Source organism: Salvia splendens, chromosome 10, assembly GCF_004379255.2.
Source record: "Salvia splendens isolate huo1 chromosome 10, SspV2, whole genome shotgun sequence".
Taxonomy (NCBI): domain Eukaryota; kingdom Viridiplantae; phylum Streptophyta; class Magnoliopsida; order Lamiales; family Lamiaceae; genus Salvia; species Salvia splendens.
The window spans coordinates 18,407,233-18,539,375 of NC_056041.1; the positions used below are offsets into that span (position 1 = coordinate 18,407,233).

The 132,143-nt window shown below is 39.3% G+C and overlaps 14 protein-coding genes across 19 annotated transcripts; 6 read left to right on the forward strand and 8 right to left on the reverse strand.

The window, feature by feature from the left end:
• The first annotated feature begins 7,048 nt into the window (after positions 1 to 7,048).
• Positions 7,049 to 9,813, forward strand: LOC121750141 (glycerophosphocholine acyltransferase 1-like). The gene is made up of 8 exons (XM_042144613.1): positions 7,049 to 7,391; positions 7,563 to 7,682; positions 7,933 to 7,990; positions 8,057 to 8,157; positions 8,346 to 8,441; positions 8,526 to 8,619; positions 8,912 to 9,149; positions 9,233 to 9,813. Exons 1-8 carry the CDS (start codon positions 7,296 to 7,298, stop codon positions 9,570 to 9,572), a joined length of 1,143 nt encoding a protein of 380 aa, XP_042000547.1. The 5' UTR covers positions 7,049 to 7,295; the 3' UTR covers positions 9,573 to 9,813.
• A 158-nt stretch (positions 9,814 to 9,971) lies between these two features.
• On the reverse strand, positions 9,972 to 26,726 carry LOC121753224 (myosin-17-like). The gene is made up of 39 exons (XM_042148436.1): positions 26,325 to 26,726; positions 21,970 to 22,098; positions 20,661 to 20,804; positions 20,418 to 20,563; positions 20,160 to 20,316; positions 19,988 to 20,046; positions 19,681 to 19,840; positions 19,422 to 19,571; positions 19,169 to 19,305; positions 18,912 to 19,058; positions 18,707 to 18,808; positions 18,575 to 18,632; positions 18,376 to 18,477; positions 18,132 to 18,169; positions 17,759 to 17,885; positions 17,492 to 17,662; positions 16,477 to 16,608; positions 16,241 to 16,350; positions 16,053 to 16,113; positions 15,712 to 15,889; positions 14,659 to 14,864; positions 14,442 to 14,561; positions 14,259 to 14,357; positions 13,962 to 14,183; positions 13,571 to 13,710; positions 13,344 to 13,461; positions 13,221 to 13,271; positions 13,039 to 13,119; positions 12,750 to 12,920; positions 12,438 to 12,593; positions 12,135 to 12,341; positions 11,762 to 11,899; positions 11,600 to 11,670; positions 11,385 to 11,484; positions 11,252 to 11,308; positions 11,096 to 11,152; positions 10,915 to 10,995; positions 10,739 to 10,821; positions 9,972 to 10,539 (listed from the first exon to the last, which is right to left on the reverse strand). Exons 1-39 carry the CDS (start codon positions 26,325 to 26,327, stop codon positions 10,413 to 10,415), a joined length of 4,596 nt encoding a protein of 1,531 aa, XP_042004370.1. The 5' UTR covers positions 26,328 to 26,726; the 3' UTR covers positions 9,972 to 10,412.
• Positions 26,727 to 44,351: 17,625 nt separating this feature from the next.
• Positions 44,352 to 46,013, reverse strand: LOC121752715 (probable alpha,alpha-trehalose-phosphate synthase [UDP-forming] 7). The gene has a single exon (XM_042147815.1). It carries the CDS (start codon positions 46,011 to 46,013, stop codon positions 44,352 to 44,354), a length of 1,662 nt encoding a protein of 553 aa, XP_042003749.1.
• A 2,134-nt stretch (positions 46,014 to 48,147) lies between these two features.
• Positions 48,148 to 49,573, reverse strand: LOC121750151 (protein RETICULATA-RELATED 3, chloroplastic-like). Its single transcript, XM_042144624.1, has one exon. The coding sequence runs from the start codon at positions 49,275 to 49,277 to the stop codon at positions 48,321 to 48,323; it is 957 nt and encodes a 318-aa protein (XP_042000558.1). The 5' UTR covers positions 49,278 to 49,573; the 3' UTR covers positions 48,148 to 48,320.
• Positions 49,574 to 52,553: 2,980 nt separating this feature from the next.
• Positions 52,554 to 57,728, forward strand: LOC121751052 (pre-mRNA cleavage factor Im 25 kDa subunit 1-like). 3 transcript variants are annotated; one of them, XM_042145765.1, is made up of 7 exons: positions 52,554 to 52,776; positions 52,865 to 52,910; positions 53,731 to 53,824; positions 53,899 to 53,972; positions 54,048 to 54,134; positions 54,208 to 54,379; positions 56,499 to 57,728. In XM_042145765.1, exons 1-6 carry the CDS (start codon positions 52,724 to 52,726, stop codon positions 54,361 to 54,363), a joined length of 510 nt encoding a protein of 169 aa, XP_042001699.1. In that variant the 5' UTR covers positions 52,554 to 52,723; the 3' UTR covers positions 54,364 to 54,379; positions 56,499 to 57,728. The 3 variants fall into 3 exon arrangements, with proteins under 3 accessions (XP_042001699.1, XP_042001698.1, XP_042001700.1); XM_042145764.1 differs by having other exon boundaries at positions 54,208 to 54,317; positions 57,151 to 57,728; XM_042145766.1 differs by having other exon boundaries at positions 54,208 to 54,317; positions 57,164 to 57,728.
• Positions 57,729 to 70,572: 12,844 nt separating this feature from the next.
• LOC121751879 (mitogen-activated protein kinase kinase 2-like) lies at positions 70,573 to 74,271 on the forward strand. Of its 3 annotated transcripts, none has more exons than XM_042146681.1 (9): positions 70,573 to 70,650; positions 70,773 to 70,879; positions 70,965 to 71,049; positions 71,401 to 71,535; positions 72,445 to 72,669; positions 72,753 to 72,915; positions 73,182 to 73,398; positions 73,784 to 73,829; positions 73,909 to 74,271. In XM_042146681.1, exons 2-9 carry the CDS (start codon positions 70,809 to 70,811, stop codon positions 73,996 to 73,998), a joined length of 1,032 nt encoding a protein of 343 aa, XP_042002615.1. In that variant the 5' UTR covers positions 70,573 to 70,650; positions 70,773 to 70,808; the 3' UTR covers positions 73,999 to 74,271. The 3 variants fall into 3 exon arrangements, with proteins under 3 accessions (XP_042002615.1, XP_042002613.1, XP_042002614.1); XM_042146679.1 differs by having other exon boundaries at positions 70,576 to 70,650; positions 72,753 to 72,935; positions 73,178 to 73,398; XM_042146680.1 differs by lacking the exon at positions 70,573 to 70,650 and having other exon boundaries at positions 70,657 to 70,879; positions 72,753 to 72,935; positions 73,178 to 73,398.
• A 472-nt stretch (positions 74,272 to 74,743) lies between these two features.
• Positions 74,744 to 78,223, reverse strand: LOC121751878 (protein phosphatase 2C 50-like). Its single transcript, XM_042146678.1, has 6 exons — positions 78,079 to 78,223; positions 77,646 to 77,869; positions 76,186 to 77,069; positions 75,756 to 76,100; positions 75,547 to 75,652; positions 74,744 to 75,286 (listed from the first exon to the last, which is right to left on the reverse strand). Exons 3-6 carry the CDS (start codon positions 76,981 to 76,983, stop codon positions 74,952 to 74,954), a joined length of 1,584 nt encoding a protein of 527 aa, XP_042002612.1. The 5' UTR covers positions 76,984 to 77,069; positions 77,646 to 77,869; positions 78,079 to 78,223; the 3' UTR covers positions 74,744 to 74,951.
• Positions 78,224 to 89,087: 10,864 nt separating this feature from the next.
• LOC121752716 (secreted RxLR effector protein 161-like) lies at positions 89,088 to 89,540 on the forward strand. Its single transcript, XM_042147816.1, has one exon. The coding sequence runs from the start codon at positions 89,088 to 89,090 to the stop codon at positions 89,538 to 89,540; it is 453 nt and encodes a 150-aa protein (XP_042003750.1).
• Positions 89,541 to 92,363: 2,823 nt separating this feature from the next.
• LOC121750421 (protein ANTAGONIST OF LIKE HETEROCHROMATIN PROTEIN 1-like) lies at positions 92,364 to 94,114 on the reverse strand. The gene has a single exon (XM_042144957.1). The coding sequence runs from the start codon at positions 94,030 to 94,032 to the stop codon at positions 92,611 to 92,613; it is 1,422 nt and encodes a 473-aa protein (XP_042000891.1). The 5' UTR covers positions 94,033 to 94,114; the 3' UTR covers positions 92,364 to 92,610.
• A 4,212-nt stretch (positions 94,115 to 98,326) lies between these two features.
• Positions 98,327 to 100,036, forward strand: LOC121752718 (LRR receptor-like serine/threonine-protein kinase FLS2). Its single transcript, XM_042147817.1, has one exon. It carries the CDS (start codon positions 98,327 to 98,329, stop codon positions 100,034 to 100,036), a length of 1,710 nt encoding a protein of 569 aa, XP_042003751.1.
• Positions 100,037 to 115,950: 15,914 nt separating this feature from the next.
• On the forward strand, positions 115,951 to 118,338 carry LOC121753213 (pentatricopeptide repeat-containing protein At1g08610-like). The gene is made up of 2 exons (XM_042148420.1): positions 115,951 to 116,145; positions 116,287 to 118,338. Exon 2 carries the CDS (start codon positions 116,366 to 116,368, stop codon positions 118,076 to 118,078), a length of 1,713 nt encoding a protein of 570 aa, XP_042004354.1. The 5' UTR covers positions 115,951 to 116,145; positions 116,287 to 116,365; the 3' UTR covers positions 118,079 to 118,338.
• Positions 118,339 to 118,564: 226 nt separating this feature from the next.
• On the reverse strand, positions 118,565 to 120,047 carry LOC121750672. Its single transcript, XM_042145252.1, has 3 exons — positions 119,896 to 120,047; positions 119,225 to 119,331; positions 118,565 to 119,098 (listed from the first exon to the last, which is right to left on the reverse strand). Exons 2-3 carry the CDS (start codon positions 119,318 to 119,320, stop codon positions 118,646 to 118,648), a joined length of 549 nt encoding a protein of 182 aa, XP_042001186.1. The 5' UTR covers positions 119,321 to 119,331; positions 119,896 to 120,047; the 3' UTR covers positions 118,565 to 118,645.
• A 644-nt stretch (positions 120,048 to 120,691) lies between these two features.
• LOC121750433 lies at positions 120,692 to 124,378 on the reverse strand. Its single transcript, XM_042144970.1, has 2 exons — positions 124,288 to 124,378; positions 120,692 to 123,360 (listed from the first exon to the last, which is right to left on the reverse strand). Exon 2 carries the CDS (start codon positions 123,243 to 123,245, stop codon positions 121,023 to 121,025), a length of 2,223 nt encoding a protein of 740 aa, XP_042000904.1. The 5' UTR covers positions 123,246 to 123,360; positions 124,288 to 124,378; the 3' UTR covers positions 120,692 to 121,022.
• Positions 124,379 to 126,650: 2,272 nt separating this feature from the next.
• LOC121750294 (THO complex subunit 6-like) lies at positions 126,651 to 131,496 on the reverse strand. Of its 2 annotated transcripts, none has more exons than XM_042144810.1 (13): positions 131,089 to 131,487; positions 130,974 to 131,005; positions 130,796 to 130,885; positions 130,581 to 130,651; positions 130,392 to 130,437; positions 129,871 to 129,931; positions 129,368 to 129,421; positions 129,207 to 129,287; positions 128,714 to 128,753; positions 128,454 to 128,563; positions 127,865 to 127,975; positions 127,175 to 127,291; positions 126,651 to 127,041 (listed from the first exon to the last, which is right to left on the reverse strand). In XM_042144810.1, exons 1-13 carry the CDS (start codon positions 131,290 to 131,292, stop codon positions 126,952 to 126,954), a joined length of 1,107 nt encoding a protein of 368 aa, XP_042000744.1. In that variant the 5' UTR covers positions 131,293 to 131,487; the 3' UTR covers positions 126,651 to 126,951. The 2 variants fall into 2 exon arrangements, 1 of the variants encoding a protein (XP_042000744.1); XR_006039848.1 differs by having other exon boundaries at positions 127,012 to 127,041; positions 127,860 to 127,975; positions 131,089 to 131,496.
• Between the last annotated feature and the right edge of the window lie 647 nt (positions 131,497 to 132,143).

Below are 132,143 nucleotides of genomic sequence, written 5' to 3' on the forward strand. Positions count from 1 at the left end.
ACACATCACTCTTTCAATAAAATTGAAAATCATAATCAACTCCATACCGAAGGCAAAGTAACTCATTTAAACCTAAACGTTTCACACGAAAAACAATTGAAAACCAAAGGCAAAGTAACTCACTTTAATACGGAAACTTCTAGAACATGAAAAGTAAAATTGATCAAAATATTGAATTTTAATACTAGTTCTATATTTTAATAATAATAACATAGCAACGAAAATACAGATCCATTTGAACACAGTAATAATAATAGTAGGAACGACGAACAACATGAGCAGGCAATTTCTGCTAAAATTAAATCAAAATTCTACTCGCTAATGCATTCTTCGTGTTCATATCGGGCCAGGCCGGGCCGAACGAGACCGCACCGTCTCCATGGGTTCATTTAGCATTGTTCTTGCTCCGGATGAGCATCTTTCTCAACTCCGCCGGGTCAAGCTCCTTCGCATTAGATTCGCATTAGACCTCGGCGGTGATGTGCCAGAGACCACAGTGTAGACGGGGCGGCCGTTGGAGACGCCGGTGCCGTTGCGGAAGATGCAGAGGAAGGGGATTCGAAGCTTCTGCTGGGCGACCTAACCTCATTTTGGTATCAAGCTTTTACAAAATTACCATAATACCCCCGCCTTGTTATTATGGAGTAAATTTGTGATTGAGGGAATTAATTTCTCCTTAAATTAGAAAATTACATGTATTAATACTACCCTTGATTTTCTTGATCTTGTGGCTATGATTTGTTCTCTAGTTATAGGCTTAAGGGGCTCTTGCCCTAGATCACTACTATATATATATATATATATATATATATAGAGAGAGTCGTGATCATATGATAACCCCTAAATATCGTAATAACCCTATAACCAAATCTGGACCACACATATTTCTAATCATGCGGTTGAGATTCAAACTTAGATTTACTTCATAAAAAAAAGCGCGGGGGTAAAACTGTCATTTCTCTCATTTAATTTCTGAATTTTGCCAAATATCACGTAAAATGATAAAATGATAGGTTTATTGCATAGAATGATAGTTTTGAGATTCAAACTTAGATTTACTTCATAAAAAAAAGCGCGAGGGTAAAACTGTCATTTCCCTCATTTAGTTTCTGAATTTCGCCAAATATCACGTAAAATGATAAAATGATAGGTTTATTGCATAGAATGATAGTTTTGCCGGATAGAATGATACTCTGAGTTGATAAAATGATAGGTTTATTGCATAGAATGATAGTTTTGCCGGATAGAATGATACTCTGAGTTGATAAAATGATACTTTTGACTGACTGATAAGATGATAAAATGATAGGTTTATTGCATAGAATGATACTTTGAGTTGATAACATGATATTTTTGACTGACTGATAAAATGATAAAATGATAAAATGATATATGTTAGGTTTATTGCATAGAATGATAGTTTTGCCGGATAGAATGATACTCTGAGTTGATAAAATGATACTTTTGACTGACTGATAAAATGATAAAATGATAAAATGATATATGTTAGGTTTATTGCATAGAATGATAGTTTTGCCGGGTAGAATGATACTCTGAGTTGATAAAATGATACTTTTGACTGACTGATAAAATGATAAAATGAGCGAAATTCAGAAATTAAATGACCGAAATTTGGATACGTAAATTTTATCATGAGCGAAATGACATATTTACCCCCGCGCGTTTTTTTATGAAGTAAATCTAAGTTTGAATCTAGACAACGTGATTTTAAAAATGTGTGATCCAGATTTAGTTATAGGGTTATTACGGAAATTGGGGTTATCATTATAATGCACTCCTATATATATATATATATCATATGATATATGATAACTCGTATTTATGTTGATAACCTAATAACCTATCATTCTATGGACGAAATATATCATTTTATAAAATAGAATATCATTTTATAAAATAGAATATCATTCTATGCATGCTGAAAAAATATCATTTTATAGTGTATAAATATCATTTTTAGTAAAAATGATATTTTTGACCCATAAAATGATAGGTTATTAGGTTATCACCATAAATATGGTTATCATTTTAACGCACCCATATATATATATATTAGTTTTAAATGAAATCTGAGTCGTATGAGTTAGTGCAAGGTGAGACTCTATTACCATTTATGGTAAAATTGAACCGGAATTTCTATTCGCGGACAGAGGGAGTATAAATAAATATAATAGATAAAAGTGATATAATTAATGTAAATTTATTAAGGACTAAGATTTAAATTTGGTCTCTCACAATTGCTATAAAAAAAAATTAATCCTGTATATTTTCTTTTGGTCTCAAATAAAATATTTTGGTTCTAAATTACTTAATATTTTTCGTTAAATTTAATAGTCAAATGTATTTCGACTAAATTAATAACGTAATTATGAGTCTAATTAGTTATATTAACCTAACTAACTCAATATTAAAATTTTTAAAAATTTTATTTACAAAAAATATTAAAAACCATGAAATATATTTACACATATAATAAAAAAAAATAAAAAAATTATCTAAAATAAAAATAAAATTGAATTGAAATTTATAAAATATTTACACATTTAATTTTAGTAATAGGTAAAAAAATTTAAGTAAGTTATTATATCAATTATAATTGATTTTAATTCTTATAAAATATTTTATAAATTATAATTTAATTTTTTATTGCCAATAAAAAAATATTTTATAAATTTTAATATTAAATTAATTAGGTTAATGTGTCTAATTAGATTTAAAATTAAGTCACTAATTTGGTCGAAACACATTTAACCATTAAATTTATCAAAAAATCTTAATCTGAGACGAAAATATATTATCTGTGACGAAAAGATTTTTTTAGTGAAAATGTAAGAAACCAAAATTTGACTTTAGTTTTCATTAAAATCAATTCACTTTAAAGCATAAAACAATTTAAAATTATTGTAGCTTTAAACATATCATTTTGTTTTCATATAGCTATCTTTTCGTTAACATATTAGTACTAGCACACATGTAGTGGTATTCTTCAAGTTTTTATTTTTAATTTTGTACTAATGTTTCTAATTAGACAAAACATATCTAAAGATCTTTATACTAATACATTTTACTCTTTCGTCTACAATTTTTTGTTTTATTGTTTTATTATAACTTTTTCATTAATATATTTCCTTTCATTAGGTATTTTTATAATTCTTTATTTCATTAGATCCTTATAATAATGTATTTTGATTTAAGACGTTTGCTTAATGGATATTTATATAATGATTAGATTTTATATTTAATGAACTTTTTTAATGTTAATTTTGTTGGGACTACCGCAGCGGAAGACACGGAAAACAAACAGGTCCTTACGGATCTATTTAGGTGATTATGCATTCGATTCCAATTTCATGCAAATAAACTAGATCTATATATGAACACATCAAAATACACATTAACATGCAATTTGATGTATATTCGATTGTTATCTCTCTATCCATTGAAGGATTGACGTTGCTAGCTGCACCACCCGATGATCCTTGATTTATAGACCATGAATCTTCCATTCTATTCCCACGTCCTTGATTATTCATCCGTGTGGGCAGATTTCGAAGAATCAATAATGGTCTTGATGAGATCTAGGAAGAACACTACACAAAACAATCAATCTCGATTCAATTCTATGGATTAGAGTGAACAAGATGAAGCTAAACCAAAACCCTAGCTTCCCCTTATCTTGGAGGCTCAAAAATCGAGCCAAATGAGAGAGAGGGGGCCACGCTAGTGGCGACTAGGGTTAGGGTTGAGATGTGTCTTGTGTGTTGTGGTGTGTACTAGGGTTTCCCATCTCTTCACTATTTAAAAGCTTGGACTAGGTTTAGACTAGAGTGGGGATCCATGGAGCAATTTAGATGTTGGGCTCACCCATTAGATAAATATCTAATTAAATCAATTGACCCATGATTTAATATATTATCAATGGAATATTATTTTATTCCATTAAAGAATAATATTGCACTCTCATCTAAATCATAAAATTACAAATAACTTGGGTCCATTTTATTTTATAATATTTCCCACATTTAAGATTGTCTTAATCCATCAATTTAATTCTTTTGTATGCTGTGTGACTTGAATTAAATTAATTCTCCAAATAGTTTTCTAGTTTGAAACTTTATTTATTATTCGTGGAATAAAATTCCAACTGCGCAGATTTCTGAATAATAAATTCTTTTTTCAAACACCTCTTGGGGATTTAATCATACCGCACTGGGCACGCGAATTCTATGAAATAATATTCCAATACCTTCATGTTATTCAATTACTACCACCCAAGATATCATGTTTGAGTTACATACAAACTCTCTCATATTGATAAGTCAAAATGGTGTCTGATTAAATAAACAATATTGATATTAATTTCATAGACTAGAAAAAACTAAAATTTCTGAAATATATTCTTCTAGTAGATAGCAATAAAGAATACATTTCGTATTAGATCATTTCAATGCTTTACCACACCGGTGTTATTAATCTTTTCTTAGGTAAGAGAGAATTATCACAAACGACGCAACCATATCAATAGGTAGCCAAGACATATCTAGGTTGTGAACACGTTTTTCTTCTTACTAGATCTGGTCAAATCCCCTACTGGAAAACTCATGAGGAATCATCGAATTTCCCTACTTTGACCTTCTTAGTAAGAAGCCTTAGACTTGTTTATTATATTTCAATAAATAAATCATTATATTATATTATTCATTCTCATAATTAAGTAAACAAGTGGACGTGACGTTTCTCGTATACATGCACAAGCTGACTGTACAAAGGCATGTACGCTCGAAGCATCTTTTAGCATACAAACTCCAACAAATTCAACCAAAAAACATATTGAATAAAAATACATTAACATAAGAATCTAATGAAATCAATTATAAAATGACCTAATGAAACAAAATGCATCAGTACAAAGATCTAATTAGTATAAAATGATGGAATAAAATTATTATCATTATAGTATTTTTTTTATTGTATTGGTATTTTATTCTATATTTTTTTATATAAAATATTAAAATAACAAAATATGAGGAAAAAAAATACTCTCTCGTCCCACAAGAATATGCACTTTTTCCTTTTTAGTCCGTCTCACAAGAATATGCATTTCTAATTTTGGAAAGTCTTTTTTTCTTTAATAAGGTGTGACTCATTCTCCACTAACAATATCTACTTTAGTTACTTTTTCTCTCGATCTCTCTCTTACTTTACCAATTTTATGTTATAATTCGTGTCGAACTGCATATTCTTTGGGCATGGAGGGAGTAGTAAAATAAGTTGTGGCTGAATTTTGGTACTGTGGTGTTGTAGCTGAAATTAAGAATAGTGACATAACAAGAAGAGAAAAATGAATTACACTAATTTTAAGGCTTATTTTTGATGTGGATGCTTATGAAACTAAAAAATACTCAATACAAAGATCTTTTTGGCTTGATGGTTTCCCAGCAGATTCTAACTTGTCTTTAATTTAGTACTCAATGTAGAAATGGTACATACGTCAAAGTTCATGGGCATTTGAAGGGGTAAAACAATTGGTTGTTTACTCCGTGAGGTCTGTCGTTGAGATTTTTCCTTTCGTATCATGCTTGTAATGTTACGAGATTCCAAACCACTTTGCTGAGTGCATCTATGTCCATTCCTATGAGCAATCTTCTTGTTTCATATTTAGTTTTTTTACTTTCTCTTCACTCGCTTTTCTCTCTGTACAAGATGCAGGATGCTCCCCAAGCTACAGGTCAACTGCAGTTAAAAATTTCAAATCGTTATTCTTCCCAATCACTTGAATTGAGGGATTCGATCTACTTCCAGTCTCAGTTTTCTGTGGATAGAATGAAGAGCATTGATAAACTTGTCTTGAACAATATGCAGCAGCCATCATGCATGCAAGTTCTGTAAATGACATAGCTTTTATGTGCCATAGCTTTCTTAACAAAATAAAACAGGTGTTTAATGTTATAATACGTTTTAAATGACATGTTTTTTTCATGTATAGGCAGAGGAATGCCACATAAGTTTCATTACAAGTAGAAATGTGGCCATGATTACAGATATACATGCACTTCTATTGATGGTTGCTATCTTGTCTTCTTCTACTTGTTGCAGTGGCAAAGAAAATGGAGTCCGTCGTGCTGAAATTGCCAAACAACTAAATGTTCCGGAGCATAAGATCATGTAACTTCTCTCCCTCCTCTCTCACCAACTCTCTTCATTCTTTGATTTTCTGGTTTATTGGCAGAGAAGCTATTCCATCTTTGGATGCAGAAGGTTTAATTTTTTCTACTATTGATGAGCATGAGTTCCACTTTAGGTCCACTGTCAACGGTTGAAATTGGATATAGGAGCGATCAACCTTTGGCTATAAATAGTAATGTAGTAGTGAATTCAATTTGAATCTATGAAATGGAATTTTTGGGTTTCTTAGCATGTGTGTAGTTTCACTTGTATAAGAGTTGGTGATAAAAATGTTCAATAACATCTGCCTCCAGATTCTGTTGAAAATTGTTGATAGATGGAAATATTATTTGATTCATTGCGGAAGCTTTCTGAGCTGTATCTAAGAATCACAAGCAGCAATTTGGTCCAACATCTCGGCTGGAACTTAAATATTCGTTTCAAATCATGGTGAAACGAGAGATTTCGGAAAAAAATGACTCAATTCGCATGCATTTCGAAATTTGGGATTAAATTCGAAGACGAAAAGAAAAGACAATTGTTGATGGGTAGGATGGGATTAGATTAATAAATAGACAAATAATCTAATCTGAATCAATTGGAGACAACAAGATAAGATGTCACAGGCTCGATCTTGAAAAAAGGGAAATGAAATGAATATATAGTATGGGCTGCTGCCCTGCCCCATTAGTCACGATATGGAATCGATTGAGATTGGAAACTACGAAAATCCAATGTTACTTTGTCAAGCTTGATAAAAAAACTTGATTTACCAAAAAAACTCCAGTCGACTATTGATGTTGATGAATTACTAGAAAGCAACAAAAATGAAATGAATTGTATTCCTATATCAGGCAAAAGTAGAACAAAGCCACCACAACACAAATAAGCTGTGCAACTTAAGTTAACCACAATTACCAACTTAATACTGATAAACAATCATCCATGAGAGGGATTATGAATTTAATTAAACAGAGAAGAGAGAGGCCTTGATTTCCGCGCATATTTTAAACAAAACCCTTGCCAAGATCTTGTTTTTTAATTCCCAAATATTGAACAATATAGAAGTTTCTTGAAACGGAAGAAGGAATCTAAAATAATTGAGGGGAATGGCGAGCGATGAAGATATCACGGAGGTCGATGATTCCAACGGAGGTTCATGTTCATGCGGTAGTAAGGATCAACGGTTGAATGATCGAAGAAAGGTAGTTCTAATTTTTTATTTTAAATCTAATCCGCAACAATACGCGTGCGTGGTCAGAAGATATGTTTTTAATGATATTAGGCGTTTTCCTGATTTGGAATTTGGTATATTTTATCATTCGATAGCTTGCTTGATTGGTTTTCTTTTTTTGGGGGATTTTGATTGTGTGTAGAAAGTTGCTCAAACAAAGGAGATGCTGTCGAAGCAAGCAGTTCACACAAAGGAGATCTTGTCGAAGCAAGCCATCAAGATCGCTAAACAGGCTGAAGAGCATGAAAGCTTCATCAATAAGGTCACTTGGTTTAAATTTGTTGAGAAATGATTACTATATCAACTATGTAGCTGTTCAGTTTGTTAGTAGGAGGGGGTGACTATGACTAATTATCACATGATTATGCATCTAGGATTGAGTTGTGAGATTGAACCAAACGCAATACGTATTTAATCCCGACATATTATCTTGCGAACCGAATAGCCTCTGTGTAGATTGAATTTGAAGATGCTTTTGTTAGTGTTTGATTTGATGTTGTGGTGCGGTGTAGGTGACGCACTTGCTTGGTGTTCTTGGCTTCGGAGGCTTCTGCTTCATCTTGGGTGCAAGTGAGTAGAAACTTCTCTTACGTGGTGTTTTTATGGCTTTGGCTAACGGTGAATTACTTTGATTAGGGCCACAGGATGTTCGGTATCTCTATTGTTTGTTCTATGTCATTTTTGTCCCGCTTCGATGGATTTATTACAGATACAAGAAATGGCATTATTATCTTCTTGTAAGTTCTTACTCATCTTTGTAGTTGATTTATGTTATGAATTCAGGTGCCACGAGTTGTTAGTTGGAAATGTAGTTACATACACATCGATCTACTAGTTGTGTATTCTTTTCTCGGTTTTTTTACTGCTAAAACCACAAAATAGAAGAGGGGCATTAGCGACTCATTTAAGTTATTTTTGGGTGCAGGATTTTTGCTATTATGCCAATACGATATTCTTGATCATGCTTCTGTTTTATCCCACAAATGAGAAACTTTTTATGGTTTGCTTCTCATTTGCAGAGGTAAGTTATGTTACTTTTACCCAATGTTAATGACCTTGATTCACTTTGTACGGACATTTTTCTGATATCTGATAATGGGCGCAGGGACCCTTGGCATGGGCACTAATCGTTTGGCGTTGTAGCTTAGTTTTCAATTCCATGGACAAGATTGTAAGCGTCTTTATACATCTGTTGCCAGGTATGAAGATGTTTTCCTTTGTGAGATTATTCGTACTGGCTCTGTTTGACCCTGGATCTAAAATGTTTCTCTGACTTTGGCGATATGCCTTCGCTTCCTTGTCCACCCTTGCTACGAGAAAAACACGAAGAATTTAATTGAATGCAATCTCTTTATCCATACTTATGTTGAAATATCGACTTTCTCCCTGTATAAAATGATAAGGAAAAAAAAAAGATGGAGTGCTAGTACCGTGTACATAGTAATCCTCCAACCATGTTTCTTAGCTAATGCAGTAAATGTGGTTTCCCAGGACTAGTTTACTTCACGATCCGATGGTGGGACCCAGTGTTCTTCGATGCGATGCATCTGGATGGGGATGCTCTTAGAGGATCGTGGCCCTATGCAGAGACGAAATCATACCTCTGGACATGGCTTTTCTTTGTCCCTTTAGCCGCTTACGTTGTCTGGCAGCTTCTTTATTTTCTCATTGTAAATGTGCTACGCGGACAGAGACTGCTGCGAGATCCAGAAGTGATGACCTCCTACAGGTTTCATGACTCTCACTCTTATTCGCATATATCATTCAGACCAAGACCGAACTCATATTTATACAATTCTTCTCTTGTGATAGGGAGCTGTCGAAAAAAGCACAAAAGGCAAACAACTTGTGGTGGCGGTTGAGCGGGCTGCTGGGAGATCAGAACCGGCTGTTTATGTTCATTCTGCTTCAAGCGGTATTCACTGTGGCCACAACAGCGCTTACTGTCCCGATATTCCTGTCCTACAAATTACATGTGACGTTCCAACTGCTCAAGGTATCCGCGACTATATGGAATGGGGGTAACTTTCTTCTAGAAGTGATGCCCAGACAGGTGATTCTGAAGCAGAAAAGGAAGACAGAAATGGGGCCTGTCGTGGTCGAAACTTCAGTGAAATTGACCGATGGTTCGGAGGTAACATTATCTCAGTAGAAGGTGTACAATTTGAAGTGTTTGTAAATCTGGTCTTGTGGTATACTATGTGATCAGAAATTTATTTCTTTTCTATAATTTTCCCCTTTGATTATTTATGTTTGTGCTAATCACATAGATTTGGTCTAATCTGTAGCTTAGGTGGAAAAGAAGGAACAAAATTTAGCTCTCCTTTTTTTGTTTGTTGTAGAATTACTCAAAAAAAATTTGTTGGAATCCACAGTTTTGTTTTATCGTTTAATGTTGGTTTGTTATGGATTAAGTGAAGGTCCAAAGCAAAATCGACACAATTACATCAAGCATATAAGAAATTAAACTGAGAAAGTGGTTGAATAATAGTGCCAAGTCATTTTCACATCAAGATACTACAAGTAATCAAACGATGAATAAAATGGAAGGGTAAGAGAAGAAAAATCCTTCTATTATATAGAGAATTAAATTGAATAAATCATACTTCAAACATATACAATTTCTTGTGACAATCTAAATTTCAATAAAAGAAGAATTAATAACCTTCAGCCACTCTTCACACAACTATCACTTTACAGCACACGAAAAAAACAAAATGAATCATGAAGAAACGCCAATGCATATGCTATAAATTACATATCATGGCAAACCTAATTAGGCCGTGTGGCCTTCCTAACAATGCCCCTCACGCCGACGAGGCATGAGGCCCGAAAATTGGAATTGACGCGGACAACAACCAATTACTGTTGGCCGAGCAAATTGTGATGAAAATATACAATGGAAATGAACACAATTACAATAGTAGTGTATGCACAAAGATTCACATGCTTTTCTTGTATGGATTCAACTTCAATGGCGATGATAGCAAGATCATGATTCGGATCGTTGAAGTAAAAATACGAATCCTGAGTTTTCACGGATTAACGGGGGAGGTTCCACATCAGCCACATCTACTTGTGGCATGGTTTTGGAGAGGTCATCAACAGAGAAGGGAATGCTGCAAAAGGTGGTTAAAAAATAAAATACATAAATTTAATTATCAGGATACATCATCCAACATAATGGAGAAATGATTTGCTAAGATTGATTTTACTTTCACATTGTTGTTGCAGCTCAACTTATACAAAGACAGCTAACTGAAAAAGAATCGCTCTTGCTAGTAAAAGGGAGTGGAAACCAAGTAAAAGAAGACCTACCTCGAGTCGTCATCCAACAGAAAGGAACTGTTAACCGAATTCTGAGATTCCTCTGTCATCATAACTCTTATACTTGAAATTACCTACAAAATTTGTAGGATATGACATAAGTCGACAGGAAAATGGAAACGAGAATGAGGTCGTGCAAAGACAGACTGGCTAAAGAAACTGCTTACATCTGCAGAAACACTATGAGTGCCATATTTATCATCCCAGTACATGGTGCTAATCCTGTATAGCTGTTGAATGCTTAGCACCTGTCAAAACAATGGAGACGTTAAAATACGAAAATTTAGTTTCGTAAGAAAGTCTAATGCAGTGGGGAAAGAACAAAAAGCAGGATGAAGGTCAACTTACGGGACAAAGTTCATTTGTAAGTTCATTCAACGTCTTCTTGGGCTTTTGATGAATGACCTGAAATACGAGCCGATGAGGATTCAATTAGCAAACAATCAATACAAGCATGATAAACTATGTTGGAACCATGAGAGGAATTGAATGTGATATTCTCACCAAAAATCCAACTGCCTGTCTAATATGCTTCAGTTCATCCCAAGCTGAGCCTACATACTGGTCACCGTATATGTTGGTAAAAGCACTATATAAGGTCGTTGGTAACAAACAAAATGATCGAAGGAGAGCTTACTTCCTCGGTTGCATTAGAGCACCATTGTTCTAATTCAGCCAACCCTGATTTGACATACTCCCCATTGCTGAATGAGCAACATTCGCGCCGTAAAAGAAGGCTGAAAATATATGAAAAGAGAAGACATCAAACATCAATTCCTCCAATGCCAAATTCTAAATCCAAAAGGATATTACTGTAACATCATGTATTTTAAGATCACAGATATGACTTACCTGTTGAATAATTGGACATTGATGAAAGAAAATATTTGAGTGAAAATCTTCCGGACCAGGATAGATGGAACCTACATTGTGTAACAGAAAGAACACGAGTATATATAAACTGAAAGAACAGATTTCAAATAACCCAAATTTAAGAAAAAAATTGGAACTCACATAATTTGCTTTCATGATCTTCAAGTAGTTGTTTAGATTTTTCACAATGCTCTGCCAATGAGCAATTAGTGCTTGTTGAGCAACAGCATTAGCTTGGGTACGGCCTTTAACTAAACTTGAACGAGATGTCCTGGGAGCCTGCGTAAAATAAAGAAAGTTTTCTCACTCGGCAGAAAATGAAATGATGGGTTATCAACCAAATGCCATACACATACTCAGACTAAAAAAGTCACTTTTAACTTAAAAAGTTCCGGGCCAGAATAGAATCTCAAATATGGGGACAGCCGATACAAACACAAGAATAAAATGGGAGTGGTGGAGGAATCTAAAATTGGAATCCAAGTACCATTCTCAACAGTTATTGCTGGATTACCTGGATACATAACCCAATCAAAGGGGAAATTTCTTTCTTTAAGTTGTCTCTGATCATTCCATATATTTTTTCCAGAAAAGCAGTAAGCTGCTGCTTGAACAACAAGGCAGGATACTTGGCTTCTACTTGCCTCATATCATCTAGTCTACCAAGCATCCGACCATTCAGAAACGACAGTGCAGGAGTCTGAGGTGATGTCCTCAATCCCTTCAAAAATCAATGTCAAGAATAACAGAGGCGTAAAAACTCAAGTATGACCAGGTGATAATCAGAAGGAAGATAAAATAACACGGCACTGCATACTTGTGACATCCTCCCAAAAAGAGAAGCTGATGATGACCTCCGTCTGTGGGGGGTTAAGCTAGCTGCCCCGCTTGCTTTGAGTGTATGTTGAAGCAGCATTAACAGAGTCGATGTATTACATAACCAGTAGGCTAGAACGTCATTGTTATCAGGGACCTGCAGAGGAGTTCGAGAATCAGTACTTTTAGTGATTGGAAAGGCATCATTAAATAGCTTCCTTGGCCAGACAACTTCATGAAGACTTACAGCAAATTCATGTGTCAATTGATCATATAGTGAAGGCTATAAATGTGTACATAACAATTTACCAACCTCTATGGATGAAGCTACAGACTGGATTATGCGGTCAAACACAGTTGTCCTCTCAACCTCAAACGACCTCCAGTGAAGAAGGCTTTTGTAAATAAGACAAGCAGCAACAGGTTTGCCACCAGCGAAACCCAGATCCTCAGAAATACATTTTACCAGAAGGTCTTGGTTTTCCTACGGAACACAGAAAAATAGATTAATGATTGATTGGGGTTAGAGGAAAGAGGTGTACGGAAACTTGCACAGCCATCACAACTTTTAATTCGGATAAATACATTTGCAAGCTACTTACTTGCTGCTTTTCATTAAGAGATTTCTGTGGTTTTTCTTCAGATTCAGGTTCCTTTGGAGATGCCACGACAAGGGCCGTATCCTATCATAAGCAGCAGAAAATACATATCAATGATATCAAAACCACAAAGTTCATAATTTTTCCATTGCTACAATGAAAAATCACAGTGGTGACAGTCTTACATAATTAGGCTTTGTTTCTGCATTGTGAATATTTCCATTCTCCTGAGGTCTCTGTAACATTAACAAGGAAATAAGAATGTCTAAACTGGAGCAAATATGACAATGAAATCAAATTAGCAATACCTGAATGATAGTTGTCCTGGATCTTGCAGGCACAGTTTTCGCTGTAGGTGACATAGTTAGGGCTTGTTGACGAAGTACTTGATTCTCCGACTCAAGGTTCGATAGCTTCTCTTCAAGTCTGATATAAGATAAGAAACAATCACAATATAAAAAAAAGTCACAAAGAACAAGTAGATATTGACCAAATGAAAATCATATAATTCTGCATTTACTTTCAGTAAATATACCTTTGTGTGGAATCTTGAAGCTGATCCACTTTTCCAGCAGCCTCCTCTAACTTTTTAGCGAAATCCACATTTTTGGATTCAGCTTCTGCACAGACCTTTTTAGCCTCTTCTGCAGCCTGTTTCTCCAGAAGCAGCAAAGCCTGCAGATAATGGTGAAATGGGTTGTAGAATTACTTCGTAGTCCGTCTTAAAATATTGATTATATGACTAACAAATCAAAATAAACTTATCAAAAAGATGACTGAGAATAGATTCTATTCTCAATAACCATTCAAAATAGAAACCAGTTAATTAGATGCTGCTGCTAGCACTTCACTCATAAGTTCCCTATTAGGGAGTAAACAAAGATGTGATCAGATCAAATGCTAATATTGTCCGCAATTATTCTTACCTTGAGACTTTCTACCTCGGCTGTTAATGTATCAATCTTTGCTGTGTCTTCGACCACAACTGGGGTTTCTTTAATGACTGGTGGTGCATCTTCGATTGCCTTGCGAGCTGCTTCCTGTTCTTTTATCACCCTAGCGTTTGCTTCTTCCACTTGTATTTGCATTGAATGTAATGCCTCCTGCAACTTAGTAATTTCTTGTGCTTTTGTTTCCTCCAACTCGGTCTACGTTCAACAAAATGTCAATCAAGTCAAGTAAATAAATAGTTAAGGACCACAAAAATTTTCAAAAGGATTTACCCTTAATCGCTTCTCAAACTGCAAGCGCCAGGTAAGCTCCTCTACTTTTTTTTCTAGCTTGTCTTTCGCTTCTTTTAAGGCTCCCGTTTCCCTAGAAGCCTGTCCATAGACAACATGTCATACAATGTGCAAGAAGAAATCGGACTCTCAGAATGAAAATAGACAAAAAGGATTGATCAGAACCATTCGAAGCTTTCGGAGCTCTTTCCGAGCAACACGCTGCCTCCAACCACATTGTGTAACAATAGCAGCCTTTTGGAGACTTTTGTAGTACGAATATTCTCTGTGACCACGTGCGTGGGCCTGCATATGAGCAGCAAAAGGATGTGTCAATAGTTACAATCTCCAGTTGCATGAATCTTCTGTTGGGCTTTTTGCAGTATGAAAGTGATATCGTAACCTGAATTTTAATTGCAGCCTTGGTCTGTTTTCTGAATCTATGTTCGCCACGAGCGGTCATTGCCCTCATGCCAGTCTGCACTATGATAGCAGAATTCTGCAATGCTTTGTAAGATATCCGGGCAGTGTAACATCTGAAGTTCTTCTGAATCTTGAGAACAGCAGCTTCACGACGCAATTGCTCATAGAAATTGCAAGCGGAAATAGCTAGCCAATGACAAATAAAACAAACATTATTTTTGAACAGGCAAACATCTAAAATTGCAAGATGACAGTCAAATGGAATTATTAGCAATTGGCAAGGTGAAGTTCAAGGCACATGGATAATCTTCTATAACTCTAGTTAGATTAGCTTATGGATGAAGATTCTATTCAAAATTCAAGAAATGATTGTAGAACCACTGTTAATTTTCTCTATTAGAAATGAGTCACTCACCCCTTAAAAGGCCTTATAACGGGGAGGGTTATCCACACTTAGGATCATCACCAAGTCGATGTGAGACAAGAATTAAGAGTTTTAACACGCCCCCTCACGTGTGGGCCGGAATGACACATCGAACTTCCATCACGTGGGTAGGCAAGAGAAGAGATAAAGAGATAAAATCCATCATCGACTTGGGCCCGTTCTGATACCATATTAGAAATGGGCCACTCACCCCTTAAAATGCCTTATAAGGGGGAGGGTTATCCACACTTATATAGAGGAGCTAGGATCATCACCAAGTCGATGTGGGACAAGAATTAAGAGTTTTAACATTCTCAAAATTAGTCAACTAGTTAAATCAACATCCATTTTGTGAATATATCGAAACGCAATAGAATCATCTCAAACTTAGATCAGAAAGTTAATATGTGCTCACAGATAATGAGTCCAGCCAGTGGACTTGTATATTGGCATTCTTTTTAACATGTAGATGGAGATGCATTTTCTCAAATGTCTTATGCCTGAAACTTAAAATATATGCATATTCTTTTCCGTGTTGAGAGTTTATTTTCCTGGAATAAATAATAAAGTCTGAAATCAGATATTCGGATGTGAAGAATATAGAGGTACCTCGCCAACATGACTGTAATTGTATTGCAGCTCTCCGCAATACTACGAAATCTCTCCGAGCAATATAAGTACGAATTTGCCTTTGAATTGTTTTGGCTGCATTTCCAAGAACTTCGGCTCTTCTAGCATCTAGTTCAGCCATCTGACCAGCTCGAAGGAAGACCTTTGTCTTACCTAGCTGCAAATTCAAATTAAATGCATAACACATATATTAGACCTTGTACCAGAGAATGGAAGTATGTTACAAAAATGCATAACCAGTAATAATTTCAAGCCTAAAAGAGATAATTGTATGTATATGACATTAATTAAGGGTAAGATAACCATTTTTAAGCAATTACCTGATAGCCCTCTAATCTCATTTTATCCAAGATCATCTGACATGCAGCCTTCTCACCAATGCTGCACAGGTTAATATCATATTTCATGGACTTGTTAATAAGAAAAAACGAAGCAATATAATAACAGACCGAGACACGTGTTAGATTGAAAAAAGAACCAGTTTAAAGCATCAAACAGAGAGACTTACTTCCCATCTAAAACTTCAGGAGCAAGAACACCAAACCGCAGAAGAAACTCGTCAAATAAACGTCTGGTGGGGTATCCAGCACAACTGATTCTGATAGCTTCGAGAACACCCTACATTGTACCGAATATTTTATTACATGATTCTCCAAAAAGAGATAGCGATAATTCAAAAGTCAAACAAAGCTTGTATGATCAAATGATATTCCAAGCAAGATCAAGGTTTCCCAAAATACTTACACCACATCGCAGTTGCTGAATAATGTTGACATTCTCAAAAATAGCAGGCTTCAGGACATTGTTTGGTTTCACACATCTGATGTAATGAGGTTCCGTTGAATTCAGTGTGTCCATTAAAGATACAAGTTGCAGCTGCAAGCATAGATTTGGTTAATGCACCGTACAACCCACCAATTGTATATAAGCTGAAAACTCACAATGCATTTTCCGGAGCCTTTAGTGAATCTTAAGGAACAAACTCATAAAAAGATTCTTTAAGCATCAATGTAAACAAAAAAAACACACAACATACATCCAAATAATTGTAAGCATAAGCCAGACATCCACATATACTGTATCAACTATTCACCTCCAAATCCACAGTTCACCCCCAGGTCCATTTTATTTTAACAACAATTATGCCCCTCCATACCTTCTGTTGATGTTTCTAGCCCAAAAAATCAAAATCTCAATGCAACATCTATACCTTGTGGCAGAAACAATTCGAAAGTAAGTGAATCTACCAGCTCACAGCCACAGGCACTTAAAGACCAACTATAAACTACTTAATCTTAACCATTTAAGTTGTTCCAATGGGTCAAACTGAAAATCCATGTGTAGAGAGACTAAACCAGACACTTAAAATCAGATTGTATCAATTCTTTTTACAACTCTCAACGGACAAATTTGAAGTGAAAAAGGGGGGGAATTACAGAATGCCAAAGCAAACTATAAAATGGTTATGTTTACTCTTCAGTGGCTAAGATGTGCCAGAAATTTCAAGGGGTGACTACAACCAAATAGATAATATGCTCCAACTATATGATTATCACACATCTTTGAAAGAAACAATCAGCATAAACATGTTTCACGTGATCAGAAGCAAACAGGAGGAACATTCTGTTAGTTGCCATTCACGTACAAAAGACATTTTCCTAGGGTTGAAATCCCTAAAGATTCCACTCCACTACAAGTGCCTTAGATATTCCTTGGATGTATAAAAGGCTTTGTAAGAACTAGACATATTCGAGATGACCTTAAAGCGTGATCCTATTGATGAAAACTTGGAGGACTTCGATGATTCTTCTGGACTAGGAGGAAATAAACCGGCTGCAAAAGAGCATTTTGAAGCTGTTAATAAATCTTGATGCTCTGCCACCACATAATCTTTGTTCTTGTCCAGGAAAAGATCTGCCATGTATAACACCTACAATTTCAGAAGAGGTACAAGATATTATTTCACAAGTGTCTAATGCAATTGGTCGCTAGATAAGCTTATATTTGAAAGGCAATGCATCATCACCTCTCCTGCATAGTGAGATATTGCAAAATTGGTACGCGAGAGTTTGGGCTTGATGAAACGCTTATTTTTGGTAAAAGTCTGATACAACTTCTGAGCAAATGTTTCATGAGTAGATTTAGGAAACATGCTGCACACAAAAAGTAATATATTAACATCAAAATACATAGAAACAGAAGCTTGAATGATAAAAAAAAGTGTAAGATAAATGGAAAAATAGTAAAAATTATGTACTATGCTCACCTAACACCAAAGAAAAACAGAACAAAAAACATAAAAACCCAGCCACCTCAATGACAACAATTGATCTAACTCAAGTTACACAATAAACTTGAACATTAGGAAAGTAAAGGACATAAACATTGAGAAGGCATACCAAGCTTCATCTAGCAACGAAATTATTCCTCCTGGTTTCTGCACAAATAGAAGAAAATGATATATTACTGGAATGGACTAATTTACAGAATATTATTAGGGATCCAAGGAAATCAATAACTAAAAGTACCTATGCCAAATAAGATAATAATAATAACAACAACAACAATAATAATAATAATAAAACATTCATTAAAAGCAATAAACTATACGCATCAAACAAATAGAATTTCAGAGCCTCAAACCTTCTCAATTAGATCTAGAACATCTTGGTTATCAACAAACTCAATGTAGCTCCAGTTTATCTGTTCTTTCTCATAATCTTCTTGTTCCATCTTAAAGACGTGCTGAAATAAATAGGTGGATGCTTAAGACCTCAAATAAGTAGATGAGATAATTTTATCAGAAACAACTTTGATTTCAGAAAAAAAAAACTGAAAAAACCTGGTTAAAATGCTGCTGCAATTTTTCATTCGTATAATTGATACAAAACTGCTCAAAACTGGCACCATATAAAGAGTCAGAACAACACAAGTGAACTGTACATTGCAAATGATATATACAGGTAAAGCTTGCCTGTTTTGCTTAAAACTTTCAAAACCATATATATCAAGAACTCCTATTATTGCTTTGGAGTTACGATCCTGCCCAATTGAGATATTTATTTTTTCCACAATCCTGTAAACAGTACAGAGCGAGAGTTCAATTCAAACATCTAAAATGCATGTTACATTACATATATTATACCTGCCTATTAGATCACTAAGTGCTTTTACTTTACCAGTCAAAAAGTCGAGAATATACAGTCTTTGCCAAAGCATCTCGGCTACCCAAGGCAGCTTCTGGATCAAGAGTTCTGGTGATAATTTCTTCAGGTGTCACCATAACTCGCTTAATAAGTGCATCTTCTAAGCTCTTTGGATCACACCTATTCCACCAAGTTCGGCACGTATAATTCACCATAGGTGGATATGATCATCCTTAAAAGTCGTGGGAAAAAAGGATAGAAACAGAAAGGAAGAAAAAACATCTTCTTACTTGAGTAATTCGGCCGTCGTGTTGAGATGAAACCTTGACTTCTCATCCTTAACCACCGAAGAATCAATCTCCTTCCCCTTGGAAAACTCAATATTTCCCAGATGAAGAATTGCAGCAACAATCCTGAATATTGCCTCCTGAAAAGACAAAAAGCCATTAGAAATTAGAACTTAATAAATTTTGACATTGAATATAAAATTGAGAATGAAACTGGTGGGCACATTAATATAGTGTCTTTTGAGTGAGGTACAACCTGCTCTTCCTCACTTATTCCTACTATATCCATAGCCCTTCTAGTCGCAAGGTACTCTTCAGCATCACTTATTCCATCGAGTTTGTAACACTTAGATTGGTTCAGATAGTGGAATGATTCTGGGCTTCCAAGCTTGTACTTCTCTCTTTCCTACAGAAAATGGACTCCATATTACAAAGATGGATGCAGCTCTAGCAAAATATAATATAAGCTTTCATAGAAATAAGGAACAAAGCCACAAGGAAATGAGAAGAAGTACTTCAGGTGGTGCTGCACAGAGAAGATAGAAGCAATGGTAGTTTCTTTCAGGATCTGAAATCTGGCAAACACGAGATCTCTCCAGCAAGTAAGTTCTAACAGCTGCTCCAGATATCCTCCCACTTTTGTCAAATTGGATCTCAACAAATTTACCAAAACGACTGTATGATGCAGCACCAGTAAAATCAATGCCATGTAGTTAACTTTTTCAAACAAATACAGGAAATATGTTCAATTGTGCAACAAAGATCTTAGTATAAAGTATTCTCAAACATGTTTAGTTAGAGAAGCTTAGCAGAGTCACTCACCTTGAGTTATTGTTTCTGACGGTTTTGGCATTTCCAAATGCTTCAAGAACTGGGTTTGACTGAATTCATTACCAATAGAAAACCAATTGAGACAACATCATAATCACGAGACTTTGTATAGAGATTCTGTTTTGAAGAAATATTGGTTGTCAAGCATAAGCTCCAAGCTTACCTCTAGAACTTGTTGTTCAACGGTTCGTCCTTCTACTCCAGACCGACCACCCAAATATGCAAGATATCTCATGAGCATCTTAGTTGTTTCAGTTTTACCAGCACCGCTTTCTCCACTAACTAAAATGGAGTTGCTCTTTCCCTCATTGATCATTGCCCTGAGAGAAGAAGATAGCATGTAACATTTACCACACAGATCCCAAAAATACTAGGAAACGAGAGTAAAACTAAAATTATTCTGCATGTTTGTCAATATCACCTGTAAGCAACATCTGCAATTGCAAAAACATGAGGACTGAGCTCTCCAAGTGCTGCCCCTTTGTATTGCTCCATCATGTGAGTATCATACAGATGAGGTAATCTTTGGAAAGGGTTTATTGCAATCAGAATATTTCCAGTATAAGTCTGAAAAGTAAATGGACCACAGAAGAGAACATTAAGAGAACTACTTTTGCACTTTTGCTAGATTATAGTTCCAATAAAGGTATAACATAAGGCTTACATATATTTCGTTTAGTTCATATCTTGTCGCCAGGTTTTGCAGGACCCCTGGTTCATGAAGATATGAAAGCTTAGTCATATCATCCACACCTCCAGGTGGTGCTTCAGTATCCTTGGGAAATACTTTTGAGATGTTTGCGACGACCTGCAAGGTTTAGGATATTATATTTTCAGGTGACTTGGGGAAGACCTTGGAGCCATGACATTGTAAGAACACTAGAACAGGAACTGTGGAAACTATAATAGAGCAGGCCTAGCCTGCCCATCATTCCACAAGCCCAACATTTTTTTAAAAAAACTATTAAAAAATATGAAAAATAAGGTTCAACCATTAGCCAGTATAACAACTGCAGATAAAGCATAAAAGCACATAAACAAACATATTGGCTGATCCCAGAACATGAAATACACTAATAGTTGAATCATGTTAACCAAAAGAAAAATAAATTATAACTAAAGATTGTTAGAACGGTATAAACTTGGAAAAGGAACACATCGATCGGTTACGAAACAAGCACATTGGTAAGTGAGAAACAATATGAGCTTCTAAAGAAAGACAATTTAAAATTGTGCCCAGAGTTGATGTTGAAGGGGAAGAGCAACTTGAAATAAATCAGTATAATGATCGTTCCAGGCCATCAGCCACTAGGTGTTTTCAAGTACTAACATGCCATGTATGATGTATCAGTATCACAAACATCCACTGCATGTATGTCCATAGGCTGGTGTAGATACCAATGAAATGTTACAAGAACATTATGTTTTTCAAATTTAATTATAATCCAGCTTATGCTTATTTTTTCAGTTTTAGCTGCACAAGGCAGTTACCTCCAACTCAGACATCACAATAAAACAGCAACAGTCAGTATTGTAATCCGATTGACCAAGAGGTAACCCTAAGGAAACACGAGATAGCCAAATTGACTACAATCAATTTCACCAGCCGCATGAATTAATACAAAAAAATCAAGTTAGCAAGATCAGTTAGCATTGAAAGGTTCATGCGAATTAGCTGCCACAGTAATTTGATCCATCACTCAACTACTATAAGAAATAAAGTGAAGTGTATTCATAAAGTATTCATCAGTTAATTTTCCAGAACAAAATTTTCAAAATGGGGTTCAGTATATATTCAGAATTGAAAATATTTTGAATCCTAGTCTACAGTAAAGAAACACTTATCAAGTGACATGAGCAAAAGTAATAAATCCGAAATCCGAAATCCGAAAATTGGAGAAGATTTTGACCCATAACTATATAAAAGAAGTAATAAATCATTAATAAGCAAGGGAGAATGATTGAGTATATACCCGTTTCCCATTTTTAGTTTTCACATGAACATCTTGCCCATCTATCTGGCTCACTTGTCCATCAACCCATGCCAAGGCAGGATCCTCAACCCATACATGAGAACCAACTGTGATGTTAACTGGTGATCCCTGCAAGAAAAGAAAGAAATTTGTTGGACAATTTGACTGAACAAGTATTACTCTCTGTATTGCACTACATACACAGACTACAAGATTCAGGTTGAGTTCTCCCATTAGAGAGAAGAAAACTATTCTTAGAAGAGATAAAAAAATACACTGGTGAAAATATCCATTCATGATATATACTACAATCTTATCTACCAAAATGCAGTCTAGTTACTTCAATTGAGTACATGATATACAAGCAGGGATAGCACTTTGTATAAATTGTCTGTAAGGACTATTTATATCCTCAATTCACATCAGCCAAAACAAAGCTCGCCAAGACTCTTGAGATAGTAGCCATCATAGCGTACACATATGACATATTTGACAATTATTGGTCATGGACCAATCTGATATATGAGTCTAATGCCTTGGATAAGATGTTTCTTCAAGTATTGTGCATAACTCGGATCCTAAACTCTGCCCCTCAGTGGCTTAGTAGCAAATAATGGAGAAGTGGAGCTTAGTAACAAAGGCTACATGGTTTTAATTGCAAGTCAAGTATAGAAACAAACAACATAGGCTGCATAGTTTTAATTGCACGCCAAATACAGAAAAAAACCACATATATAAAGGGAGATTTTAGTAACATAGCTTTAATTACATTTAGCAATACTAACTTACTATGTACTAACTAACGGAAACAAAAAAAATCTTATACCAGTTACACTTCCCATCCTAAATGGACAGCATAGATAGATTAATATTCCAAAATAGGTTCCACGGTATTCTTCTACCGCTGATTTTCTTGACAATATCAGATAAGACCTCTTATTTTGACTTGGATATCTTTCACACTACTCCATCCGTCCCATTTCACTTGGCCTGAATTCCTTTTGAGGTTTCCAACATCACTTGGCATGTTTTTTTGGTTAATCACTTTACACTTCATTATATATGCTGGCCACACACCTTTACACTACAATCTTTACTCTTCTAAATGACGACCACGAAAAGAAATAGGTCAACTGAAGAGGGAAGGAGGGAGCATATATTATGGTAGGATGGTGAAATTTTGGTAGTTTACTCCAATTACGTTAATGTACGGTAGAGTTATCTTCTGTTATATGTATCCAATTAGGAGTATAATCACATATATTTCATTTATCATGTTTTATTTTTGTAGTTATATGTTGGGTTTTAGGTTTGCAAATTGTAATTTTTAATTTCAGATTTTTATCAATGTTTTATATAGTTTTTCCAATATTCTTAATTCCCTTCGAGGCTTCAAAACTTTTTAGCCTAAAAATCATCAATGTATTAAAATTATAGTAGTAATTCATTATAGTTATCTATGATAAAAAAAATAGAAACAGGGCCAGAGATTCAGACAACGATATTGTGTTGCACAGTTCCACCTCAAAAAAATTTATTGAGTTGCCAGAAAATCAAATGTTATGGGGTAGCTGAACTTCAGCCAAAACATTAGGGAAAATTTTGCACCTAAGCCCTTTTATCTATTAACAAATGAAAAGGATAGTATCAGATTATTATTATTATTATTATTATTATTATTATTATAAACAAAATAACTTATTATTTTTGTGAAAAAAATCATTAGTGGTTCAAAAAAGAATCTAAACATAAGTCATGCATATTGCTATTTCTATACTTACAATAAAATATTTCTTATTCTATGAATTTTACTCATATGTGAAATGACTTGGCCATGGAAATGCTAAATATAAATTAAAATTATGCAATTACTATATTGTATATGCATTTACATTGAAACATATTAGAGCATTCATAGTTCTATAGATGGCATAGGATTTTTTGTAGTAATTTAAACTGTAGTTGATCAAACTCCTAAAGATGTCAAAACAAACATATTTCTTACATTATTTTCTACATACAGCAGGGGGAAATGGAAATAACTTGTTCTTAGTTAATAAATCTTTAATTGCTAACATAAATAACTTACCAACACACATGCCCAATACCAATTTATAAACAAGATGATTTTAATTTATTTATAAGATAGTAATATAACAAGGTCTGAATTTTTTTATTATGTATGAAACAGAACTTGTTTCATGCAATAATAGTTCAATCATATTATACTCCTATATTAATATGTTTTTAGAATTTAGAAGCTAAGCCTTGTTTTATGTATTTCCCACTCAACATTATTAGTATATCATTACAGGTTTACGAACAATAAATAATTTTTACAAACACTATGTTATACAACAAAAGAAGTTATCTTATTCTAACAATTTAATGACAGCCTTATGTACAGGTCATTTATTATTTATCTTTAAAGATATAAAAAACAATAATCAACTTCATTTGTATTAAAATTCAAAATTAAAAAAGCTACTCCCTTCGTCCACAAAACATTTGCCAAATTGTAGATTGCACGAGTTTAGTAAAATGGTAGGTAATTCAAAATCCAGGCAACGTTATTTGCAGGAAAAAGGAACAACAAATAAAAGTAGCACGTTTGATGCAGCATTGTCCGAGAATTCCCTCAAGGCCAAAAGTCATTAGATCAATAAGTATCAGCTAAATCGCAACAACCACATAAAACTAACAAGTAGCAGATAGAGATCCAGTTTAAACAGGTTAAAATATAGTTTAAGTAATCAGATCACATCAAATATATTGTTCTGCTATTAAGTGATGAAAATGAGATGAGGATGTATTCAGCCTATTAACATATGCTGTCGAATTTTTTTCATTTTTTTGTTTTTTGGGATCCTTATAATATCCAGAAAGCAGCAATATGTCTCACTAAGGAATCTCAATACAATAACAAACCCAGAAATTTCCACACCAATTTCCAGAAAATAATTAATGCTGTGGCAAGCAAAAAACTCAGCAAGATCATGAAGCCTTGAAGGCAAAATGTTTTAAGAAATAAAGTGAAAATGTAGCAGCGATATGATGGATGGTGTGGAGAAAGGGCCAGCACATGCTGATACGGAAAAGGTGGCTGGGCGGAAAAGAATGTATCAACCATCAAGACAAGAGCTCACAGAAGCGACAGTTAGTGAGCAAGTGCTGTAGGAATGCATGACAATCATCTTTGGGGCTGAGAGAAGAACTACAAAGATATAAAGGGACTTAGTGAAGAGGAATGATTGGTGGAAACTGGAAACAACTATAAATTTGTCAGAAAGGGGTAAAGGGAAATTTAAGGCAGAAGTGATTGGTGGAAGCTGACTCGGATTTCCTGGGAATCTGGCAACTTGATCTATGTTCAAGAAAGCCACCATATCAAGCTCAGTGCAAGGAGCAAATTTATGAGGATGGCTATGAACTGTGATGACTCAAGCTAATTATGTGGCTATGGGAGGAGAAAGTCTTGAGATACACAAAGGCATTTCCAGGATTGAGAAAAGGGACACAAGTCCAAAGATGAACAAACTTGCAAATCAATTAGAAGTACCTAAAGTCTAAAGTAAATAGGCCAGTATTACAACCCCATTTCAAGTTCCAATTCCATCATGGTCACTAAATGGATATGATTCTAGTTCAGACTTTTGCGTAATTCAATGATGATCTTCTTTTCTCTTCTATCGAGTGACATTAACATAGGAGGCTTCAATAAGAATGGATAAGCTACATCACAAGAAATCAAAAGCCAAATAAACCTATCATTGCCTTGGGCTCACTAATCAATTTGCAGGTTGAGAGACGAGCATTGGCCAACTAGATTGGAACCGAGACACATCATGTTCAGATCCTTAGTGTTTGGGATGAGGGTCAATGAGCATTAAACAGTTCAATATTATGTAAGCTCACATATACGGTAGCATTCATATGAACGATAAAAAACATGCATCGACGAAAGAGGAAACAACCGGCATTCCCCAATTTTTAGCATATGCCGTTGGCAGCTCCTACGCTGCCTTCCAACTTCGAAGTTACAGGAAGTTGTTTCCTAACAAACATCCAATTCCAGATTGAATCAATGAAAATTTATCAAATTGGTCATTTTCTGCTAAATGTCAGTACTAATTTACAAAATTCCATTCCACCTCACTAAGGATCAAACACTCTCCTTCCCCAAATACAGCAGAATGCAATTATCTAAGTTCTAACGCCAAAGTTACAAAAAAAGAAGAACACATTGCATAATCATTCCAAATCTAATCAGAAGTGAAATCAAATCAAACCAAAATTGCAGGTATGCTAAAACAATCAAAACGGCAGCAGAGAAGTCGTTTAACGAATGAACTCACCATTGACGAATCTGGTAAGACTCGATCTCCTGCTCCTCAGATCATCAACACAGAGCGAGACCGAGCCCTCAACTCAGTGAGTCAGATCGGCGCCTCCAGATTCTCCCAACTTAACAAAAAGCAAAAGCAAAGTCTCCTTTTTCTCTTGATGATTAACTTAAGGAACTTCTCCCCCACTAACAATTCTCTCTTCCAAACATGTACACCAAAATCCAATCCAGGAGATATGATTAGTGGAATAAGATTTCAGTTTATGAATGAATCGTTGTTTCTCTCTCTAAACATGTGCTGTCATGGGGAAGGTACTGTTTCTGTAATTTAGAAGAATTTTTCGCTGTACATTCTCGCTCTAGAATTAAATATATTCTGCGTAAAGGTAGTCAGCTATCTCTCTCTCTCTACTGTACAGAGGCACACAATGACGAGATTACAGGGCGCTTTACACTAAGTCCGACATTACGGGCTGTTACATATACCAAATTATGTTTATTGCATGTGGGTTCGTGCGATTTGTCATATTACCAGATTGACCCCTGTTTGCGTCTGAGGTAATTAATTATTGCTTTCAAATTTGATTGGGAGTAATTATCGTCATTTGCAGTCAAAATTTGTCAACTCATAATTGTAAAGGGCTAATTAGTTACCAATATATATTAAATACGTAAATTTAGGGTACGTATACATATTAAATACATAAATTTTCCCATAATTATGAAAATGTTAAAACATTGTAATACAAAATGATTTTTGTTTAATTAAATGTACAGGTTTGAGTCGATCATATACGTCTACTTTATCTGTTAACTGTTATGTGCCATTTATAAATTATTACCCATAACTGTAAACATATTTATCATGTTCGAATCGAGCAATATACATACTACTATAAAAATGTTAATTTACATACGAAGTTTGAAAATCCATTGAAAAAAAATGATGCTGTATATATATTTAGAATATAGAATTAGGTGGGATGGTTGCGTGGCCGCTACCTTGATTTCATTTTTTATATGAGAAAATATTGTATAGTATACAAATTAATTTAATGAAAGGTGGTCTTACTTTGCAAGTCTACAATTTTTTACATCGACTCTAAAATGTAAAATTAGCGTATTGACTGACTCGATGTAAAAAAAATTATCCGTTTTCAATTTTTGCATTTAGCTTAAAAGAATCACCTTTTCTTGATGGGTGACTTATTGACAGATTTCCCAATATTAATTTTATTGGTAATATTATCACAACGTTTGTGTTAGAGCATCCACTGCGCGTCCCGCGCACGGCTCGCGTTCCGTCCCGGAGGGACAGTTCCGCAGCAGGACGCGTTGCAACCCTCGTCCCGTCCTGTAGCCCGTCCCCAGCCCGTCCCGTAGCCCGCATCCGCGAGACAAGGGACGCACCGGCCCGTCACGCGCCCGAGCGACGTGGCGCACCCCCGATGCATGCGTGACGCCCACTCGCTGGCCCGCGAGTCGGCGTCGTCACGGATAACGCAATAATTCAATTTTTTTAAAAAAAATTCGATTTTTTTAATAAACAAAAATCGAATTTTAATAAAAAAAATTTCAAACGGTAATGTTACCGTTAATTTTTTATTTTTTTAGAATTTTAATTATGTCTTTTTTTCTTTTTTTTAAGTTTAAGTTGTAATGTTGTTTTAATTTTAATGAATTGTGTTTGTTTAAATTTAATTGGGTTGTAAAAAAAATAAAAAATGAAATTGAATGAATAGTAATTAAGGGACGGAATAAGGGAAGATTAAGGGACGGAGCGTTGCAGGTTCCGTCCCTTAATTAAGGGATGGAGGAAAAAAGGACAGTGTGGCCCTCAAATAGTGGTCAAATAGTAGTTAAGGGACGGTATAGAGACAGCGTAGTGGATGGTCTAAGCTGTTGTAAGAATTATGGATGCTATAGCATTAGTTTTCTCGAAATTTTAATGCCACTGCGCGTCCCGCGCACGGCTCGCGTTCCGTCCCGGAGGGACAGTTCCGCAGCAGGACGCGTTGCAACGTTCGTCTCGTACCGAGCCCGTCCCCAGCCCGTCCCGTAGCCGTGAGACAAGGGACGCCCCGTCCCGACACGTGCCCGGGCGACGTGTCGCGCCCCCGATGCATGCGTGACGCCCACTCGCTGGCCCACAGTGGGCGTCGTCACGGATGACGCAATAATTCGTTTTTTTAAAAAAAATTCAAATTTTAATAAAAAAAAATTTATTTTTCAAACGGTAATGTTACCGTTAATTTTTTATTTTCTTTTTTTTATTGTTTTTTATTTATTTACTCCATAAATAATCCTATTTCATACTCATTTCAAACACAAACACACATCTATTCCTCTCAAATCCTCTCTATAACCACTCCAATTTCATCTTAAATCAACTCAAACAAATTGATCCTTTTGAGCAAATGCGTCAACTAATGGAACAATCACTTGAAGGAGATCGACGCCGAGAGGCGGAGGAAGCCGCGCCGCCTCCACGACGCTCCCGGACATACATCCATCGCACTCGGGGAGGAAGCCGCCGCAAGGTTAGTACGCGACTACTTCTGCGATAACCCGATATGGGGAGAAACCTACTTCCGTCGCCGTTTCCGCATGAGTAAACATCTATTTCTCCACATCGCGAATACTTTGGCGGCCCGGGAAGAGTTCTTCCGAGAAGGGTTCGACGCGGTCGGGCGTCCCAGCCACACGACGCTGCAGAAATGTACTGCAGCAATCCGCCAGCTTGCGACTGGACAAACGGCCGACATGTTCGACGAATACCTCCACATCGGAGACACCACTGGGCGCTTGTGCTTGCTCAAATTCTGCAAAGGCGTCCAGGCAGCCTTTATCGACGAATTTCTCCGGAGGGCAAGCACGACCGATTGTCAGTTCCTCCTCGACCTGCACGAACAAGTGCACGGATTCCCGGGGATGCTTGGCAGTGTTGATTGCATGCACTGGCAATGGAAGAAATGCCCGGTGGTTTGGAGGGGGTCCTACACTAGCGGCCACAAAGGCACCCACCCAACCGTTGTACTCGAGGCCGTTGCAGACTACCGGCTTTGGATCTGGCACGCGTACTTCGGGATCCCTGGCTCGAACAAAGACATAAACGTGCTCCACCAGTCCGACCTCTTTACCGAAGTTTTGGATGGTAAAGCGCCGGCCATCAACTTCGTCGCCAACAACCGGCTATATAAAATGGGGTACTATCTCGCCGACGGCATCTACCCAAAGTGGCCGACCTTCGTGAAGACGTGCAACAGGCCTGCGAACCCAAAGCAGACTCTTTTTGCGCAAAAGCAGGAGGCTGCTCGCAAGCGCGCTTCAACATCATCAAAGCCCCGGCTCGTTCGTGGTTCATGGAGAGCATGGTCGACATCATGTATACGTGCATAATCTTGCACAACATGATTGTCCAAGACGAAGGACCCGAGGCGGGAAATTGGTTCGACCCCGAACCCCCCGGAAGCTCAACCGCAAGTAGTCCGTCGCGAAGTGGAGCGCATCCGTCAATACAAGAACGGTTGTCTATTCGGGCAAGGACACGCGACTCTAGCGCCCACGCCCAACTCCAAGAGGATCTAATTGAACACATTTGGGAAAACTTTGGCGGAGAAAATTAAATCATATCATTTTTATTTTTTAGGATTTTAATTATGTCCATTTTCTATTTTTTTGAATTTTAATGTTGTTTTAATTTTAATAAAGTGTGTTTGTTTTAATTGAATTGGGTTGAAAAAAAAATAAAAAATGAAATTTAATGAATAGTAATTTAAGGGAAGGTTAAGGGACGGAGCGTTGCAGGTTCCGTCCCTTAGTTAAGGGATGGAGGAATAAAGTACAGTGGGCCCTCAAATAGTAGTTTAAGGGACGGTGGGGGACAGCGTAGTGGATGCTCTGAAGTTGTTGAACTAAAGTATCGAAATGAAGCTATTATATGCCTTCAAAACGACGTAAAAACAACTTGGATTTTCATTAGAATTAAGAAAGTTTGTGTTTATTAAATTAAATGAAAATAAATAAAATATGAGAGATAATAAAGATAGAGTATGATTGACAAATATTTATACCAAAACCTGATATAGACATATAAAATAAATGATTTTGGGTCAATCTTTATTTGGGTTGTGTAATTATTGGATCGACCTGAATCCGATAATTTCAGATTGGGTTCAGGTACATTGTTGAAAAATAATACTTGCTCCTTTTCATAAAAGTATTAATTTTATAATTTTGGTTGTTTTCTAAAAATATAAACTTTTGATTTTAGCAAATGCACCCCACCATGGGCGGATCCAAAGTCAAAGGAGGAGGGGTTTAACTCCTCAATGAAATATATTTTTTTACTTTTTTCTATTAATTTTTGTTGAAATTTAGTCAAATTTAGTGAAGTAATAATGGAAAAGCCCCTATAAATTATCTAAATTACAAAAAAAATATACATCAAAATGAAATTGAGAAATTCCAGCCACAATCGATAATTATTTCTGCGTCCGTCCTTGGACCTCATAATTCACTAACACCAATTCCACTATATTTTCTCCTCACATTTTCTTACTTTATCCATTTTTTCTCTTCATCTCTCTTACTTTACCAATTTTACATTAAAACTTATGTTGTTTCTAAAGTTCCTATTTTTAGGAAACGAATGGAATATTATTATTTTAATTATTTTTATTTATCTTTGTAAATCATACTTTAGTTTTATTCTGTTTGTTTGTGTAAATCGGGTTTAAATCATGCAAATCAGATTTTTATAATATAAATTAGATCAAATTGTGTAAATTAAGTTTAGAGTGAACTACATAAAAAGTCCCTGACGTTTCCAAAAGTTTCGCTCTAGACCCCTAACAAAAAAAAATATCCCCAGAAGTGCCTAACCTTCAACCTAATCATGAATGGGGTTTTTCCAGACGAAAATACCCTTCAGCCCTAAAAGGGCATTTCAGTCAAAGCGCAATTAATCTGCAGTGGCCGCTCTGCAATGATGTCTGCGACAACATGGCGTGATGTGACGGCGCACGTCAGCCGTCAGGGGCGTCAGCGGCTGTTCAGTGGACTACCCATACAATTGCAACACGTGTTGAAGATTTCCTACGTGATTTAACAAAACAAGTTTCAAAAATTGCATACAGTTTCCGGCTCTAATCAGCATTATTTCCGGCTTATTTTCACTCCTGCCTAAAGTTATAACAAAAAGGGGAGTTTACCGCCTTAAAAATGCAAACCATTGTTTTCATTTCTTCATTCTCCCTGCTCTCCATTGCATGAATGGCTCCTAAGAGGAAGCGAGTTGGGTCCTCAGGTGCTTCCACATCACGAAACTCTCGCCGTAAAAGGGAACCAATACCCTCGCGATCGCCACCACACCGACCACCACCGAGACATCCACCTGTGGTCATTGATGTGGAAGAAGAAACTTGGGATATCCGAGATCCTGAGCTCGATTTTTTCGTCCCAGATGATGAATATAGTAAGTTAACCTTTAATCATCGGTTTGTGATTTAGGGTGTACGAAATTAATTTTTTGTGAATATATATTTGATCAGCCAGATATTGATTTTGTGATTGAGGCTCCATAAATTGATTTTGTTGTGAATTTTGGTTTACTGTTTGGTTTGAGTTTTATATGTGCGTTTATTGTCTTCCTTCCTAGGGGATGCACCTGGAAAGTTTTCAGTTGCTTTCCATCATGGAGGTTCATTCTTCTCTACGAATGATGCGAAAAAGTATGTTGGTGGGCATTTGACATACTTCGATTTCTGTAACATAGACAAATTCCAGCTTATAGACCTATCGAGCATGATATTAAGGTTGAAGTATGATAGGAAGATGATATGTGAGTTCTACTACTGTGATCCAAAGTACAGTCATGACTGCGCAGGGGTTTTAATCGGAGGCCCGTTGTTGCCCATTGTTGAGGAAACACATCTGAAGGATTTCCTCAAAGTAGCGTCTACAACGACAAAGTTAGTTCACATCTACGTTGTGGAGATAACCCGGGCTCAAGCCATACTGAAAAAAATGAAGGAAGAAGCGCAAGAGTTTCTTAGTTTCAAGGCGTCTAAACCCCCAGGAGTCATTATTGAAGAGATTGAAGAAGCCACACCGAATGTGCCAAGGCAAAAGCCTAGACCGAAGAGGAAGCAACGGTCTCAGTTTGAAGGGCAACGACAGGAGCCTTTAATGATTGGCTGGTATGATAGGGATGTTGAGTTCGAGGAATATCTGACGAAAAGTTTAGAAGATGATCGTGCTCAGAGGAAGAGGGCTGATGAGGTAGCCAGGCAAAATTTGGCGAAAGCATTTGAAGCCGTGTCCCCTGAAGCTCCGGTCTCTGACTTTGGAGAAGTATCAATACATGACGTGGAATTTGTAGCAGAAAAAATATGTGTAGTTGACTATGTTGGAGAAGCAGAAGCTGGAGGTGGAGACTCTCGTGCACACGTACAAGAGGTAACGACTTGTGTGATTTACATATTGATTTAGTACATTATTTGTGATTTAGTTCTTGTTTGTAATTTAGTCCTGCATTTGTGGTACTGCATTTTGTAGGATGTAGCTACAGCTTCATCTGTTGACCATTCCAATCTGATTGTCGATTCCCATGCACAAGTAGCAGAGGTAATGAATTGGTGTGATTTTCATATTGATTTAGTACCTAATTTGTGATTTAGTTCTTGTTTGTAATTTAGTCTTGCATTTGTGGTACTGCATTTTGCAGGATGTAGCTACAGCTTCATCTGTTGACCATTCCAATCCGATTGTCGATGTCGCTGAACAGGCGACTGAGTCTGAATCTGTAGTTCACCAACCATATTCGGTCGGGCCAGGAGCATTTGTACAAGAAGATGTGTACCGACCGGTATTGGATGATGGTAGTCAGCCACAGCCGGACATACGGGTAGACAATGATTTCTTTCCGATCATTGAGGACATTACTCATGAATTGTTCATGCACGAAGCTCACACCCAAGTGCAAGAGCCAGCTCCAGCTGAAGCAGCGTGTGCAGAACCCGTACCGGTGATAGGAGATGTACCCCAACAGGCTGATGAAGGTGTTTTTTGTCCGTCAGCCGATTATGTTCCCGACGGATGTCATCTTCATAATGAGGGCAGTAACGACGAAGATGATGATAATGATGTCGGCCACTTTATCTCGTTGGCCAACATGTGTCGTGATGAACAAATGTTTACCTCGTATTACGAGTCGTTACGTCGGGAACAACAGTCGGAGGAGGTGGCAGGACAAGACGGGATTGAGTAGCCATCGGGCGAAGCAGAAGGGTCTGGCCAAGGCAACGGCGGGTCCAAGAAAAGGCAAAAGTACTCCCCTGTTGTTGAGAAAAGGAACTCGGCAGACTCAAACCCTCTGTTCGAGCAAGAGACGGTCGATGAGCTGCAAGATCTCGAGGACCTAGAGGATTTGGAAGGTTTAAGTAGAAAGGGTATCAAGTACACCCCATTCAAGCTGACAAATGATTTACCAAATTGGAAGCCTGGTGATTTTTTTAAGGATAGAGAATTTTTTTTCAAGGTTATTCGACAGTACGCAATAATGACGAGACGCCCGGTACATGTGAAGCAAAATGATGGCAAAAGACTTTGTGCTATTTGTAGATGAAAGTCTTGTGAATGGTATGTATATGCAAGACGGGTCGAAGCCCACAATGATACCGATTTTGTTGTACTGAATATGCAGAGAGACCATGCACACACATGCTCTCAAGTGTTGGATCAGATATGGCTGACGTCAAAAATGGCTAGCTGAGCGATACATGGAGAAGATAAAAGCGAATCCCCATATCCCATTGGCAGCCATAAGGCAGTGTGTGGATGAGGAGTTCGGACTCCGAGTTGGCAGGATGAAGGCGTACCGAGCAAGAGACAGTGCATTGCAAGGTATTTTTGGCAAGGCGGGACTCCAGTATCGGAGACTTTTCGATTACAAAGCTGAACTGGAACGGACACACGCTGACTCTAGTATGCACATTCACTACGAGAACTTCAGGGATCCTGAAGTTGTGGGCCAGCGATTCTTGAGGTTTTATACTTGTCTCCGGCCGTTGAAAAAGGGTTGGATGCGTTTTGTCGTCCGATTATCTTCTTGGATTCATGTTTTTTGCGTGGTATGTACAGAGGCCAACTTATGACGGTCATAGGAATTGATTCAAATAATGGTTGGTGGCCTATTGCATGGGCGGTGACTGAGGCCGAAAGCTACGAACAGTGGAAATGGTTTTTAGGCTATCTGGCAGAGGACCTCCTCATACATGAAAATGCCCCCAGATTTGTCTTCGTGTCTGACCAGCAAAAGGTATGTGTAATGTGATTTCATTAAAAGGTGTATACGTTGTTTGTGATTTCTTTTGACATACTTCAATTGTGATTTTTAAAATATTGTTGTATTCGGAGTGTGATTATAATATTGTTGTATTCTGTGTCAGTGGTTGTGTACATGTAACAATTTGTGGTGAATTTAATAGGGTCTTGCAAAGGTAATCCTTGAGGAGTTTCCACAGAGCGAGCATCGCTTCTGTGTGCAGCACATATACAACAACTTTAAGAAGCGTTTCATCAGAGAGAATTGTAAGGAGATTTTGTGGGAGCTGGCGACGAGTACAACCCAGGAAGAATATGTTGAGCGGATGAATGCACTGCGGATTATATATCCACAAGCACATCAATACCTGCTCGGCGTAGCTCCCAAGGAAAAATGGGTGAAGGCTTATTTTTCTCCGCATGTTTGCTGTGATGTTATCCTCAATAATATCTGCGAACCCTTTAATTCGAAGATAGCAATTGCTCGTGAGTTGGCCATTGTCACCATGTTGGAGGAGATCAGGACAAGTCAAATGGAGAGGATACAGATCAGGGGCCAGTGGATCAAGACATATGTTCATGCCCTGCCACTTGTTATCAAAGAGATTGTTGATAAGTATTTGGCGAGGGCTTCTTCATGGAGACCCACATGGAACGGACAAGATTCTTACCAAGTCTCTGGACCGTCAGGTCAGTACGTAGTAAACATGCGGGAATTTACTTGTTCTTGCGGACTTTGGCAGCTGAATGGAATCCCATGCACTCACGCCATCGCTACAATCAACAAGAATGGTAAGGATGTATCTGACTATGTCTCCCGCTATTATTTGCGGTCCACCATGACGCTATTGTACGAGAATGTCATCTACTACCCAATCAACGGGATGGATAATTGGCCGAAGAACTCAGAAGTTGGATTTGAACTGGCACCTCCTAGGACAAAGCGGCAACGTGGACGGCCAAAAAAACTGAGGCGTGAAGATCCACAGGTTCGTCAGGATGCAAATGGTTCTGAGTCTTTGCGCCGAACCTTTATACTCAGGTGTCGTCGGTGTGGACAAGATGGGCATAACAAAAGAACATGCACTAATGATCCTCGTATAGATGCCCGGACCGAAGTTGGACAGAGTTCAAGTTCACAGCCCAGTGATCCTAGTGAGCCACCCACTGTTCCAAGGCCCAACACTCGTCGGGCTACGCGGTCAAGCCAGGAGGTAATGACCACCATCACCTTTCGTTTTGATAAACATTGAAACTCAATTTGACCGGGGTTGTTTTTTGTAGACTAATCCCACTGATTCACGTCCCAGCACTCGTCGGTCTACACGGTCGAGCCAGGTAGTTTTCAACACCCTTGTTGTACTTTTACTTTCCATAAAATCCAGTTAACAATCACAATTTTTTGTGATATTTGTAGGACAATAACAATCTTCCTCCAAGCACTAGCACTCGTCGGACCAGGACGCATCCTCAACGTTGTGGCCGTCGAGGGGATCGTGATTGAATACCCGCGCTTGCGTAGTATGGGACTCAGCCAGGAGGCAATTGTGTTGGTTTATTTTTTGTGTCTCGTAGACAATGGTGAATGCGAACCCTTTTTGTCAAACATTATTCGGATATAACCTTCAGTGATCGGTAGGGATCATCATTAGAAGACACTTGTATTAACTATGCATTTTGTGTGTCGTAAACAATAGCGTATTTTAACTATGCTTTTGTCAAACTTAATGCCTGTTTTTTTGGAAAACTTTTGGTATGACTTTGGTGTATTCTGTATCACAAGTGCCCATAACCTACATCACACAAAGTTCTGTAAGTCGGGTGTTATTTCAACAGAAGATGCGTACTTTGGAAGTGATTATAAACTAAAAACTGCAAGGTGTTAGTTCATACGACAGTGTTCCAAAAACCATATTCTCGAACCAGATTTCGCCAGCGGAACTTCAAATTCTTATTACCAAAATTCCCCCTCATCGCTTGAAAAAAAAGTGGTACCATTAAATTAAGAAAAAAATTACAAAGCATAAAAATAAGATTACAATTTTCAGCATTCGGGACGTTTTTTTGGTTCTAAGAAGTTCTGAAGTAAGACATGCACACTCGTCAGTCTTCATGGTCAATTTTGCATTCAGATCTGCACATTCATCACTTTTGATGTGAAATTTGGCTTCAAGATCACCATGCACAATACTCTTCGATCGGAGTTGTTCTTCAAACCTGTCTCGTTTGAGCTTCATTCGTTGAAAGTAAGTGTCTTGGCTTGGCGATAGACCAGCATCAAACCAACGGAAGAATCTGCAATCGTCTTCCTTCCAGAATGGACACCGATAGTAACGTCGACCTGGATTAGCCGACGTCCTAGACGTCACCAGCTCGGCCGCGACATCGTGACTACAGAGAACAGCCGGTGGACGAGGCCAATCCCAATTGAAACTTGAACCGGAGGATTCCGTACTTGAAGAAGACATTGCAAGAGCGACCTGAATTGGAAATTCAAACCCAAACATATTCAAGTTAATTTATATGTCATTATTTATGAAAGTAATTTCACAAATAAAAATAGACCCCACAGCCAGCCGACCAAACATAACCCCACACATAACCCCTAAATTAAAAACGCACAGCGTCAGCTACGAAATCCAGCCACATTCAGCAACAAAATAAGCCAAAATTGATCGGATTACAACAAACATCGCCATCTCACAGACAAATAAAATCCCAAAAACAAACCTCCACCCAGCCAAACAACCATAAACCCTAATTTGAATACACCCAAATTCCGTTGCAATAACAACCCAATAAAAATCACCAACCCACGAAGGAATTTCAGTGCGGCAGAATAAATTGGGCTCTTACAACTATGGTTATATGGTAGAGTTCAAACGACGAATGAATCCCTTGTTGAACCCTTTTTGCGAGAAGGAAGTGAAGAGAGAGAAAGAAGATGAGAAATTATTTCACACTACACTCTTAACTATAGACAAAGGAACACGGTAGTCTGTGCACATCAACATTGAGTTGACCACTGTTGTCTGCAAAAGTAAATTATCAACGCAGAGCAGGACTGCTGCGACAGGGAATGGAATTGTCTTAAATGCCCTTCAAGGCAAAATGACTTTTTGGTCCGAAAAATGGCTACAAATATCTCATTCGTGATTAGGTTGAAGGTTAGGCACTTCTGGGGATATTTTTTTTGTTAGGGGTCTAGAGCGAAACTTTTGGAAACGTCAGGGACTTTTTATGTAGTTCAGTGTGATATCAGGTTGTAATCATGTTTAATAGTGTGATACAAGGTTGTAATCATGTTTAATAGTGTAAATTAAATTCAGTGTCATGTCAAGTTGTCAACTCATATTAAAGTATGTTGTTATCAGATTCGTGTAGTGTGCAGTCTTGCAGGTCGTGTTTGAATTTGGAATGTAGCAAGTCGAGTTCATATTTAGATCAAACCTTATGGGGCTGGGTTGGAAAACCCGACAACAACTCAATCCATATAAATTGTCACCTCTAGATTAAGGTATGAAAGGAAATTATTTCACACTACACTCTTAACTATAGACAAAGGAACACGGTAGTCTGTGCACATCAACATTGAGTTGACCACTGTTGTCTGCAAAAGTAAATTATCAACGCAGAGCAGGACTGCTGCGACAGGGAATGGAATTGTCTTAAATGCCCTTCAAGGCAAAATGACTTTTTGGTCCGAAAAATGGCTACAAATATCTCATTCGTGATTAGGTTGAAGGTTAGGCACTTCTGGGGATATTTTTTTTTGTTAGGGGTCTAGAGCGAAACTTTTGGAAACGTCAGGGACTTTTTATGTAGTTCAGTGTGATATCAGGTTGTAATCATGTTTAATAGTGTAAATTAAATTCAGTGTCATGTCAAGTTGTCAACTCATATTAAAGTATGTTGTTATCAGATTCGTGTAGTGTGCAGTCTTGCAGGTCGTGTTTGAATTTGGAATGTAGCAAGTCGAGTTCATATTTAGATCAAACCTTATGGGGCTGGGTTGGAAAACCCGACAACAACTCAATCCATATAAATTGTCACCTCTAGATTAAGGTATGAAAGACAATAAAGTAAGTGATTAGATATTTTATTTTTTATTATAAAGAAAGTGACTAAAATAATATGGTACAACACCAAATGGAATAATACTAAAATGACTAGGTACAATTTGAATTTTGAGAAAATGTTGATCCATTTAAAATTAGAGGCAACAACAATGTCAAATTTTCCATTAATTTCAAATTGTTTTAGAATAAGATTTGTTTAATTAATGCATGTATTTTGTCAATCATGTCAAAATTAAGATTTTGACATCCATTTCGCGATTTTTATTGAGCAATGAAGATAAATTTTATCGGAAACGGCTACCGCGGCAGTATCTTGGCAAAATTTGTCTTTATTACTCAACTAAAATTATTGAATGCGGAGTATATGTTAGTATGTCTTTATATAATGACAACAAAGTTCATACGTAAAATCACCGAATTAATCTTAATTGGGCGTCTTATTCTAATATGACTAAAAATGGCCACGAACAATTAACTATTATCAAAGTTGGAATATATAAAAAAACCTTTATTACTCAATCGAAATAATCAAATAATATATCAAAATCTTTGTCTTAATATATACTCCGACGATGTCCTTACATTAAAACGAATGAATTTTAATCTAAAACGATTAAAAATTGAAGTCGAGAGTGACAACCAAGCAGTGGTCTTTATGATTAACTCGAATAGATAGGATGGAAGTTGTTTCAGTCTCGTTCGAAATATTTGGAGTATGTGTGACAAAAACTGGTCTGTGGTAATTAGACGTCACCACGGTTCCGGAACCGGCGGTTCACGGTTCGGAACCGCCGGTTCCGGTTCAATAAATTGATGAACCTGAACCGGCCCGGCCAAGGTGTGGCGGTTCCGGTTCGTGAACCGTGGAACCGCCGGTTCAAGTGAACCGTGGAACCGCCGGTGATTGGCCGGTTCCGGGCCGGTTCGGCCGGTTCGGCGGTTCGTTTTGATTTTTTTTTTTTTTTTTTTGCATTTTGTAAATTGTAATTCAAGTTTAAAATGTAAAAAAACTTGCGTAAATAACATTAGAATGAAGCGATGTACAAATGTAATTTTATTGATACAAATTACAACTTCAAAATTACAAATTACAACTTTAAAATTACAAATTACAAGTTAAAATTTACAAATTACAACATAAAAATTAGAAATTACAACTTCAAAATTATAAATTACAAAAGACTTAAAGTCTTCATTACAATTTACAAAATTACATATTCGAAATAAAGGGGAGAAAAAAGAAATAAAGGAAAAGGACTTGAGCTCAACTTAAATTTAAACTTAAATTTAAAATTTAAGTTGAAATATAAGTTGAGATGCCTACGTATCCTCAATGCTCAATTGCATTTTGGAATCAAAGTCCACGTAGTTCTCTTACCTTGCTTACCTATTTGGCTTGATCGGAAGTATTGGCGCCTACTCTTCTTCGTCGGGGAAGTAGTCTTGGTCGGGTTGTACTACTAGTTTGTCCCAATCCGGTTCTTGGTCTCTAATTTCGGCGGAGCACCAATCATCAAGTAACATGGTGGCTTCCATGTTTTGTCCGGTGAGCCTACTTCTTCGGTCGTCCAAGACGTTGCCTCCAACACTAAAGGCGGACTCGACGGCGACAGTGGAAGCCGGAACCGAAAAGATCTCCTTGGCCATTGATGCAAGGATGGGAAAATCTTTCTCGTGTGAAGACCACCAATCTAGGACGTCGATTTGTTGGGGAACGGGACCTCCTTCTTCCTCATTGAATGAAAAGTGTGAGTCTAAATATAAATCTAACTCACTTACCGAATGTGCCGTCCTTCCTCCGCTGCTGAAGGCGTATAGGTCCGCCAATTGGGATTGGGTGTCGGGGTCATCAACTTGGAAGAAGCCAAAGTTCTGTGTTTGACGGGGGGGGTCTAGGTCGAACTTGGTGGGTAGTGTTGTACTTGACTTCGTAATCGTGAAAGAGAGACCGCAAGTCGAACTCAAAATTTCTTTGGAGGCTTGGGAGGTGGGGGAGGTTTATTTGGAATGTTTGGGCAAGGTTTATGTAGTTGTCGTCGTCGTCAGTTTGCAAAGCTCGGAGTGGTTCAAGATCAATAGAAGCTAAACTGTTGTAATAAAATTCTAAAATTTTGAAAGTACCAACTAGTTTCCACTTTGGATCCAAAACTTTGGCAAGCAAAAAAACTGTTGGGATCTCATTGAAATACTTGAGCCATTTTTCAACCATGTAATATAAAACACACATAAGCTCAAGATTGTTTGCGGAATTTTTCATTGCAGTTTTAAAACCAAGTGATATGATCATGCAATGTTCTAAAACACGAACGGATGTGCAATAATACACACCCGATAACTCCATAGTTGCACTTCGAAAATTTTTGAATAATTTAAATAAACTCAGGCTTTGTTCCCAACAAGAAGATGTTAGATATAAATCATCAACAGGGTAAGTTCTATAAAAATCAACTAAATAGTCTATATGCTCCATTGTAGATTGCAACATGTCATATGTAGAGTTCCATCTAGTAGAAACGTCTAAAGTAAACTTTGTGTACCTTATTTTCTTCGAGTGGCAATACTTCTTCCACGCCTTGCCAATTTGAGGCTTCCAGTGGATCAAGGATACAGCTGTAGTAATAGGTTGAATATGTCTTTGCCATAAAGACAAAGCATCTTGTACACATAAGTTTAAAATATGACAAATACATCGTTGATGAAAATACTTACCACTTATCACCGGGGAGCAAGCCGCAATTAAATCGGATATACTTGCGGTGTTGGCGGTTGCGTTATCAAAACCAACCGAAAATATCTTGTTGCATAACTCATACTCATTCAAAACTTGAATAATTAAAGAAGCAATTGCTTGTGCGGTGTGTGGGGAAGGAAATTGTCTAAAACCAATCAAACGTTTATTTAAAGACCAACTATTGTCTATAAAATGACAAGAAATACCCATGTAAGAATTTCGTTGGAAAGAATCCGTCCACACATCGGAGCAAATATTAACTTTGTGCCCCAAGGTGGATAGACTCTTTGCAATTTCCATTTTTTTTTCAAAATACTGCCGGTTGTTAGATCTTTGAGCAGTAGAGGGGGGAATTCTTTTTGCAGCAACATTAAAAGCTTGTTGCATAGTCATTTCATATTTTCTGTCATTAAAAAAATTGAACGGCAAATGTTTCATTGCCGCCCATCTTACCATGGTATCGGTAGTATTTTTGGGATCGTATTTAAATAGTGGCGTACCTGTTTGAGACGATGAGCCGGCGGGGAAGTTGATTTGGGTTTGGGATCTAGAATGCCCAAATTCCACGGGGTGTTTTGCCTTCAAATGGCGTGTGAGAGTACCATATCCCCCACCGATTACAAATGGATAGACTTTATCGCAATAGTTGCAATAAGCTTTGAACTCGCCTGTCTCCACGGTAGTGGTCGAATCATCAGGATTAGAAATTACCACCGGGACCTTCTTGTAATGTTTGGTGAAGATGTCGGATTTCAACTTTGGAGGCATCTTCTTCTTTTGTCTCCCGGAAGGAGGAGGAGCTTCGGCCTCCTCGTCATTTTCGCCAACTTGGCCGGCGCTAGAAGGTGGGAATTGATGCGATCCATCGTCGCCTTCGTCCGATGATAGATTCACATCGTATTCGAAACGCGAATCCGAATGTGGCTCTTCGTCGCCGAGGGTGGCAAGTAACAAGGCCGCATTTCGATCTTCTTCCTCCTACGAGAATTATACACATTAAAACATATCATATAACATATTAAAACATATTAAAACTTACTAAAACATATTAAAACATATAAAACTTACTAAAACATATTAAAACTTACTAAAACATATTAAAACATATTAAAACATATTAACATATTAAAACTTACTAAAACATATTAAAACTTATAACATATAAATCAAAGGAAGGACCACGCTGAGGCATTCCACAATAGGCCATCTTGCACAAGGATATAAGAAAAGGCGGTAGTCCGCACATAATCTTTTTCCGAGCAAGTATACCAAATGGTGCTCTCAAATTAAAGACTTATCATATAACATATTAAAACATATTAAAACTTACTAAAACATATTAAAACATATAAAACTTACTAAAACATATTAAAACATATTAAAACATATTAACATATTAAAACTTACTAAAACATATTAAAACTTATAACATATAAATCAAAGGAAGGACGACGCTGAGGCATTCCACAATAGGCCATCTTGCACAAGGATATAAGAAAAGGCGGTAGTCCGCACATAATCTTTTTCCGAGCAAGTATACCAAATGGTGCTCTCAAATTAAAGACTTATCATATAACATATTAAAACATATTAAAACTTACTAACATATTAAAACTTATATCATATAACATAATAAAACATATTAAAAAACTACTAACATATTAAAACTTATTATAACATATTAACATAGTAAAACATTTAATTTAGAAGTTTAGAACTTACTTGTAATCGAAGAGCGGCTCGCCTTCCCACCTCCTCCGCAACTTGTGCTCTAGAAGGGGCACGACGACGACGAGAGTCACTTTGATCTTGGGCAATTCCCTTGCCCCGATCACCACCACGACGAGATGAAGACATGATATTATGGAAATTGGAAGTAGAGAATAGAGAGTAGTGTTTATGTGATATTAACGTAAACAAGAACAACGTGAGTAAATTATGAGCGCAAATAACGTAAACAACTTGAGAGAAAGAGGATGGAGAATAGAGAAATTGAGATTGAGAGAGAAATTCTTATCAACACAAGAATGGGGTAAGTAGAAAATGAAGATGAGGGGGTTATTTATAGGGGAAAAATGTGATTAAAAAAAGAAAAAAAAAAGAAAAAATTTCAAATTTTTGAAATCCGGCGGAACCGCCGGTTTACCGCCGGAACCGCCGGTTTACTCGTTGAACCGCCGGTTTTTGGTCAGAAACCGCCGGTTTCGTCAACGGTTTTCTGACAAAAACCGGCGGTTTCTGACCCGGTTTCTGAAAAGGCTACGTCTAGGCCGGTGGTAGCCTGAAAAGGTGTCGGAACCGGTGAACCGCCGGTTCGGAACCGCCGGTTCGGAACCGCCGGTTCCGGTGAAAACCGGCGGTTCGGAACCGCCGGTTACGGTTCGCAAATTTCATGAACCTGAACCGGCCCGTCGGAACCGCCGGTTCCGGTCACGGTTCGGAACCGCCGCCGACGGTTCCGGTTCCGGTTCGGAACCGCCGGTGACGGTTCCGGGCCGGTTCAGCCGGGCCGGTTCGGTTTGGTGATGTCTAGTGGTAATGATAGACCCTTGATCTATCGGACTAGAGCACCAACGATTTGTAGTGAAACAAAGAACAAGATAAACCCTAGTTGAAGTGCTAGGGGGCGATTTCCACCAGAACCGAGAATGAGAATAAGCTTATACTTTATTTCTCAATGAATCAAAATACTAAGAATTCTATAATTTATAGAATTCTAAACCCTAAACATATCTTGCTAATCAAGAAAGATAATAAAATATTACAAAAAATATGGAATATAACTAACTAAAATAAGAGATACTAAATCAAATCAAATAAAAGATACTGGAGATGATTTTCAGCGAGATTCACTAAATCGAAGACCCTATCAACTCTCCCGCCGTTGAAAACCACCTTGCCCTCAAGGTGGGTAATGAAATAAGAACATGAGTGTCTCGTCCAAGGTGGAAGTACTCTCAAAATCTCCTGGGTCAAAAATACGAACTCGTTTCATCGCACCAAAGCAAAGAGTTCCATGCCCCTGTCTCGTACGAGTCGATCCAGAACGATCAATAGCCTCAGTATATGAGTTCATAACAAGTTCTGCAATATGCATCCAGCCAAATTCAGAACCTTGGCCATATATTTCCCATTCTGCAACTTGTGGCCACCTTAAGAAGTAGCCATGCTCAGCAGAAAGTCCAAGTGTTTTGCAGGGAAGAAACCACTTGCTTAAGCTGTCCCTTCCTTTTCCACTGACCATAAAAACTAGATTTTTGGGATCACCAGGCCGTGTGTTTATGAGAGATAGAACTTGGGCACTTGGAGTCTTAATAATTGAATTTTGAGACATAAGTGTGCCATCGTAATCCAACAATATAGCCCTCCTTTTAGCCCTGCAGTAAGCTGATGTTATCTCATCCATTGAAAGCTTTCTAAAATTTGGATCTAGTGCCACCACTCTGAACCCGAAGCCAAGACCAATACCCCAACATCTTTTTCTGAAATCGTCAACACAAGTTCTCTCCATATCCTGTAAGAAGCTTCTAGCCGAAAATGCTACATCACGAGAGCTCACATATCGGTAATGCTTCTCATGTTGTAACTCCTTCTCTCTCTCGGCCAATGATATAGCCTCGTACATTGCCTCTGCTGTTGATTCAACATTCCAAGGATTTACACGAATAGCACCACTTAGGGAAGGGGAACAACCGATGAATTCAGAGACCACCAACATGTTCTTCTTAGGTCCACTCAAGTCTGAACCTGGTTTTGCACCTGATACTCCTTCTTTGCAGACTATGTATTCATAAGGAGTCAGATTCATCCCATCCCGCACTGCTGTCACCACAGCACATTCAGCAATACTGTAGTAAGCCATCCTTTCACTGATTGATAGAGACTGATAGATAAAAACTATAGGTTCATATCCAGGCCTTCCAAGTTCCTTATCGATTCTCTGGCAGCTCTCCCCTATTTCGCGATTTATTTCATCCAGATTTATCCCTTTTCCTCTGGAAGGATTGGCAATCTGGACCAGAACAACTCTTCCTTGCCAAGTCGGATGCTGCTTCAGCATGTGCTCCATAGCTAAAAGTTTCAAATTTATACCTTTAAATATGTTCATATCATCGAATCCAAGCAACACAGTTTTGCCAGTAAACTGTTGCTCACCATCGACCAAAGCATTCCCCAACAAGGAAACTTTCCTCATCAGAGGTATTGCCCTTCCAATAGAGATATTCCCTACAAGCTCCTTGTTTGCCACAACAATGGCAGCACATGAAATAATATCCACATTATCCCGCTGTGCAATGCGCTCCCCATCAAAGCTGTGTCTGCTTTTGGTAACTGTGGAAGACACTGGAGGGGAATGATCAACAACTGCAAAGCCTGAGCTGATCAAATGAACAGTCTTAATTTCATGCTTTTCATCATCTACCCATGAAACCTCATCCGTTAATTCGGGAGCAAAGTGGGTAGTCTCCACACCTTCGTTATATGCTTCCGGAATCGCATCACACGAGACATCATCAACGCTGCAGAAAGTTGGCGCTGCATCAGTTATAGAAGACTCCAACATGACTTATCTCGGTGCATCAACAATAGGCTCAGATTGATGGACATCATCCCCCATATGTGAATCACCCTCAAGTAACTCCGGAGTAAAACGATGATAGACCGCCACCAAGAAATCCTCCCACGAACCATCAATGTCAGTTTTTTGATAATTATGAAACCAATCGGTCGCCGGTGGATTGAACAAGTATTTCGTAAGATAAAGACGATCATCGAGGGGAGTGTAGTGGTGGTTGTAATATTGTTGGACCTCACAGATCCAATCCAGGGCCTTCTCTCCGTCGAAACGTGGTGGTTCGAGGCGGAGGCGCGGTAGGGCATGGGTGTTGATACCAAGCGGTGCTTTTGAGACCGACGGCGGAAGAGACCAGCCCCGCTGAGGTCCCATGACTAGCTACTGGTCCGGTGGCCGAGTATTCCACGGCTGATGTGGTGGCGAGCGCTCGTCAAGGCTGTCCGGAGGCTCCTCGGTCAGTGTATGAAGTCTGAAATTGGCTAGAAATTCTCCATGAGCAGCAACCAGTTGGCGCAAGTCCACGAGGATCTCACGGAGAGCATGTTGTTGTAAAGATTCCTAGAGAAAAGCCATGGAAACAAGCGGTGGCTGCGTGGCTGTGATGATTGGAGTATGGATTGAGATTGTGAGGATTTTGTCGTGAGTCGTGAGTTTTGAGAGATTTTGATGGAGGAAGAGTAAACAATGGAAGCACCAGTTGATAGACCCTTGATCTATCGGACTAGAGCACTAACGATTTGTAGTGAAACGAATAACAAGATAAACCCTAGTTGAGGTGCTAGGGGGTGATTTCCGCCAGAACCAGAATGAGAATAAGCTTATACTTTATTTCTCAATGAATCAAAATACTAAGAATTCTATAATTTATAGAATTCTAAACCCTAAACATATCTTGCTAATCAAGAAAGATAATAAAAGATTACAAAAAATATGGAATATAACTAACTAAAATAAGAGATACTAATCAAATAAAATAAAAGATACTGGAGATGATTTTCAGCGAGATTCACTGAAAATCGAGGACCCTATCAGGTAATCAAACACATATATTGTGAGGTTAATTCAGTTGCAGGCTGGTCGTCAGGTCGGGATACAGGTATGTATTTACATGATGAGCCACCAATTGGGGTATGAAACTTGTTATTGAGCGATCGTTTGAGAACCTCATATGTTCGAGCTGGATAGACCGTAGTATTTTTTTAAGGGTTATGCCCTCTCTTGTAACCAAAAAAAAATTGACCACAAACTCGATATTATTGGTGCTACGGTTTTTATAAGAATCAGAATTAAATAATTTTCAAAGTTTGAAATATAGTATAAAAAATAAGAACTTGACACTACAATTTAAATTTGGTTGAAATTTAACCTTTAAGCTATAATAAACTTAAAAATGCAACCAATGTACAAACAATCTTCAATCTCGGCTTCCTTGTTTATATCAGTGCGTGTTGTGTGTCATGAGTGTGTGCTTGTTTGGCAATTGGTTTTTGGGTTGTTCTATGGGCTTGATTGTTGGGGTTGGTGCTTGAGCTTTATTCTAGCCCGGTTTAATTCTTTTAGACCACCAATTCAATTCAAGCCATCGAGCCATATCGCCAATATGAAGCAGAAAAGCAAATGTGGCTGACACGTTGGATGTCCACGTCCGCTAACGAACCTTGACGCACGCCGTGTCTAGTGCATTCAAACACACCAAAGCATTCTCTGCACTCATAGGCATACAAGCTATCTTTTCTCTGCATTGTCTTTATGTAAAAACTTTGCCATCACCATCACGAGTTTGTCAGAGTTCTGCTTCTAGCATTGCTGCTACTTCAGATACGGATACACTTTATCTTTAGAGCTGACACGCCAATCCAATAGCACTACCTAGGCATATCTCGTCTTGCAGAAACATGACTCTTCGACTCGACTTACCTTTTACATTATGGTTTAAAGTATTGAATCTGTATTTCAATTCAGTTTATTCCGTGTAATTTCTCCGTTTTTTTTAGTTGTATTGCATCCGACTAGTGTTTTATTTCTAGTTGTATTGCATCCGACTAGTGTTTTATTTCATACCATAATTTTCACAATTCTAATTGCCAAATTTAAGCTGACAGATAGAAATTAACCCTATGACTTAAAGATGACAATCTACTACTCATCCATTGCATAACACAAGGAAAACAGAAGACAACCACTTCCCCAACGTTCAACTAGCAATAAAGGAAGTGTGTATATATATATAAGGCAAGACTAGGCATAATCCACATCGATCGATCATACAAGCAAAGCAAAGCAAAGCAAAGCAATCTAATCCAAAGCAGCCTTGCCGCCCTCTTCCTCCACAACCTGTGATCCCATCAACCTCGCCACCGCCACGAACGACATCCCCCCGAGCACGTTGTTGAAGCACCTCAGCACCACCACCAACGACTTGAACACATTCATCGGCAGCTTCTTCGCCAGTATAAACTCCACCGCTGTCAGCACCTGATACCTCAAGTTGCTGCTCACCCCAAGCTGCACCGCCCACGCCGACGCGTTCAGCAGCGTCGGCGGCGCCTTGTTCGGCCTCACGAACTCCGGGTCCACCTTCTTCCTCAGCTCGATCAGCCCGTTCGAGATCGCCGTCCCCACCAGCCCCGCCGCAAACCCCGCCGCCGCGAACAACACCCCCTTGTACACGAACGTCCCCAGCCTCTCCGCCACGGTGAATGCGCCGGGCTCGAACATGTGGCTCGCCGGAGACCCGGCGAAGATCGACGGCAGGCTCTGCCCTAGCGACGACGAGGTTGGGGCTAAGATGTACATCAGCAGCAGATTCAAAATCGACCCCACCACGATGGTGGAGAACACGAAATCGAGCTCGTTCAGGCCGAAATTAGGGCGCGACGCCATGTCGCCGAGAATGCACGCGCTCACACCTACTAGCTCCTCCATCAGCACCTTGAAAGGGAATTGTGGATCGGCGACAACTCTCTCTCTCCATCCGGTTAAAAACGCTCCGATTGGTCCTAATCCGTCGCGGGAAGAGTTTCCTTCGCTGCTTCCACCGCCGCCGCTGTTGTCGCCTCCTCCTCCTCCGCCGCTGCTAATGCCGGCACCGCGGCCGCCTCCGGCGGCGTGCGGTGTACTTAATTTGGAATCGAGATTAGGGTTTGAGAATTTGAATTTTGTGCATTGGGGGAAATTGAGGGAATGTGAAGGCGTGGAGGTGGTGATGAGGCAACGGTGGGTGGGAAGTGAAGAGCAGCAGAGCTGAGCCATCGCCGCTATCTCAAGCGGCTGAGATATGCTTCTCTCTCTCGAAGATTGATTGTTTTGGAAATATGATTGAGACGAAATGAATTTGGAACTGCGGCTAGAAACTGAGATAATCAAATGTCGATGAGAATTTGGATGCTCATAACATAAATGTATATCTATATGAAAATTTGTGTTAATGGAGGTTTGGGTAAGAAATCTGCGAATTACAACAATGATATTGAGAACTGTAAACACCAATAGCAGAAAGATGAGTGTCTCTCACACATATCCTAATATCATCATCTGCTTAATAAGACAAACACACAAATCCAGCTTCAACATAAAATCCAGAGAAAAAAAAAATTAAAGATTTATTAAAGAAGTTGATTTGCCAATTGTGTTTGATGGGCTAAGAGGGATAATGATTGGTGGGCTTACTATTTGATAGATATTTCATTTTTTTGGGCTACTTAAAAAAAATACTAATAATGTCATATATTATCACAACATATTGTTATATTAATACGAGAACTTTTTTAAAATAAAATAAAATGTCACATTTTTATGAAATAAATTAAAATAGAAAGTGTGACATCACATCTAGCTTATATTGAATAGGAGTAATGGTTATGAGTATCAGTTTTATAACATTAATAATCAATAAGATTGAACGGAAGACACGTGTTGTGACTACCCATAGTCTATTCATAATCTATTCATCCGTAGTTAGAGCATCCACAACCGTGCTCTTGACAGCGGCACGATTGTGGGCCCGAGCGGTACTATTCATTTCTGCTCTCTGGCAAGAGCACAACACCCACAACTGTGCTCTTCCGCAAGGACGAGCACAATTAATATAAAATTCAATTAAACAAAAACATTTCCATAATATTAAAATCCATTTAAAAACCACAATAAATATTACAAATTACAAATAAAATTAAAAAATACATAATTAAAATCCTAAAAATTAAAAATTACATAATTAAACTCCTTAAAATTAAAAATTACATAATTAAAATCCTAAAAATTAAAAATTACATAATTAAACTCCTAATAAGACTACACATCCGGCGGGATCAACCCCAATTATTTTTGGAGACCTTTTATCATGGTCTCGTGTGTTTCAAGTTGCGTGGGGGTCATAGATGACCTATCGGCCATATTGAGTTGGCTTAAGAGCATCCACATCGAGTTGTTCGGGGGTGGAGGTGGCACATAGGGAGCGGGAGCGGCTTCGGGAGTGGCTTCGGGAGTCGAGCCGCGACGACGGTTGGCCGCCGCCTTCTTCCTTCCTTGGGGGCGGCGTTGGGAACCGCTCGGTCCGGCGTCGGGGCTACCCAAGTTAGCTCTGGCGAGTTGGCTAGCCACTTCTTCCGAGCCGGAGTCGGATAGGGCTACCGACCTTGATCGTTTGGAGGAGCCGCTAGAGGAGGATGTTATGCCTCCCTTATACTTCGGGTGCGTCCGCGTCTCCTGCCAAACGTTAAGATATTTGAACGACTTACCGTTCATGGATTGGTAGGTGCTCAGCGCGGCGGTGATGATGTCGACCTCGCTTCGACCGCTCCCGGCATTCCGGGACTCCTGGATGAAATAGCCGTTGAACTTGCCAATTTCTTTGTTGGCTCGGCCGATGCAGTTGCGCACCATACTCTCGTTGCGCTCGATCGTTCCCGACGGCCGGTTTGCATTGTACAGCTAGAGACGCGCCACCAAAAGTGATCGCCAGATTGGTTCGTTCCAACCACCGCATCTTCGGAGATTTCCAAGTACGCCTTGAACAATCTTTCCATCTCCGCCGGTGAGTACGGTGTGCGGACACAGGCGTGAGATGGAGGAGTCGGCATTTGGGAAGGGGCGCGAGGCCTAGGCTCCGGTGTCCACCCGTAGCGCCCTTCGGAGACACCTTGGTCGTCGATTGGGTATGGACGGTAGGCACCCGGAACGGCCGAATCTTGGGTTTGAGGAGGGGCCGAATATTCCGTTTCCGGACTAGGAAACGGTTGTGAACCGAACCATTCGGAGTTCCAACCGTGGGAGCCCGAAGGGTTATCGTCTTGGCCGGACATAGTGATGTTGTAGGGTATGAGAGAATGAAGATGAAAATGGATATGAGAGAATGGAGATGAGAATGGATATTGGAGAATGATGATGAGAGTTGTGTAGTTTGATGTGAATTTTTGGGGTGAAATTGAGGGTATTTATAGATGAAAGTGTGTATTTTTGGGTAAAAAAATGAAATTTTTTTTAAAAAGGTGTAAAAACGGTTATAAACGGATATATTTTTTGGGGAAGTGAATTTTTTTTTATTTTTATCGGTTTTTTTTAATAAAAAACCGATTTTTTTTAAAAAAAATAAAAAATGTTTAAATGCAACGGCTACGCCGTTGACGAATGGGAGCGCGCCACGTGTGCGTCCACTGACACGGACGTGCTCGATACATCGAGCAGCGCAGTGCCAGCGGCACGAGCGCAGCGGCGCCGGATGGCGTCCGTGCCAGCGGCTCGGACGGCGGTGGCGACGGACGCCACCGCTGCGCATGCTCTTACATCTGAGAGAATATTAAAATACTATAGTATGTTTTTTTCTGTTTAATTTATTACTGCAATGCAATGGCTTTTATTTCGCTTTTCTTGTAGAGTACCAGATTAACTACTACGTTTAAATCAAATCGAATTCATTGATCATTTAGGTAAAGGACAAACCTTTACCTTAAATCCGGCTGAATACGATTATCAATGAATTATTAATTGACAACTCCCATTATTTTATGTACAACCTACCTAAAATTAAAATTATTCTTAAAAAAACACACATACAAAATGTGACACGTGCTAAATATGTAGGCCGGAAATGAAAATAAAGCAAAGTTTGAATACTATTCCCAATTCATGATTTTCTCTTGAATCTCTCTCTCTATCACGTTTCGAGCATCCCTCTCTCTCTCACGGGTAATTACGTTGTTAATACAAAAAATTTCACATTTATTTTATATTGGTACAAAATATTTAATGATTACATAAATCATACAAAATATGTTTTATCCGCATTCCAATTTAATACATTATATCATACTCAACTTTTTAACTACATGGTGTACAAATGAAACAATAATAATATTTTATACTCCATTAAAACAAAGAATTAACCAAGTCCAAATAAAATAATAGAAATATAAACATAAACTTTTTGTATTTAAATTTTAAACTTTTTATACTAAGGTAAAATATTTTGTATGATTTGTATATTTATTCCTGTCTAATGCTACACATCATTTTCTTTGTATGCTGCATCCATGAGTAATGGCATACTTCCTATTTCTTGTTACACTTCCATTAGCAAATTAATTAAATGGGCGATCAGTCAATAGTTGAAGAAAACGGCGGTGAGGGTATGAATCCCAGCAGCTCCACCGCCTTGGATATTTACCCTCTCAGCTGTTACTACTTCGGCTCCACAGATTATGTATCTCAAGACCGAGACGCGCGCCGATCGCCTTCTTCGCCTCAGAGCTAAGTATGTCTCAATTTTATATACTTACCGGTTATTCTGCTTTTTATTTTTGGATTCTGTTTTATGTGTTCTTTGTGGTTTGGGGTTTCAGCTATGAAGCTCATGGAATGAGGAGCTGCGTGGCTGCCGTGATTGTGGTTAGTTTATTCATCGCCTTTTTACTTCCCGGCTATATTTTGGATTGATATTTTTCTAGTATTAGATTTTCTAGAATGATGCTACAATTGTGCAATGGAATGACATGATTATTTCGGAATTCTTACTTTGTGATGACAAAATTGGTAGGATACTGGGATGTGATGACCTACTTAGTGGCAGAGGTTTTGGTATTTGACTGTTAAGTGCCTAATTCTTTTATCTGAGCATGTTAATAACATCAGGAAAATGCTACCAATTCTGTTGAATCTGAAGGTTTTGAATATTTTATATGTGTGTAGTTCATAGCAGATGTTGTTGTGAGTTTGGATAGTTTATCCGCTGCTCGAATCTGGCCCGATTGACGCTTGCAATCCAGCGTAATTTATCTTCAGGGTGGGTTAGTTTTGGTTATCCAAATATTTATTAGTGTACTATGTAGATCATCTTACAGAATTGCTATGTAGAGAGGACCAAAAGAATATTGGCTTGTGTCAGTTATGTGATCATAAATATCACCATCCTTCGAATTCATGATGAATTAGTTATGTTTCTGGATCATGTTATCGAGTTTTGATAACTGTCAACAACTCTGTGTACTCAGACCATCACTGAGCGAGACTCAAAGACCAGTAATGATCTGATTGCCAATATATGCACGCGGGATTCTTTTTGGCTTATTAGTAATGTGATAAAATCTTGTGCAATTCCATCATCTTTTTCTGGTTCCGTATCATACCTTTTGCTTAGAATGGACAGTCTGCACCTTTTTTTTGGCTGTGTTGTGATTATATATAAGTGAGCTAAAACTACCTGCTGCAGGTAGAACTTTTCAAGCACCCCCATCTCTTGTTGCTACAAGTTCAGAACTCCTTTTACAGACTTCCCGGTGGTCGTTTACTACGAGGTGAATCAGGTAATGCAAGTGGTCTCAAAATTGATTGGAATATTTCTTCTAGTCTTACAAGTTGTGTCATATATATGCCTTAGATACTGACTGCTTAATACGCAAGCTCTCAAGCAAGCTATCTGCTGGTGAAGATGGCCGTGGTCCTGAATGGGAGGTATGTGTTTATTTAACGTAATAATGTGATTAGAGTACTGCAGTTTCTTAAACTCACCTGTTGCCTAATAACCAGGTTGGAGAATGCCTTGGTATGTGGTGGAGACCCGACTTTGAGTCCCTGCTTTATCCGTATTTGCCACCAAATATAAAGAGGCCTAAAGTAATTTTCATATCTCATATTACATTCTCACAGCTGCCAAAAGTGTTTTACTGTACATTGTTTTCTGTTTCAGGAGTGCATTAAACTATATCTTGTGAAGCTGCAACCAAGCAGAAGGTTATCGTTCCTTAGAACTTCAGACTTCTCGCAATCCCATTGTGCCAACTTCATGAGAACGAAGAGGTATGTAGCTTTAGTGAGTCTTGGCTCCAATCATCTGAGACAGTAGTAGTCCACCTCTATTAGATTGTTAAGAGTATTTTGAGCTGATACAAACACTCCAATGAATCAATGAGTTCAACGGAGGCACTTAGAGGTTGGCAATAGAAGGATCAATTACAACGAGCAAGAAGCCGTTGCATGGAGCAGTTGGAGATCAGTTACACCAACTGATCTTACTCTATCTTACACTCCCTATAAATATTGCCGTAATCCAAAGAGCTCATTGAGAAGAAACGAGAGAAAGAAATCAGCTGAGGGATCATAACAACAATCTATGGCTAGAGTGAGAGATACACACTATCTTTGTGAGGAACTAGCTTGTATAGTCTTCGGTGTGATATGAGTTCATATGCGAAGAGGGAGTAGCTTGTTCTTGAGTGTGTTTGTATGATTGTAGTTCTTGATCGTGATTGAAGTAAATCGATCCGTTACTCTCCCGTGGACGTAGGCTTACGCCGAACCACGTATATCCTCGTGTTCTTGTTGTTCCATTTCGTTTTTGCTCCGATCTCGATTTCCAACAAATGGCGCCGTCTGTGGGAAAGAGGAGAATCGTTGGAAGAAGTCAGAGATCAGTTTGAAAATGGATGGGCAGCGGTCTTGGAGAAGGAGATTGCGTTCTTGATCACGTCAGTTGAAGGGGACGAAGGTGTGGTCGGTTTTGGTTCGTGCAGCTTTGAGCGATATTGTTGAGAAGTTTTCTGCATTGGCGATTCATTGTGGAGAGAGCTCGAGGGTTCATCGATCAAGAAAGAGGGAAGTTCTTGGTGATCGTTGGTGTAGCTCGCTCAATGATCGTTGCTCATATTGATGGTCCATAATGGGATCGAGTATGGCGATATGCAACTCATTTCCGAGGCCCATGATGATGTTGATGGATATTGAAGGCCACAAGAGCCTTGATGAGATGATGATCAGAGGCGGAGCATACCTCTTGGATGATGCAATGATGGTGTTCGACGAAATGCCGGAGAGTAATGTGATTACTTGGATGATAGTGATCGCTACGCACGTCGAAAATGGGCGGTCGAGCTGGCAGAGGGCGTTGAAGGTTTACGAGTGGATGAATCTTCGCTGTTGGTAAGCGCTGAATGCTAGGATGCTGGCCACGATTCTCTCTGTGCTTGGGAAATGGTGGTTGCGCGTAAGGTGTTCGATGAAATTCGGGAGAGAAATGTGTTTTCCAATTTTCGATGATTTGGAGAGTTTGCAGGGGCTGTGATGATGTCGCTCATGAGTTCCAGCAACGACGACCAGGTGGTACCGCCGCTACAATGGGAAAGAGACACCGTCGAAGAAGATAAAATCGCCGGTTGCGAGTGATATTTCTTTCCCCGGAGCTTTCGAATTTGGCACAGTAGTTTCGAATGTGGAAGTTGGTCGAGTTGGCGACGATGAATCAGATGACACTAGGTTTATCAGTAATGTGAGTGATTCTAGAATTGCGATTGAGAATGAAGAATTCTTGTTCCACGTTCTATCCGGATAGGCAAGCAAGAAGGCCTCGTCTTGGTGTTTTTGGGGACAGCAGCTATGGGTGGTTCGATCCGGCGGAGTTGATTCCATTTGAGGAGAATTTCGCCCAGAAGTCAATGCAAACTACATCCCGGTCAATCATTAAGACGGTGGAGGAAGCTGCGGACGAGAAGGCCAGTGGAGAAGTGTTTGAGGGATGCGAAGAAGCATAAGAGCAACGTCGACGACGACGTCGTGATCGTTAGCGATTCGAGGAGGATCCCGAAGGGGCAACAGCCATGTTATTTACTTCAAGATTTTTGTTTGCGTTTGTTGAATTGTCCGTGGGAGAGGTGCAACAGCCGTGTCATCTTAAGCGATGAAAGTGGTAATAATCTTGACAGAAATTCGGTTATCACTTATGAGGGATGTGTGATATCTCTAGGAATCAGCAACTCCAATTCTGAACGGGGAAGATTCAGATTAGGTGGAGGTTTTATCGTCCGGTGGAGGCGATCGTCCGGTGGGAGCATTGTGGCTGATCAAGGAAGTGATAAAGGAGGATCTGGGGATGATTCTCGGAGTCAGGATGCTGACAAGAATAGTCAAGATTGGCGCTACTCGGACATGAGATCGACAAAGAACAAGATAATCGAAAGAAGTGTTGTATCATCTCAAAAGGTGGAGGATTGTTAAGAGTATTTTGAGCTGATACAAACACTCCAATGAATCAATGAGTTCAACGGAGGCACTTAGAGGTTGGCAATAGAAGGATCAATTACAACGAGCAAGAAGCCGTTGCATGGAGCAGTTGGAGATCAGTTACACCAACTGATCTTACTCTATCTTACACTCCCTATAAATATTGCCGTAATCCAAAGAGCTCATTGAGAAGAAACGAGAGAAAGAAATCAGCTGAGGGATCATAACAACAATCTATGGCTAGAGTGAGAGATACACACTATCTTTGTGAGGAACTAGCTTGTATAGTCTTCGGTGTGATATGAGTTCATATGCGAAGAGGGAGTAGCTTGTTCTTGAGTGTGTGATCTTGTTGTATGATTGTAGTTCTTGATCGTGATTGAAGTAAATCGATTCGTTATTCTCCCGTGGACGTAGGCTTACGCCGAACCACGTATATCCTCGTGTTCTTGTTGTTCCATTTCGTTTTTGCTCCGATCTCGATTTCCAACAAGTATTAACATCGGCACTAGAGTTTTCTGTGATCAAAGAAGAATACTTATCATGACAAAAGGAAAATGACCGCAGCATTCTTATAATAACTCTTTTTAATCTAAGGCAAGATCTGCTAATTGGCTGCTTGCGTTTTGACACGTAGAATTCCTTTGCAGACTTATGGTCCGGTAGTCTCTGGAGTCCCACAGTTGCTATCCAAATATTCTTTCAACATGGTAGAACCTGAAACTTAGAGGTGGAAGGGGTAATATCATTTCACTGGGCAAGGTTTGTGAATGTGGTGTTTAGTTGACAGAAATGTGTTTAATTTGAATTTAGTTGGGATTGCGATTGAACTGTTGTGTGTATAGTTAGTGATGATTTGGAGAAAATCACAGTTTAAAGATGATATCATAGTATTTTCTGGGGGTTAGATGTGTTAATTCAGTGTAACACCAGTTACATGATTACAGCTTTGTTTAAGATTTATAGGCCATGTGGGCTCGGCTTTAGAATTTTTTGCCCCAGCAAAATGCAATGGCCCGATGATCTTCCCGCTACTTTATTCGGGTATAACTCCTCCTCTTCTTCTTCTTCACCAATATCCGTTATGTGTCTCTAGTCGTTTCTACGTATAATTGGTGAAACAAGAACACACGATACAATTACAAATTTCCCTACATGTTATATTTCAAATTTTTAACTGACATTATTTTAATAAAATCATATTTCGAAATCAAACATAGTGACATCAGAATCATGTTTCGTGATTGCAAGTTACATTCAATTAGTTATTTTCTTTGAAAATAATCCATTTTAGGTTTTGGTCTTTCGAGGGAGAAATTGAAATTGAAAACCCCTGCCTGTTTTTTTAAGCTAAATAAATCGAAGACCAGAGGATTTTAGAACCTGGTTTATAATCTGCCTCATTGAAAATAGAACTAGTTAGAGAAAATCTAATTAAAATGGATTAAGAATAACTCAATTAGTCTTTATCCATTCGTTGGTCATGAACAGTAGTACGTAGGTAGGGCTGGAGAAAAGTATGGTGATGGAGTACGTACTAAACAAGGTACTAAACAAGCCCAACAGCAGTAAAGCCCATCAGCCTAAAGCCCAAGAAAGAGTATCAGTTCGGCATGACTAAAGAGTATCAGAGTTCAGTTCAGCACAACCAAAGAGTTCGGCCCCAGCCTACAGCTCGGTAAAAGCCAACCAATCAAACTCTGCTCTCAGGTCGGCATCAAGCTCTACTCTCAGATCGGCAAAAGCTGCTCGGCCATAATTCAGCAGTTCGGTCTCAGTATTTGACCGAACTAGGAGATAGTGGACTCATGCAGGATTTCCACCTCCACTACACCCACGATCTATTTAGTGGTGTCAAGCAGTCATTAACTCATGCAGGATAGTGGACCCATGCAAGATCGCCACGATCTCCACGACATCCACTACCTAGTAAATAGCTGCATGCCACGATCTTGGTCCTTTGTATAAATAGAACCTAGATCAGATAAATAGGGGGACATTCTCTCAATCTCTAGAGATAGAATACAAAATAGCAAGTCTGTATTGTAAGCTGTAGAAAACAGATCAAGCAATACAACTCTGCCTTCTTTTCTTCCCGTGGACGTAGATTTACCTCAGTAAATCGAACCACGTAAATTCTCTGTCGTGATCTGCGTTTTTCCTGCATTCACTAACATCAAATTTTCGCGGACTCATCACTGGCGCCGTCTGTGGGAAACAGAGAACCAAATTTGTGATAAAGCGAATTTTTGACCCTTTTTCCACCCCAAAAAAATGCATACCAGATCACATAACACCCATAATACCGTTCGTGATAACCGTGAGGAAGCTAGTCCAGCTCGCAGGTCTGAAAAACGGCCTCGGGAGACATCTACCTCCGGTTCTCACGAAGAAGGAACAAGCCACTCCAGGAGTCATCGCACCGAGTCTTCCCAGCAGCCCGATTTAAATGAAGCTGTCAAGCTGTTCTTGGCCGAGAAGCAGGAGGAGTTCTTAACCTTCCTGCAGAAGAGCCAACAGCCGGAGAAGACAACGACGGATTCTCCCTCCTCATCTAGGCATGAAAGTCACTACCGCAGTAGTGACGTGTCTTCCAGGAGAAAGAATCCTCAACCCCGACATGTTCCAGTTCCTCCTCGGTACCGGAACCACAGGAGAACTCCATATCCTCCGTACCGAAGAGATGTCGGGTTCGCCATGTACGGAGCATTAAAGACTCCGTTCTCGGACGATATCACCCGAACTCCTTTGCCGCGGAACTACCGAACTCCGTCGATAACCTATGACGGACTCGTGGATCCTCATGATTTCTTGGGACGCTATCAATATAACATGGCGAACCAGGGTCTCAACGAGGTCCACATGTGCAAGCTGTTCCCCGAGCTGCTCATCGGGAACGCCAGAAGGTGGTTCGACAGCCTTCCTCAAGGCAGCATTAGATCCTACCGAGATCTAATGGATGCTTTCCACAGGAGGTTCTTTCAGAAAGCGGAAGCCCGGATCACTTCGGCTCAGTTGCTTTCTATTCGTCAAGGTCGCGACGAAAAAATCAGCGACTTTATGACAAGATTCCACAAGGAATGCCTGCAAGTAGACGATCTCAACGATCTGCTTGTCATCTCGGCATTCCAAAATGGAATCCTGCCTGGAGCTCTCTACAGGAAGCTCGTTGAGTGCGGTCCGCAGACAGCTCAGGAAATGTGGGACATTGTGGACCAGTACTCCCGGGCCGATGAGGCAGACCGTCGCAAACGGTCGTTAGACAGCTCATCGTCCCGAGGAGACAGAAGGAAGCCCGATCATAGCGATCAGGGGCATCCTCGCCGGACTCCATTTGAAAGAATTCAAAGGGCTCCGGTGCGAGACAGATTGGGACCCCGTCTCAACCCCGAGAAGCCGCCTGCTCAGTTCGTACCGCTGAACAAGTCAAGAGCGGAAATTTTCGAACTACATTCCGATATGTTCGAAAGACCAAAGCGGATGACGAAATCAGCCGTGCGGCGACCTCAGGATCAATATTGCTCCTTCCATCAAGCCCACGGACACGATACCGAGGAGTGCCGAGATTTGGCTGCAGGTATTGATGTTCTTGTGAAAACAGGAACGTTAAAAAAATACCAAAGCAAGCAGCCGAAAAAGAACAAAAGGCAGAGAGGTGCGAACTGCAATCCTCAGGATCCGAAAAGGCATGAGGATCCCGAAGACGACGACGAGCCGCAATATGATGGAGTAATCCAGACTATTGATGCTCTCCCTGCCGGGAAGACTAAGTCGTCCCTAAAAGCAGAACGCAGAGGTTCCAATCAAGAGGAGCCAACACATAAAAGGCTGAAGAAAGACGAAGTGATTACATTTTCAGATGCCGATCCCGTCCCAGCCATCTCTCCTCACCAAGACGCTATTGTCATTCAAGCCGGAGTGGCAAACAAACTGATCCACAGAGTATTTGTGGATACAGGAGCATCAGTCAGCATTCTTTTTAAAGAATGTTTCGATAAAATGGAAGTGGATCCAGCTCGGCTTAGTCCGGCTCCACTTCCTCTGAAAAGTTTCGCCCAGGAGGACACCCGCCCTGAAGGCATTATCAGCCTTCCGATCACGGTGGGAAAAGCGCCTACAAGCTCCAATACGATGATCGAGTTCTTTGTGGTGAAAGCTCGGTCCCCGTACAACATCATCCTGGGGAGAGACTGGCTCAACACAGTTCGGGCCGTTTGCTCTACTTATCACCTCACCATCAAGATCCCTACTAAAGGAGGGATAGCGGTCATCCGAGGTGACCAAAAGAGAGCAAAGGAATGTCTACAAATTGCGCTTAGAAGTGCCGAGCAGTCAGATCGGCACCATCAAGCATAGCAATCACAGCAGCCGGAGTCAGAGACGATGACCGAAGTCATACCGGAGCCGAACTCGATGACAGTTCAGCTGTATGAAGACGATCCATCCAGAACGGTTAAGATCGGCTTCGCGGGAACGCCTCTACTTCGGGAAAAAACCATCCAGCTCCTCAAGGAGTATAAAGACGTCTTTGCATGGTCTCCGTTGGACATGACCGGAGTGCCCCCCGAGGTAATCACTCATCGGTTAAATATTGATCCTTCGGTCCGGCCGATAAAACAGAAGCAAAGACTCTTTGCGGCAGAACGAAGTCAAGTCATCCATGACGAAGTCCGTCAATTATTGAAGGCGGATGTGTTATTCGAAGTGAAGTATCCTTCGTGGGTGGCCAATCCTGTCATGATCAAGAAAAAGGAAGGAGGATGGCGGATGTGCATAGATTTCACCGATCTAAATAAGCATTGTCCCAAAGATTGCTATCCCCTTCCGAATATAGATAAAAAAGTAGAAGCTTTGATCGGCTTCGAAATTTTCTGTTTTCTTGATTTATACAAAGGATATCACCAAGTGTTGATGGATGAGAGTGACGCTCCGAAAACAGCTTTCATTACCGATTTCGGCATTTTCGCTTATAAAAAGATGCCATTCGGTTTAAAGAATGCCGGAGCCACTTATCAAAGGATGGTAGACAAGCTTTTTCGGCACCTGATTGGAAAGGAGGTCGAAGTGTATGTTGACGATATAGTCGTCAAAAGCAAAAGCACTTCGGAGTACGAGCACAACCTTAAGTCCACTCTCAACGTGCTCAAGAAAGCCAACCTCAAACTTAATCCCCAAAAGTGTACCTTTTTGGTAGATTCGGGAAAGTTTCTGGGTTGTTGGGTTTCAAAGGACGGACTCAAGGCAAACCCCTCAAAAGTTCAAGTCGTTCAGAACATGGCAATGCCGAAGTCCATACATGACGTGCAAAGGCTAACCGGATGTCTAGCCGCACTGAATCGATTCCTTTCCCAAGCAGCCGAAAAGCAACTGCCGTTCTTCAAGGTGTTGAAAAAGGCGCCAAAGTTCGAGTGGGGAGCCGAGCAGAAAAAGGCCTTTGACGAGCTCAAAAGTTATCTAGCCGAGCTTCCTATTCTCTCTGCTCCAACCGAAGCCGAAGTAATATTCTTATACTTAGCGGCATCCGATCAAACCATTAGCGCGGTGCTTGTACGAGAAGAAGGCCTAAAGCAGTTTCCCATCTACTTTACAAGCCGAGCATTAAGAGGTCCAGAAACAAGGTATCAACCTCTGGAAAAAATTGCTCTGGCATTAGTAAATGCAGCAAGGAGACTGCGGCCATACTTCTATGCTCACAAGGTATGCGTCTTAACCGATCTGCCTCTTCGGCAAGTTTTGACCAAGCCAGAAGCATCAGGCAGAATCGCCAAATGGGCCATAGAGCTGGGAGAACACTCAATCGAGTACCTACCTCGAAAAGCCATCAAGGGACAAGCCTTGGCAGATTTTCTTGCAGAGGCCAAGTTCGATCAAGCAATCCCTGTCATTGCCGAACAGAAAAATTCTGCCAATGCCGAACTAGCACAGCCCTTGGAATCCGAAGTAGAGCCGCCAGACTGCTGGAGCGGATTCGTAGATGGAGCTTCAAACAAGATGGGAAGTGGAGCTGGTATTTTACTCGTCGCTCCCGACGGACACGAGGTAACCTACTCACTTCGGTTCCTATTCCCCACTACTAATAATGAAGCCGAGTACGAAGCCCTCCTTGCCGGACTCCAGTTAGCGCAAAGTCTGCTCGTCAAATCTCTCAAAGTCCATTGTGATTCACAAGTCATAGTAAATCACATGTTGGGTACAAGTGAAGCCCGTGACGAGAGAATGAAGAAGTATTTGGACAAAGCGCAAAGCATCAGCCGAAGTTTCTCCTATTTTCGGATAATCCGCGTTCCCAGGGCGGAAAATAGCCGAGCAGATACCTTAAGTAAGTTGGCCTCAGATCCGAGCTCAAAGGCGGAAGAATTAATGCATCGAAGCATTGATGAAGCCGAGGTACATTCAGTGTCCAGCTCGCCGAACTGGATGACGCCAATCTTGCAGTATCTGGATCAAGGACAATTGCCCGAGGATAAGAGAGAAGCTCGGAAGATCACGTGCCGAGCACTCCGGTACGAACTTCATGAAGGAGTCCTCTTTAGAAAGTCTTACCTCCAGCCGTTATTGCGGTGCGTAGGACCAGAAGAGACGGACTACATCCTCAGAGAAGTTCATGAAGGATCGTGCGGCAGCCACATCGGAGCTAGAGCTTTAGCTAAAAAAGTTCTAAGATGGGGATATTACTGGCCAACCTTGGTACAAGAAGCAGTGCAGCTCGTCAAGACATGCCCGAAGTGCCAAATCCATGCAAATATCCCAAGGATGCCGCAGACCGATCTATCCACTATGCAAAGCCCTTGGCCTTTCATGCAATGGGGCATAGACATAGTGGGACCACTTCCTCAAGCTCCTCGGCAAATGAAATTCCTAATCGTTGCCGTGGACTACTTCACGAAGTGGGTGGAAGCTGAACCATTAACTGCGATAACGAGCTCAAAGGCATTGGACTTCGTCTGGAAGAACATATTGTGCCGATTTGGCATACCCCACATCCTCATCTCGGATAACGGGACTCAGTTCACCGACAAGACGTTCAAGAATTGGTGCCAAGAGCTGAATATTCAACAGCGGTTCACTTCGGTCTCTCATCCACAAGCAAACGGACAAACGGAGGTAACAAATCGTATCCTGGTGAAAGGGTTAAAAGCTCGGTTAGAACAAGCCAAAGGACAATGGGTAGAAAATCTCCCTCAAGTCCTATGGTCCTACCGAACTACACCCACAACCTCCAACGGTGAAACTCCGTACAGTCTTGTGTACGGCACTGAAGCCGTGATTCCGGTGGAGATCGGCGTACCCAGTCCCCGAACTCTAAATTTCTCCTCAGAAATGAATGACGACGGACTGAGAGCCGAGCTAGATCTTGCCGAAGAAAGAAGAGAATTGGCATGCATAAAAGCAGCCAAGTACAAGGAGCAAGTAACCCGGTATTACAACCAAAGGGTGAAGAAGCTACAATTTCAAGTGGGAGATCTCGTCTTGAGAAACAACGAAGTAAGCCGAGCAGAAAAGCTAGGCAAGCTCGAACCCACATGGGAAGGTCCGTATCGGGTGTCAGAAGTCCTCGGCAAAGGGTCTTACAAATTGGCTCACATGTCAGGAGAACAGGTACCCCGAACATGGCACATTTCCAACCTCAAAAAGTTCCATTTGTAAGAGACAGTCCGGTCAGTCAGTCTTGAGTCTTGTTCAGTCAATGTGCTTTATTTGGTTTACTTGGTCTTTATTTGTCTCTGTGCGTTTTGTCTATATGCGTTTTGTCTGTCTCTGTGCGTGTCGTCTCTTACAAATGTTACTGAGGTATCTTGTTCTTCGAAGGCTGATCCCCTTCTTAGAACATATACAAGCTAAACAATTGTGAGTCAAAGCTTCTACAGAAGATACAAGACCACAATTCAGCTTAAACAAGCAGTTCGTCTGAAACGAGCTGCAACAAGCCAACGATTGTGAAGTCCAAGCTTCTAAAGAGGATACAAGACCACAATTCAGCTTAAACAAGCACTTCGTCTGAAACGAACTGCAATAAGCCAACGATTGTGAAGTCAAAGCTTCTAAAGAGGATACAAGACCACAATTCGGCTTAAAAATCAAGCACTTCGTCTGAAACGAACTGCAACGAAAGTCCGATTCTCGCGATAAAACTTGCCTGAATTAGGACAAGGGAAAGTCCGATCCACGCGATAAAACTCGCCGAATTAGGACAAGGGAAAGTCCGATCCCCAAATTAGGACAACGGAAAGTCTGATCCGAGCGATAAAACTCGCCAAATTAGGACACAAGCTTAGTCCGGTCAAAGATGTTTATTTCATCAGACCAAAGACGAGTCCGGTCAAAGATGTTTATTTCATCAGACCAAAGACGAGTCCGGTCAAAAAAGAGTTCACTTCGTAAGACCAAGGACAAACATCGACTTACCCCGTACCTTTATCCAGAATACCGAAGTAATTCACTTCGCTTTCCGGGGGGGTAGTGATGGAGTACGTACTAAACAAGGTACTAAACAAGCCCAACAGCAGTAAAGCCCATCAGCCTAAAGCCCAAGAAAGAGTATCAGTTCGGCATGACTAAAGAGTATCAGAGTTCAGTTCGGCACAACCAAAGAGTTCGGCCCCAGCCTACAGCTCGGTAAAAGCCAACCAATCAAACTCTGCTCTCAGGTCGGCATCAAGCTCTACTCTCAGATCGGCAAAAGCTGCTCGGCCATAATTCAGCAGTTCGGTCTCAGTATTTGACCGAACTAGGAGATAGTGGACTCATGCAGGATTTCCACCTCCACTACACCCACGATCTATTTAGTGGTGTCAAGCAGTCATTAACTCATGCAGGATAGTGGACCCATGCAAGATCGCCACGATCTCCACGACATCCACTACCTAGTAAATAGCTGCATGCCACGATCTTGGTCCTTTGTATAAATAGAACCTAGATCAGATAAATAGGGGGACATTCTCTCAATCTCTAGAGATAGAATACAAAATAGCAAGTCTGTATTGTAAGCTGTAGAAAACAGATCAAGCAATACAACTCTGCCTTCTTTTCTTCCCGTGGACGTAGATTTACCTCAGTAAATCGAACCACGTAAATTCTCTGTGTCGTGATCTGCGTTTTTCCTGCATTCACTAACATCAAATTTTCGCGGATTCATCATATGGCAATCGTCAAACTCAGTCATGTCCAGCCAATCATAAAAAGTCTGAAAATGAAAGTGTTGAATATCTTAATTTAAATTTGTCGAATGAAGCCATCTGTCTATACTCGAGGCACGTGGAATTGACTTTTGGACTTATATAACATCTTCTTCAACAAGTGATAAATGGTCCACAAATTCTAATTTCAGCGCTTGTGGAAGGTGTTCTTCTCCTTTTGAGCTATAGATAAATGCTAAATGAAAAATCCCTCGATTCACTCATCACTATGTCAGCCCTCAGGGTCGCTAACGGCCTTAGATTAAATCTCGTATAGTATTAAATTATTCGATTTCAAGATCTAATGCTGTTCGGTTGTCTTTTATCTATCTCTTCTCTTCACCATTCATGGGTCTCACGACACTTTTTACTCTATCTCTTTATGAAGAGACAATACATGTAACCCGTTATCTCTTAATCATCTATTTTCTTAACTATTTATGGGTATCACCAATTTCATTTCATTTTTATTTTGTATTTCCAACAAGTTTAATTTAAAATTATTTTGATACTATAAAATTGCCATTCTAATTTTAATAATATCAAAATGACATTATTCGAATCCTCATATTTTTAGATAAAAAATGAGTGAGTGATAGTTTCTTTGGTGTAAAAAAAATATTATGATGAATGAGATATTTATAGATGAGTTTATGATAAATTGGATAAAAAATAATTGAAAAAAACTGGTAATATTTGGAAAAGTGGAAAAATTATTATACTTTTTTTATTTTAAAATAAACAAAACGGTCAAAATACGACATCGCGGGCGTCGAGTGAACGTCATCACTCAACCACAACGCGCCACGTGGGGAGGCGCGTGGCTCGCTGGCTCGCTAGCCATCTCCCTCGAAGAGAAGCTCCAAGAGACAATCCATCTGCAACGCGGGCTCGCCGCTAACTCGTCTCAGCGAGACGAACCCGAGCTGCGGTCGAGACGGCTCGTAGTTGCCTTAAGATATCATATTATTCACATGACAATCTATTATTATTAAATTAAATTCAATAGATAAGCATAAATATGCCATTTTTTTTTATATTTTGCAGTTATGGCATGGTCTATTATGTCGCCCTCTATATTCTAATACCATTATTTTGCTAATTTTGTGATTTCAATAATAATGATAATATCGTCAATTCATAACAAGAAAATTATGATATTACTATAATGAATAAATTGTGTAGTAGTTTTAGACTAATTAACTTTTTAGCTATGATGACGTAATTTAACATTGAAGAGTACAAATATAAAATACTCCTATAACCTTAAAATACTACTCCCTCTTTGTATTAGAGTAGTAGTTTTAGACTAATTAACCTTTTAGCTATGATGACGTAATTTAACATTGAAGAGTCCAAATATAAAATAGTATAACCTTAAAATACTACTCCCTCTTTAGTATTAGAGTTGAGTCGTATTTTTATTTGGCAAAAAAACAACACATCTTATTATCTACTATCTTAGTGCTTTATTCTTTGTTCATACTTTATTTTATCTCCGTTTCATACTTCTTTATTTCATGTGAACAATATTTTCTTAAGTCTTAGTGAAGAAAATGTTTTATTATTGGAGGACAATGGGAATACTTAACATTCACAGTTAGATTTTATTGTTGTCATGACTTAAAAGAAACAATGTAATACAATTCTACTCATAATGAGTAATTTGTAAGAGCTTGATGATAAACTTAAAATAGTATACTGTTATTTACGTGTTATTTATATCAAATTATTTATAACAAACTATGTTAAGGAAGGTATAACACTAAGATGATTCAATTGTTTGACTCTAATTTTTCATTTGCGACTTAGTGAGACATATTTTCCGCCTTAAATTCCACAATTTCCATTATTTCGCTATCTTAATACTATTAGACATTATTATTATTATTTTGACGAGAATTCGTATACCTACATTGATAAGATTTTTCAGTAATGTTATTTTTCCAAATTTTAATCTAATGGATATTACTATAATACTCTAATTTGATCTTAGTCCATCTCTATAGTACACTAAGGCCATGTTTGGTTGGCGGGAAAGTAAAGTTGGCAAGGAATATGATTCCTAGGAAAATGAATCTCTAGAATATGATTCCTAATAACTTTACTTTCCTGTGTTTGGAGAATACCAAGATTTTAAATTTTGTATTTCATATAAACACCAAACTAAAGATAAACTTATTATTATTTTATTTTTAAAAAGAATAATAATTTTTTTTAATAAATTATTAATTACAAATGACGACAATTATATTATTATTATATATATTATTATGATGGATAGTTTAAATATGAATCATTCATCACAATATATAATAATACAAGTATAATTATAGTTACATGGAGTATTATAATCATAAATGATTATAATAAAAATATAATAATAATAATTATTATTATTATTATTACTACTACTATTACTATTATAATATTTAAGGATATTATAATTAAATAAATTTTATAATTTAGAATTTCACTATGATTTTATTAATTATTTATTTCTAAAATAATAATTAGTATTTATTACAATATAATTTATATTATATAATTATATTTTAATTTTTTAATAAGTTATTAATTATTATTATGATAATAAAAATTATATATAAATTTTATAATACAAAGTTATAATTATGATCATTTTAATTATAGTTATTTATTATTCTGAAATTAAGTATGGTTTGTAATTTAAAATTATTTTTAAAACATTGTAATAATAATAATAATAATAATAATAATAATAATAATAATAATAATAATAATAATAATAATAATAATAATAATAATAATTAAATATGTAAGAATCCTAAAACTGGGAAAAAGAATACCTAAAAAAAGTGAGGATTCAGAATCCTGGAAAGTTGTACTAACTTTCCTTGTTCTTGGGATTTTGATTACTTTCCCAGTTTGATTAAAAATCGAAACAAACACAGGAATTTAAAATTTAAGGAATCAGATTACTTTCCCAGGCAGAATCCTGGCAACCAAACATGGCCTAAGAGCATCTGCAACGGTGAGCAGGACGTCGTCCGTCCGTCCGTCCGTCCGTGACAGCGGCACGGAGACGCTGTCCGCCGCTGGCACGGCGCTGCTCGATGCATCGAGCACGTCCGTGCCAGCGAGCAGGTGACGTGGCCGGCGCTGATTGGGCAATGGCATAGCCGTTGCATTTGAATATATTTTTTTAAATCGGTTTTTAATTAAAAAAACCGATTAAAAATAAAAAAAATATTTTCCCACTTCCCAAAAAATTATATCCGTTTTCTACCCACTTTCATTTTTTTTTCATTTTCCCCCCCCCAAAAAAACACATTTTCATCTATAAATACCCCCACTTTCACACCACACTACACAATTCCCATCTACATTCTCTCATTTCTATTCTCATCTACATTCTCTCATCTCCATTCTCAATCTTTCTTCCACTCCTACAACATAACAATGTCCGACGACGGCGATCACCCATCGGGCTCCCACAGTTGGAAACCCGATTGGTTCGGTTCACAACCGTTTCCTAGTCCGGAAATGGAATTTTCGGCCTCTCCTCAAACCCAAAGTTCGGGAGTTCCGGGTGGCTACCGGCCTTACCCGATCGACGACCAAGATGCCCCCGAAGGGCTATACGGGTGGACACCCGAGCCTAGAGCGAGGTCGACCGCCCCCTCCCAAACTCCGACGCCTCCTACTCGCGGTGTCCGCACACTGTACACTCCGGCGAAGATGGGGCAATTGTTCAAGGAGTTCTTGTCAATCTCTGAAGATCCGGAGGTTGGCACGAACCAATCCGGCGATCACTATTGATGGCGCATTTGTCACCGGTACAATGAAAACCGGCTGGCGGGAACAATCAAGCGCAACGCCATCTACCGAGCCAACGAAGAAATCCAAAAGTTCCAGGGGTATTACCTCCAGGAAGAGCGGTCGGCGGGGAGCGGCCGGAGAGAGATCGACGTCATCATTGCCGCGATGAACACCTACCAATCCATGAACTACAAGCCGTTCAAGTACCTCAACATTTGGCAGGAGATGCGGTCGTATCCGAAGTATAGGGGAGGCGTAACATCCTCCTCTAGCGGCTCCTCCAAACGGTCAAGGTCGGTATCCCTATCCGACGCCGGCTCCGAAGACGTGGTTAGCCAACTCGCCGGAGCTAACTTGGGTAGCCCCGACGCCGGCCCGAACGGTTCCCAAAGCCGACCGCAAGGAAGGAAGAAGGCGGCGGCCAACCGCCGTCGCGCCGCGACTCCATCCGGCGATGCTCCCGAACCCGCTCCCGTTCTCATGCCCTATGCGCCACCCCCACCCTCCCACCAACTCGTTGTGGGGGATTTTGGCCCAACTTAATATGACTGATAGGTCAACTATGACCCCGCGCAACTTCGATCGCACGAGGCCATGATATTGGGCCTCCAAAAACAATTGGGGGTAGTGCCGCCGGATGAATAGTCTTCCACAAGGATATTTTTAGCTTTAATTATGTAATTTTTATTTTTTAGGATTTTAATTATGTAATTTTTATTTTTTAGGATTTTAATTATGTAATTTTTATTTTTTAGGATTTTAATTCTTTCTTTTTTATTTTATTTATAATTTGTAATATTATTTCGGTTTTTTTAATGAATTTTAATATTATGGAAATGTTTTTATTTAAATTGAATAATAGAATGGTGAGACTCTTGTGCTCGTCATTGCGAAAGAGCACAACAGTGAATGTTGTGCTCTTGCCTAAGAGCATGTAGAAAAAGTGGGGTCGGGCCCACAACCATGCTCGTTGGCAAGGGCACGGTTGTTGGTGCTCTAATTTCCAAAAAAGAAACCGAAGAATGAAAAAAAGAAAAAAAAAAGGCGGGCGGAGACAAATTACAGTTGGCTAATTGGCTTCGTATTAAAAGAGAGGAAGAAAAGTAGGTACAGAATGTTGGAAAGTGGAGACTGGTGTCTGAGTTCAATTTCAACTGAAAGTGAAGAGCTTTCCTCTCTCTTTCTCTACCCCCAATTGATCATTCTTTTCATCCACTTTCCTTAAACAATTCACTTCTCACCAATACTTACCTAACCTCTATTTTTGTCGCTTTATTTGTAGGCCTTTTTGCATCTCACTGCGACAGATTACCAGAATATGAAGAAAGGGTCGTTGGCACCCAACCTCAAGCTCTCCGTCCCACCTCCCGATGACATCTCTAAATTTCTGTACTACTTCATTTTCTTTTCAATTTCCTTTTTTTCCTATCCTTTATTCATTTCAATTGATTTGGATTTCGTTGTGTTTGTGCAGGACTGGGTCGGGAACGTTCAAGGACGGCGATCTGTTGGTTAACAGGGATGGAGTTCGGGTTGTTTCCAATAGTGAAGTGGAAGTTGTAAGTGGATCGATTTCATTTTGCTCACTTGTATCTAGCAATGTCATGTTTCCTTAATCCTAACCCTTGTTGATTTCATTAGGAGTTAGAAATCGAGGGGCTTTTCTTTACGAGCCTCGATTTTGTGTGTTTGGCATTTGGCAAAGAATTGTGTTTACTTGCTGGTTTAAACTAGGGAAGATTCTTCTTCCATTTGAGAGATTTTAGATATCATATTCTGATATACTCAGTCTGAAGATAGACAACTTTCAATTCGCGAGATATGAGAATGCTTGATTTGATACAAGTATATGAACTGGTTTGCATCCATGGAAACTTGCACTTAATTTCCGCGCTTACTTTGCGTTTCAGCCAACCTTGATACAGCCGACGGATAACCAGTTGAGCTTAGCCGACTTTGATGCAGTGCAAGTCATTGGTAAGGGAAATGGGGGCGTTGTGCGATTGGTGCAACACAAATGGACGGCACAGTTTTTTGCACTTAAGGTATTGACGGACTTCAATTTTTGTCATACTCCATGAAGTGATATGTAAGTTTTATGTTGTACATGTTTGGGTGACAGTTACAGAGAAGGCATTTGAAAGTAACCTTATAGATACTAGCCTATCATAAGTTATCAAATTTGAGTTTGATACTTACTTATCTAAAAGCATTGTTGTGTGTCTACTTTTTCCAAGTCTAACCTGAATCTATAAGACATAATCATAGTTTATGGTGGAATTGGAATACTGGAATATGTCAATGCAACACATGTGCATCAAAGTTATCATAAGTTCTTCTGAAGTAATTTGCACCTTACTATATAATTCAAAGGAGCCAAACCTTGTTGTAATGGAAAATGCAATTCTGGTCAATTCAGATATAACTGGATAGGTGCAATTCTTGTCAATTTAGATAGATACAAATTCAATCCCCTTTCCAAGAGCTTTCAAATGAACCTGTGGATAGTGTTGTGTATTGATAGTGTGGAAAGTTCATTTATTTTTAAAATGTGGGATCAATGTATTTTATAAATTGACACCCCATATTGGAAGTATTGTTTTGTTCTCTACATTATCCAATTTGAGGCCTCTCTACATCTGTAACTTCTAACTGCTGTCTCATTTCTTTCAATTTCTAGATGTGATAAACTTACCTCAAGGAAACACACATGTACACGTTTATATCTGATGTATTAATGTTATCACCTTAAGTTTTTTATTACGCTGACTATATAGGTCATGTCCTTGATTTATGAAGAATTTATCACCAAGAGATAAAAAAGTTTATTCTTGGGAATGTAATTATACTAACAACAGACTTCATTTCCCTTTGACTAAGTTTGCAAATAATATGTGACAGAGATGCATGACAACCACTGACATCAATCTTCTTGATTTCTTGAATGATATCAGGTTATTCAAATGAATATCGAGGAGTCTGCTCGCAAGCACATTGCTCAAGAGCTCAAAATTAATCAGTCATCTCAATGCCCATATGTCGTGATTTGCTATCAATCATTCTATGATAATGGTGCAATCTCCATCATCTTGGAGTATATGGATGGAGGGTCTCTTGCAGATTTCCTTAAGAAAGTCAATAAAATCCCAGAGCCTTATCTGGCTGCAATTTGCAAACAGGTAGTGGCTATTGCGCGTGTACACACACTGTGTTCTCTATTTCTTATACTTGTTATATTGAACTCCCCGTCATGCCATTATAGGTACTCAAAGGTCTCTGGTATCTTCATCACGAAATACATATCATCCACAGGGACTTGAAACCTTCAAATTTGCTGATAAACCACAGAGGTGATTGCAAGATCACCGACTTTGGAGTCAGTACAATACTTGCCAACACATTGGGTCAAGCTAATACTTTCGTTGGTACTTACAACTACATGTCTGTGAGTAATCTTCCCATTACATGAATTAACAATACCCACCAACATTACATGAATTAACAATATCCACCAACATCATTGTCTTCCATGCTAATATCTTTCCTGTGATTATAAATTGTGCTAACAATAGTTACAATACTCACCTTCATCTCCAAATGTGTGCTCTTATCACTCCTATGTTGTATTTTTGATGCATAACCAAAATTTGTTCTGAACTCTCTATTTTTGTTCTTCTGTGTGCTTAGCCAGAGAGAATCATCGGAGATACCTATAGTTATAAAAGTGACATCTGGAGCCTGGGTTTGGTTCTCCTCGAGTGTGCAACAGGAGAATTTCCATATTCCGCACCTCAGGCAGAGGGATGGATCAATGTCTACGAGCTGATGGAAACCATTGTCGATAAGCCTGTGCCTCGTCCATCTCCAGATCTCTTTTCTCCGGAGTTCTGTTCATTTATTTCTGCATGGTAATACACTGAATCTAATACTTGTTGATAAAATTTCCCCCAGGCTTGAAGTGAACTAAAAATGGTTTTAACACCATGGTGATGTATAATTTTACTTCACTCGTTGGAGTCCATTTCACTGTCAAGTAAAGTCAAAATTTGATGTTTTCAGATGATATTATGCAAAAATAATTGTGAAAGCTTTCTGTGAATCAGATGTTCTGGAAAACTATCAATAGTATTTCCCTGTATAAAATCATTCTCTTACTTTGAAGTTAAGGACATACATTCTGGAAACTTGTCTGGTCCTTCACTTGCTCGAATTTCTCATTAAGTGTGATGACATACATACTTCTATAGTAACTTAGCCCTCCTAATTGATCTTATATAAAACTTGGATTCTCAGTGTGCAAAAGGATCCTAAAGATAGGCTATCAGCGAACGAGCTCATGGTATATCTCATCACCCTCTTGGTTAAACTCAGTTTATGGACCTCCTGATAACTAACTTTTTGTGTTTTGTGAAACTCAGGCACACCCTTTCATCACTAAGTACGACAATCATGATGTTGATCTTGCAGCGTACTTCACCAGTGCAGGACCTTCACTGGCCACACTTTAATCTAGGTTCAGTCTATTGCAGCATTACTGCATATTATGGCCGTCTTCGCAGCTGTGAAGGCCAGATGAGGCACTCCCATTTCAGGACTGCTTCTGGAATCTCTATTTGTGCATCGTTACTAAGAAAGAGTTCGCCGGTCTTGTAATTTTGTATGTTAGTGAATTTTCATGTACTCTCAAGGGGGTAGGTTGATTCTGTTTTATGTGTGAGTATGTTGTAAGTTGTAACCTTTATATAAATAAACCCATTTTGTGATTTTCAGTTCGAAGGCAATCCCATCTTGACATTGCTACAAAAAAGACACAATTTATTTACCCAATTTGGCATTATGTGAACAGGTTCAGATGGCTATCTATATTAGGAATCAACCCTAATCCAACTTAATGCATCAAGAATCAGTTAGAGCATCTCCAAGGGGGAAAGGTATATTTCTCATTTACCTTCTCAAAAAGGTTATTATATACCTTCTTAAAAAGTAATGGACTCCAAGGAAAGAAGGTAAAATAAAAAAGCAAACAAAATAACTAACTTTATACCTTTTCTATTAAGAAGAGGTAAAGATACATTTTCAAAATGAAAGAAGGTATAATACCTCATCAAATACTCTTTTCTAGAGCATGAATTTTATAAAGAAGAGGTAAATATGATAGTTATTTCTCTTTACCTCTCCATTTACCCTCTCCTTTGGAGATGCTCTTAGTAGTATTAGTTTTATCTCCATTTGGAACAACTAACACAGAATCAATAGAATGGGAAAAAAGTCACAATTGCTTTAACAGAGTATAATGGTTTATATGTACAACAGCATGCTTCCTTGGTTAAATCATAGCATCTTACAATACTGTTCTAGAGAGCTACCACTACCTTGCAGGAATTTGTCGACTGCTCAACGCGCAAACTTCCAGCGGCGCAAAAATTTCAGTGGCTCAATAGACGGGACAATGAGTAATGTGTCACGTTTTCCTTTTGAATTTCCTTTGAGCTTTCAAATCCACCACTATCACAGAGATATTGTCTGCGCTTCCTCTTTTGAAAGCAAGCTTCGAGAGGTACTCTGCTGCCTCTTGTGCAGCGGGGTCGCTCCCTGTACCACGCTCTTTGGTGAGCGTCGTTCCGTTCCTCTTGTGCCAGACCAGTATCCTCTTTCGGGCCAGATCACACGCCTCCTCATTCGTCATCACATCCCATAAACCATCACTAGCTATGATAAGGCACTCGTCCTCTTTTGTGCGAGGAACAAACATTACTTCTGGATCTGCGATCACATATGGCCTCAGGTATCGATCACCTACACACGAGGAGATGCTACAATGTTAATAGAGTTGAACAGACTTGCACATTTGATGAGTTTATTATAAGCAAGGATCTTTAAACAAATCATAAGAACATACGGAACAAACAAATATGGTAACATTTTCAAAGAATTGCAATGTAACTAAGATGATCAACCTAAGATTATTAACCATCCCAACTGAGCTTCAAACCTTACATTAGTTGCTATATTGGATCACACGATAGAGTTTAGGAAAAGAATGCAGATTGGCATACCAATGGATCTTGACACTGCAAGGACACCTGAAACGCGATATCCATCCCAATTGATGACCTTGCCTCCGGCAGCTTCTATCCTTGAGCACTCGTCTTCTCTATTTGGCTGAAAACCAGAATCATAGCATCACATTAGATCAATCATGGTATTTGCTGACAGTGCATGAATATCTGCAAGATAATATTTAGTCCAACAAATCAAAAGCTACCTTATGATCTATGGATAACGACATGGACACCTTCCCCCGGTTCAACACTGCCCTCGAATCACCACAGTTTGCAACAATGATATGCGTGGAACAAACAATAGCAACAGCAGCAGTGGACCCAACGGATTCTGGGGCGAAAGGCTCATGAAGGTTGGAAGCAATGTCATCATCAGTTCTGGGGAACCCTCCGACTTCGTTGTCCAATCTATGAAAGCACTTCTGAAAAATTTTGAGCCATTTCTCCTTCAAGTTGTGCTCACCATTTTCAACCTTCAAATTTTCCTTAGCTGCGCCAATCTCATCGGCTAACGCTCTAGGCATATACTCTCTGCAGTAGTTAGCTACCTATACACCAAAAAGTTCTATGGTTATATGACATGCTAAACTAATAAACGGGAAATCCGAAATAGACATCATTTTGAATATTTACCTGGCAACCTCCATGGCCATCATAGACTCCATATACATGGCCAGCTAGGTCTTTATGTATGGAGCTAAAAAGTCGGGTGTCGCTCAACATCTGAGAAGGAATGTTTAGGAATCGCGGTAATGCTACGGCTGCATCTTCCATTTCTGCCCTTCTCCCACAAATAGATGTTAGGCCCCAAAGAGGTGGTAAATTGAAAGCAACATTTGGCTTATTTATCTTCATTTCCTCAGTAACCTCAATGAGTGAAGCTGAGAAGGTCCTTTTAGGTTCTCTAATCCCGACAGCCTCACCGGTCTCCTCCAAAGAAATTAGATCATCAACTATCTCAGACGCTACAGTTGCTACCCACGACTCTGATCTCTTGGTTCTCTGAGACATATTGATCTTCCTATCTATGCAATCCTCAATGCAAATGCCATTAGGGCAATCAGTCACGTGTTGAGAATTGAGAAACGGATGGCCCATTGGATTATCATCTTCCTTGAGTCCATGGTTAATGGTGCTGCTAAAAATCATGCTCTGCCTACTCCTACTTTCCTGATCTTTACCATCCTTGGATTTATCGAAGTTCGAGTCTACCCTAACCAGAACTCCATTGTGAGGAACAATACAGCGAGAATGCCTATTCTCGGAGGTGAGAGAGATGGAGGGCAGCTTGGTCATGGATGGTTCAAGAAACAGATTTTTCGAAGTGTTTTCTATGAGGTTAATCCCGGCAATGTCAACACACGTTGCATACAACGATTCTTCGCCTATCAGATTACGTGGAAGGGCAATGAGGTGAGAAATCTCATCCATCAATTCTTGGACAATTAGCTCAATATAAATACCACTGTTCAACAACGCTCTCTATAGAGTCTCAACATCCGTGATGAAGCTAAACCCTAATCAAAATGAGGATTTTGGAATCAGAAAAACAGAGATTTCCACAACTCATATAATGCACAAAAATATTTGCAGAGACTCAACATCCATAATGAAACTAAATCCAATCAAAAATACCTTTTGAATAGAAATCAGAAAAGCAGAGATTTTGCAACTCATATAATGCAGAAAATTATCTACAGAGTCTCAGCATCTATAAACCATAATGAATTTAAATCCTAATCAAAATGGAGACTTTAAAGAAAGAGAGATTTGCCAGGTTGCCACAGTTCATAATGCAGAAAAAATCAATTATATGCAAACAATAAAGGAATATGCATCAGAATTAAAATGGGAATCAATGTGTCAAAATACAACAGTCAGCAACCACAGGAGGCATCATAATCATCCCTATTCTTATATTCCTCTTTATCTACAACAATTTGAACCATATAACCTCAAGAGATGACATAATCAGTTAATTTTACACATGGGGTTCTGATTCTCCATACCAAAACAGCATAAAATTGCATTAAAATCTCCCTCCCTCTCTCTCTCACACACACGCACACACAAATTCTTGAACACATCCATACCTTACAAGGCTGAAGAAGGCACCCCTGAAAAATAAATGTTGATTTGTTTCTTCCGTGCTGCAAGAATGAATTTTGAAATACTCCTACTAAAAAGAGAGAAAATCCCATAAAAAAGCAATCTTTAGGGTCTCCAAGTGTTAAAAATCAAAGCTTTGATCACCAGATGTCACCCCAGAGACACAAGTCCACAGTCAAAATGTCTGTGAAATAGCACCAAATGCCACCTATCACATTCCCCCTCAGAAAAGTCAGTCCCTTAAAAGCATCACATGCATCATCTCTTCCAAACACACACACACACACACACACAGAAGAAAAGATGAGAGGGGGAGAGATTACGTGTCCCGAGAAAAGATGGTAACGAAAGACTAATTTCATTTGGAATAATTAAATAAACAATTAGTCAATCATACAAGGAAAGGTAGTTGCTTACCGTCTCAAATCAAATCAGCAGTGACAACTCATGCCTACAAAAAGCTTCTTTTACCCTTAAATTCTTGATAAACAATAATTAAAAGAGAGAGAAATCGGAATTATGGGGCGAATCCAAGGTGGAACTCCCTCCCATGTTGTCAATGAGAAGGTATTCACAATTGCAGAGTGGGGTCCACCTATAGGGGACATGTGTCCAACCATCCTACGTTCAAGGCTTCCTTTCGGTTTAACTAATTTCCATCTTTTTTTATTGTTATTCCTTTGAAATCTGCGGATTGTCTGCCAATTAGATGCTTCCACGCACTGACCATCACTTTTCGTTATTTTGTTCCTTTTGGTATTACTACGATTTACTTCAAAAAAATTTCTTGGGAAGTTGAATAATTCGAAATGGAAAATGTGTCCCTTTTCACTATAAACATCTCTTAAAACTTTTTAAAGCGTATTGATTTTTTCTTCCAAAGGGATGACTTTTTTGTTAAAAATAAATGTGAATTTAGATTTATGATAAACAGGTTGTTAAAAAAAAGAACAAGCATTTTTGAGAATGAAAAATGGTAGAAGTATAAAAAAAATGGAAATATAACGTTTTCCTATGGCTATCAATTGTTGTTGGTTTAGGGAAAAAGTTAATACTCTCCTTCCCATAATAAGAGTCACTCTTATTGTGGGTACGAATTTTAAGAAATATAAAAAAAGTGAATTGAAAAAATTAATAGAATATGAGACTACTTTTTTATACTATTGGTTTTATAATAAAATGCGAATGAAGTGAATTAGTGAAATGTCATACATAATTATCATTTATGATAAAAATGAAATGTACTATAACTCTTATTATGGGACATACCAAAATAATAAGTGTGACTTTTATCGTGAGACACAATAAGTATTAAAAGAAAGATAGAGGCACATATTTCCAAACAGAAATATGAGAATTAGAAATTCGTTTATGCGTTTATGGGATAACATAGCTGATTAATTTCGTTCATAAATTAATCTGAGGTTTCAAAACAAATATGCCCATTAAGATTAGACATTAAGCTATTTATATTAGTAATAAATCAATGGCGGATCCAGGAATAAAATGCCGTGGGGTCGAAAGAAATAATAAAATATACTAATATATATACTTATAAAGATACATTATAAATGAAATATCTCTATTTTATATGTACTTCTATGATATTATGAAACTGACAAAATTAGTTGTGAAAATATCTTCTAGTTGCTGTTGTTTTTGTTCGCCATTAGCATTAGAAGAGGTGATGGAAACTCGAGATTTGTTCAAAATTGAATTAGAAGAGTTGATGGAAACTCGAGATTTTTTCAAAAATTAATACTCTATCCGTCCCATAATATGAGTCACATTTGATGTAGACATGAGTTTTAAGAAATGTAAAGAATAGTGGGTATGAAAAGTGAGTGGAACATGAGACCCAGTTTTTTATATTGATTTTTTATAATAAAATATGAGTGAAGTGAGTTAGTAGAATGTGAGACCTATTTACCATTTATGATAAAAGTGAAATGTGACTTTTATTGTAGGACGGACTGAAATGACAAAATATGACTTTTATTGTGAGACGAATGGAGTATCTATTAATCTAAAATAGAAGGTAACTAAAATCAATATTAAAAGTAAAAGATAGATATTACTCCATCCGTCCCATAAAAATAAATACATTTTCATTTTAGAATGTCACATAAAATTATCTCCTTTTATAGTATTTGGTAACTTCCTTTTCTAGTAGATGAGTCACATTATCCACTAACAATACTATAATTACTTTTTCTTTCTATTTCTCTCTTATTTTAACAATTATACATTAATTTCCGTTTCATTCCAAGTATTCATATTTTTATCGGACGGAGGGAATATCTATAAAAATTAGGTTAAAATTTATCATTTACTACGATAATAAAATAAATTAATTAATAAAACATGACTACAAGATGTTCAATAAACAATACTCCTATAATATAATGCACCGAATCTTTTTTTGCACAGCCTATGCTCTACGCCTCAAACCCTTAATTTGAATTAAAATTAATTTAGATACCGAGCAATCTTAGTTGTAATTTGGTAAAGAAAGTATTAACCATTATAATAGAGATAAATTATTTATGAAGAAAGTATTCCCTGCATGTTTTAATTAAAATGAAAAGGCCCAAACCTAAGCCCACGCATAAATCCAAGCCCCTTGGCCTAGCGGTAAAGGGTGCTGGATACCGCGTCCATCCTGGAGGTCTCGAGTTCGAACCCTGGGTGGCGTAATTTGTCTTTCCTCCTTGTTATAGGAGTTGATTTGTAATTTCCTCCTTCATATATATGATATAAATATATGAAGTTAATTAAAAAAAAAAAACCTAAGCCCACGCATAAAAGATTTAGCAGTAGAGGAAATAACAATGGAGGTGCAAAAGCTGCCCGCAGCATGAAGATGAATCATGGGGCAGAGTTCCGAACGCCGTGCGGTCGGTGGCCGTTGTGAGGAGTATTCCGGCAGTTCACCAGGGATGGCGGTGGGGTCGGCCGACCCCACTCGACCCCATAAATTATAATTAAAACTTGTTTGCAGTTTGGGAAAATCTTATATGGAGTTCAATAATACAAAGTTTTACCTTTTTTCTCAATAATATCAGTCACCACACCCTTAAATTTCAATAAATAGCTACTTATACAACATTTCAACATGCTCAGAATATAATGTCACAAAATATAACTTTCAAGATCGATAAGATTCACAGGACACGTTGCATTTGATTTTGGAAATATACATATATCATCTCGTGGGCAATGCAACATTAAATTCAGGATGCCACTTGATTTTTTTTATACTTAAATTTGAATCACGCGACATTACTATAAAAAATTATTGAATCGTTATTACACAAAGTTTGGCATTATTAATAAATAAATAAACACAATCACTTATAAAAGGCATGATAAGTCATCTAACAATACCACTATAATTTTGTTAGCTTGACGTTGATGTTATATAAATTTTCATCTAGTAGTAAGGTTCATAAATCTGCTAAAATATCATTTCTAGAAAAACATACATTCCTCTATCCTAGTTAAGATGACCCATTTATTTTTTCGCACTTGTTTTGTAAAAATGAAAATAAATAGTAAAATGGAAAGAAATTAAAATAAAAGAGATAATAATATAGAAGAGACTCTCTCTATATTATTCTCTTTAGAGTGAACTAAGCAAATGGATGGTACCTAAACTTTAAGAATATTGTGGGTTGTCCCTTAACTAAGGTGTAATAACATTTTTGATACTTTTTCACTATTCATCATAATTTTGCACCAAAAATGCCCCGCAAAGCAAGAAGGACATTTTTGGACTTTTATATCTAGGTACTGGATTTGATATTTTCTTTATCTTCTCTGTAGTACTAAATATGATATTTTTTCTTATAGTTTGAATACTTAAAATGATATTATTCACTTCACTTTTTTCAATTACTTTATGTCATATTTTCTTTCTCCCTCTTTCTCTAAAAACTTTAGGAAGTAAAAAATTAAAATAAAAAATTACACTATGAAATTCTTAAATATGAAATAAAATTTAAAATTATAAATTTAATTATCAAAATAAATTTTATCTAAATTTAATTTGATTCTGGTTCAATAATTTTTAATATTAAATATTATGATTAATTAAAAATTAAGAATTTAGTTTTAATTAAAAAATTAATTTTTAATATTAAAAAAATAATCAATTCATAGTCAAAATGAAATTTTGCTACAAATTATTTTTATAATTAAATTTTTAACTTTGATTTTTATAATTAATATATTTAAGAATTTCATACTACTTTTTATTTTGATTTTTTACTTAGAGAAAGTGAGAGAAAGAAGATATGACATAAAGTGATTGAAAATGTGAAGTGAATAATATTATTTTAAGTACTCAAACTATAAGAAAATATCATATTTAGTACCAGAGAGAAAGATAAAGAAAATATCAAATCTAGTACCTAGATATGAAAGTCCAAAATGATAATTCATGCCTTGGGGCATTTTTGGTGCAAAATTGTGATGAATAGTGAAAAAGTATGAAAAATATGATTATACCTTAGTTCATGGACTACCCACGATATTTTTAAAGTTTAAGTACCATTTGCGTGCAAAACGCATAGTTCAGGGACCATTTGCATAGTTCACTATTCTCTTTATTATTTTACTTTCTCTTCACTTAAATTATTTATTATCATCATTTTTTTTAAAAACACGTGCGAAAACGAAATGAGTCAGATCTTTACTGGAACGGAGAGAGTACTATACATAATTCCGAATGGGAAATAAAATATCTGAATTGTCCCCTCAACTAACCTTCATCTCGCTCTATCTCAAGAAAAACTTCCAATCCAAATGAAAATCTAAATTTATGCTAAAGACAGCAACACGTATGCATGTTTATATTGATAATTTTATTTCATTTGCTAAACATATCGAGATCGAGCCCAATCTTATAAAATATATGCACTCTAAATAATTTAAGATTTAGGGGCAATCGAAGTAAATTAGGTATCAACACATGTATTGTCACAATTTGGTTAGATGACCTCGACAAGCCATTGATGATAGATATTTACCTGATTAATACCAACCAAAGACAAAATTAATAATGCTCGATTTACACAGACCAGTTTAATGTAGAAAAAAGCTATGACAAATGAGGTTAATTTGTTGGGTCATTTACTTCTGCAAAGTTTGGTGATCTACTTTTAACATGTGGCGTGCATGGAAGACTAACACGTGGCATAATTGTTTTCGTTGTCGTTTCCAAAGATAGAAGATCTTTATTTCAGACATAACAAATTAATATTATTGATTAATTTTGTACGTTTCTTAGGTCAAAGTTGTATTACGAATAGTCTATTGATTACAGTTTGATAAAATAATCCTGTATGGGGATTACACAATGGGATTAATAAAAATTTGCGAAGATAAACGTGCATTAACTTCTAGAAAGATAACATATAGTACTATTAATCTCATGATCTTGTTTAATCTAATTGCAAGATCATTGTCATATAATATTCGTTACCATTCCTTAGTTTTTTAAAAAATCATTCTTCTGAAAAGAGAAAAATCAAATTTTAAATAATGAAAAATGGCATGATCTAAACAAATTTAAAACAAAAATTGATCATTTTAAAGCTATAAAATAAAATAAGTCGTATCCTACCTTAACAAAATTATTAAATACTCAATACCCTTTCATTTATAAAATATAAATATATTGATTATATGCACTAGACGTACATACTTATTAGTGTCTCTTTCAATAGGATGGTATGATCTCTTTCCAATTTATATACATATATAAATTGTAATTTCTTTTTATTGCAGATGCCGCATAATTTTAAGAATTTGATATTATTTTAAAAATAAAATATAATTATCATGAAGTGAAAATGTTTTCAAATTGAAAATTAAAAACACAATTATAATCTCTATAAAATTGGTGGAGAAATGTTGTTATGTAACATTATTTATGCGCTATCTTTAAATAATAATTTATTCGAAGGTGAATTAGACGTGTAAAAAGGTTATTATGTAAAATCATTAAAGAGCACTATTTCTATTCATTTGTTTGATGGGCCGAAGGTTATCACAAAGAACTCAAAGTGGCACAACGTGGCCATCACAAGGAACTAAGGTTTAAGAGAAAAAAAATCAAACTAATTGTATTTCTTGATTTGCATGTAAAAATATACATACAGTGCTTTTCATAATTAACTAGATAATATGCAGTTCAACTTTCTTTAATTAGTACTACTATTTCAGAAGAAATAATAATGAAAACACGGACATCATAACAAAATAAATGACTAAAAAATAAAAACTACATATATATAGTCTTGGAGATAGCGTAGTAGGGCGATGGTGCACATTGGGCAGTCACGCACCATCAAGGTGCCAGTGCCGGTGCTGGAGGTTTCCGGCTGACGGGCAAGCTCTGGTTGGTCCCGTCCCGGGCATCAAAACACATAGTCCCATGCATATCACCATTGCTTCAAAACCTCACATATTTCATGCCTACCTCAAATTTATGTACTACAAAACAAGACAAAAGATTTAAATAGATGTCAAATAAAACTTGTCTTGACTATACTTTAATTTACCATTCTTTTTATTATAGTTTTCATTTAAAATATTGTATTGGAGTTCCTATATCATATTAAATCATCGTAATGGTTTAGTTTAACAAAAACGGCAGTTGATAAAAAAAATGAGATTATAAAATAAATGAGATGTAGAGTAGAACTAATAAATTAAATTAACAAGTATGACCGTATGAGCAGAATGGTTTTTGGGCCTGCTTGAAATTCTATCAGGTCCAAAATATTATGGGCCTTATCTAATCACAACACATTTAAATGAAAACTGAATTTGAAGTGTGCCTACATAGCAAATTGTGTATGTATACTATATTGTTAAGAATGAAATTGACTTCCCTAACAATAAGAAAGAATGAAATTAAATTTGATTATTACTTGTACTAATATAGTAAACACGTCTATGTGTCAATTATGTATATTTCTTTTTATTACAATTATGTAAATTTATTACTACACTGATAAAAGTGTAATATTTTTCGTTATTTTGTAAATCAAATTAATTAGTACTATATAAAAAAACACCAGAAAAAGTGGATGTAATTCATAAATGGAGTAGTGTATTTGAAGTGTTTCCCATTCATGCTCAAAAGTTATAAGTATGAACTTATGTTGGTTAAAAATCATGAATAAAAAATTGTTGATTTTTGTAAGAAATAAAATGGCTCAATTATGTTGACATGTCAAAAAAATAATACGAATTACTTAAACATTGCACGGAAATGCCATGACGAGGGCATGATATAACTAATCCCAAATGTTTCCTGAAAATTTAGATGAAAAACTTCAAAGCTTTCGTTGCTAAAACACAACAGACTTAAATAAAAACTTATCCACTTCATGCCAACCTTCTTTTATATAGAATGTATTGAAGATGCAAATACTAGCTGAATAAGTGAGGAAGAAGAAGACCGTTGAATGAGAGCCGTTGATGACAGTTAGAGAAGTTAGTTAGAGTTAGTTACACAGCTGGCATAGTTAGTTGTACAGCTGGCAAAAGTTTATTACTTTTCCTGCTGAGATATTCTTACTTCTTAGCTCTTTAGATGATCGGATCATGGAGTATAAAAGAAGAAGCTCTCCTTCTTTGTAGCTTGTACATTTCAGTTGTCAATCAATAAAATTGTCTCTCGTTTCTCTCGTTGTGTTTCTCTAGTCTAGTTTGGTATTTCTCTGGTTTGCTTTTGTATAATGTTCTATGTTCTTCAGTTCAACATGGTATCAGATGTAAACTCCTCGTTTCCGCTCCGCCCTTTGTTTTGATTTCCTCTTCATCTCTCACGATGAACAACCGTGGCAATCGCGCCAATCGTGGAGGAGATGCAATTGTTCCCGCAGATGATCATTCCAGTCCGTATTACCTTCATCCTAGTGATAATCCGAGCCTCCAGCTCGTTTCTCAAGTTCTCACCGGCTCCAATTACATCAACTGGAACAGATTTATCATCATTGCGTTGATTGCTAAGAATAAGTTGCAATTTGTGGATGGATCCTTGCTGCGACCACAGGATGATGACTTGCTTTTCTCTGCTTGAATCTGGTGTAACAGTATGGTGGTTTCATGGTTGCGAAATTCCGTTTCCCCTCAAATCTGCTCGAGTGTTATGTACTTGGATAATGCTCATGATATTTGGTCTGATCTCAACGATCGGTTTTCTCAAAGTGATTCAGCTAGATCATATCAACTCAAGCAACAACTTATGGCTCTTGTGCAAGGCCATTCTGATGTTAGTACTTACTTCACCAACCTTCGAATTGTTTGGGATGAGTATAAACACTCACAGCCAATTGCTTGGTGTACTTGCGGCAATTGCTGATGCAACAGTGCCATTCGATGGCATACTCATCAAGAAGAAGAATGTACAATCCAGTTTCTAATTGGTTTAAACACATCCTACTCTCAAATCCGATCTACTATCTTATCAATGGTGCATCTGCCCTCTTTATCTAAGACCTTCTCTCTGGTTATTTAAGAGGAACGACAAAGAACTATTGATGGAAATTTGATTGCTTCACCTCCTGTTTCCTCCAGTGAACAACCTTATGGTGTGAATGCTACCTCATCTAATTTTGGCAGAGGAAGATTGCCGTGTTCTCACTGTGGCCGCACCAATCACACCATTGATAGATGTTTCTATCTACATGGATTTCCTCAAAGCTATGACAGGGGAAGAGGCAAACCTTATCAGAAGGATTTTTCTAACTCTAAAGTGGTGAACTATGTTGAAGATTTTGTAAATGAAGGTGGTGAGAAGATTGTTGCTACTTCATCACCTCAGATGACAAATCTGTCTTCATCTGATCAGCTCCATCAGTTGATTTCCATCAGTTGATTTCTCTCTTGCAAAGCCAACTTGCTGCCACGTCTACATCAACTTCATCACCATCTCCTCCATCTCCTCAGCCCAGTCCTCCATCCAATCCATCTCAGTCCACTCCTTTCACTGGTACCACTCTCTACTCACCTTTTGTTGCTGCTTCATCTTTACCATCTTCATTGTGGTTACTTGATACTGGTGCTACACATCACGTTTGTTGTGATATCACTCTATTCACTACTTCCTCCCCAGTATCTGATACTTTTGTGAATCTACCTAATGGTGCCAAAGCACCGGTTACTCATATGGGATCCATACACCTTACCCCCACCATAAATTTGCAATCTGTTCTCTGTGTTCCATCTTTTTCTTTCAACCTTATTTCCATCAGTTCCCTCACATCCTCTATACCCTGCTCTGTCTCCTTCACTCATGATTCCATTCTTATTCAGGGAGCTTCTCTGGGGACTGTGATTGGGAGGGGTAGCAGATTTGGTAACCTATATGCTCTTGATGTTTCCACTGCCAACACTTCAGGTTCCTCAGATCCTATCCCTTGTGTAAATTCTGTTGTTGCTATTGACCTATGGCATAAAAGGCTTGGTCACTTGTCTTTCAATAAACTCAAATCCATGAATGATGTTCTTTCTTTTTCCAAACTCACTCATTCTATATGTGAGATATGTCCTTTAGCTAAGCAACATCATCTACCTTTTCCTAAATCTGATTTTGTTGCCTCTGAAATTTTTGATCTAATCCATTGTGATATTTGAGGTCCTTTTTCCCCATGCACCACACAAGTATATGCCTATTTTCTAACCATTGTTGATGATAAAAGTAGGTTTGTGTGGACTTTTCTTATGCAACATAAGTCTGATGTCAGATCCATACTTACTCAGTTCTTTCATTCTATATCCACTCAATTTTCTAAAAAGATCAAAATCATACGGTCTGACAAGGGACCTGAGTTCAACTTACCATCTTTATACACATCTTTTGGCACCTTAACTCACCATTCATGTGTAGAAACTCCAAAGCAAAACGCTAGAGTGGAGAGAAAACATCAGCACCTACTAAATGTGGCTAGAAGCCTTCTATTTCAATCTCATTTGCCTATCACTTTCTGGGGGGATTGTGTTCTTGTTGCCTCCTACATTATTAATCGAATCCCCTCCTCTGTACTTCCAAACAATGCCACTCCTTTCCACATCCTATTCAACAAACCACCTTCCTATACTCACATGAGAGCCTTTGGTTGTTTATGCTTTGCCTCTACTCTCCACAGAGACAGAGATAAATTTGCCCCGAGGGCCTCTAGATGTGTTTTTCTGGGCTATCCCTCAGGATACAAAGGCTATAGGGTTCTAAATCTTGACTCCATGCAAGAACTCATATCAAGAAATGTGGTCTTTCATGAAGAGACTTTTCCTTTCTCTCATCTGACTCCTTCTCTTTTTCCCTCAGCTCCACAAAATAACTCTCCTACCTTACTGAATAATTCTGCCGCACCAAATAATTCAACCACATCAAATGATCATTCTGCCTCACTAAATGAATCAACCTCTACATCATCCAATCCTTCTACATCACACAGTACTGACTCTATACTTCCTCAAACCACCAGAACTGGCAGAGCCACCAAACCTCCCTCACACTTAACTGATTATGTCTGCAATTCTGTATCATCATCTACTCCATATCTCATTTCTGTATATTTCTCTCTATCCAAGCTATCTCCTCCACATCTCAAGTACATAGTCCTTATGACTGCTGTGTTTGAGCCTAAATCATACTCCCAAGCATCCTCATCTCCTGACTGGCAGCAAGCCATGCAAGAGGAATTGACTGCATTGGAGAAGACAAACACTTGGAAAATTATGCATTTACCTCCAGGGAAGATCCCCATTGACTGCAAATGGGTGTACAAAGTTAAATCAGAGCTGATGCATCATTAGAGAGGTTCAAGGCTCGTTTAGTTGCTAAGGGATTTACACAACTTGAGGGTATAGACTTCCTGGATACTTTTTCCCCGGTTGCTAAATTGACTACTTTGAAGTTCTTACTTGCTTTAGCTGCTGTCTATGACTGGTCTCTGTCACATTTATCTATGGTGATTTGGAAGAAGAGATCTATATGAATCTTCCACTCGGGCTTATTGTTGAGGAGGGCAGTTCAACTGGTCCAAAGCTTGTATGCAAGATAAATAAATCTCTATATGGTCTGAAACAAGCCTCAAGACAGTGGTACCTTAAGCTTTCTGAAGTTTTGGCCAAGTTTGGACTCCAACAATCAGCCTCAGACCATTCTTTCTTTTTCAAGAAAGATAGCTCAATGTTCTTTGGAGTTGTTGTGTATGTTGATGATATGATGATAGCCATGAATAAGCTAGACATGACAGAAGCTTTCAAGAACTTTCTGTCTCAAGTTTTCAAGTTCAAAGACTTGGGAGTGCCAAAGTATTTTCTTGGCCTTGAGATAGCAAACGAAATATGTGATGGATCTTATCAGAGATGTAGGCCTATTAGGATGTAAGCCATCTTCAGTTCCAATGGATCCAGCAAACCATCTCAAGCAGGACACTGGACATCCTATGAAGGATCCATCTAAATACAGAAGGCAGATTGGGAGACTACTCTATCTTTGTATAACCAGGCCTGATATAACCTTTGCGGTTCATAAACTTAGCCAATATGTCTCCAAACCGTGTGATGAACATTGGGAAGCAACCGAGAAAATACTTAGATACTTGAAAAGAACTCCGGGACGTGGCTTATTCTACTCCATCTTTTCAGATACAGATTGGGCCGCGTGCCTTGATACAAGAAGATCCATGACAGGTTACTGCCTCTTCTTTGGCTTATCTTTAGTTTCTTGGAAAGCAAAGAAGCAACACATTGTTTCGAGGTCATCGGCAGAAGCCGAGTATAGGGCCATGGCACATGCCACTTGTGAAGTAGTGTGGTGGCATCAAAGTGGAAAAAGCAGTTCCCTTGTTTTGTGACAATCTAGCCGCTGTTCACATTAGTTCTAATCCGGTGTTCCATGAACGAACGAAGCATATTGAGATTGATTGTCATACTGTAAGAGAAAGATACCTAGAAGGTGTGATTAAACCCATGCCTATACGAAGTGAGCTACAGTTGGCTGACATTTTGACTAAGCCGTTGGAAGTCTCAGCTTTTGAAAACATTCTTAGCAAGATGAACTTTCATAGTTTGTATTGTCCATCTTGAAGGGGGTATTGAAGATGCAAATGCTAGCTGAAGAAGTGAGGAAGAAGAAGACCGTTGAATGAGAGCCGTTGATGACAGTTAGAGAAGTTAGTTAGAGTTAGTTACACAGCTGGCATAGTTAGTTGTACAGCTGGCAAAAGTTTATTACTTTTCCTGCTGAGATATTCTTACTTCTTAGCTCTTTAGATGATCGGATCATGGAGTATAAAAGAAGAAGCTCTCCTTCTTTGTAGCTTGTACATTTCAGTTGTCAATCAATAAAATTGTCTCTCGTTTCTCTCGTTGTGTTTCTCTCGTCTAGTTTGGTATTTCTCTGGTTTGCTTTTGTATAATGTTCTATGTTCTTCAGTTCAACAGAATGTTCCTTCAAATACATTTATTTATAAAATGGTCCTCAGTTGCCTTCATCCATGTATTATTATCATTATAATGAGAGTCGCGATTCTATCTTTTTCATTATCAATTAAATTTTAATCTTTTTCCCCTTCATCATGATTGCTACTTGAATTGAATAGCAGCCCACTATCTGCGCCGTCAACTAAGTTGATCAATTGAATCTACTCCATCAGTTGACATTCAAAACAGTATAGTTAAAAAAACCCAAGATAAAATCTCCCATAGTAGATCATAATTTCAAATATTACTATGAAACCTTGATCTCGTGAAACAATGCAGTATAAGAATAACCACTTCACAGTTTAATTCTTTTTTTTTTTAAATTCCATCAAGAAGGAAAGAATTCGAAAACAGAGAATAGTTCTCATAAATCTTCCAAAATTACTTCCGCGCGCTCCTGCGCCATGCGTGACGCCCACTCGCCGGTCCGCAAGTGGGCATCGTCACGTTGACGCAATAATTCATTTTTTAAAAAATTTGAATTAAATAAAAAAATGAAAAACGGTAATATTACTGTTTTTTCAATTTATTTATTTATTTTTTATTTTTTATTTTTTTTACTCTATAAATACTCCTAATTCATCCTTATTTCACACACAAATACACATCTATTCTTCCCAAATCATCTCCATTTCCTCTCCAATTTTCATATACCCTCTCATCACAAAATGTCCGGCGAAGGAAACTCTGGCGGTGGCGGCTCCGGCGGGTTCGATATCAACGCGTTCGACGACTGGGGGGCATGTACAATGTCCTCGGTGGTGGTTCCGGTTCGTCGACGCCGGGCACCCAGGGTTCGTCGACGCCAGGGGGTACCAACCACCCCAATTTGATGTGGATGCATACGTCCGTCCCTCCGCCCCGAGGTATTCGCAGGGATTATCCCAGATTCGGGAGGATTATTCCGTTGATCCCACTCCGGAAGAAGGCCGAGGCGGGGGAGGAGGCAGAGGCGGTGGAAGCTCTAGGGTGGAGGCGGAGGCGGAGGAGGAGGAGAAGGAGGGCCGGCATTCGTACGGCCCCAAAGAAACGCTGGCGGTGTACAATGCCTGGATCAGTGTCTCATACTATCCCACCGTCGGGAATCAACAACATCGGAAGTGCTTCTGGGAAAAGGTCACCGAGGCCTACCACAAGATTAAGCCGAAGGGGTCCCGCCGCAGCACATATAAGATGCTCCGCGCTCACTTTGACCGAGTCGATAGAGAGGTCAAAAGATTCTGCGCCATCCACAAGAATGAAGCGGCTCATTACCAAAGCGGAGCCACGGGAGCCGACATTCTGAGGTCGGCTTTGCGAGTCTACTTCGACGACACCGACAAACAATTCAACTATGTCGATGTTTGGGAGGTCGTCAAAGACGAGGAAAGGTGGGCAGGCGGTGTCCTGTCCAGCTCGGGCTTGACCTCGAAGCGCATGAAGCACACGGCAGGTGGCCAATACTCGTCTAGTGAGGGCGGTTCGGGCAGCGCCCCACAAGAGTTTGCCTCGCAGGAGGTTGAGGCCCCGACAGACGATGCAGGGGGGTCCTCCTGTGGGCACCGTCGGCCGCAAGGGAGAAATGCGGCGAAGGCGGCTAGAAGGAGGAGGGGCCGAGCCAATCAAGCCAGGCGGGCTCGGGCTTGGGGGGACCCACAAACTCCCTTATGTCCATGTACATGACCGCCACAATGACAGACACTTCCCGCATGACGCCTCCCCAATACCAAGCTTATTTTAACGGAATTGTGTTTATGGCAGCACAACTTGGCATTCCGCCTCCTCACGGCTTCAGTGCACCTTCAGCGCCTTCGGGGGATGATTCGTCGGCGGAGTAGTTTTTTTTTATTTTCTTTAAAATTGTATTTTAAATTATGTCATTTTTATTTTTTAGGATTTTAATTAAGTGTTTTTTTTGTTTTTTTTTAATTTTAAGTTGTATTTTTATTTTATGCTGTAATTTTATTTTATTTTTAATGAATTGTGTGTTTTTTTAATTGAATTTGGTTGGAAATAAAAATAAAAAATGAAATTGAATGAATGAATAGTAATTTAAGGGATGGTTAAGAACGGAGGGTTGCAGGTTCCGTCCCTTAGTTAAGAGATGAAGTAAAAAAGTACAGTGATGCACATGAATAGTAATTTAAAGGACGAATAAGTGACCGAAGAGTAACCAGCCTAGCCTACACTATTGAACCAATCACAAATCAACAATATAAAATGAAACATTCAATCTTGCTGACTCATAACATTTCCAAGTTATATCCAAATAGGCAAAGAGTGGTTGGTGTGGGGTTCCAAATCACAATCTCTAGATTAGGCCTCAGTTTTGAAGAATTGTTACCAAACTAACCCCAAGTTGCTAGATGGGTAGATTTTGTGTTGTGTATTGATCGACAATTGATCAATTGAATGTACAATAGAAAAAAAAAACAAAACTTATTTTCTAGTAGTGTTTAACAACTACAAGAGGAAAGCAGTTGCAGCAGCCTCATGATGCAAGAGCTTGTGCGCAATCTTATCTCTCGTGTGCAACGCATTGACGGATCTCACGCCGTTCTCGATCGCCATCTCGTCATCAAACAGCTCGAACGCAAGCTCCTGGCTCAAGCCCTCGCCCCTCATCTCGCAGATGTTGTGTAAAACGCAGCAAGCTCCCAGCACAACTGGAAGATCCTGCAGCTTCATCTCCGTCCTCTTCCGCAGGCAGCTCCACCGCCCCTTGAGCCGCATGAACGACTCGCTTGCCACCCGCTGCACCTCCCCCATCTTCTCGTTGTACGCGTGCTGCGCCCACGTCAGGTTCTGGTGGCTGTACGGCACCAGCACCCACTCTGTCAAAGGCAAGCTGCTATTCCCCGCGATCAACGTGTTCTTCAAAGCTCCCCTGCTCGCGCGCTGCGACAGGGACGACTTCTCGAGGACCTGATCGTCGCTCATCGAGCCGGGATACCCGATGGAGATGTCGGTCAGGACGCCCTTCTGATCGACAACGCCTTGAACCGTTACGGAATATGATGTTTTCTGGTTCCGCTCGGTGTGGCGCTTGTTGAAGTAGATTGCGGCTCTTTCTTTAGGGGCGATGATGGGAATGTGGGTGGTGTAGATGGAGCCGCCGATGTTGGGGATGCCGGAGAAGAGCTCGAATTCGGTTTTGATTTGGTGCATTCTCTTCTCGTCGGGCCATTGGATGAATTTCGGCATTAGGACGGTTTTGATGGCGGTGCAGACTTCCAGGACTAGTTTGTGGCAGGTGGAGATGCCGAGGCCGAACCGCTTCGAGACCTCGCGGAGGGCCTCGCCGGTGGCGAGGCGCCAGATGCAGACGGCGACGCGCTGGCGGACGGGGATGGCGGAGCGGAGCATTGTGTCCTTTTTGTTGACGGCGGGCTCGAGCTCGTCGCAGATCATGTCGAAGGTGGCTTTGCTCATTCGGAAATCCTTTTTGAACTCTGCCTCGGGGTAATTAGGGCTGTCCACCTGCTCCCACCACGCCTTCGACCGGCTCTTCACCCAGAGGCGGCGGCCGCCGGCGCCGGCGACGCTCGAATCGTCGGAGATGGGGCTGGATTCGGCGCGGGGGCGCTTGGGCTGTGGGGAGGCTCTGGAAGGGGAGGAATTGGGGGTTGTTGATTGGTTGTAATTAGAAGTGGAATTCATCATGAATGAGGCCTGCTGCGGTGGGGCTGATGAGAAATAGGCGTTTTCCGAGGGTTTATCTTCGACGACGGCGGCCTCAAACGCGAGCAGATTGGTTAGGACGTCTTCGATTGAAGAATCGCTGTCGAATCTGGGGCGCTTATTGGCATTGGAGAAGGAGATGAAGCTTGGTTCCGAATCGACAAAAGAGTAGTCGTCGAGATGCAGGAATGATGAGATTTCCATTAGAGTTGCAGTGATCGGAAGGTGTTCGATGAAATGTGTGTTTCAGAGAAGAGAAGAGAAGAGAAGAGAGGATGTGTGAGGAGAGGAAATGAAATTGGTGTGTATTTATATATTTGGGGGAAAATCAACGCGGCGAGAGACTGAGAGTGAGAGACGCGGTGAGGAAGATTCGAGGATGGCGGACTTGGACTCACGCTTTTGATTTTAATATTTTATTCAATTTTAAAATAAGGTAATGTACGCGCTTGGGGGCGCGTTTTGCTATTTTAAGAAGTGTGGAGGAAACAACATAAAATACAAAGTGGAGTAGATAAAATTCTAATTATCAGCCTGCTGCACATGGAATTATCAAATTTATTTATTATCAAAAGTTGAAGATTCTTTATTAGGCTACTACACTCCTTTGCTAATATTATAACTTAATGATATTTAATTTTCTAATTGTCTTATTCTTTTCTACTAAAACCGTGGAATCAAATTTGTTAAAGTGAGAGGAGGGATGACGTGGGAAAGTAGTCCACTTCTGTAAGTTTACTTTCCCTTTAATAAATCTAATGATTTCGCTTTTCATAAAATTTATAATTAAAATTTAATAAACAAGAGTTAATTATACATTTATGTCTATTAATATTAGTAGTTAATTGAAAATTTGCTTTAAAGGTAGAAAGTTAAAAAAGTACTCTCTCCGTCCCTCAATATGTGTCCCACTTTGACTCGGCATGAGTTACAAGAAATGTACTAATTGAATATGGGTTGGAAAAGTTGATAAAGGTGGATTCTACTTTTATATAGTACTATTGTATTAGTTTATAATAAAATCTGAATGAGAATGAGTTAGTGTAATAAAAAATCCGTGGTAAAAATAAAATGAGATAATTAACATGCCAAAATGAAAATAATGGGGAATGGAGGGAGTTCTTGAGACGTAGGTCTTGTAGTAGTTTTTTTTATATTTAGTTCTTGTAGTTTTAATTCACCAGTCACCACCTATTTGTATATTCCGTCTATTGAAATATGTAACTGAATGAGTGTGAGTAGATAAGATCGGAATGTCCTCATATTTTAATCCACCACCTAACTATTATTTAATCTTTGTTAATTGTTTAGTCATTTAGATGAGTCAAACGAAATAATTACAATTGATAGTATTAAATAATGGTGTCAAGTCGTGTACAACGTGCTAAATGAAAATTTGAAACAAAGTAAATAAATGAAGTAGTCCCTCCGTCCCAGGCTACTCGCTCATTTCCTTTTCGGCTCGGAGATTAAGGAATGAGTGTATAGGAAAGTAAAAAATGATGGCTGTAGGTGAAATTTTTTACTAAAAATGGAAAGAGTGCAAGTAACTTGGGACGCCCAAAAAGGAAATAAGTGCGAGTAGTGCGGGACGGAGGGAGTATTTTTTTATCAAATGTATCTATCAGCATGTGATGTTATGTGTATATAATCTAAAAAAACGAAATTTAATTGAGCTTGACCTTCAATTATTCAAGATTTACTGCACGTGTGCCATTCGAATATCAGTATTTCATTTATTTAAAAATCATATAGTTAGGAAGTTTAGTTATACGCGTACGGATCGTATAACTATCGTAGCTTATGTTGTACTAGGAAAGTAATCTGGGATCAAATTTAAAATTTGTTTAGATTCTTTATACAATAAGGAAATTGAATTTGAAAAAAAGAAGGAAAATATGGTAACTTCCCAATATTTTTATTCCTAGTTTTATCTGGTATTTTCTTTTGAAGATAATAGAGGTGTTTATATTTTTATGCGAACCTTAGAGCATCTTCATCCGTGTGCTATTGCTAAAGAGCATGGATGTGGGCCCAGACCCACTTTTATTATTTTTTACTCTATACTCTTAGGCAATAGCACAACACCCACATCCATACTCTTCCGCAAGGACATGCTCAAGGGTCCCACCATTCTATTATTCAATTTAAATAAAAATATTTTCACAATATTAAAATGCATTAAAAATATCCGGAATACTATTACAAATTACAAAAAAATAAAAATTACATAATTAAAATACTAAAAATTTAAAATTACATAATTAAAATCCTAAAAAATAAAAGATGGGAGAATTTAGATGAGAATTGTGTAGTGTGGTGAGAAATTTTTTGTGTGGAAGTGGGGGTATTTATAAATGAAAATGTGAATTTTGGGGGGAAAATTGAAAAATAAATTAAAAGTGGGGAGAAAACGGATATAATTTTGGGAAAATGGGAAAATATTTTTTTATATTTATTCGGATTTTTTAATTAAAATCCGATTTAAAAAAAATTGTCGACGGCATTGCCGTTGACCAATCAGGAAACGCCACGTCAGCTGCTCGCTGGCACGGACGTGCTCGATGCATCGAGCAGCGCCGTGCCAGCAGCAAGAGCGCAGCAGCGAGCAGGGCGGTGCCGCGCCAGCGGCACGGACGCCGTCCGTCGGCGCAAGCACCGTTGTGGATGCTCGTAAGAAATAAATACTTTATGTGTTACGTGGAGAGAAATAATGTAAAAGAGAATAAAATAATAAGTGAAGTGTGAATAATATAAGGGATAAGAAGATTATAAAAATACTCCTATACTAGTATAAAATAGATAAGAATAAAGTAAGATATATTAAATATGTTAAATTTTGCCAAAAATTGATAGGACTATACCATGTTATTGAACGACTCTACTTTGTCCATACAAATATTTTCCGACTAATACATGGTCTCAATTTCGCTCAAATTAAGAAAGAATGGAGAATGACGATTTTTTCAACCTTGTGATTTTTTATATTTGAAGTGTGAGATCAACCAAAATTCAGTCAAATTTAGTGATTTATTCAGAAAATATTATCAGATGACGTCATTTTGCATATTTCGCCTGATACATCAATGTTGATTTCACTCAAATTAAAAAAATACTATATGGGTAATGGGATAGTTTCAAATTTTCCGAACTTGTGATTTATTGTCCCACTTTTTAAATGTATAAGATCAACCATAATTTGACCAAATTTTATAATTTAATTTATCATCAATTAATTTAACCAAGATTCAAACATAGATGAGGTTAATTTGGTAGTTCTTCATATCACTTTCATTTCGGTATCTCGCATGAGACAATCTACACGACAAAAAGTGCATGTGACCTACATGACACTAGCTTAAAGTTAAATGCTAAAACCTTAAAGAATAAATAAAATACAAAACCTCGTAAATGTAGTTAATAAAATTTAGCGATAGTGATGGATGGAATGTTTTAGCCTTTTAGTAAAGACGAGACTGGACCATATAGTATAAATTTCTCATCTCGGCATTTAGGGAAAAATATAAATACGGAGTACATATAAATGTGCTTATAATTATAAAAAAAATGTGTATTTCATATTTTCTAATTAAAATGATTTATTACTCAATAGTAGGGGCACCAAAAAAAGATCGAGCACTTCACTTGGTTCTTCTTTTCGAAAAGGATCACTAACTGTATCAGCTGCGAAATTATTTATGCAAATTTTATAGAAGCAATTTAAAGGTAAATATCTTATCTCGCAACTTGTGATTAACGAGATGAGGTCCTAAAATATTCTTGCAATTTGCAAATATACGAAAAAGATCAAACACATGCCAAAAACGTGGGTTTATGAAATTGCGTGTTTGGATAGTTCTGCAGTAAAAAGGGAATGTCCTTCTTTCACGACGCAAAACTTATCCCTTTTTGTGGGACCATTGGTCCCAAGAAAAAAAACAAATTCTGAATTAAACTTAATATTTTATAGTACTACGAATCTAAAAATTTTATTCACAAACACTATGAATTTAGTAGTGAATTTGTAAGAATTCGATTTTTTTTTCTAAATCGAAGGCGATAGTACGGAGTAGAAAATTTGCGTCCAATTATTTTCATTTGAAACTTTTTTTTTATTATTGTTTTTGTTTTTTATGCCAAACATTAATTTTTGCTGAAGCCAGGCTCGGAAATTTTGGTCATTGTATATTAAAATATTTGTATTTAAAAAAAGATGGAATGTTAAAGGACAATAGTTGAGTTTGGAGTAATTCTTTCACAAAACGTCCGGTAGTTCACATAATAAATTTAAAGGCAGTCCAAAATTTTAGCATCAATCAAACAACATAACAATTCAACATCCAAAAAATAGGAAATCAGTGGATCATATCACACTTTGCACATCAAAAGTTGAATCAGCAAAATTTTTGAAGTCAAGAATTTGTATCTACTTCACTCCAACATTAAAACACCCATTTATTTACTATCACAATCTTCATTAGTCATCAATACTAACACAATGCAGTTTCTGATCAAGATTTTTCTAATCACAGCATTCTTCACAACACCTTCATTCCAAAGGAGAATCCCATCATCACCTCTCTTTTTCAGGGATGACAGAGCTGCCCTTCTTGAGTTCAAGGCCAGCATTTCGAACGACACAACCGGCATCCTCTCCACATGGACCGGCCGCGACTGCTGCAGTGGCGGATGGCAAGGCGTGGAGTGCTTCGAAGGAAGGGTCACCAAGCTGATCATGCAGAGGCCAGCATCATCACAAGCCCTCTTCATGAGGGGCACTCTGTCCCATTCTCTTAGCAATCTGCAATACTTGGAGGTATTGTTGATTAGTGGAATGAAGCATATTTCAGGGGGAATTCCACACAGTTTTGCCAAACTCACACACCTCAAACACCTTGCTCTTGAAGATAACTCATTGGATGGAATAATCCCATCAAGTTTAGGCCTGTTGGAGAATCTTCAGACAATGTCATTGAGTGGGAATCTTCTGACAGGAAAGATCCCACCAGCTTTGGGGAATTTAAGGAATCTGTTGCAGCTGACTCTAGCAAACAACTCACTCACAGGTTCACTCCCCACATCTTTTAACTCATTGAGAAACATCCAGTTTCTTGATCTCAGTTTCAATTCATTGTCTGGATCCATCCCAAATTTTCTCGGACGCCTCTTGAATCTCACATATCTTGTTCTTACCAGCAACAAGTTTGTGAACCAGATACCTATATCCTTGTTCAACCTCACCAACCTTTCTGACCTTTCAATTAATCAAAATCTACTAACGGGACGAATCCCAGCTCAAATTGGGAATCTTAAGTCCGCTTCAGTATTGAGACTAAGCTCGAATAAGCTCACTGGTCCGGTACCGGATTCCATTGCACAGCTTCACAGCTTGTGGAATCTGAATCTGTCAAGAAACATGCTCACAGATCCTCTGCCTAATAAAGCATTTGATGAAGGGCTTCCTTCTCTACTATCGATCGATCTTTCTTACAACGATCTCAACTTACAAACCGTTCCTGACTGGATCAGTACAAGACCACTGTACAATGTCCACCTTGCAGGCTGCAAGATCAGAGGAGCACTTCCAAATTTCACAAATCCAGAATTTTTAACCACATTAGACCTTTCACACAACTATTTCACAAAAGGGATTTCGAGTTTCATGGCAAACATGACAAACTTGGAAAATGCCAAGATCTCAAACAACTTACTCACATCTGATCTCTCATCAATCAAACTCCCGGATCAGATCACGGATCTCGATCTCCACTCGAACCAGTTGCATGGCTCACTCTCCAACCTACTCATCAACAACCAACTACACAGCTTGAAAGTAATCAACATAGGAAGCAATATGATTACAGGGCATATTCCAAGTTCAGTTTCAAACCTGGCTAAGTTAGAAAGCCTTGACATCTCAAGAAACCAGATATCAGGACGGATTCCGAGGAGCTTGGGGTTGCTGGAGAGGTTGAGGTGGCTGGACGTGTCGATGAACAAGCTGACGGGGAGAATCCCCGAGAGCTTGCTGGGGATGGAAGAGCTGAAGCATGGGAGCTTCAGGGTGAATAGGTTGTGTGGGGAGATCCCACAAGGAAGGCCTTATAACATGTTCCCTGCAGCTGTATATGCTCACAATCTGTGCTTGTGTGCCAAACCACTGCCGCCTTGTAGTAACAAATACTACTACACACAGCTTCCTTACTAGTTTGATTTATTCATTGGGATCTTGTTGTTTTGTATTCACATGTAGGGATATGGAATTATATATAGTGACATCTGCTAAGTCATATTTAATGAACTCTTGTAAAGTTTCATATCCAAATTTTTTGGTGGATTGATAGAGTAACTACTTCATTACTCTCTATATAAACAAAATATTGTTTCTTTCTCTTCAACATTACAACTGATCAAATAAGAAAATAGTGGATGATCTCCAAAATAAGTACTCCGTATTATTTTAATAAAATAAATTCATAAATTAAAATAAAAAAGCACATAATTTGAATAAAGTCAGACTCCTTCAAGGGGATCAAATCTTGTCCATATGAACAACAAATTTTTAAAAAGGAAAGAAATCAAAATATAGAGAGAAGTTTGACTGTTTGAGAGAAATTGAAAGAAAATAGAATTTTTCAAGTATGAACGAGGTGAGGAAGTGATGTATTTATAGGTTAAATATTAGCCATCAAACGTTCAACAAATAAGTTTCTTCGTTACTATTCTCATGATTTTTTCTTTTATTTTCTTAAAAGATGATCGATAATTATTCTAGCATATGATTATTAGAACCCCCAATTTAATTAGATAGTGAAAAAACGTCATGTTAATTAACTTGTGTTTCAACAGTTCAAGGGTATTGACAAAATTTTGTAAATGGATTATAAGAGCATCTCCAGAGGGCGGACATCCACTAGGACATCCCAAAAACACCTCCTGCCACGTCACTAGAACTTCTCATCCCACTGCCACGTCACTAGGACATCCCCTCCTATGTCCGCCCTTCCCACTAGGACATCCCGCAATAAAAAAAAATCATACATTTACAAATAAAACAATTTACATTTACGGAAATAAAATTTGACGTCAACCCCTCCGAGTCCAAACCTCATACATTATTCGAAAAAATTACGGGAAAAATTAACAACTTCATCGGAAAAAACATACATGATTCGAAAAAAAAATTGCATACTAATAAAAAAAAACTTCATACATTATCACGTCAACCCCTCCGAGTCCAAACCTCTTCGATGATATCCTGCTGAAGTCGAACATGGGCATCTGTTTGCCGCATGTCGGCAAATGCACGCAGCCGCGCGACCTCTCCATGAGGTACCCCCATATTCACATTCGCGGTGGCCACGCCGTGACTTGGACCTGCACCCGTATCATCTTCGTTGGTCCACTGAGTCAGTTCCGCAGCTTCATTTTCGACAATCATATTGTGCATTATGATACATGCGTACATGATATCGCCGATGTTAGGAATATACCACTGCCGTGCAGGACCCTTCACAACCGCCCACCGACTCTGGAGCACACCAAATGCCCGCTCCACATCCTTGCGCGCTGCTTCCTGACGGCTCGCAAAGTATGTCTTCTTTTGTCCGAGCGGATGCTTGATTGACTTCACAAAGACGGGCCAGTTTGGGTATATCCCATCCGCCAAATAGTACCCCATATTATGCTGGTTGCCGTTGGCGACTGATAAGGCTAATTTCATGCATGGGTCTAGGGATTTAATTTGTGATTTTACTGGGGCTAACGCACGTTTTAAGCCAGGTGTGTAAAGGAATTCGCCAGGTCCAAGAAAGAAGACCAAAAAATCACAAGGTCGAGGAACTGGCGATTTAGTGAACGATTATGAAGAGAATTGCTCGACGGAGGAAGCTCTAGAGTTGAAGGGTAGAATAGGGATTTCTACGAAGACTCAAGGGCTATGTCCGCATCTATAAAAGGCAGAAGCATGCAAGCTGGAGGGATCTTCTCGGTGGAGACCTCACCACAGCCTGTTGCTTAGTTCATTTTTCCATACACACACTTGGTACTAGTTTGAGGAGATCTCAGTTCACACGTTCGGGTTTCATCTTAGCTTCCGATATAGTGTAACACCGCTCTTGTTAGGAGCGAAGAAACAATTTATTTTCCGCTTTCCGTATTTTACTTACTCTGCCGAGCTTCGTTGTTCGAAGCTCGGTTCTCTATTTTCACCAAATAGTTTCTGGTTTAAATGCAAGTTTGATTTTCCGTTATGGTGATTGTGTTGATTTCTAGTTTGATTGCTTCGTTTATTGAGATTTTGGTGTTTTAAATTGTCTGAGTTGGATGCGTTTCGCAGCTGTTTTTGAGTCATTGCAGGTTAATGGTCAGATCTGGGAGATTGGAGTTGGATTGTAGAGGAATCTGTGTTTGATCTGCTGAATTTGTTTGTTGTTGAGTTCGGATGTCTTGGATCCGGAGTGGATCAAGTATTCTGACGTGAATCTGAGTAGTTTCGATCTGATTTTCATGCTTAGTTTACGAGTTTTTCTTTCATTCCGTCTAGTGTACGCAGATCTGATTTGTTTCCGTTTTGTGGCAAGTTTCCGACGACCAAATTTCTATATTCTGTTCGAATCTCGCTTTGTGCTCTGTTTTGTTCATCTGCAAGTTTAATTAGGTTGAGAGGATACATTTCGCTGCGAGCTAGCGTCAGAGTTTGTTATCTGCAGTTTTTTTTTCCGTACTTGCCACTTTTGGAATTATGGTCCCCACTTTCAGTTATCTTCTGTTTAGCTAGATTAGGTAGTTGTTTACACTGTCTAGGAAGTGGTTATGTTTCTTGCTGTTGAAGTCTGAATTTACAAGTTTAATATGTCCTAGGTCTAGCATTTACATTTCCTGCCTAGGTCTAGAGTTAGTTTAAAATTCTCAACCCTTTTGCGTGGCAGCAGCCATTTGTTTGTCCAAAGCCTCTGAGCACTACTTTGCGAGTCCATCTCTGTGGGATCGACCCCACTTCCCTATACTAATTCATAGTATTCGGGTTGAGGGATTTATATTATTTTTTGAAAGGGGAGTTGAGAGTGCCCAACGACTGAAGCACTGTATGTTCTCTTGAGTTCCTGGACCCTGTGCTCCAGTGGACTTAAGAAGCATGGTGTCTTGACCGAGCGCTTGCATTGATCAATTTCTGTGCATACGTACGAAAGAGCCTCTCTGTTACTTTCATACGCTTTCAAATGGCGCCGTTGCCGGGGATGGATGGCGTACTTTGTGTTAGTGCTTAGAGTAGTTGGTACGAATAATTTTAATTTACTGTTTTTTTTTCGTTTTCTTTGTAGTGCATGAGCAGGAGCTTCTACCGGAGTAACTCGTCTGGTTGGAAACACGGTCAGTCCGTTTGGAAGATCAAGGATACAGCCTCCACCGTAACTACCAGATCAGGGTTCACGACGGGAGATCCGTTCCCGACTGAGTTTTTGAGTGACGAATCCTGGGAATCTTCAGGACGAAAGGATCCGGAGTCCCCACCAGAATCAGAAACAGAGTCGGAAACAGGGGAGGAAGAGGAAGTTGAGATGGCGCACGTAGCAGACCCAGATCCAGAAATAGGGTCACTAACGGCTCATCTCGATGGAGAGCCAGCGCATGCAATAGTGATGAACCCACGTCAGAAATCTATTGAGATCAAAACGAATGTGTTAGGCGTCTTGCCAACATTTTCTGGGCGAAGGAGTGAATGCCCGTACGAGTTTTTGAACGAGTTTAGCAAGTTGTGTGGCATTCAAAAGAGGCCTAATGATGCGACAGAGGAGGACTATCGCTTGCGCGCGATTCCTTTCACTCTAAAGGGGGAGGCAAATACATGGTTGTTGAGATTACCCCCTGATTCTATCCGCACCTGGAGGGACTTTAAATTGGAATTCCTAGATTACTTCTTTCCATCCAACAAGACGAACGCTCTGAAGAAGGAGATAGTGGAATGCAAGCAGGATTACGATGAGTCATTGAGCCAATACTGGTCAAGGTTCAAGGGATTGCTGGACGCGTGCCCGAATCATCGGATGATAGAGGCGGAGACATACTCTCTGTTTTATGAAGGGGCAACTCCCGAGTCTAAGGATTTGATGAACTCCTCGAGCGGGGGGAATTTTACAAGGAAGAGAGGAAGCGAGGCAAGAGAGATTTTGGGAAGATTAATCGACGCCAAGAAGGCGTATGACAGCACGAGGAATGCTGTGAGAAGAGGCTCTGCGAATGCATTGAGGGAGCTGGAGGATGACAAAGTTGAAGCAAGGATTGATAGGCTGGAGAAAGCCTTGCTGAATGCTATCGAAAGGACTAATACAGCCGCACTAAAGGAAACGGTTAAGATGTTAGGTCCAGGAGATAATCAACTCCAGCAATATTACGGACCTCAGGAAGGTGATTACCAGGCCCAGGCGAACGCGATGGGAAGTTGGAATCCTGATGGAAGTTGGAACCAAGGAAGACAACAGATGCACCCTGGAGAAATCACCCGAACTTTAGATGGTCTGAAAATGAGCAAAGCCAGCCAGCACCCCAATTGAGTATACAGTCCGCACCGCAGCCCGAGAGGCAGGGTAACTGGAGAAATCATGAGGGGCAAGGAAATTGGAATAACCGTAACCAAGGAGATCACTCGACCTGGGGAGACAAGAATCAGAATTATCAAGGGAACTCTTATGTACCACCACATCAAAGGAATGCCAAAGCACCTTACCCAGGTCAAGGAAGTAATTTCAACAACAATCCAGGAGGTCAAGGGCACATTCGCCCAGGCCAAGGAAGTGGAACAATCCAGAATATAGGGCCAGGTCCCAGTCAGCCAAGCTCTAGACCAAGGAACCTTGATGAGATGGTTCACGACCTCGTCAGTTCCCAGCAGCACATTCAGAACAATTTACAGTCGAACAATGATGTGGTCCACAAGCTTCAGGATGCGCAGCAAGAACAGAAGGCAGCAATGGATATGTTGGCCAAACAGTTGTCTCAAATAGCTACTTCCTTGAGTGATATGCGGGGAAACGAGGGCAAGATTCCTGCATCGGTAAGACCACCTGACAGAGCCAATATTAGCCAGATCACACTAAGATCTGGGAAGGAGTACGAAGGGCCGGTCATGAGGTACAGAGAGGTCACGACCCCCATTAAGGATAAGGGAATAGAGGATACAACCACTGAATCAAGGGACTCGGTTGAGAGCAACCCTGCGGTTAGAGATGAACTTCGGGCAGGAGATTTAGAGAAACAGTTGCCCAGGACAATCGAACCCTTTTTCCTAGATCCAGAGCCGGAATTGGTAGAGAACAGAGGGGTTGATAAATCTTCAGCAGGTGAATGTTCCGAAGCCGGGAAACGACCAAAACCTTTCCCGAACCGAGGAGAGGCAAAGAAAAAGAGGGATGAGCCAGTGGATCTTATGGATATTTTCGGGAAACTGGAGATAAATCTACCCTTCTTACAGGCTTTGAAAATGCCAGTTTTCAGCAAATTCATCAAGGAGTTTATAGCTGGGAAGGCTCGACCTAGTGGAAAAATCTTGATAGGCGAGAATGTGTCCGCGGTGATTCAGAAGCGGAGGATGCCCTCGAAATGCAATGACCCGGGTATGTTCACTTTGCCCATTTCTATCGGCGATGTAAAAATTGAGCATGCTATGTGTGACTTGGGAGCATCCATAAATGTGTTACCCCTGTCCATATACAAGAGGTTAGTGGGAGTAGGTATGGTGGATACGAAGGTTGTGATCCAATTGGCGGACAGGTCATGCATCTGCCCTGAAGGAGTGCTCGAGAACGTAATAGTCAAGGTACACGACTTCCTGTACCCGGCTGACTTCCATGTGATTAAGATGAGCGATAATGAGTCTGAAGAGTATGGCGGAGTATTATTGGGGAGACCTTTCTTGCGAACCGCTAAGACTATCATTGATGTCTTTGATGGTACTATCTGTCTCGATTACAATGGGGATAAATATACATTCAGCATAGATGAGGCAATGAAGAAGCCACTTGATGTTGAAAATTTGCATTCCGTAGATGTCATTAACCCCTTGGTCCAGGAATACCTCGAGACTGAATTAATGCAGGGACAGATTGAGAACTCAGAGATGAGTCATGCTGTTGATAGGGAAGTGGCCAGTTGGTGCCAAGCAATGAATACGAGCAAGTTGTCAGATGAAGAGCTAGCAGAAGCAATTCTGGAGTTTTGCACCAAGCCTGAGCTAACCAGATCGAGGGAGACACTTTATGGGGCAAGCAAGGAAGATCTTCCTGGATCGACTAAGGGGACGACGACTGGAGCAGCAGAAAAGAACCCCTTGCCTCAGGAAAAAGATGTTCCCAAGAAGGAGTTGAAAACACTTCCGCCAGGCCTAAAGTATGCTTACCTTGAGGCGAATGAGACTTTTCCGGTGATTATCAACAGCAACTTGATCAAGGAACAGGAAGAGGAGCTGCTGAAAGTCATCCGAAGGAACAAGAACGCTATTGGTTGGACACTTTCTGACTTGGTGGGGATTAGCCCTGATCTGTGCATGCATCACATTCGACTAAATGAAGGAGCGAAACCCTGCAGAGACCCTCAACGCAAATTGAATCCCAATATGAGGGAAGAGGTATTGAAGGAAGTATTGAAGCTGCTATCCCTAGGAATCATTTATTCCATACCAGACAGTGAATGGGTTAGCCCAGTACATATGGTACCCAAAAAGTCGGGAATCCAGGTTGTCAAGAATGACAAGAATGAGTTGGTACCGACCAGGCTAGTCACCGGTTGGAGGATGTGCATTGACTACAGAAAATTGAACGAGGCAACCAAGAAAGACCATTTTCCCCTTCCGTTCATCGACCAGATGCTGGAGAGATTAGCAGGCAAGCAATATTTCTGTTTCTTGGACGGATACAGTGGGTATTTCCAAATTTACGTGGACCCCGAGGACCAGGAGAAGACAACTTTCACGTGTCCGTTCGGAACGTATGCATATCGGAGAATGCCGTTTGGCCTTTGCAATGCACCAGGCACTTTTCAACGGTGTATGATGAGTATTTTCTCAGACCTGCTGGAAGATTGCATTGAAATCTTTACGGATGACTTCACTGTATACGGGGATTCATTTGATTCATGTCTGGCGAGCTTGGATGTAGTACTGAAAAGATGTCAAGAGAAGCACTTGGTCTTGAATTTCGAGAAATGCCACTTCATGGTCCCTGAAGGAATTGTCCTAGGGCATGTAGTATCGGAAAAGGGCATACAGGTGGACCAAGCAAAAGTGGACGTGATATCAAAACTGCCCCACCCGACAAATCAAAAGGAGGTAAGGGGATTCCTAGGTCACGCAGGATTCTACAGGAGATTCATAAAGGATTTTGCCAAAATTGCTCAGCCACTCACTCATCTGTTGCACAACGATGTTGAGTTTGTTTTTAATGAGGAGTGCATTAAGGCTTTTCAGCTGCTGAAGGACAGATTAGTATCTGCCCCCATCATCAGAGCACCTGATTGGGGTTTGCCGTTTGAAATCATGTGCGATGCGAGTGACTATGCAGTAGGGGCGGTGCTAGGTCAAAGAGTTGACGGAAAAAGTTACGTGATTTTCTATTCGTCAAAAACGCTAAATCAAGCCCAGAAAAATTACGACACCACGGAGAAGGAAATGTTGGCAGTCGTGTACTCTTTTGAAAAATTCCGACCATATCTGCTCGGGTCAAGGGTGATAGTCTTCACAGATCACGCTGCGATAAAGTACTTACTGGCAAAGAAGGAGTCTAAGCCAAGGTTGATCCGTTGGGTGTTACTGTTACAGGAGTTTAACTGGGAAGTCAGAGACAAGAAGGGAACGGAGAACAAGGTGGCTGATCACTTGAGTCGCATTCACCAAGGTGAGACGGATGAAGCAATACCTGATGCGTTCCCGGAAGAACATCTTTATTATCTTAACGATTCTCCTAGACCTATCGATTTTGAAGAAGTAATGGCAGCGACAGGTCCAGGAGGTGCTGAAAAAGGGAAATGCCAGACGAATGCAGAACCATGGTTCGCTGACCTAGCAAATTACTTGGTCACTAAAGAAGTGCCCAGCTCCGACGAAATTTCCAGGGCCCAGAAGATGAAATTAAAAAGTGAAGCCAAATACTACTTTTGGGACGATCCGTATTTGTGGAAAATGGGAGCTGACCAGGTAATTAGGAGATGCATTCCGGAGTGGGAGCAAAGGGATGTGCTGAATCATTGCCATGCTCTAGCTTGTGGGGGTCACTTTGGACCTAGGAAGACTGCAAGGAAGGTTTTAGACAGTGGTTTCTACTGGCCGACATTACACAAGGATGCATTCGAATTCTGCCAGAATTGCGAAAGGTGTCAGCAGACCGGAGGAATTTCTAGAAGGGACGAAATGCCACAAGTCCCGGTGATTGTTTGTGAGATTTTCGATGTTTGGGGTATGGACTTTATGGGTCCATTTCCATCTTCATATGGGAATACATACATACTTGTGGCGGTGGACTACGTTTCGAAATGGATAGAGGCAAAAGCTACGACCTCCTGCGAAGCTGTAGAAGTAACCAAATTTCTGCGATCTAACATTTTCAACAGGTACGGAATCCCTAGGGCTGTCATCTCAGACCAAGGAACCCATTTTAAGAACCGTACAATAGAGGCTCTCATGAAGAAATACGGAGTCCACCATAGGTTGTCTACACCTTATCATCCTCAGTCCAACGGCCAGGCAGAAATATCAAATAGGGAGATAAAGGCCATTCTCGAAAAAACGGTGAACCCGTCTAGGAAGGATTGGAGTAAGAGACTGGATGATGCATTATGGGCTTATAGGACAGCTTATAAGACACCTATTGGTATGTCACCATATAGGTTGGTATTCGGAAAAATGTGCCACTTGCCCGTGGGAATCGAACACAGAGCATACTGGGCGGTCAAAGAGATCAACATGAACCCGCAGGCTTGTGAAGAAGAGAGGAAGATGCAGCTCCAGGAACTGGAAGAGTTACGGCTTGAGTCTTATGAATCTGCCATGTGGTATAAGGAAAAAACTAAGCTTTGGCATGAGAAAAATCTCCGGGGCAAGGAACTCAGGGTAGGACAGAAAGTCCTTTTGTTTCAATCCAAGCTCAAGTTGATGCCTGGAAAGTTAAAGTCTAAATGGATTGGGCCTTACATCATCGTGGGACTTCGAGCAAACGGAGCAGTTGAAATCCAGGGAAGTGCACCAAATTCCATACCCTTTCTTGTCAATGGACATAGGATAAAGGTCTTTAGGGATAGCTCGGAGTTGTGTGTAGTGGACGAAGTGCCACTACGCGCACTCTTTGATATCACCAAACCAGTCTAGGAAGGAAGTGTTCTTAGAATATCTCCTGGGTCTAGCACTTAAAAGTTTGACCATACCCTGATCCAGGAAATTTTGAGAACACTTAAAAACAAATTTTGTAAATATTTAATTGCTTTCTTTTAAAAAAAAAAAAAATTTCAAAAATATTTTCGAAACACCAGACCCATCGGGAATGATTTTGATGCTGTCATATCCTAGGCCCGGGGAGTTTGGCGTTTCATTCTTTTTAGTTTGATGTTTTCTTTTAGTGTGTTTTGCCAGTAGGGATTTACTTGAGCAAGGAATTGTGGGGTAAAGGAGTTTTGGAGGGAATTGGCACCGGTTCGGATTTCACATGGCACTTTATGGGGAGGCGTACGGTCGCTAGCGTCACCACCTGCCACCGCCTGCAAAAGAAAGATGTCCTCTCCCATGCCTACACTATAATCGGTTTTGGCATTCTTATCTTCTCTCTCCAAATATTCTCTCTCTCAAATTAAAAAACCCCAAATTTCGCTCTCTCTCTTTCTAACCCTAATCTGCAAATTTCGCACAAATTTCTTTTCAAAAATTTCTACAGAATACGATCGATAACAAACAAGAAGCTAGCAGCGCCTCTGGATCCGCCGAGAAGAGTGCGGCGGAGTTTATGAATGAACTATTTCAGAAGTTCGGAGGGGCCGATAAAGCGATGCAGGCGTTCGCGATGTTCGCAATGGGACAAACCATGCCAGCCGGTCCAACAACCACCGTGACACAACCGGAAGCTGTCGAGACACCGCCCACTGCTGTACAAGAAACCGCACCGGAGGCTGCTACCATTATTCCAGAAGAAACCACCTCTGCACAGGACACAGTCCCAGAAACCACCACCAGGCCGGAGGACATTACAGTACCCGCCGTTCCAGAACCTTCCATTGCGGAAATTCGCGAAGTAGAGACAGATCTGGCCGCGGGACTGAATTTATTGGCCGTAAGTGAACCCAGGTTAGTTTCTGCTTCTCAGAGGGAAATCCCCGTTTTAAAGGATGGAGGTGATGATATTTCTGCTGTGGGCTTAGTGGAGAGTGTTGTTGAGGGGGTAAATGTTCTTGTGGCGGTAGTTGAGGACACCGCTATCACTGTTAGTAAGGATGTTGAGGGGGGAACCCCTGTTCTGGAGGCGTCTGTTGAGAAGGATGCCGTTGTTGATGGTGATGATGTTCAAGTGGGCGAAGCCGCCCTAATTTCTGAGAAGGATGTGGAAGGGGAAACCCTAGAAGTAGTTGAGGGCGATGAAGCCCAAATTGCTGAGGAAGATGTTGTTGCGGGAAGGACTCCCGACAAGTCTGTGGGCACTGATGCCCAACCTGAAGGAAATCTTAAGGGGTTGGAAACCCCTGTTTATATCGCGGGGGCAACCCCATTATTAGCAGAGGAAGGTGGAGCACTCGATTCTGAGGATGCTCAAGAAACTGTTGATGCAGGACTCAACATGATAGTGGATCTAACTGAGGTCCCTGAGGAGGCCGATTCGCAGCTAAATCTAAGGGGAACAAGGAGACGGACACGTCGAAGTATACTTGATGACATTGACGAATCCGCACAACAAAAGAATAAGGAAACGCTGGACCTAGCGACAGCCGTGTCTGAGCAGGAAGACTCTCCCAGACCGAGTGGTAGGGAGAGTGAAGAGGAAGGGCGCCGCGCGACGGCTAAGAAGAGGAAAGGGAAACAAATTGCTTCCTCCTCGACCAAGAAGGCGAGGGGGAAATCTACTGAATCTCCACTTCCTCCACCCGCCAAGGTACCATACGCCACAGAGCCCGAGAGTCCTGCCAGGTCCAGTGATTCAGAGGAGGAGCAAGAAGAAGATGTTCTGAACTTTGAGCCGACGGAAATTTGGGTTACAAGGGAGCTGCTAGACGATATGAGAAAATTTGACGATCCAAAACGTGTGGCCGTATACAAGGAAAAGAGTGCTGAGGGAAAGGTTGCGAAGTCCGGTAAGATGTACCACCCGGCGGAGCTCAAACATATTAGCTCTAACGATGAGTTCAGGGGATTTATAGATGCAATCGGTTTTGATTGGTTACTAAAGCACAGCACTTTCGAAGTTCCGGTTGACGCGGCCCGTGAATTCTTCTCCACATTCCGGTTCAAATCCACTGCCGACTTGGATACGGAATCCATAACTTTCAGGCTTTTTAATGAAGAACATAGGATGAGTATCCGGGAGTGGACCTTGCGGATGGGCTTGCTAACGAGAACAGAAGATGATGAGGGCCTGTGGAACGACAGAATGGTTGGTCCGCTGAAGTTGACGCCAGGATTTCAGGCACAAGGCGCGTGGGAGTTCTTGACTCACTCAAGAGTGGGTCAATTTAAAACAAGTTTTTCGAAGGCACACCATATAGAGAATCGGGTCCTGCGATTCGCCCAAACTTTTGTCAGCTACAACTTGATGGGCACTGCCAACAACGCCCTGACGACCGCCGACCTATATTTTACGTGGTGCATGGCTACAGGAGTACGAGTTCATCTGGGTTATTGGTTAGCCCAGGCCTGCCATCAAGTCACCTCCAACCCGTCCAGGCATCTGTACACGTGCCATCTTCTCGGGGCCTATTTGCAGCGCAACGTTGTAATCAAAATCAGCAAGGCCTGCCGTGAAGTAAAAATGTGCTCAGCTCCGGAAGTCTTCAATTTCGACTTCTTTTTCAACAAGGGGTTGCTGATCGCCCGAGGGAAGGAGGTGTGTTTTTATGAGGTCGGTAAGTCAGAGGCACACATTAAGCAGGAACCCGATGGTGTGGAGGTAAAGGATCAAGCCGCTGAGGACGAAGTCAGGCTAATGGTTCAGGGAGTGCAGAAAGAAGTTGAGGAGGTAAGGAAAGGAATTGACGGGGTACGCAAGGAAATGACCGAGATCCGAAGGGAATTCGGAAGAAGCAGGGAAGAGGCCGCAGTCCTGAGGGGACGTATCACCGATTGGGTGGCTTCGTCAACTAAGCAAACCAACAAGATGGCGGAGGGTGTTGCTTTAATGACGACAATGCTGAAATGGCTGCGCAAAAAGTTCCCGGATACATCAGAAATTATTCCTGGGTCTAGCGGCAACATTACAACGCCGAGTCCAGGAAGTGTATCCGCGCAGAAGCCATCGCAAGGCCCGAGGCCTCACACCACCCCCTCTTCTGCTAGACCCGTGATCCTGAGAACAGCCATACCCCGACCCACTGATGACAGACCAGAGAAGCCGGAGATGCCGGCCAGTAAGAAAGCAAAGGTGACCCAGCCGACGGTGCCACCAAAGTTTGGCTCCCGCGGGGGCCAGACACCGAATTGAATTTCCCCTCAAACCCAAGTAACTTTTTCTTTTCTTTTCTTTCAAAGTGCTTTCGTTTTTATTTCTGTTTATACCTGCCAGCATGCTAGGTTCTGTATATACGTGTTGAACCCTTCCACACTTAGCCCAATCTTTGGTCTAAGTGTGAGAAGGGGTTGTATGTCATAACATGTTTCGTTTTGTATGTTGTCCCTTCTCCCACTCAGCCCAATGCTTGGTCTGAGTGTGAGAAGTTTGTGTTTTATTGTGTTCGTTTCATGTCGCCACTAACTGTCCTGTTTTCCACTTCATTGGGATTGCTTGGGGTCAAGCATGGATGAAGTGGGAGGGGGGAAACAGTTAGTGTAGTTAGTGTCTTGTACATATTCTGTTAGGCCTAGGAGTTTGCAGTTTTTTTTTTAGGTTCTGTGTTTGCATAACTGGTATAATAAATAGCAAAAGCCCCTTAGGGAGAGTAATTGAAGAGAAAATACATGCTAATTTGTGAATCCTTTTCTCTTAATAAATCAAAGTCAGTTGGATGAAGTAAGAACGATAGAGGATGCCTTAGATAACCTAGTTGTGCAGCCCTACTATAAAAGTGAGTTATAAGCCAAAACACTTTGAGCTAACATGTATAAAAAGGGGGCCGCCACCGGATGTTTAGGGAGAAGAGTCCGAAGGAGAAAAAATTGGGAATAGGGTTCTGGAGGTATAAGCTGGACGAAGTCCAGGAAAAGGAGGTATAAGCTGGACGAAGTCCAGGAAAAGGAGGTATAAGCTGGACGAAGTCCAGGAAAAGAAGGTATAAGCTGGACGAAGTCCAGGGAAAGGAGGTATAAGCTGGACGAAGTCCAGAGAAAAAAAAAAAAAATTTTAAGGGGCAGGAAGCAGTAGTAACCTGACCCAGGAAATAAAAGTACAAGGAGGATTGTAGGAAGGAGAAACTCTCATAACCCGACGCATCAGTGGTGTAACTTTAACTTAAGAGTGATTCGATCCTAACATCCCTGGTGAGGAATGAGTGATCGAGTGATTCTAACAATTGGGAAGTCAAAAGGCTATCTTGACGAACTGACAACTTGACTAGACAGAAGAAGGGAGGGGGAGGAATCTGAGGCTGTAAACGCTTGGATTGACCTTAAACTTGTGGGGATGGCTGCTAGGAAAATACCAGTTTATGCGCTTATGTGTTTTCTTTTCTTTTGTGATTTTTATGTGTTTCGTGTTGTAGTTGTCTAGGTCTAGGAGCCTGTTTTGTTTGTGGAATAGTACTTGGGGGGGACCGTGCATTGAAATTCGCCTTATTTCTTTTTCTTGTCTTTCATACTTGAGGACAAGCATGGTTTAAGTGTGAGAAGTTTGATAAGGCTAATTTCATGCATGGGTCTAGGGATTTAATTCGTGATTTTACTGGGGCTAACGCACGTTTTAAGCCAGGTGTGTAAAGGAATTCGCCAGGTCCAAGAAAGAAGACCAAAAAATCACAAGGTCGAGGAACTGGCGATTTAGTGAACGATTATGAAGAGAATTGCTCGACGGAGGAAGCTCTAGAGTTGAAGGGTAGAATAGGGATTTCTACGAAGACTCAAGGGCTATGTCCGCATCTATAAAAGGCAGAAGCATGCAAGCTGGAGGGATCTTCTCGGTGGAGACCTCACCACAGCCTGTTGCTTAGTTCATTTTTCCATACACACACTTGGTACTAGTTTGAGGAGATCTCAGTTCACACGTTCGGGTTTCATCTTAGCTTCCGATATGGTGTAACACCGCTCTTGTTAGGAGCGAAGAAACAATTTATTTTCCGTTTTCCGTATTTTACTTACTCTGCCGAGCTTCGTTGTTCGAAGCTCGGTTCTCTATTTTCACCAAATAGTTTCTGGTTTAAATGCAAGTTTGATTTTCCGTTATGGTGATTGTGTTGATTTCTAGTTTGATTGCTTCGTTTATTGAGATTTTGGTGTTTTAAATTGTCTGAGTTGGATGCGTTTCGCAGCTGTTTTTGAGTCATTGCAGGTTAATGGTCAGATCTGGGAGATTGGAGTTGGATTGTAGAGGAATATGTGTTTGATCTGCTGAATTTGTTTGTTGTTGAGTTCGGATGTCTTGGATCCGGAGTGGATCAAGTATTCTGACGTGAATCTGAGTAGTTTCGATCTGATTTTCATGCTTAGTTTACGAGTTTTTCTTTCATTCCGTCTAGTGTACGCAGATCTGATGTGTTTCCGTTTTGTGGCAAGTTTCCGACGACCAAATTTCTATATTCTGTTCGAATCTCGCTTTGTGCTCTGTTTTGTTCATCTGCAAGTTTAATTAGGTTGAGAGGATACATTTCGCTGCGAGCTAGCGTCAGAGTTTGTTATCTGCAGTTTTTTTTTCCGTACTTGCCACTTTTGGAATTATGGTCCCCACTTTCAGTTATCTTCTGTTTAGCTAGATTAGGTAGTTGTTTACACTGTCTAGGAAGTGGTTATGTTTCTTGCTGTTGAAGTCTGAATTTACAAGTTTAATATGTCCTAGGTCTAGCATTTACATTTCCTGCCTAGGTCTAGAGTTAGTTTAAAATTCTCAACCCTTTTGCGTGGCAGCAGCCATTTGTTTGTCCAAAGCCTCTGAGCACTACTTTGCGAGTCCATCTCTGTGGGATCGACCCCACTTCCCTATACTAATTCATAGTATTCGGGTTGAGGGATTTATATTATTTTTTGAAAGGGGAGTTGAGAGTGCCCAACGACTGAAGCACTGTATGTTCTCTTGAGTTCCTGGACCCTGTGCTCCAGTGGACTTAAGAAGCATGGTGTCTTGACCGAGCGCTTGCATTGATCAATTTCTGTGCATACGTACGAAAGAGCCTCTCTGTTACTTTCATACGCTTTCAGCGACGAAACTGATGGCGGGACCAACGCCATTGCACTGAGCGTTGAACAGGGGCGACGACTGGAGAACGTTGATGTCGTTGTTGGACCCGGAGACTCCAAAATAAGCATGTCATATCCACAACCGGTAGTCAGCTACAGCTTCAAGGATCATCGTGGGATGCTTGGCTTTGAAGCCGGTAGTGTACATCCCCTTCCAGGCGGCGGGGCAGTTCTTCCACTCCCAATGCATACAATCTATGCTGCCCAACATCCCAGGGAACCCGTGCACCGACCCATGCATATCTATCAGCATCTGGCAGTCTTCGAGGCTCGGACTCCGAAGATACCGCCACAATGGCGGACGTCCGCCCGCCCGTCGCGCCGACGTCCGAGGACACCCGACGTCCTCACGGGACGTCCGTATCCGACCCTAAACGCCACAATGGCGGACGTCCCGGTCGCCCGTCGCGACGTCCGACCGGACGTCCGCCATTGGAGATGCTCTAACCAAATCTGTAATTCATATAAACTTAAAGTGTCATTTGTTACAAACATTTATTTATAGGGACTAAATAGAAATTAACATAAGCTGATTTAAACAAAACCCCTGCATAAATCTCCAAAATAAGCCCTTCCGATTTTGAATCAACCACGCCGGCCTTCCAAACTCCGAGAAAGCAAAATCGAATGAAGAGAGAGATAGTCAGATGGTAGTGAGAGAAATTTTGAGGTTGAGGAAAGTCCGGTGCCATTTCTACTGAGGGCGGAATCTACAAGAGCAGCTACAGCGCGCCGCCGCAAGCAGATTTCTCGGTCATAAGGTATGAGATGCAATCGTTTTCACGGTTACAACAATCAAAGGAAAAAATGTATACGCATTTAGATACTTTTTTAAGTTTTCCTCTACTCGTCGATAGCAGTTTGTTTAATTAAATGAATACAAATTCCAATTCCTCCTGCAGATCGAGTTATCAAGTGGAATTCATCACAAGAAATTGATCGTTTACGATTGTTCTATTTTCAATTAATTGAGGAACAGCAATGGCTTATGCAGTTGCACCGCATAAATCTTTGATTGAGGTTCATAATTCGCATAGGCTGAACTCATTCTCCAACCGAGCAGATATAGCTTCGGATTCAAGGCCTGCAGTTCCAACTAAATGTGCTCTGCGGCAGGCTGATACAAATGGTGCCAAATTTACAACTTCTTTGTGGTGCAGAGGGCAGCAAGCAGGTGTTCGCATTGATAGGCGCAGCGAACAAGAGATGAAATTAAATGGTAACAGAATGGGAGCTGAGAGGAAATTCAACGGGAAAATGCATCCGAGCAAGTATTCGTATTCGTTAAAGTTTGCCTCGGATGGTTCCTTCCTTGAGAATAATGAGAAGACCAACAATGAAATCCTCCAGAGTTTGTGCAGCCGTGGGAAATTAGTCGAAGCAGTGAAGTTGGTGGATGTTATGACGCGCAGAAACCAGATTCCGGATTTTCAGTCCTGCATAAACATCATCAGAGGTCTGGTGAATGCTAAGCAAACAGATAGGGCTTATAAGGTTCTTCAATTAGTCGTTATGACTGGTGGGATTCCTGATATCATAACCTATAATATGGTGATTGGTGGTTTGTGTAGGAAAAAGTATCTCAAAGTTGCTATTGATTTGATAGAGTGCATGAGCTTGAGTGGTTGCCCTCCTGATACCATCACTTTCAACACAATTATACGAGCCATGTTCGATCAGGGCAAGTGTGACGAGGCTGTCCAGTTTTGGAAGGACCAGCTCAGAAAGGGCTGCCCTCCTTTTGTGATCAGTTACACAATCCTCATTGTGCTGGTGTGTAAGAAAATTGGAGCGACGCGGGCTCTGGAGATCATGGAGGATATGGCAGTTGAGGGGTGTTATCCTGATATGGTGACCTATAACTCCATTGTCAATCTTACTTGTAAGCAGGGGAATTATGAAGAGACGACATTGGTCGTGTGCAATTTTCTTTCACGTGGGATGGAACCAAACACTATAACCTACAATACCCTGCTGCATTCTCTTTGTATGTATGGGTGTTGGGACGAAGTAGATGAGATGCTTTCCTACATGATTGAAAGCTCGAGCCCTCCTACATCTGTAACGTACAATATTATTATCAATGGTCTGTGCAAGAAGGGACTGGTTGATCGTGCTATTGACTACTTTCATAAGATGGTTTCACACGGCTGCTCTCCTGATATTATTACTTATAACACCTTGCTGCGTGCACTGTGTAAGGAGACCTTGATAGACGGAGCTATTGAGATTCTTCGCCGCTTGAGAAATACAAATTGCCCTCCCACCATTATCACATACAATATTGTGGTTGATGGATTGGCCAAGCAGGGAGTGATGGAGAAGGCAATGGAGGTGTACAAGTACATGTTGGATCATGGGCCTCGTCCTGATGATGTAACATATCGATGCCTGATTTGGGGCTTCTGTCGGGCTGATCAGGTTGAGGAAGCTTTGGAACTGCTGAATGTTATAGGGATGTATAACAGGCGCAGAGTGAGAGACAACTGCTATAGATTCATCATTCATAGGTTATGCAAGAAGAAGGAAGTGGATGCTGCTGTTGAGGTTGTAAAACTGTTTATTTCAAGTAGAAAAAAATGTGATCCCATCTTTTGTCCCGCCATTATTCTAGGAATACATGCTGCAGGCATGATCGATGAAGCTGCAGAGCTCCGCAAGAAGTTGATAGAGAGAGAGTTGCTCTCTCTTTAGGCAGGTAGTGTAGGTTTAGGGTTTCGGACAGGAACGAGGAGAGGCATATGCTTGTGGAGATGCTTTGAGCTCATCTTAGGAAGAGAAGGGCAAGTTTTTAGTTTTTTTGTAGGAAGCGGAAGAGAAAGCTAAAGAAACTCGTTATTATTGAACGTTTTAGAATAAACTTTAGATGCAGATTTTTGGCCCTTCATTCTGTTGTTGGATGTTTTTATGTATGGATTCTCCACTCGAAATATTGAATTTTGTATCTTATCAAATGCTAGTGTGCTTATTTTGGTCTTGCAAATGGTTAGAAGTTATAAAGGGGAACTCATCTCTCAAATCGAAAATTGAATCACAGGTACTATTCATATCTATCAAGGTTTCGTCTTTTCTTTAGACTAAACCATTTCTAAATGAATGTGAAATTACCATCTAAGAAGATATGATAATCCACATTCCACAGTAATTTGTAAGTAACAAAAATTAGAGAGCCTTCGATGATGGAGCACAATGAAAAACTCATCATAGCGTTGTTAACAATTTTGAGATTGGTTTTGACAAATCTAAGACTTGAAAAAATGATCAATCAAGATAGATTTTGACATCAATGCCATTGTCAATAAGGGACTGAACAACAGCCCTTATTTTCCCTTCAAACTTATCCCTTTCCCTGGGGGTATAAGAAGCTGTATACACGTCAGCTTCTCTCGCCCTATCGGCCAAAATCTGACCTATTGCCAAACAAGCAGGTATGTCGGATCGTGATCTCAATGCAGCCTTGATATCTTTCGAGTTTGTACCAGCAACAGCAACCTGCTTGCATGTCACTCTGTGGGTGATTGAAGCACAGACAAACCGCTTTGAGATGAACACGTCCAGTGTAAACGGCTCCATGTAAGCAACGGTACGCTGTTTGAAGGATACGTGCTTGTTTGGGTTTCTTGACTTCTTTTCTTTTTGGTAAGTGTATGGCCTGCTATTATCGTCATCTAGAAAATCTTCGACACCAAAAAAGCTCCTTGGCGCCAAAGACAGCTGCAAGAATCAATTATTAGGATTAGAATCGATATCAATTGATATTCTTTAGTTGTTTAGGATAGCCCGTTGAGCAAAATGGAATAGAGATGGACAAAAATGATGAATGTAAAGCTACAAACTCACCTGAGCAGAGTGGAAACCGCATATCTGTGATAATGACCGGATTTCACATCCTCCATCAACACGAGCACATAACTTGCGGCAAGCTAGTCTCAACATGATAACACAACCTACACAAACACCAAAAGAGTCAAGGAAAAGTATGTTCACACTCCCACCCTAAAACTCTACAAGCACACCATTCTTCAACAAAACCAAGCTAGGAATGCGTAAATACAGGGGAACTCAAACCAAACAAGCAATTACAAGGTCCAGAAAAAAATTATACTTTTCCAATCCACATTGAAATATCCTTTCATCTATATATAAACAAACTCAATATCTTATAACTAAGTATCATATCACATGCTGGGATGCAAGTTATTCCTATGAATTTCTTCAGACAGTAGCCATGAAAGAGAGTCATCTTCTAACTTCAATTTAAGCAAAATCAGGCAGAGTAAAAAACCCAACCGTGAAGCCCTATTTGTCAGCTAATCTCAAATCCACTTCAAAGTTGGATTATTTTTCGTATTTCAGTCTGGTTTTATCTCCGGGAAGCTAAATTCACCGTCAAAACAAGAAAAGAAAAATGAATTCCTCAAGCCTTAAAAGAAGGAACCATTAGGTCCTTTCTTCCTCCATCAATTTCATACATAAGAAACAATCTAACAATAGAAAGGTGAAGTTCTTACCTAATTTCGAAAGAATCGAAAATGGGAAAAACTAGCTCTTCAAGCCTCTAAATGGGGGCACGCCAATAAGCTAGTGGAGAGCTCGCGGCGGAGGAAGTAGGGCCTCTCCAACAACGGAACGGAACGGAGCGGATCAATTCGGGTTGTGTAGAAACAGAACTGAGAATTGTAATTTTTAAGTTTAAATCACTATCAACAAGTCCCAATTTTTTTACAAATTAAAATTAAATCATAAATTTGATGATTCAAAATAAAACAATAAAACAATATTTAATCTTTCGAAAAATTCCTAACTAATTTAATTCAATAATTCTTTAAAATATTTTTATATATAATTTTTTTTTTATTAAATCTTGAAATTTTGATTTTAATTTTTTTTGGAAATCAAATTAACTTTCCATTTTTACATAAAATGTCATATTATACCCAATTTAGTGACTCCATCATGTGTATTTTTGTGTCTCTAAAAAAACATCCTCACTTTGCAAAACACTGCCAAACAATGAAACAACCTATCTTCACTTGTGACCTTCCAAAAAACAGCAAACAGTGCAATGTGCAATACTACATATTAAACAGAGAATAAGTGTTGAAGCCATAAACAGAGGATAAAGAACTCTGCTTTAGAACAGAAGACAAAAATCAGGAAAGAGTAGGAGGTAAAAAATATAATTTCAATTAATTATCAACATTCTGATTCAAAATGATAGTCCATATGTCACCTGCAAAGCTAACAAAACAAAGTAGGATTTGGATCCTCTACGGTGCACAGCACTGCTGTGCACCTCACAACACATTAAAAAAATATTTTTTTTTTATTATTAAAAAATTATTTTATTAGGTGCACAGCAGTGCTGTGCACCGTAGAGGATCCAAATCCAAACAAAGTATGTTCTCATCCTTCTGATCTCAAGGCAGCTCTAACAACATCACTCGCTTCATCTTCTAACTCATAATAGTCCTCCATCATTCAAGACAACTTGCTCTTCATCAACTGGTGAATGCCTCATGGTTTCTATTCCAATATTAATATTTCCTGATCGAGTTCATCTCTCCGGGGGGGGCCTCTGAACTTCGTAAATCTACCCATCAGAGGACTCCAGATCCATAAACACCTTCGTATCAGATCACACAACACTACTTTTTCCTTTACCAGACTTTGGTGGAGCACAATTAACTCCAGGCTCCATGTTATCAGTTCCCATCTTTGATTTTGCGGGGTAGCACAAGTGATCTGGATTCAGAGGTAAAGCTGAAGGATCGAGTTCAAGACAGTCAATGGGGACTCCTTCCCTTTCAGAGCCTGTCATTTTGTAAGAACGAATACAGTGTGAGAATCTGTACATTTCATCAGGCCTTATCATAAAAGATTCGGTCGTGCTCTGGCTACTTCTCTGGAAAAGGCTCACAAATCCTTCAACTTTATCTAAATAACAAGCTCTTGCACCAGACAAAGTATTAAAATCCGATAGCACCTCAACAATTTCATATTTGTACTTTCCGTGCCTAGCAGGCTGGGAGCTCCAGCTCAAATCCCAGTCCATAAATACAGCCCAAACTTCCCCTTGTCTAGGGTATATGTATAAAGAACCTCTCTTACCCTTCTCGCACGGCACTTGCTGAGACAATATGAGGCTACTTGGCATTTTTTGAACTTTGCCAAGCCTAAAAGCACCACAACCAACAGGCAAATCTTTATCTATCCATTTCTTCTGAGTGTCATCTGCAGGATCAGCTTCTAACCATGTGACGGACAACTCAAACGGAGAGAGTTGTACCTTCTTCACCTTTGCATAATATCTTGGCATGCCATCAACTGAATCATAACAAGCCCAATACTGGTTAACAGCAAAACAGTTGGGATTACGATCCTTATCAAAATCATTGAACTCTGGATCATCATATTCAAATTCATCCTTATCCGAATCATCACCAGAATTTGCATCCAAGTCAGAGTCAATTTCAGTTTTAACCGCATCAGCACTAATGTTTGGCGTACAACCACCTTTTTCCTTTGTCTCGACTTCTATGTCAGTATCAGATCCTGTTTCTTTACTCTCAGACTCGGAAAATTCTGAATCAGCATGTAAACCATTTTGATTCTCATGCTTCACAGATTCTCCATTCAAAGCATTGGACTGCCCGTTTTCATTATCTTCTTGTAACTTGTTCCCTTGAGATCTCTTGCAAGACCTAGGAACAGCAACATCATCATCATCACCAGCACCTTCGTTGTAGGACACATTCTGCCGTTTTCGAGATGATCTTCGTGGAAAATGGACATTAGCAGGTCCAGAATCTGGATCAGTTGCAACATCATTGACATCTTCTAGGTCAGATTCACTGGAGGTGTCGTAACTCTCACTAGATTCTGAAGAATCTGAACTCCTTCTTCTCCCCTTCCTTTTGTTCTTTCTGTTGCCATCTTTCCTATTATTTCGATCACCACTGCATGTCCGATCTTCCTTTCCACTTCTTTTGGCCTTTAAGTCTCCATTGACATCTTTGAAAATAGTTTCTGTCCGAAAACTTGGTTGGGATCGATCTGTTTGCTTGTTGGCACACCACTGAGATGCCATTTGCGATGCCAAATATCCCATGCCATTTTGAACACCCTGTTTACTTCCAACATAATTTGGTATCCCGTTCTGAGAACTTTCCGGGGGAACACCTTGAGAACCAGTTTCAAAAACACTAAAATTCTTTAAGCATTTCGGGCAGCGCAACGTTGTATTCACATGTTTTCTATCTAATTGGTACTTAAAACAACAAAATGGGCAACTTGTGCTGAACACTTCCTGCCTGGCAGAAAAGCTCGACTGTGTGGCTTGATGTTGATTCGTATTGCGAAAACCATTGGTAACTTTGATCTCAGGTCCATATTGCTTGTTAAACTGAGAAGTTTTATTTAAGTGATGATGTGGAGGAACTACTTGAGCAGATCTAACCGTCACCCTGATCTTCTGATCATATAAAAACTTCTTTTGGGGGTCTGAAAGCACAGCATTTGCTTCACAGATCAACTTAAAAGCAGACTCTGCACCAGGAAATCGATTCTTATCAGGATGGAGAAAAAGAGCAAGCCGCCGATATTGTTTCTTGATTGTCATCTCATCAGAAAACTTTGCAGCTTGAAGAAGTCCATACCAGTCCTTTTGAGATCCAGACACCAATTTTTGTGCTGCACAATGAACATCACAGATGCTAAGCAGCTGGGTAATATTCTCAAGTTCTGGGTGAAGATTCTGTGCCTTCAGTGCAATTTTCCGAGCCCCCTCAAAGTCATTGTTTCTCATTTTCATCTCAGCCAGTTCCCTGGCCCGGATAGCCTCATCTTTGTTGCATTCCATTGATAATATAGAGGTACAAGATTGTCTAGCAGTGAAATACCCCAAACAATCTTATTAAAAGGCAAAGATAGAGAGTGTTCTTCTTGTTGATACAATATAGCTTGAGTGCATGGACCTGCAACCACATTGACACTTTTTATAAAACAATACTCTATGTGTACACACAAATGTAATAGTTATGGGTAAAGTGTGGTACAAATAAGTTAAAACACAACTTTGATAAACCCCAGTTAGATAAAAAGAAAAAGATACAAGTGGAATTCCACGGCCTAAGACAAATTCAGGAAAAAAAATGGAAATCTGCTTGTATGACCTTGAGGTTTAAGCTTTCATAATTCATAATATGATTGATGAAACAGCCACAGTACATTGTCTCAAACTCGCACTGAGGCTGCTTGATAACATTCATAAAACATCAGTGCCACGTGGCAAAACAAACAAATACATCCAAAGGAAATTAAAATAGTAACATTCAATTCAACTCTAAACTCCTAACTAGTGGCAGAGCCACATGACCTCTAGGAGGGGCAAATGCCTATTCTCAACTCCTTCAAATTTCCTCACGTACGTTTTTGCCCCTCCTAAGTTGAATCCCTGGCTCCTCCCTGCTCCTAACTATCTTATACTAAAAAACATACACTTAATAGTAACAGATTTACACAACTATCAATCCTAAGGAGTCAGAATGTTAGACTAAAAGGGAACTCCTTGAAATTTAACAAAGTCTGTAATTAAACTGCATCCATTTTATAAATTGTGGCTCTCTGTCCAAACACAGGATGTCAACTCAGAGCAAAACTAGCATCATATCATTATTGAATTTATGCTGTACGGAAAGAGTTAATAAGCCAGGCATGCGAAGTTTGAAAAAAGGAGGTAACATACAGAAGGCGAATTGCTGGAATATCAAACAAAACCCTAGAAACGGACGAGATTGTGAATTTGCATACTCATACAACCCCAAACAGCCACAGAAACTACAACCAGGACACGATTCACAAAGCAAATATGTACATGCAGGTGATCATACACCCAGACTCACCTTTGTCTGTTCCGTGAATTGAAAGAAGAAGCAGTTTGAAGATGCAGAGTGAAATGGGCGAGAGAAGTTTAAAAGGTTTTGCAAAGATGAGGTGCAAAATGAGGGTGGAGGGAAATTGTAGAGTGTAAAATTTTGGGGAAAAGAGAGCATCTCCAATGGTCGGCGTCACCACCGGAGCGCCGATTTTTCGCCCACGCCGGTTTGACGCCGAACCATTGGAACCGGCGTGGGCGAAATCGGCGTCAAAATCGGCGTCGCCATGCCGATTCCCGCGCTGACGCCGGTTCCCACGCCGATCCTCACGGGCGCCATTGTGGCTCCCGGATCGGCGCCAAACCGGCGTCGGATTTAAATATTTTTTTTTTTTCGCAAAACACAATATATACGCGCGTTGAACCTCATTTTCATTCGCACCACTTGTTTTAACGAGTACTCTCTCTCTACCTTACTTTCTGTACAAGATCAATAACGAGCAATGGAGAACAACTACGAAGGTACTCCAGTTAATCCCGGGGGATGGTCTCAGACTCCCCCGGCTCCCGGTGTAGGGTCTCAGACGCCCCCGACTCCCGGGGCAGGGTCCCATACTTCCCCGGCTCCTGGGGGAGGTGGTTGGCCTCCAATGAGCGGGTACTACAACGTGTACCCGTGGCAGCAGATGATTCCGGGGTGGGCACCCGGCATGCAGCCCCCTATGCAGATGATGCCGGGGTGGGCACCCGGCATGCAGCCACCGGCGCAGCAGATGATGCCACCGGCGACGACGGAGACGAGGACGGCGGCGATGAGTGATTTTGTTTTACTTTTTTAAATTAATGTACTTTTTACTTTTTGTAATTTTTTTAAATTGTTGTACTTTTTTTTAAAAGTAATGTACTTTTTAAATTTTAATATTATTATTCGAATTTTCCGTATTTGTCTCGTAAATTAAATTATGTATGTTGATACAATTGTAAATTAAATTATATAATTGTTATTAGTGATGTGGATAGGTAGTGTGAAGGCTATTTGATGGCTATTTGATGTCCAGTTGATGTGGCAAGCTGATGTGGCAGGAGAATTGTAGTGCTGATGATGTGGCAGTGTGAAGGCTATTTGACGGCTATTTGACGTCCGCCAGCATTGGAGATGCTCTTAGAATAGACACAGCCAACAGAAGTTGCATACTGTCGTGTCGTGTCGTGTAATATCTAAATGCAATTTGCCAACTTTAGATTATAGGCAATAGGCCTTGGCCCAGCCCAACTTTAATTATATCAAAGGCCCAATATGCTTGAGTTGTTCATTTTCAATTTTTATTTATTTTAGATGAGAAAAAAAATTGATATTAGTTGGTTTCAAATGTATCTTAATATTTACACAAATTCATTTTTTTTAATTGTAGTATTTTTTTCTAAATTCGTAACTTTTCGTTAAATTCTGATTTTTCTAACAACTAATGAATTGGTTTATGCATAAAGTTTGTCTATCAATATTTTAAAGTTTGCTATAATCTCATACGTCCGTCATTGATAGTCTCATTTTAACTCGGCATGAGTTTCAAAAAATTGTTTGATTTTACGATGAAAATTGAGTTAGTGGAAAATGGACCTCACTTTTATATTTGTTATAGTATAATGTGAGTATAATAAGTTAGTTGAATGATGGGTCCACTTACCTAAAATGAAAAAAAAAACAAATGAAACTTTAAATTCTAAACATCTCAAAAGTCAAAATAACAAAATGAGACTTTAAATCACAGACATGGGGAATAGTTCACACAATAATAATTGAGTGTTGATAATACACTAGTAAGTACTCACTCGGTCCTAGTTACAATGACATATTTCTTAGTTGACATAAAATTTTAAGAGTAGTTGGTTAATGTGGTTAATTAGAAAGAGAAAGAGTTAGTGTAAGTAATAAATGGAGAGAGAAAGAGAGTTGAGTATTTAATTAGAGAGAAACAAAAAATTGGATATGTTAATTGGAGAGAGAAAGGAACAAATCAAAAATGAAATTGAAGGTGTGTCACTTATGGGAGGAGAATTTAAAATGATGATGCTCGAAAATCAAGTAAATGGGGAAGCCCACCAGCCGTTCATCATATCTTACATAAAATTATACAGTAGTAGTATATTTCTCTTCGAAAACCTTAAATTTCAGATCGTATTTTTCTGGAAATATCATCATATAAAATGACCTCCAACAAATAATTACTAACATTTAAAAAATAATTGAGATTAATATAATCGGAACTATACCACTATTTAATTTAATCAATTAAATAGTTTATGTGAAGATTAATTATATGCAATCACCAAAAAAATAATTAAAATGATTATGAATCACAGAACACAATCATCCAGCGGGTTACACGCAAGTTAAAATAAAAAGCTGATATTTCCCCTTCAAATCATATACTCTCTCAATTTAGTTTACATAAAAAAGTGGGGAAACAAAAAGTAAAGCTCGACGGAATAAAGTCAGATTGCGACAAGAAGAAAGTTTTTGGAATACAAAAAGTAAAATGAATGATTTTTCGTCAAGTAAACTTAACAACAATGGGGGCTAAACTTTTTGTGAAAGATTTATCGTCTAGTATTTGATCATATGAAAAAGAAAAATGACACTAACAAATTGAATTTCATGTTGACAAAGAAGGCCATGAATATGATACTCAACTTATACCCCCCTACAGCGAAATGTACACAAGTGGCTCCCGAACTGTGAGATCATGTCGACGACCGCTCCATAACCAGATACTGCTGCTACCTGGAAAAGAAATAGAAACATGTATGGGCAAGTAGATATAGGCTTAACCAGAGTAACAGGAGACTATTATGCTGTTTATCATCATACATAGATTCAATTACAGAGGATGAGGATATAATAGAACAGAGCTTACCCCTGAAGGGTGCAAAGAAACGGAAAATGCAGATGTTGGAGCACACTCGATCTGTGAAATAATATCCCCATTCATGTTTAATCGTGTGAGCAGTGGTTCTGACCCAACAGCTACAATCTGACAAACGACATTGTCATGTAAGGCAGATGAATCTAAAGCAGAAGCTAAAGATGAAATGAAACAACTTCCTAGAAATAGGACTGTTCAACACTGGCGGTGCAATAGAGAAACTATAACCGTTTTCACAAAGTAAAATTCCGTGACAACAAGGCATCACAATGCACAGACAACAAGCCAAACATTATATAGCTACTACAGATCATGCAGTGCCCATCCAATACCCGAATGGTATAAGGTAACAACCACAAATAACAATCACCTATGTACACAGACAACTAATTTTATTCATAAAGATTGTAAGGAGCAGTTATAATTTGAGAGACATTTGGATTTCTGCCTGCAGATAAAACAAGAACAGGTGGGTAATTCCTAACTCATAAGTTTCTATTTAAATGAAATACAACCACAAATAACAATCATCTATCTATCTAGAAATATCATGAGAATAACAATCACACTGGAGTAGATAGCTGAGCCTGAAATATACTTTTGAGCTCTGGATCATGAACTATGAACTTTCATTGACAAGGAAGAATGGGTAAAATAGTACGGAAATGTACAAGACCTTACTTGATTTTCGTCAAATAGAACATCTTGGACAGAAGCCTGAGTTCTAGCAACTGAAACACATTCACGGGCAGGAAGATTCCAAACTGATAAAGACTGGCCCTTTCCACAAACCTGCAAACATACAGATACAATGGAATATATAATGGTAGGAGAAAAGGGGAGAGGGGGAGGTGGTATTCATATTCGGCATTGTTGCATTCACCAGCACGATTTCAGAAATATTTTCAAAGTTTTCAAACTACAAGCTAAAGGAAAGAACCTCTCCTTGGTAATACACAGGATTGCAAATAATGTAAATGAATCTCTACATAAATCTTTTCCAGTAATTTCATTCACTGATTTCAGAAGTAGATGTTTATATTCTTGATTCAGGGTTCAGGAAGTTCTTTCAAATTATTAGGCCACAACTACATAAAAACTGGCTAAACATAGATGTTTTTCGCATTATAAACAGAATTATGTTCCCTGGAGATCTTATAGATGTGTGTACATACTCAATTGCATGATTTAATAATGTGCTGACATGTCAAATACAGCAGTGAAAGAAAAGAAGAAGATATAAGTACACAGTGTGCTCAGCCGCTCTTACCAACCAACTCTCACTAGAATCAAGAGCAATACAGCTAACACATGGAAAGGAACCGCCCGAGCCTACTTTTTCTGGATTAATTACTTGAATACACTTCCCACTTTTGCAATCTATGACACAAGACATTGCTCAGTAATGTCAAATCATTTGATAAATAAATCGAGTACAACAGGACCCAACCAAAAATTATTACCCACAAGAAAGCAGAGATGCTCAGTTAGCCGTAGTAATTAGTAAATAGTAATACAGTTGTAACTTACCCCATATCCGTGCCGTGCCATCTTCTGAACCAGTAATAATCTGAAATGCAAAAGGGTAGAATAATACTCAGAACTTAATTACAGAATTTTAAAAACTTTTGGATTAAATGGAGATCCCTTCCTCCTTCCAGAGAATTTTATTTTGGATTTCAACCTTAAAGCTTCTTAGTTCAATCTGTGAGCCGCAGCCGCTACACTATATACTTTTCCACCAGCTACATTTACTTGAAAAATGATTATCATCTAGAGCTCCAGTTAAACTCTTTGTTTTCTCTCTTATTCTTAATTATTCTATTATTTAATGTAGAATTTTTAAATAAAGAAAAATATTAGATTACTAACTGGAAGTAGGGAAAAATTATAGAATGAAAAGTTGATAGCAAATCAGAAAGGAAAAGAAAAGGAGAGAGAGCAAGTAAGAAGGGACATGAGAGCTGAAACCAATCTATCCAGGGTTATAAAGGGGCAGCAAACAAAGAAGAGAACTCGTGACCTGACTACTCGAATTGCATGAAACGATACAATGTAGATAGTTTGAATGCCCTTTAAAAGCCATCTTGACCTGGGATTTCTCCTGATTGACACATCAGAAGTTAATAAAGTAGCCTTTCAAGTTTAATTTCTATAAATAAATAGCCTCAAGAAATTCTGTACCATATCCCAACAATATGCACAAGAATCACCAGCAGCTGCATATATAGATCCACTCTACAACCAATGAGAAATGTCATCAAATTAACATTGTATTAGTACTATCTAGGACAGTAGTATCTGGGTAGTTAGAATGCTGAAGTAGTCTCAGTTCTCATTTGTATAAACCAATACCAGATAACATTTAAATAAATATAAGGCAAGCATAACGTTTCAGCAAATAAGTTTTCCAATATCTGAATTAACCTGTTGCAGTTAGTGGAAGTTAGAAGTGTCTAATTTCTCAAAGAATCTGAAATAATGTGTATGAGATGGGACACACCAGTCGCCAATAACAAAGTAATTGAACAAATTATTATCCTCGAATTATGACTGACATTTATTTCTGTTATCTTCTCCTAAAGGGCTAGAACCACAAATAAATAAAACAAACCTAATTATGTCGATGCAGCATGCTTAATAAGGCATGCAGCATTCGATCTAAAAGCAGGAAGAGTAATTCAAACCTGAGAGTCTACTGCAATAGCATTGTTTTCTGGAATTGGAGAAAGGGCACCCCAAGGACCTCTGCAAGCGAACAAAGTAACACAAGGAAGTTATTGATAAAAAAACGTAATTTATTGAAATTTGAATTTTGAAAAGACAAAGAGTTAAGGATCAAAAAAAGGAAAATAAAGAAAACTAACAGTTTCAATACTCTAGAACCTGCACTACTTCTCAATACATAAAAAAAAGCAAAAACAGATGGACACAGCAGTAGGAAATTAAGAAGATAAAATTGACAATCACAAATCCAACCATGGTTGAAGGGCTAACTTCTTTTTGGAACAGGTCAAGGTTATACAGGCTGATTTTGATTTGCAGGTTGGTTTGGCTGCACTATTAAGGTCTGATTGTGTTCAAGCAGAGAGAAGGAGAAGAATAAGAAAAGTAAAGGAAAGAAGACGAAACAAAAGGAAACAAAAGAAAAGAAAAGACAGCTTCCCAGAGACATCTTAGAACTTAATTTTTAAATCAGATAACTAACTTATGTTGAGGATTCACCAAGTCAAGTACTGGCTTCATCTTGTCTCCTGCAAAATAGTAAATGAATAATCAGTTAGAAACAAGAGATACTCAAGGTGTTGAACAAAGAGGCAAAAGGGCATGGTGCTATAATGATTCTGTGGCAAGGGATCAATACATGAAGCACATTTAGATCTAAAAGAAAAATTACCTTGCTCGGATTCCTTGCTTTCTAATATTTCCTTCCATTTCCACCCTCGAATCCGGCCATCATCACCACAACTATATAACAGCACAAATGCAAAAAAAATGATCTTGATTGTTCACATTATATATAGCCAAAAACAACTTGAAAACAGAAGCTAGTGTGCACCCCTATTCTACAAAGGCTACTCCACTCCCAGCAAAGTGTTTAGTAATATATACCTCAGCAATAAAGAATCGTCATAAAATTTAACATCATAAGCTGGCCCATCGTGCCCTCGAATCAGAAACTCTGGCTCTGCAGCTAACCAACTTCACACAAAACAAGAGTCAATTTCCTTAAATAAATCCATAGCGCATAAACAATGATCACCAGCGCATAAAGAGAAATCAGACTCACTTTCGATTCCTCGAGCTTCCGCAGCCCATCTCCTGCATGGCCCAAAATTGACAGAATGAAACCTAATTGTGTAGTTAAGAAACACGAGACATGAAGAAAGAAGTAAGTGAATTACGAGGCAGGCGGAAATGGAGTAAGCGGCGACGGAGCCGTCGCTGGAGGCGGTGACGACATGGTCGGAATTGGGATTGGGATTAGGGTTTGGAGCATAGGCGGTCCGGAAAACGGTCCGAGACAGGGTTTCTCTCTCTTTCAAAATGACATCTCTATAGGAATCTTCCTCCCAATTCCGGCAATCCATTGGTTGTGCTACGCCCATTTCTTCAATTTTCTCACGCAGTGATAGAGCTAGACTGGTATAGTTTCAGTTGCAGAGCTAATGCCAATAAAGTTGACTCAGGAGTAATAATTTTTAAGTATCAGCTGTAGAAGAAGTGCTTTGATATGGGAAAAACCTTGTAAGTATATTTTGGTAGTTTAAGTGTTCGGAAAATTATAGTACTAATGTAGTGTTAAAAGGGTTAGCTAGAAATTGTATCAAGAAGTGATTGATTCATATGGGGCTTAAAGAGTAGACAATGCTTAAAACATCATTGCATAGTACCTAAGGCCATCCACAATAGGCGACCAGCGACCGCCCAGCCGAGCGCCGGCGCTGGGCGGTTCGCTGGGAGATCTATTGCAGCCGCCCAGCGGGCGATTGGAGAGAGAAACCGCGCAGCGCTGGGCGGTCGCGTGGCGCTGGGCGGTGCGCTGGGCGGTCCGTTCGGCGCTATTGCAGCGCCCGGATCGCCCAGCGCACCGCCTAGCGCGAAAAAATAAAAAAAAAAAAATTCGAAACACTATATATACGCGCTTTGTTCGTCATTTTCATTCGCACCACTTGTTTTAACGAGTATTCTCTCTATCTTAATTTCTGTTCAAGATCAATAACGGTAAATGGATCTCAACAACGGTAAATGGATCTCAACGGCGGTGGTGGCGACGGAGGCGACAGCGACGGAGGCGGCGACGACGGAGACGAGGAGTGAATTGTCACTCCTTTTTATTATTGTATTTTTTTTTAAAATTTATGTACTTTTTTTATTATTGTATTTTTTTTAATTAATGTACTTTTTAAATTATTGTACTTTTTTAAATTTTAATAGTATTATTAAACTTTTCCCGTAT

Excerpts from the sequence above, each read along its gene's own strand:
- LOC121750141 (XM_042144613.1), top strand. The coding sequence starts at position 7,296 with ATGGCGAGCGATGAAGATATCACGGAGGTCGATGATTCCAACGGAGGT. Across the intron at positions 7,683-7,932 it reads ATGAAAGCTTCATCAATAAG|GTGACGCACTTGCTTGGTGT; the intron begins GTCACTTGGTTT and ends GGTGCGGTGTAG. Across the intron at positions 8,442-8,525 it reads TTTGCTTCTCATTTGCAGAG|GGACCCTTGGCATGGGCACT; the intron begins GTAAGTTATGTT and ends TAATGGGCGCAG.
- LOC121753224 (XM_042148436.1), bottom strand. Across the intron at positions 15,890-16,052 it reads TGAGATTAGAGGGCTATCAG|CTAGGTAAGACAAAGGTCTT; the intron begins GTAATTGCTTAA and ends TTGAATTTGCAG. Across the intron at positions 11,671-11,761 it reads AGATCATGAAAGCAAATTAT|GTTCCATCTATCCTGGTCCG; the intron begins GTGAGTTCCAAT and ends TACACAATGTAG.
- LOC121752715 (XM_042147815.1), bottom strand. The coding sequence starts at position 46,013 with ATGTTGGAGTCTTCTATAACTGATGCAGCGCCAACTTTCTGCAGCGTT.
- LOC121750151 (XM_042144624.1), bottom strand. The coding sequence starts at position 49,277 with ATGGCTCAGCTCTGCTGCTCTTCACTTCCCACCCACCGTTGCCTCATC.
- LOC121751052 (XM_042145764.1), top strand. The coding sequence starts at position 52,724 with ATGTATCTCAAGACCGAGACGCGCGCCGATCGCCTTCTTCGCCTCAGA. Across the intron at positions 53,825-53,898 it reads TTTACTACGAGGTGAATCAG|ATACTGACTGCTTAATACGC; the intron begins GTAATGCAAGTG and ends TATATGCCTTAG. Across the intron at positions 54,135-54,207 it reads CAAATATAAAGAGGCCTAAA|GAGTGCATTAAACTATATCT; the intron begins GTAATTTTCATA and ends TTTCTGTTTCAG.
- LOC121751879 (XM_042146679.1), top strand. The coding sequence starts at position 70,809 with ATGAAGAAAGGGTCGTTGGCACCCAACCTCAAGCTCTCCGTCCCACCT. Across the intron at positions 70,880-70,964 it reads GATGACATCTCTAAATTTCT|GACTGGGTCGGGAACGTTCA; the intron begins GTACTACTTCAT and ends GTGTTTGTGCAG. Across the intron at positions 72,670-72,752 it reads TGGCTGCAATTTGCAAACAG|GTACTCAAAGGTCTCTGGTA; the intron begins GTAGTGGCTATT and ends ATGCCATTATAG.
- LOC121751878 (XM_042146678.1), bottom strand. The coding sequence starts at position 76,983 with ATGGATGAGATTTCTCACCTCATTGCCCTTCCACGTAATCTGATAGGC. Across the intron at positions 76,101-76,185 it reads ATGGCCATGGAGGTTGCCAG|GTAGCTAACTACTGCAGAGA; the intron begins GTAAATATTCAA and ends TTTGGTGTATAG. Across the intron at positions 75,653-75,755 it reads CGTTATCCATAGATCATAAG|CCAAATAGAGAAGACGAGTG; the intron begins GTAGCTTTTGAT and ends TCTGGTTTTCAG.
- LOC121752716 (XM_042147816.1), top strand. The coding sequence starts at position 89,088 with ATGGATCCAGCAAACCATCTCAAGCAGGACACTGGACATCCTATGAAG.
- LOC121750421 (XM_042144957.1), bottom strand. The coding sequence starts at position 94,032 with ATGGAAATCTCATCATTCCTGCATCTCGACGACTACTCTTTTGTCGAT.
- LOC121752718 (XM_042147817.1), top strand. The coding sequence starts at position 98,327 with ATGCAGTTTCTGATCAAGATTTTTCTAATCACAGCATTCTTCACAACA.
- LOC121753213 (XM_042148420.1), top strand. The coding sequence starts at position 116,366 with ATGGCTTATGCAGTTGCACCGCATAAATCTTTGATTGAGGTTCATAAT.
- LOC121750672 (XM_042145252.1), bottom strand. The coding sequence starts at position 119,320 with ATGTTGAGACTAGCTTGCCGCAAGTTATGTGCTCGTGTTGATGGAGGA. Across the intron at positions 119,099-119,224 it reads GCGGTTTCCACTCTGCTCAG|CTGTCTTTGGCGCCAAGGAG; the intron begins GTGAGTTTGTAG and ends TGATTCTTGCAG.
- LOC121750433 (XM_042144970.1), bottom strand. The coding sequence starts at position 123,245 with ATGGAATGCAACAAAGATGAGGCTATCCGGGCCAGGGAACTGGCTGAG.
- LOC121750294 (XM_042144810.1), bottom strand. The coding sequence starts at position 131,292 with ATGGGCGTAGCACAACCAATGGATTGCCGGAATTGGGAGGAAGATTCC. Across the intron at positions 128,564-128,713 it reads TGGCACGGCACGGATATGGG|ATTGCAAAAGTGGGAAGTGT; the intron begins GTAAGTTACAAC and ends CTTGTGTCATAG. Across the intron at positions 127,292-127,864 it reads TTCTATTTGACGAAAATCAA|ATTGTAGCTGTTGGGTCAGA; the intron begins GTAAGGTCTTGT and ends GTCGTTTGTCAG.